This window comes from Schistocerca serialis, chromosome 6, assembly GCF_023864345.2.
Source record: "Schistocerca serialis cubense isolate TAMUIC-IGC-003099 chromosome 6, iqSchSeri2.2, whole genome shotgun sequence".
NCBI lineage: Eukaryota > Metazoa > Arthropoda > Insecta > Orthoptera > Acrididae > Schistocerca > Schistocerca serialis.
The window spans coordinates 214,573,092-214,702,952 of record NC_064643.1 but is presented as its reverse complement, the minus strand read 5'-3'; the positions used below and the strand labels follow the sequence as shown (position 1 = coordinate 214,702,952).

At 43.3% G+C, this 129,861-nt stretch overlaps 1 protein-coding gene across 1 annotated transcript; it reads right to left on the bottom strand.

Annotated features, from left to right (window-relative positions):
- Positions 1 to 27,236: 27,236 nt before the first annotated feature.
- Positions 27,237 to 129,591, bottom strand: LOC126484404 (cytochrome P450 6k1-like). Its single transcript, XM_050107907.1, has 8 exons — positions 129,464 to 129,591; positions 102,985 to 103,214; positions 83,636 to 83,874; positions 76,164 to 76,426; positions 50,470 to 50,660; positions 32,815 to 33,036; positions 30,303 to 30,554; positions 27,237 to 27,552 (listed from the first exon to the last, which is right to left on the bottom strand). Exons 2-8 carry the CDS (start codon positions 103,202 to 103,204, stop codon positions 27,380 to 27,382), a joined length of 1,560 nt encoding a protein of 519 aa, XP_049963864.1. The 5' UTR covers positions 103,205 to 103,214; positions 129,464 to 129,591; the 3' UTR covers positions 27,237 to 27,379.
- Positions 129,592 to 129,861: the final 270 nt, after the last annotated feature.

The window sequence follows — 129,861 nt, the reverse complement described above, 5'->3', positions numbered from 1 at the left end:
CTTCATGATGTTTATTATGACAAAGATTCAAAAACCAAAATACATAACATGCTATTGCTTAAATTGGTGAAATAAAATTTTATTTGCCGTTAGCTTCATACGTTTTATGGAAGTACAATCATACGTTAAAAAATGACTACACATTACCAAATATAGGAGCCCTACGATTCATCAGTACTACCTTGTATGATTTTAAACATGTTCATATGGTTACAACAGTTGAAAATGGGATAGTAAACATGCGGCTTGCAATTGCGCAGTTCACTTGCGAAGCGCTGTTTAACGCGTTGTCTCAGCATCCGGTCCTAAACAAGTGGCCGTCTGTCAACGACCTTGACAGCTGGTTGCCTTATCTTTCGTACATTTGTCAACATCGCACTGCAGCAGAGGAAGCTAGCAGTCTGTGGCCAGCGATAATGGCCTTGCACTCGGAAAGAAAATCGCCGTGTCACGGTGACTCTGGCAAAGCTGCAGCTACTCAGTTTTTGCTGTCTCTCAGAAAGATGTTCCGTTACGCTTCTTCAGAAATTACTTGAAGCGAACAAAGCTAGAGATAGGGATAAGATAGCCGTTATCAACGGAAATGCAGTCGTGTATGACCTGCCTCTAATCCACGAAACACATTCTGTGGCTGTTCGTCAAGTGAATCATGGCTGTGGGTTTCAAGGCAGTAAAATATCTCAAGTGTTATCACAAAACTCTCGCAGCCCCAAACGCTACTGTCGTTTCAAACATGAAGTTGTCTTAGATGATACATGTAGTTTCCAGAGATGGTGACATGCTTCTACCCTCGGCGAATTCTCTCTGCAATAATATCGCGTTCCCTTGAGAAACTACCACACGTAGTCCTCACTAAACTAGCAAATCATCCTACAGCTGGCTAGTCCTCAATACCACATTCACTGAGGCGCCAAAGAAACTGGTATAGGTATACGTTTCCAAATACAGAGTTATGTAAACATGCAGAATACGGCGCTGCGGTCGGCAACGCTTATGAGGTAAAGGCGGGACTGACGCTGCACATTGTTTCAAATTAATTTTTATCAATATATAAACACTTAAATCGCAATAAAATTAGGCAAGATTGATGGTTTGAACATCGTATTTTATTACAGATACCATCGCATTACAAAAAACTTTAAAACAAAGGAACATTCTTATGATGCACAAAGGCGGCGGGTAAGATGCCGCAGAAGGGAGGGACAGATAGCCAATGGCAAAATACATTGAAAATGACATCCACTTTGATTTTTGTTTTTCAAGTTTATTTTTAAGTCGTCCAGCACAAACGGCACATGTTCTGATAGAGAGTGCATGTTTCATGAAGACACCTAAAACATCCTACACATTGAATCCAGTCAGTGGTAGGCGTTTGTTTCTTGATAAAGTTCACGGCACTCTACACATTCGTTTTCTTCGAAATTTAATTCTTCGGAGGAACTACCGTCTAGGGAAATATCATCGTCATCTTCTTCTGAAACTGAGTCTTCAAACAGACGCCTCTTTCGCGGTTTTTTCCCTGTGGTTTTGGGGATTTGATTTCTTTTAGATGCTACATTTTTGTGGGCAAGAGCTTTTCCATTCTTGTTTCTTTCGGTGATTTTCTTTCTTTCCTTTGCTATAAAATCGTCGGATGTTATATTTGTTGCTGCTGCTTTCTTTTGGATTGATTTCTCTGAGGCAGTATAGGAACATGTGAAATCTTTTCGAGCAATTTTGATGGAGTCTCTCCGCGAGGTGTCGCTGAGTGGTCATTTACACAGCAGCTACCTTGATGAGTTGGTCGATGAGTTGCCAAATTTGTGCAAGGTTTGCAGGTAGGAGGGTGTTCTCGTAACACATTTGTTTCAGACTTTCATGTTAATGGCCCATCTGGAGTTAGATCATTAGAGACTTCTGCAGTAGTTGGGGGTTCAGTGTTATTAATGTCTGAAACAAAAGCATGGTGTGGAATTAGTGCTCTGTCAAGTGGGATAATTCGAGTAGCTCTAAATCCGGATACACTAATCTGGACAGTGACAGCACGAGTCCATGCTTTGAAGAGCAACTCTCCAAATTGCTATCTAGTAATTCTTCAGTCTTTGCTTTCTCTTTAAAGTAGGATTTCAGCGGCTTGAAAAATGATCAGTGTACTGGCTGTAGAAATTGTGTCGCATGGCTAGGCAAACAAATTATCGACACTTCATTTTCAACAGCTATATCCAACAGGGTGACACAATTCATATGAGAGGCATGACCATCTAACAGAAGCAGAGCAGGGCCAGGCGCCTTTCTAGGAAGGAAATGGTTTTTGAACCAATCCATCAAAATATCACTGTTGACATAAGCGGATTCTCTCCTCATAACAACAACTGATCCTGGAGGCATGTTGTCTTCAGCATCTTGTTTTTTATTCACTCCTTTGTGAATGCAGTAAGGTGGTAAGAAATTTCCCTCGCCATTACAGCATGCTATAACTGTTATTGTCTCAACTCTTTCAACAGAAGTAATGACATGGAAATCTCTGCTTCCTTTTGCCACGACAAACTTCTCATGCTCATTGTTTAACTGTAGACCAGTTTCGTCTACGTTGTAGATACTACCTGGTTTATCCAAAAGCCTATTTTCGGTCAACGTTTGTGTTAACAGATCAAAGTAAGAATTGACTTCGTCTCTTTTCATTCCAGTCGCTCTGGCTACAGAAAGCCCTTGCGCTTTTCTGATATTTAAGCCCTCATTGCGTTCTAAAACTCAGAGAAACCAATCTTTCCCTGCAAGTTTCTTTTCCTTGTTGAATCTGTTTTTCAGTCCCATCTGATCAGCTAAATTGAAAGCTACTTGCCTGACGTCTGACGGTTTGGGAGCAAAGCCACATGATTGCAATTTCTTTACATGGGCTACTAATTTCCTTTCTGCATCTTCACCCAAGTATAATGATGGTCCACACCCTGCTTTCTCGAAGTTGTGCGTACCAAGTCTTCTCCTTAATGTTAATTCTGGTATATTTTTCATTCGAGCTGCTTTCCTTTTAGCATAACCTACCTCTTCGACTAGTTTCACTGCCTCTAATAGATCTTCTGCAGTCCATTTTCCCCTATCTGTTGTCCTAATGCGTTTTCTCAGCATTTTTCTGTAAAACAAAAACGTACAGACCCCTGTTAGCATTGCAAGCATTGCGACATCTGTCCCACAGTAATGGTGCGTCATGTGTCCGTTTTCGTAGGGACAGATGCAGCACTCCCGTTTTCACCACAGATGTTATCGGAAGGAGCCATTACTCGACCGACATAACCTACAATGTTTCTACTGCACAATCTAAATACAAGTTATAAACTACTAAGCGCGTATCTACTAGTGCATACTATTAAAAAGGAATCGTGAAAAATTTCCTTGACTTTACTTGGTCACGAAATGCTATTTCGTAAATTTCTCCTCTATTTTCCGCTCCTGAAGTACAAAAACTCGGGAGTAAACTGATCTCATCAAGTTACAACAACAATGAGCGTCACGCGCACAACAAACTCTGCTGACGAATTTCTTGGAAGTGCGGCGTCTGTCCTCCAGCGTCATCTGTCCCGCTTTTACCTTATAAGACAACAAGTGTCTGGCGCAGTTGGTTATCGAGATTTGAACGTGGTGTTATAGTCGGCGCACGAGCGATGGGACACAGCATATGCGAGGTAGCGATGAGGTGGGGATTTTCCCATACGACCATTTCACGAGTGTACCGTGAATATTCAGGAATCCGGTAAAACATCAAATCTCCGACATCGCTGCGGCCGGAAAAAGATGCTGCAAGAACGGGATCAACGACGATTGAAGAGAATCGTTCAACGTGACTGAAGTGCAACCCATCCGCAAATTGCTGCAGATTTCAGTGCTGGGCCATCAACAAGTGTCAGCGTGCGAACCATTCAACGAAACATCATTGGTATGAGCTTTTGGAGCCGAAGGCCCACTCGCGTACCCTTGATGACTTGCCTGGGCCCGTGAGCACCGATACTGGACTGTTGATAATTGGAAACATGTTGTCTGGTCAGACGACTCTCGTTTCAAGTTGTATCGAGCGGATGGACGTGTATGGATATGGAAACAACTTCAAGAATCCATGGACCCTGCACGTCAGCAGGGGGACTGTTCAGTCTGGTGGAGGCTGTGTAATGGTGTGGGGTATGTAGAGTTGGAGTGATACTGGACACATGATACGTTTAGATACGACTCTGACAGGTGACACGTCCGAAAGCATCCTGTCTGATCACCTGCATCCATTCATGTCCATTGTGCATTCCGACAGACTTGGGCAGTTCCAACAGGGCAGACTTTAGATGAATGAGGCTAAGTGAAAAATACTGCACCCTTCTAGTGTAGAGAGGGATGTACTACCCGAGCACAATATTAAGCCGTTATCGTATACATGTGGTGATTTGCAGTAAATAAGTACAGTGGTGATTAGGGAAAGGGCAACGCGCAGTTGTACAAATACGCAGTACCAAGTGGTTTCAGCGTATGTCCTTGAAGCTTCACGATAGAAACTCGCGATTAGCCGATTGAAGCGTCTCACTTCCAGGTGCAATAATACTGTGGTCGACTGATATTAACAGAGAAGTAAAAAACAGAGTTTTCGATCGCAGGCTCGAGACGCATGTGCTACAACATAAACATGCTTCCAGTGCTCGTGTGGCATTCGTTAGATTGTCGAAAACTTGATTCTGCTAGGCGGATGTGCAATTCAGTTATGTTAAATAAGTTTGTTTTGTAGGCCTGTTGCTATTCGTCTGTTTCCCTCGCTAAAAGTAGTCTATTCGTTTGGTTCCTTCTTCGAGACAAAAATCGTTCAAATGGCTCTGAGCACTATGGGACTTAACTTCTGAGGTCATCAGTCTCATAGAACTTAGAACTACTTACACCTTACTAACCTAAGGACATCACACACATCCATGCCCGAGGCAGGATTCGAACCTGCGACCGTAGCGGTCGCGCGGTTCCAGACTGTAGCGCCTAGAACCGCTCGGTCACTCAGGCCGGCGATCTTCAAGACAGTAGTCTGAGGGCATTAGGATTAGTAGGGCGTTGTCTCGCGGCGTTCTGAACGTAAACTCAGGCAAATGACCGTAATATACAGCATAATCTTCTCTGAAGACCCAAAGAAACTTGTACACCTGCCTAATATCGTGTCGGGACCCCGCGATCACCCTAAAGTGCCGCAACACGGCGTGGCGAGGACTAGACTAATGTCTGAAGTAGTGCTGGACGGAATTGACATCATGAATCTTGCAGAGCTGTCCATAAATCCTTAGGAGTACTAGAGGGTGGAGATCTCTTCTGAACAGCACATTGCAAGGCGTTCCAGATATGCTCAATAATGTTCATGTCTGGGGATTTTGTGATTAGCGGAAGCGTTTAAACTCAGAAGAGTGTTCCTAGAGCCACTATGTAGCAATTCGGGACGTGTGGGGTGTCGCATTGCCCTGCGAACGAGAATCAGCGAACAAGAATTCTCTCTTGTGTAAACGATAAGCCTGCATTCGGTCATGTTCGAATCCCATTCGCTAGCGTTCGCTGTATCAGCTAACCATAAAAGGAAGTACACGTTCTGCAGCCTTCGGCGTTAGCAGTACTGAAAGCTTTCATCAGCTGTTGCTTACTATTTTCAGGGCACGGCCGACTTCCTTTCCCATCCTTCGCTAACCCGATGGGACAGATGACCTCGCTGTTTGGTCCCCTCCTCCGAATCAACCAACCATCAGCTGTCTTGTCTAGTTTTGTCGTTTATATGAGTTTCATGAGCGATGGAGCAGCCGTAGGAGAATGTAATGTTGCTGATTGAATATAGATATCATACTAAGTGCTTTGGGATCCAAGGGGTCCACAACATAACTGTCGAAGGAAAACAAATATGATTAGCAGAAAACTACTGAAGCTCCTTCCACTATGCGGCGGAGAAGGGAGGCATCTGCTTCCCAGAACAAGCCGCTCTTTTCAAGCACGAATATGAATACAGGCCTACTGATTTGGGGGTGTGAAAGACAGCAAAGGAAAACCGAAGAACAAAATAAAAAAAAGTTTATCTGAAAACACCTACTAAGTAATCAAATATGTCTTAAACGCCTGTAGTTTCGTTGTTTTCTGTATTAGGTCGACACTAAAAGTTACAGATATCTGTTCAAGAACGTAGGGTTCGTTTCTTACGAGCGAAAATATGGCACATAAAACTTATGAAGTAGCAGATAGTGAGATTACTTCATCTTTCACCAAATTTTTCGCTTTCGGTTTTTGTTCAATATTTCCTCTACGTCTGTCTTTTGCATTTATTTTTCAGTTTTTTAATTCATTTTTATAGCATAATTTTATCTATCTTACTTTCCACAATTTTATCGTATTTTTCCATCAGCTAGCTTGGACTTGAATAATTATGATCTCCAATATAACTCGAACTAGCCGTTTCGTTTCACACTTGTTTCTAACAATAGGGACACACAGTCCTTATGAACGTTATTTGTGTACAGCGTTGTATCGGAAATTTGACATCATTTACTAAGTGCAAGCACAGAGGTGCTCTGAAAAAGCGCCGGTGAGCAGTCTAGTTACTTTTAGGAAATTTATGGGTCCAGCTGGGAACATGAGAAAGACGGTAAATTCGTTAGACTCTCTTATCAGGTGGGAACTGAGTGTCAAGCACAAGCTTTGTATTTCTTTTTATTAAAAGGAAAAGCACAATAAATTTCTTTGGTAGTGAACAAATTCGGATATCTATTAATTGTGCAGATTAAATGACAAATATACATAAGACCTGGTTATTCTCGTTCCAGTCGGTCGCTGTGGCCGAGCGGTTCTAGGCGCTTCAGTCCGGAACCACGCGGCTGCTACGGTCGTAGGTTGGAATCCTGCCTCGGGCCTGGATGTGTGTGATGTCCTTAGGTTAGTTAGGTTAAACTAGTTCTAAGTCTAGGGGACTGATGACCTCAGATGTTAAGTCCCACAGTGCTTAGCGCCATTTTTTTATTCTCGTTCCTTATGTTCATGGTACGTGTATCTGTAATTACATGGCTTACATGTCACTACTATGTTAGAGATTTGTTATGGTAAATAAAAGTGGTTTATCCAGGATCATGCTATCTACCCTCTATCAAACTATGTAGCAGATTTAATTAAGTAGCCTATCCGACAGTAGGTATGTAAATTTAAATTTCGTTATTCATATTTAATTGACATTGTCTTCCTTAAACATACTTCAATAAAATCCTTGAAGTTCTTAGCATATCACTGCAGACATTAAGAGCTAGCTAAGGCTTAACAGATACTGAAATGCAAAATAATCACTAATGTAAATGTCCAGAGTGGAAACACTAGCCTTTTTTTCAGGTTTACGCTGGTGGTCGATAATTACTGTTCCGCTTTTAAATGTTCTCCTCAGTTGTGATGAGCAGCCAGTGAAAAGTGCCAACCGAAATATGTGAAAAATTTTGGAATAGTGCTTAAGAAATATGTAATTGAAATTCAGTGCTAAGTGCGCAACCCTAACGCATTTACGTACAAATTCACACACCTAAATAATATTTCTCTTTTCTACGCCATCCTGCTTACTTCACAAAGACAGTGCGCGGGCCATGCAAAATAGTCCTCTCTGATTATCATACTTTTGCATCGTGGCTCTAAGTGTATAGTGTTGTATCCTGTGTTCTGCTTATTAGCATCAAAACAGTAATGGAGCATTTGTAGGCTATGTTCCTTATCTCGTGTTCTCTTCCGTTTCCTGTAGTCTAGTCTAATGCCTGATCACATATAAGATGATAGCGGACACTGGCAAACTGTTTGCGAATCGAAGGCTGGCTCGCTTGAGTTTGCTCCTGTGTAAACCAGGTTTAACAATGAAGAAGTGGTTCAGTGTTTTACCTTTGCATCCGTCGGACGTGTGTCCGCTGCGTTCTCCAGTGCCTGCGTAATCTCCGCGTGCGGCCGCACTCAACAATCACCACTTTCTGTCTCTCATCCGATATCGCCTCTCCTCTTCTGATAAATTTCCTCGCCCTGCTTCTAGGCACGGACACTAACACAAAAACCATTCGTTAGTCTGAACCGGAACTATGTACTGGAATGCCTAGGATTGATGAACAATTTCTTCTTCGCTACAAAACTTTGAAGACGCCAGCTTTGTTTCATGCGCTTGCCATTCCCTTGACTAGGTCCTTCCGACGGTGAACCTTCAGCAGTGGCGGGAAAATTCGCATGCGATGGTAAGCTTGTTATCCTGGCAACTCGTACAGTGTTAGAGATTCCAGGACATGCTTCTCAAAGGTGGCTGGAACATTCACAAGTCCTCTTTCCCATTTTATCTGTCAGTTTCCGTCGACAGTTTCAGTACCCATACCACCGTGTTTCCACTTCCAGTCAGACTTCTCCTTACAATTTCTTGAGGCGCCATGTGCTTTGTCGCCCACATACAGCAGAGCGTCGGTTATCCGATCGTCGATCAGCCGAACGACAGCGTAACTGAATTGTAATGTTACGCGCTCGTACATGTCGGCCTCCTCCCCCCCCCCCCCCCCCCCCCCCCGCCTACCATAAAATACCTAGCTGCCGTCAATAGTGAGATAGTAATCGTCTGCACTCTGTTGCGATCGCTTGGGTCAATTTTCCTGCGTAAAGTAAACTTGCGATATACACTACAAAGCCGAAGAAACTTCGACTAATGTCTGAAGTAGTGCTGGATGGAATTGACACCATGAATCCTGTAAGGTTACCCATAAATTCGTATAGGTACGAAAAGTACGAGGGAGTGGAGACCTCTTCTGAACAGCACGTTGCAAGGCATCCCAGATATGGTCAATAATGTTCATGCCTGGGGATTTTGTGGCCAGCGGAAGCGTTTAAACTCAGAACAGTGCTCATTGACCCACTCTGTCGCAATTCTGGAAGTGTGGAGCGTTGCATTGTTCTGCCAGAATTGCCCAGATCTGTCGGAATACGCAATGGACATGAATGGATGCAGGTGATCGGACAGGATACTTACGTATATGTCACATGTCACATTTGTATCTAGAAGTATTGGGGTCCCCTATTACTTCAACTGCACACCCGCCACATCATTACAGAGCCTCCACCAGCTTGAACAGTCTCCTGCTGACATGTAGGATCCATGGATTCATGAGGTTGTCTCCATACCCGTACACGTCCATCCGCTCGATACAATTTGGAACGAGACTCGTCCGGCCAGGCAACATGTTTCCAGTGATCAACAGTCCAGTGTCTGTGTTGACTGGCGCAGGCGAGGCATAAAGCTTTGTGTCGCGCAGTCATCAAGGGTACATGAATTATCCTTCGGCTCCGAAAGCTCATATCGATGATGTTTCGTTGAATGGTTCGCACGCAGACTCTGCCGCGCGGGATTAGCCGAGCGGTCTTAGGCGCTGCAGTCATGGACTGTGCGGCTGGTCCCGGCGGAGGTTCGAGTCCTCCCTCGGGCATGGTTGTCTGCGTTTGTCCTTATAATAATTTAGGTTAAGTAGTGTGTAAGCTTAGGGACTGATGACCTTAGCAGTTAAGTCCCATAAGATTTCACACACATTTGAACATTTTCACGCAGACTCTTGTCGATGGCCCAGCATTGAAATCTGCAGAAATATGCGGAAGGAAAGCAATTCTGTCACTTTGAAAGATTCTCTTCGGTTGTCGTTTGTCCCGTTCTTGCTGGATCTTTTTCCGGCTGCAGCGATGTCGGAGATTTGATGTTTTACCGGATTCCTGACATTCACGGTACACTCGTGAAATGGTAGTACTTGAAAATCCCCACTTCATCGCTACCTTGGAGATGCTGTGTCTCATCGCTCCTGCGTCCACAATAACAGCACGTTCAAACTCACATCTTCATAACCTGCCATTGTAGCAGCAGTAACCGATCTGACAACAGCACCAGACACTTGTCTTACATAGACGTTGCCGACCGAAGCGCCGTATTCTGCCTGTTTATATATCTCTGTATTTGAATATGCATGCCTGTACCAGTTTCTTTGGCGCTTCAGTGTAAAATGTCTCAACATCAACGTGTTTTCGTTTCAGTGGAAAATAAAAATGAGATTAATAAAAGTTTAGTGGAAGATGAATCTGCAAGAAAGTTATCTAATGAGTACGCAATTGGTAAATCGACAACTACGGACAAAAAAAGACGAGCATCACAAATTTTATATCTAAGCTTGATTCTATTGATGGATCGACAAGTTGAATAACTATGAATCTGGCCAGAAGCACAGATCAAGATGATAATTTTCGCACGCGGTTTACACAAAGGAGAACTTATGTCTGGTCTCATTCTGTGTGAAAAGGCAATCCAGTTTAATGAAAATCTTGGAGGGTCATCGAATTTTAAAGGAAGCACGGGCTTGTTAAAATGCTTTAAGTCAAGACACGGCATTCGTGAGTTTCAAAAACCAGGAGTAAAAAACTGTCTGCTAATTCTTCAGCAGCTGATTCTTTGAAAATGAAACCAAGGACGTATTGAGGGAGGAAGGTCATGCTGTCGAAAACGTTAACAATGCTGACGAAACTGGGCTCAACTGGAAAGCTTAATCAAGAAAAACTCTTGCATCACACAGTGCCTGGTTCTAAAATAAGCAAAGATCGGGTTATTGCTTTAGCTTGTGCTAACGATCCTGGTAACATAGGTAAAAGTAAGAAACTGTGTTGTTTCAAACACATTAACATGTCTGCGATGCCTCTTGCTCACACCTCACAAAAGAGCGCCAGGATGAATACCATAAATTTTACAGAATGGCTTATGCAAGTTTAGTACCCTCCGGAAAAGCTCATCATTTAAAGAACGGTTAAAGGGAGAAAAGTTGCTCCTCGTAGACTATGCACCAACTCATCTATCATGAGATAATTTGAAAGAAAAGGAGCAGTTCATATGATGTTTCTTCCACCTAACATAACATCCTTTTGCAGCCGATGGCTCAAGATCCTTTTTCAAACTGTATTACGGAAAAGGACAGAAGAAAGAAGGAAAAATAAGAAGAAAGTCTCTTAAGAAATAATAAAAATATTTAGTTGAAAGATTTATCCCACATGATCGGAGCAGTATGGAATAATCTAAAGGAACAGAATTTGAAAAAAATCCTCGAATAAATTTTTGGGTGTGGTGGAAAGTTCTCAAAATCTAATTGAAAATGAGGAACGGAATGATATGCCCAAAATACTCTCTGTATTCTGAAAAGAAGCTCTGTTGCCATGAATGTGATTATGAAGACTTTCAAGAATAGGTGAGTGTCGGAGATGCAGATCCAGGGCACCAAATCGTGCATGATAGCGAAATTGTAATCCTCGTTACTGATACAGCTGGCGTCGCAGCATCTCATCAACTATAAGGGGAGTTCAAAAAGAAACGAGCCGAAGGCATAATGACAGAGACCAGTACCTGTATGTTAGAAGTATTGATCCTGGCTGTTGAGGCACTTGCTCCACTGTGACACAAGGCAGTGAATGGCTGTCTCATAAAATTCCCGGTGCTGCGATGTTAACCAGTCAGCACGTACAACTGGACGACGTCGTCCGAGGTGAATCGTTTACCCCTCAGAGACTTTTTAAAGGGGCGTAACCACAGGGAGAGAGGTCCAGACAGTATGGAGGGTGGCCGAGAACTTCCCATTTGAATTTCTGCAGGACTGCCGCGATTGTGTTGGCCGTATGAGGTTTTGCATTGTTGTGGAGCAGAATGACCCCACGGGTGAGATTACCTGGTGGTTTTGGTTTGATTGCTTAGCGAAGAGTGGTCGAGGTTTGCGAATAATGCTGGGCATTCACTGTTGTCCCGTCATGCAGGAAGTGAATCAGAAATGGGCCATCTTGGTCAAGGAAGAACATCAGCATTGGGGCAAACGATTCACCTCGGGCGGTGACGTCCAGCTGTACGTGTGGAACTGGTTAACATCGCAGCCCCGGGAATTTTATGAGACATCCATTCGCCGCCTTGTGTCACAGTGGAGCAAGTGTCTCAACAGCCAGGATCATTACTTCTAACTTACATGTAATGGTCTCTGTAATTATGCCTCCGGCTCGTTTCTTTTTGAACGCCCCTTGTAGTTGTCCAGCAAATGAAGATGGAAATGAACTGGTTGCTTCTGAAGCGTTTCCATGTTTAGATACTGCACTGCTACGATTTGAAGCTCAAGATGGGAGTGACCAGTATCAGATGTCTGTCCGAAAAAGTGCGTCACATAGCTGCGCGTAAGTGAGTAGGTTTTCTTAGACAAACCAGAATTAAGGATATTTTAAGCGTTAATTCCATACATAGATACTATACAGGGAAAATGCATATTCATTACGAATTTTTTGTTTATTAGGGTGCACTACATACATTCCTACTGTAATTTACCTTTGTAATAATAAAAGAGATTCATTTTATTATAAATATACGTATCTTTTGTTGATAAATTGGTAGATGAAAGCGTTGACTTCGATTATCAGAATAAAACGGCCTTCAGAACTCATATGTCCTCCCCAGTAAGTTCGGATAATCGACGCTCTGCTGTAACACAACTGAGGTGTAACACCAGGTATTGTATTGAATGTATTCATGGGATGCATTTGTAAACTGGTTATGTTTCACGACCAACAGATGCCTGCCTAAACGAAGTTGCTGTCCTACCTTGAAAGAAACGACACACGCACAGTCGACTATGATGTATCCACAGTGGAATTTATCGTAGTCTACAACTTATGGCTGGTAGCCGAAGATGAATCGCCACTTATTACAGGAACTTGTAAACATAAGTAGACTAGACAAAAAATTAGTCACCCCAGGAGACATCACTCTTTTACCGCGTAACACTGCCCCTAGAACATACGAGACCAAACGGCAATGAGCGCGTGAGACACGCTTGGGAGACAGGTCTGTAAAGCCCGTCTAGTACGTACGATTCTGCATTGCATGTTCGTTACAAGTTACACTTTTAGCCTTATAACATGGCCGTGGCTCGTCAACTAAAGCTCAAGATTACACAAAACGGATATGATTATCGGAGTAAGTGGCTGAAGTGATAATTATTGACTAGGTTCTAACAATGAGCGATGAAGCTCATTTACATTTATTTGATTATGTTACCACTCAGGTTCCGCTGTAGATCAGATAAATACTACAAAGACGTGCATGAACGTTAACTTCACAGCGACAAAGCGACAGAGTTGTGTGGAGCTGTGAAGATTGGACTACGATTCTTTGAGTGAAATGGTCGGGACCGGTTTAACCTTCCGTTGCTCGCGCGGATGACGCACGTCATCCACATGACTTTCCCGCTCAGTTTTGTCTGACAGGGCTGGATTGAATTAGAGCCATTTTCAGTACCTTTCTGTTAACTCTCTGGCTGTTAGCTCCAATCATTGTTGGCTTTCGGTTACGAAAGATACAGTGTTTGTGAAACTTTATTATAGTCTGGAGGACACTTGTCATCCCGGCGAGCTCTGCTGCCACAATCTGAGACAAAGTAAGTCTGTATTACTTTATTGCTTTCCTAGATTCAATCGATATTTCATATGCGTAAATTTAGATGTATTGAAACTGATTGCAGTTACCTTCCATGTTATCTAGTAATCTCTTTATTTTTAAATTGCGAAAGATCTCTCAAAGGCAAAAAACCTCGGACAGAGTTTAGTAGAGATCCTAATGTATGGTTGGAACGGTTCAATGGGCTGAGTGATAAAGATGCTCACAGTGATAGCGCTGAATCAGAGACTGAGGATTGTGTTAATGAAAGCGGTCATGATTCAGGAACAGAACAAGAAGTGTCAGAAAATGATGAATATGAATCACAAGAAGAAGTAACTCCAGAGGATGCATTTTTTAGGGGAAGATGGAATAACTAAACGGAGGAAAAATAAATATCCTACCAGTGTTAGAAACAGATCTTGTAATTTTATTACATATTTGCCTGGACCAAAAAAATCAAGCTCGTATAAAAAAGAGAGACATAGAAATTCTGAATTTGTTCTTGGATGAAAACATAATAAGCATTATCGCAACATGCACTAATACATACAACAATTAAGTTCGTGATAACTTCTCTAGGGAAAGGGACGTTAAAGAAACAGATGCGATAGAAATCAGAGCTTTCATTGGTTTGTTATATCTATGTGGATCTGTGAGATGCCCTAGGAAGAGTATATCGAAATTGTGCCATAACTCAAAGGGTAACGGACTTGAATCATGTTATTTATGCATAAATGAAAAACGATTCAGGTTTCTGTTGGGATGTCTGCGATTTGGTAGTATCCGTGAGAGAAGTGTAAGCAGCGAGATTGACAAGTTGGCTGCTATCAGAGAGGTATTGTATTGTATTGTGTTGTATGTTAACTGGGGACCTAGAAACGACGGAGAGGCACCGTCCCCGCCGCAGCCGCAGTGGTTCACAACCCCGCGACGACTACCGCAGTCCACTTCACCCCTCCGCCGCCCCACACCGAACCCAGGGTTATTGTGCGCTTCGGCCCCCGGTGGACCCCCCAGGGAACGTCTCACACCAGGCGAGTGTAACCCCTATGTTTGCGTGGTAGAGTAATGCTGGTGTACGCGTACGTGGAGAACTTGTTTGCGCAGCAATCGCCGACATAGTGTAACTGAGGCGGAATAAGGGGAACCAGCCGGCATTCGCCGAGGCAGATGGAAAACCGCCTAAAAACCATCCACAGACTGGCCGGTTCACCGGATCTCGACACAAATCCGCCGGGGGGATTCGTGCCGGGGACCAGGCGCTCCTTCCAGCCCGGAAAGCCGTGCGTTAGACCGGACTGCCAACCGGGCGGGCATCAGAGAGGTACTTGAACTATTCACGAACAACTGCCAAAAATATTTTTCATCTAGTGAATATGTTACTGTTGACGAACAGCTTTTAGCATTTAGAGGAAACTGCCCGTTCAGGCAATATATTCCTAGCAAACCAGCAAAGTACGGGCTAAAAGTGTTTGCTTTGGTTGATGTCGAAACAGCTTACACTCTGAATTTAGAACAGTACGTCGGTAAGCAACAAGAGGGACCATGTAATGCTAGTAATTCAGTTGAAGATATTGTTCTTCGAATTGTCAAACTGTTTCAAACGTTAGAATATATTATACTGTACACAAATATTAAATGTATTATATTTTGATTTAATAAAAAATCATAAATCCAGTCATAAAGACCGTTCAAAATATAGAAATAGACCGCTTGCTTTGTAGATGACACCAATCATCCGCGCGAGTGACGATGTCACGAATTTTCGCGCGAGTAACGGAGGTTTAAGGTCCAAGCGAAACAAGGAGCCGTTTAGGGCACCAAGCTGAGAGGGGCGCCAGAGGCGCTACAACTGAAGGATTTCTACACAGGGTGTATCGCAATTAGTGGCGAAAACGTACAAGGGTGAAAGTGCACGAGGGAAAGGGGAGAGGGGAGCTAATGATAAATCGGTTGAATGAAAAAGTGTTCTGTAATTGTTCCTGGAAATAGTGGGCAAAAACTTAGGGTCGATTGTATAGAGCAGTTAACCTTAGGTTAATACAGAACATGACCGCAGGTCAGGCTTAACCGGGAAATCTGCGTTGTATAAACGTCAATCCAAGGTTGTATCGCCATGAAGACGGATAATATTTGACTGGCGAAAATTCGCGGTTCAAAGTCAGATACAACTGTAAACATAAGTTTATAGTGTAGTGGCACTATGAGATATCGCTTTTGTTTTTAGCAAATACACTGAAGCACAAAAATAAATGGTATAGGCATGCGTATTCAAATACAGAGATGTGTAACGAGGTAGAATTCGGCGCTGCGGTCGGCGACGCCTATATGAGAGAACAAGCGTCTGGTGCAGTTATTGATCGGTTACTGCTGCTGGAATGGCAGGTTATCAAGATCCAAGTGAGTCTGAACGTGGTGTTATAGTCTGCGCACGAGCGATGAGACACAGCATCTCCGAGGCAGCGACGAAGTGGGGATTTTCGCGTACGACCATTTCACGAGTGCACAGTGAATATCAGGAATCTGGTAAAACATCAAGTCTGTGACATAGCTGCAGCCGGAAAAATATCCTGCAACAAAGGTACCAACGACGGCTGAAGTTAATCGTTCAGCATGACAGAACTGCAACTGTAACGCAAATTGCTGCAGATTTCAATGCTGGGCCATTAACTAGTGTCAGCATGCGAACCATTCAACAAAACATCATCATTATGGGCTTTTGGAGCCGAAGGCCCACTCGTGTACCCTTGATGACTGTGCGACACAAAGCTTTACGCCTCGCCTGGGCCCGTCATCATCGACATTGGACTGGTGATGAATGAGAACAAGTTGCTTGGTCGGAAGAGTTTCGTTTCATTTTGTATCGAGGGGACGGAAGAGTTTCGTTTCATTTTGTATCGAGGGGATGGACATGTACGGATATGGAGACCATCTTGTGAATCCATGGACCCTGTATGTCAGTTGGTGACTGTTCAAGCTGGTGGAGGCTCTGTAATGGTGTTGAGAAAAAAAACAAAAAAAAAAAGGATCAAATGGCTCTGAGCACTATGGGACTTAACATCTGTGATCATCAGTCCCCTAGAACTTACAACTACTTAAACCTAACTAAACACATCACACAATCCATGCCCGAGGCAGCATTCGAACCTGTGACCATAGCAGTCGCGCGGTTTAATGGTGCTGAGCGTGTGCAGTTGGAGTGAAAAAAATGGATCTGAGCACTATGGGGCTTAACTTCTGAGATCATCAGTCCCATAGAACTTAGAACCACTTAAACCTAACTAACCTAAGGACATCACACACATCCATGCCCGAGGCAGGATTCGAACCTGCGACCGTAGCGGTCGCGCGGTTCCAGACTGTAGCGCCTAGAACCGCTCGGTCACACCGGCCGGCCAGTTGGAGTGATATGAGACCCTTGATACATCTAGCATCCTGTCTGATGACCTGCACCCATTCATGTCAAATGTGGATTCCCGCTGATATGGGCAATTCCAGCAGGACAATGTGACACCCCACACGTTCAGAATTGCTACACAGTGGGTACAGGAACAGTCTTCTGAATTTGAACACTTCCGCTGGCCTGCAAACTCCCCAGACATAAACATTATTGAGCATATGTGGGATGCCTTGTAACATGCTGTTCAGAAGAGATCTCCACCTCTCGTACTGTTACGGATTTATGGACAGCCTTGCAGGACTGATGGTGTCACTTTCCTTAGCACTACTTCAGGCATTAGTGGAGTCTTTGCCACGTCGTGTTGCGACACTTCTGCCTTCTCGTGGGGGGCCTACAAGATGTTAATCAGATGTGCCAATTTCTTTGGCTCTTCAGTGTAGAAACTGAAATAATAAAAAAAGGTTGTTATTAACATAAAAATAGTGAGTAAACACGTGACAACGCCACACCCACCCCGCCAATCCTCGAAACCCTTTTTTTTCTCTCTAGAAGATTAGGTTAAGGAAATAACTCGCTACCCTGTGTACCTAAAGATTAACCTCATATCAGTTTCTTGGAGACGACTCGTAATTTTCGTGAGTAATCCAGAGGAATTTTATAGACACTTAACAGCAGGCTAAGAAAGGAAAGTTCGAAATATTTGCAGTGAACAATTAAATATCGGAATTCTGACTGCAGACAATAACGATTCAACATCTCATGTACAAGTTCTTTCTCGACTCGAGTAGCAGTAACTATGCAATTCGTATTAAATTTTTAACTATCGAACACGTCCTTAAACTGCTACGTCATATGCGTTGATAATTAGAATGTAAACAAGTATGTCGAAATACAAACTAACCAAGCAATTACCTATCACCCGTTTCCTTGCCTCAGAGATAGCGCCGTGGGCTGCAGTGCACAACATCTCTTGTTCGGTCCCACGTCAATTCTTATAATTTTTTTTTCCATTTGTTACTGCTTTCTCTGCTGTACTGGTCATAAACATAACAACACTACCATGCCATTCCGTTCCACACCGTTGAAACCGTACCATATTCACATTTTTAGCGTTCTGGATCACTGTTGGGCAAAATTGTGTGTGCAACAATCCTACGAGATGTGAATTGCATTGTTCCCTTTCATTTACTTTACCGATATTTGAGGATTCAGATGTGTCCACTGAGGATGACGATGATTAGCTGCAACGAGCTTCCTGCACGTTCCGTGAAAGGGTAAACATAACATATCATTTAAGCTGAGGTTATGATTAGAGGAAGGTACTGCAGAGCAGTTGGCTCTAAGGTTCAGAGCCCATTTGATGAAAGCAACCGAAAGAAACCAGCCACTGACTGCAATGTGCATGTTCTTGTTAACCTTAAGAGTTTACGTCACGGGAATCTTTCAAATGGTGGTTGGTGATCGGCTTAAAGTAGACGTAGCAACGGCTTGCAGAGCTGTCCATAAGGTATCGGCCTGCATTGGCTCATTGAAAAATGAATTTATCAAAATACCAATGGAGGAAAAACACGTTAGGAACACTAAAAATATGTGTGTGTGTGAAATCTTATGGGACTTAACTGCTAAGGTCATCAGTCCCTAAGCTTACACACTACTTAACTTAAATTATCCTAAAGACAAACACACACACCCATGCCCGAGGTAGGACTCGAACCTCCGCCGGGACCAGCCGCACAATCCATGACTGCAGCGCTTAAGACCGCTCGGCTAATCCCGCGCGGCTAGGAACACTCAGCGTGATTTTTCTCAAACAGAGCATTTTCCTGGCAAATGGTTCAAATGGCTCTGCCAGAACTATGGGACTTAACATCTGAGGTCATCAGTCCCCTACAACTTAGAACTACTGAAACCTAACTAACCTAAGGACATCACACAAATCCATGACCGAGGCAGGACTCGAACCTGCGACCATAGCGGTAGCGTGATTCCAGACTGAAGTGCCTAGAACCGCTCGGTCACACCGGCCGGCATTTTTTCCTGGTGTTTTACGCGCTATTGACTGATATCCGCATCAGATCTCATGCTGAAATATTTAGAAATCGTCACGGATGGTTTTCGTTATATGTACAAGCGATCGCAGAGGCTGAGCTGCGGTGTTTCAATACCGTGGCTTGATGGCCAGAATGCGGGCATGACAGCAATATTTTCGGAAACTGACGCGTACATGCTAAGTTAGTAACAGGAAAAATTCCGGAAGGCATACTTCTGTGACACAGTGATTATCAATGCTGCAGGTATTTGTTGACACCGATATTTCGCGAAGAAACGGCGGCTGAGTGAGTCTATAATCGTGACCACAAGAAAACCAGATCAGCAGTTGAAAGATTGTGTGAGTAGCAAAAAGCCGATTTCCCTGTTTGAGTGTAGAACTCAGCGTGAAAGTAAATCGTGCAGCAATTATCATAGTTGTAGCATTTATCTTGCACAATATGGTTTTAATGCATCAGAGAGGAGACTGAAACTGATGGCGATGTAGTTGCTAGAGAAGAGTGTAGGCACAAATTCCAGTACCTACAGAACATGAACCAACAGTGGTCATAATGCAGTGAGGGCGGCATTTATTAACAATATATATAAGAAGTTAAAAAATTGGAAAAGATGCACAAAGCGTCAGTTTGAAAGCCAGATTTTCTTTTCTTTTGTTTTAGTTCTAGTTACTTCTCTATCTCCTGGTAACTGAATTCTGTATCAGAACAAAAACAACACGAATAATATTATAAACTACCTTCTACGAAACAAATTCTTCTCAAAACATTAATCAGAATGTATTCAATTGTTTACAAAACACCGCATACAACTTTGGAATGAAATGCCTGCGAAGATGTTCTAGTACCTACATAGCAACAGAAAATGAAGGTAGCAGGCATCACAATGTAATGAATGCGAAAGTTTTTAATAAGGTATTTATACAAGAAGTTACAAGATTGGAAGAAATTTAGAATGTATCAGTTTAAAAGTCCTATTGTCTTTTCATTTCCTTAAGTTCCTATTCTTTAATTTCCTTATCCATTTTGAAAGTTTTTATTCTTATTTCATGCTGTGCAAGCAAGCACTGTTCATTGATTTTATGTTCACGCTCTAGGCGTTACAATCTTTTCTTGTGTAGCTGGCATATCTTATCGCGAACATATCGTGTTCTTTTGTTTTTTGGACGAGCTTCTGATGACAGAATCCTGGCTTGTGATTTGCTCATATAAGGCAATTATAAGTTATTTTTAGTCCAAAATACGCGATGTTGCGTCGTCGCAGCGAAGTTAGTACATTATTTTAGGGCAGTAACATTCTTATCAGTTCAACGTAAACATTTTCTTCGTCGTTTTCGTTTTCATCGTCCTCAACAAGAGCAATATGTTAGTTGGAAGCTACAGATGTCTCCTCGCCTATTGACGCTGTGACTGAACTGCAGCCTGTGTTATCTGAATCTGTATCAGAACAAGAGCGCAGCGAATAACATTATAAACTACAAATTAAAATTGAAACAAATGGGCCCTCGGTCAAAATTTTTTAGTCTTATTAACCAGGTTTCAACACTTCTAAGAGTGCCTTCATCAGAATTTAGATATTTAAAGTGGTCTATAACATAATTACAAATTTGAGGGAAGCAAAAAATTTTTATTTATATAGCATGTACATTGGTTTTGCGCAAGGGTGAAAAATATAAAAGTGGCCACAAAAGAGTTAGCGATGAAGACCGCTGTGGGTAAACTACTTTGGTAAATGTAGTACATTATAGCTCGACGCTGTAAGTTTGTATTGATTCACTTATGCAACATGACTGACGAGTAGCTGTTGAACAAACTGCTGACAAAAATGTCAAATAAGTGTCAAGTCTTGCATATGCGGATGACTTAGTTGTGATGGCAGATTCGATTGAAAGTTTGCAAAGTAATATTTCAGAGCTAGATCAGAAATGTAAGGACTATGGTATGAAGATTAGCATCTCCAAAACGAAAGTAATGTCAGTGGGAAAGAGATATAAACGGATTGAGTGCCAAATAGGAGGAACAAAGTTAGAACAGGTGGACGGTTTCAAGTACTTAGGATGCATATTCTCGCAGGATGGCAACATAGTGAAAGAACTGGAAGCGAGGTGTAGCAAAGCTAATGCAGTGAGTGCTCAGCTACGATCTACTCTCTTCTGCAAGAAGGAAGTCAGTACCAAGACTAAGTTATCTGTGCACTGTTCAATCTTTCGACCAACTTTGTTGTATGGGAGCGAAAGCTGGGTGGATTCAGGTTACCTTATCAGTAAGGTTGAAGTTACGGATATGAAAGTAGCTAGGATGATTGCAGGCACTAGTAGATGGGAACAATGGCAGGAGGGTGTCCACAATGAGCAAATCAAAGAAAAACTGGGAATGAACTCTATGGATGTAGCATCAGGGCGAACAGTCTTAGATGGTGGGGTAATGTTACACGCATGGGAGAAGCAAGGTTACCCAAGAGACTCATGGGTTCAGCAGTAGAGGGTAGGACGAGTCAGGGCAGACCAAGGAGAAGGTACCTGGATTCGGTTAAGAATGATTTTGAAGTAATAGGCTTAACATCAGAAGAGGCACCAATGTTAGCACTGAATAGGGGATCATGGAGGAATTTTATAAGACTGAACGCTGAAAGGCATAATCAGTCTTAAATGATGATGATGATGATGATGATGATGATGATGAAGTGTTGGCACAACTCTTTCCACCATTCAAAACGAAATATCCCAAGACCTGTGTAAGGTGAACTCCCACATAGTTTACCGTTCATCATAAATAACAGAAATTTCCCTTTTGAACCGAGCTGAAAAATCATTTCAATAGCGAAGGAGATGAATTTTTGGCCAAAATTTTAATCTGTGAATGAACATGGATACATCATTTCGAGCCAGAAGCCAAGCATCAAAACAAGCATTGGAAAATCACTGAATTCGCTGTCCGTAAGAACTTCATAACGCAATCATCAGCTGGTAAGACCATGTTAATCACTGTTTGGATTGCCCGTGGCCCGATGTTCTGCGATTTTTTGAAGGAGAAGCGAATCATCAACAGCCTACACTAGACAGGCACTATTTACATAGAGGAAAGTCGAGCCGGCGCTGAAGAGAAAATGTTCGGAGAAAAGTAGTGCATCTTCTCCAAGGTAACGCTCGACCACACACGGCACAACCTATTCTAGAAATTATTGGTTAAGTAAGTTGGGAACTTCTACTTCATCCTCTTTATAGCCGTGACCTTGCCCTTTCGGATTTTTATCTGTTTGATCCACTATAAGGAAGTATCAAGTTCAACGGCAACGAGGAGGCAAAGAAAAATAGAACACGAACCTGCCTTCGAGAGCAAGGTGAATTCTTTGCTAACAGGATAGAAAGACTCTTAAGAAGTTAGGGTAAGTATATAACGTTGATGGGGATTGTTGAATCGTCCACAGATCGCGGTGCCACACCAAAATCGGCAACACGAATAGAGGGCTCACTGAAATCTACAACAACCAATGGCAGACACTCCTGAAGACGGTGGCTCCCTCTCAGAGTGGCAGCGCCCTCACACTGAGGTGAATATAGTGTCGAGAATGGAAGACCTCAGCCCAGTTCGTGGCCTCGCCTGAAGGAGCCAACATCATAGTGTAGAATCAAGGAGTTGTTAAAGTTTCTGATGATCTTCTGCTTTGTAAACGTAGAAAATTGTACCTCAAGAGAAATTTTGTTAATCTGTGCATCACGTGATGCTTTCATAGCCAACAACTATTGTAATTTATCCAGTAGCGCTGTGGCAAATAGATATGTCAAAGTTAAGTACATCTTTTATTCATTAATGGATAAAGTGAACTAATATTTCATGTGTTCTAGTTTGATGAGCCTTCTCCCAATCAAAGAACCTACAGTTACTGCTGGACGAAAGTATTTTCGTCTAGTCCCAACAGGAATTATGTGGAGAAATAGACACAAATTTATATTAATGGAGTAAACCATATTTACTGCACAGCTGTGTGTTTAATAACCCATCTCTAACCGTTGGCTTTTAATGTCATCGATGTCCGAATGTGTGGATCCCATATCTGTTGGCTTTACAGTAGAGGCAGCCAAGATTTCGGCTAATGGGCCATACCTGGGCCCGGGAGTGCCAAAGTGCTCAGCTTGGCTGACGCGTTTCCCCCACCACCACGCCACGCTGTTAGAGCGCGAAGAGGGGGAGGAGGGGAAATTGAGAACGCGCCGCGTTCAAATGGCAGTGCAGTCGCACTGCATATGACTTTGTTCTATATTTCGTATTTCTCAACAACATAGATCACAAGCAGAACGAATTTTCAGTATTATTTACTTATTTTTGACGCGCTGAAGACATAATATAATTTTTATTTGGTACAAACTGTCGGCGTACGGACAGACGCAGAACATTTCACAGAGCTTCGCACTCAAATTTCCACGTAATTGTGACTTATTTAGTTTCATAGTCAAAATAAGATCTTTCAAACATACATGTCGACGAAAATATTGTGGCACCTTTGCAACCTCTTTATGGATACTCTACCTGAGGAAAGCAATTAAGCCGTCGTGTACAATTTTAATGCAAAAAGATTTGTCATTGAAACTGGAATTACCTTGCAGGTCACGTACACAGGGGTGCTTTCAACTGAAATGGCAAACGGTCTCGAAAAGAGCTTGAAAACAGATGCAAGATTGACCGTCTCCTCAAAACCTGTGTAAAACTAATCTTTCAAGACCAGAATGAATCCTTCACACCTCATGTTTTCTTTGACGCCAGTGGCGTTAGGGAACTGGACTGGCTTTGTCAGAATGTTTCCCTTGTACAACACTACTTTCTTTATAAATGGATTCCTAACGAATCAGAAATAAGTTACCTTGCAATATCTTAGTGTGGTGTCACCGCCAGACACGTCACTTGCTAGGTGGTAGCCTTTAAATCGGCCGCGGTCCGTTAGTATACGTCGGACCCGCGTGTCGCCACTATCAGTGATTGCAGACCGAGCGCCGCCACACGGCAGGTCTAGAGAGACTTCCTAGCACTCGCCCCAGTTGTACAGCCGACTTTGCTAACGATGGTTCACTGTCTACATACGCTCTCATTTGCAGACACGACAGTTTAGCATAGCCTTCAGCTACGTCATTTGCTACGACCCAGCAAGGCGCCATATTCAGTTACTGCAAGTACTATCTTCAAGAATGTCTTCTGAACAGATAATATTGTGACTCACGTACTGTCAAGAGCGACGTTCATCATTAATGGATTAAAGTTAAATATCAAACTAATTACGTCCGCTTTCTGAATTCTCATTCCTTGTCATGAACCAGACCTCACTTCAGTATAGTTCTTCCCTCCTCACGCCAGCCTGCGTGAGCTAAAACGCGTGCATTTCGGCCTCCACTCGTAACACTGTGTTGGGTCTTCTGCTAACAAAAAACTTAGTGTGGGCAGTGTCCAGTCAAGTCCACTTAAATGCGAACTCTGCCTTCAGTTCTGAATGTCCTAATTTTCGTTTCTGCAGTCATTTCTCCTTTATAAATTCAGCAATAGTGTGTTTTAAATCGGAAAATCGTTACAGGCATGCCCCTTGACTTAACCAACGTACTTTGCAGCTATATATGAAATATCAATACTATTTGTTAAGTTCAGTCGACAACTGTTGCAAATGACAATGGAATAATGCGCTCGACATCAGAAACTTTACTTTTCGTACCACTAGTTTCTTCACGTGCTACATGCCTGAAAATTGAGCACATAGTGCTCGATTTGCAGAACAATGATTCCCGTTTGTCTATCGATGTAACCTTTTTGGTCTTTCATTGTCGACTAAATCTTTAAATTCTTTCTGCATGGGATTGTAGTATCGTTTCATGGCATGTATACAGCACCCGTCGCTGATGTGAGCTGATAAGTCGCATCGCTCTCCTCTGTCATTCCCATTCATTTTAAAAGATTGTGAAGATAGGTCATTAGACTGACTCTTCCTTTGTAAACACCCACTGGACCTGGGAAGGTACTACATACCATAAACAAATAGCGAGGGGTACACAGCAATAACACCACGATTCCGTCGACCGCAAAGTGACGCAGCGCGATGCTAGACAATGCCTCACTGTTCGACGCACTTCCGAGAAGGACTGAACAAAGCCGAGTGGCAGACCGCACCTTGGCCAGCACATGGCCCGCACACGCGGTACGTGTGAAGTTTGGCACACTGTGGCTGGTCTTGCTTTAGAGTAAATATCATATTCAAGTGTGCGAATGTTCTCTAAATGTTTGCTTAACGTCTGTCTGAGGCATTAAGTGGATACCAGCCTGATATTTACGTCGCCGAGAGGGTGAAACCGCCTGAAAACCAGCCTGCAGGCTTACCAGTCCTCGTCGTTACTTCACGAGGCGGATTCGGTCTGGGGCAGACTCATCTCCCCATATTAAGGAAGCGGCGCTCTCAGGAGCTCGGATATTCTGGTGGATGAGTTCCTTATATATCTTTCATTTAATCAATACCTACAGACGATACAGCAAAATAAACCCAGCAGAGAAAGGAATTTAAAATATTCATTGCAACCTTGCTGGGTAGCTAAAGCGAATGAATGGTGTGTTATTCAGTAAACAAACAAGTGAGAACCTTAAAGATAGGAAAGGCATTTATGGTTTGACATCAATTTTCACATCGACATAATTTTAATATGAATAACCATATTGAAAGTTGTCGTGTAGGTGATACCTGTTGCATGCTATTACTTTCAGATGTTTTGTTTTGTTTAATTTGTATCACGGATTTTTCGTGGACAATTCTTCATTTCCTTCATAATTATTTTATGTCATTAAAAGCTTATGGCTGCACCAGAGAGACAGAAAAATGGGTCTAAACAAAAAGACCGTCTGAAGTACGTAGTCTTAAACGAGACGGAGTCATATTGATTGATGGCAATGTTTTATTGTAATTAAATATAGAGATATCTGCCCGTGGTGACAGCTGTCATAAAAAAGTGAAGCTGCCCTCACCTGAAGGTTGTTTTAAAGACTTCAGTGCTTTACAACGCATAGTCCATTGGACATGTAATACGTTTGTTTTCCTCCGACCTTTGAAGACACGTAGCGATTCAGCTATTGGAGGAACTACACTTTTATGTGGATAATGAACCTCAGAAAGTTTTCATATTCTATCAGTGTATTAAATCTTATATCGCAGATGAATGCCGCATGTGACTTTCCAAACTGATACATGTAAACGATGCTGCTGTGAATTTTCTTGTTGTACCGATCTACGAGTGGCATTCAATAAGTAATGCAACATTTTTTTTCTCGGTCAATTTCAGTTGAAAAATACGGAATTTGTTTCTGGACATGGTGGAATATTCTCGTTACAGTTTCTGTAATGTCATGAAGTTCGAATTGTGACAGGAATTATATACGTAGCCTTCAAAATGGCGTCTGTCACGGAGTTGCGTTCCAAGCAGAGAGTTGTCATAGTGTTTCAAATGGTTCAAATGGCTCTAAGCACTATGGGATTTAACACCTGTGGTCATCAGTCCCCTAGACTTAGAACTACTTAAGCCTAACTAACCTAAGGACATCACACACATCCATGCCCAAGACAGAATTCGAACCTGCGACCGTAACAGCAGCGCGGTTCCGGACTGAAGCGCCTAGAACCGCTCGACCAGAGCGGCCGGCCATTGTGTTTCCTTTGGAGGAAAACCGCAGCATCACAGATAATCATCGTCGCTTTCAGAATGCCTACGGAGACCTGGCAGTGAACGCTGAGCTGTTGGGAGAGTCGTCTGTCACCACCGCAACAAGGTCGCACCAACATGTCTAATCTCCTGCGTGCCGGCTGGCCGCACACAGCTGTGGCTCCTGCAGTGTTGGAACGTGCGGACACTCTCACTCGAGGTGACAGCTCTCTGCTGGACTGGACGTTTCTCTTGGTACTGCAGACACACTCGTCCACCAGTTGGGTACTCAAAAGTGTGTGCAGGCTGGGTTCCTCGCCACATAACAGAATGCCGTAAGAAACAACGAAGCACCGTCCCTGCCGAATTGCCCTGAGCGTTATGGGGCTGATTGTGACAATTTTATTGATGCGACAAGACGTTGACCAGTAGAGTGGTACCACGTGTGTACACAGGCCCTCTAGTAAGGTGCCTTAAGGCCATCACATCGTACAGCGAATATGTTGAAAAATAGGGTTTCGTAGCCAAAAGAGTGGGGAATAATATGGCCTATTACATTCCTGAAGAAAACGAACCTGCTTTCTTTGCATTACTTTGTGAATGAAACACACACAACACTGGTGTTGCATTGCTTGTTGAACACTCCTTGTACATTTTATGTAAGGCGTTCTCAGAAATTGGTTGAACCTCACAGTATCTTATTTATTACAAAAGATTTTACATGAAACATTGAATAAAACAAATATTTACATTATAATATGTACAGTTATGAAAAACATGAGATAACTCATATAAACTACATAATGGTACGTAATAATTGCTACACTTTGTTTCTCTTGCTCAGTCTCAACTGGATACCTCCCTCTGGTGTGAGGACAAATGCCCTTGGTACGAACGACAGATTGCGGACGGTCTTCTCGCACGGTTCTATGTTGTATTTTGAGAGTATATGTGTAAGACCGACTTTCGTCTGCAGCAGCCCAAACCTCATGCCTGAAACAAGAAAAATCTGTTACTTGCTAATAATAGTTTACCACATTCTGTAATCGTAGAAGTTGTCAATCATGAACTGACGACTAGCTATGCTGTATAAGTTTGAAGATTTACGGATATGTCTTCATAGCAATGTTGTTGTTGTTGTTGTGGTCTTCAGTCCTGAGACTGGTTTGATGCAGCTCTCCATGCTACTCTATCCAGTGCAAGCTTCTTCATCTCCCAGTACCTACTTCAGCCTACATCCTTCTGAATCTGCTTGGTGTATTCATCTCTTGGTCGCCCTCTACGATTTTTACCCTCCACGCTGCCCTCCATTGCTAAATTTGTGATCCCTTGATGCCTCAGAACATGTCCTACCAATCGATCCCTTCTTCTAGTCAAGTTGTGCCACAAGCTCCTCTTCTCCCTAATTCTATTCAATACCTCCTCATTAGTTATGTGATCTACCCATCTAATCTTCAGCGTTCTTCTGTAGCACCACACTTCAAAAGCTTCTATTCTCTTCTTATCTAAACTATTTATCGTCCATGTTTCACTTCCATACATGGCTACACTCCATACAAATACTTTCAGAAACGACTTCCTCACACTTAAATCAATACTCGATGTTAACAAATTTCTCTTCTTCAGGAACGCTTTCCTTGCCATTGCCAGTCTACATTTTATGTCCTCTCTACTTCGACCATTATCATTTATTTTGCTCCCCAAATAGCAAAACTCCTTTACTACTTTAAGCGTCTCATTTCCTAATCTAATTCCGTCAGCATCTCCCGACTTAATTCGACTACATTCCATTATCCTTGTTTCGCTTTTGTTGATGTTCATCTTATACCCTCCTTTCAGACACTGTCCATTCAGTTCAACTGCTCTTCCAAGTCCTTTGCTGTCTCTGACAGAATTACAATGTCATGGGCGAACATCAAAGTTTTTATTTCTTCTCCATGGATTTTAATACCTACTCCAAACTTTTCTTTTGTTTCCTTCACTGCTTGCTCAATATACAGATAGAATATCATCGGGGATAGGCTACAACCCTGTCTCACTCCCTTCCCAACCACTGCTTCCCTTTCATACCCCTCGACTCTTATAACTGCCATCTGCTTTCTGTACAAATTGTAAATAGCCTTTCACTCGCTGTATTAATAAACATTAATAAACGGTTAATCGCCGGAATGCTGAATTCAAGCATGCAAATATGCATACATTGTATTGTGCAGGCGCCGGGTGGTGTTCTGTGCCTGTTGTACGTACTTGGTCAGTCAATACATGGACGGGTTAATGCTGTTTGTGGATGACGCTGGAGTTATCGTACGATGAGGTCCCACACGTGCTCCATTGGAGACAGATCTGGTGATCGAGCAAGGGCAAGGCTACATGTTGGCACTCCGTAGAGCATATTGGGCTACAGCTGCAGTATGTGGGCGAGAGTTTTTCTGTTAGAAAACACCCCCTGGAACGCTGTTCAAGAATGGCACCACAATTGGTCGAATCACCAGACTGACGTGCAATTTGCAGTCAGCGTGTTTGGGATACCCACGAAAGTGATCCTACACTCATACTCCCGGAGTATGTCCAGAGTGTCGAGCACGCAGACAGGTTGGTTGCAGGCCCTCAACTTGCCTCCTAACCAACACACGGCCATCACTGGCATCGAGGCGGAACCATCTTTCATCACACGACACAACAGACCTCCTCCATTCCTTCTGACGATCTCTTGCATTACACCACTGAAGTCGCAGATGGCGGTGGTGGAATGCACGCTACAGAGCGTCTGGCTCGGAGCTGTCCTTAAAGTAATGGATTTCAAACAGTTCATTGTGTCACTGTAGTGCCAACTGCCCCTCACATTGCTGTTGAAGATAGTGTACGATGTGCAAGAGCCATATGTCGAACACGATGATCTTCCCTCTCGGTAGTGCCACGTGGCAGTCTGTAGCCAGGTCTTCTTGCGACGGTACGTTCTCGTGACCATCGCCGCCAGCAATCATGTACAATGGCCACATTCCAGTCAAGTCGTTCCGCAGTACAGCAGAAGGAACATCTAACTACTGGTAGCCCTAATGCGCAGTTTTGTTGAAACTCAGTGAGGTGTTGGTAATGGCGTCTTTTCGCCCTAAAGTCATTCTTGACTAACATCAACTCACCAAATCCAATCTCAAAGGTGACTCACGCTCACGACCGTTACAGCGTGTATTGAAAGCAACTTGATTTGCATCCTAGTATCTAGAAATATATTCGAAGACCCTAATAAATGAAGATGAACTTTAGATGGACGATTTAAAGAATATTAAGATGAATTCTTGAACATCAGACCCTGCTTAGGGCAGATATTGAATTTGAAAGAAGAAGAGAGAAGTAGAATCGTATTCTTATAATATACTATGAACTAGAGATACAGATAATGAATACAATGAGATAGACGGAAATATCATGGCCTCTTGTATGGATAGAGGAATTTGACATGGCCTCTTGTATGGATGGAGGCATTTGACATGGCCTCTTGTATGGATGGAGGCATTTGACACGGCCTCTAGTATGGATTGAGGCATTTCACATGGCCTCTTGTATAGATAGAGGCATTTGACGCGGCCTCTTGTATGGATAGAGGCATTTGACACGGCGTCTTGTGTGGATAGAGGCATTTCACACTCTTTTCACCGAGATGGAACACCGACGTAGTTTTGTTGTAGGTTTAATGTTAAGAAGCATCTTGCAACAGCGAAGTCGCTGCCAGTTCCGTGACTCACCTATGCAGATGCGAGGCCCCTCTCCGAACGGCAGGTAGACGTAGGGGTGCCTCTGCGCCTTTTGCTCCTCAGAGAACCTCTCGGGGTCGAAACGTTCAGGGTCCGGGAAGTACTCTGGGTCATGTTGCAGGCCGTACACGGGGATCAGTATTGGAGTTAATTTGTCCAGGACGACATCACTGTCGGGAATCTTGTACTCAACATTATTCTCCCTGTTAAGTATCACAACTGGTGGATATTTCCTCAGCGTCTCTGTAACATAAAAAGTGGATTAAAGTATCCTCTCTCACTTATTATTTTATTTCGTGATTTCGTTACTAAATGGAGTTCTTTGACCCCGTGGTCTGACGGGTTGCTCTGAAGTGTACTGCTAACATTCCCATTGGTTTACTATTATGAAATGATTTATTGGATATGAGGTCAACCCATTATGTAAGAACTGATTTTTCAAATGACCCAAATATGCTTCACCACATTTCTAGCACAGTCAGTGGGTTATCCTTACTCAAATTTGTGAAAAGTGAATACATTGTAAGTGATAAACAATCTACGAAAATTAGACCTAAAGGCAGTTTTTATTTGTTGTTGTCATTATCTTAATTTCTCATTATACGTTCACGCAGAACCCTCTGAACATTATCATCTGCTGGCAGATTATCATCGGCAACTAAATGAATTAATGTGAATTTCGTCGGCGAATAAACACAACCGTTTATACCTAAACGTTATTTCGTCGTGTGAAGATATTTCGCGACCATATTTGCTACTACTTAGCTTTCGCTTTGGCAAATCCTTTTTCATTTGCTTTCGCATGAGTTATTAAAAATCACATACAAATAATACCCATATTTTGCAAAAAATTCGTTTGTAAACAACATTTAACTTTGCCAAAACATCGTGTTATTGTGTGTCCAATCCCAGGTTGTTGTTCGCTTGCTCTCAAGTAAGTTGGGCGCCAAATTTGAATATTGTTTACTTCCTGTCTCTCCGTCTTTCTCTCTCTCTCTCTCTCTCTCTCTCTCTCTCTCTCTCTTTCTTAGTGTGTTTGTGCTTTTTAGCTGTTTGTGTCATCTTTTCTGGAAAGTTCCTTTAATATTCTAAATAGTGCGCCTTTGCGTAGTGTAGACTATTTAGTTATAATCTGATTTCCTGACGCTATTGTCTTCTATATGTGGACGTTTTCTTCTGTTGTTGCCGAGCGAGGTAGCGCTGTGGTTAGCACACATGACTCGCATTCGGGAAGACGACGGTTCAATCCCGCGTCAGCCGGCCGAAGTGGCCGTGCGGTTAAAGGCGCTGCAGTCTGGAACCGCAAGACCGCTACGGTCGCAGGTTCGAATCCTGCCTCGGGCATGGATGTTTGTGATGTCCTTAGGTTAGTTAGGTTTAACTAGTTCTAAGTTATAGGGGACTAATGACCTCAGCAGTTGAGTCCCATAGTGCTCAGAGCCATTTGAACCAATCCCGCGTCCGGCCATCCTGATTTAGGTTTTCCGTGATTTCCCTAAATCGCTCCAGGCAAATGCCGGGATGGTTCCTCTGAAAGGCCACGGCTGACTTCCCACCCCGTCCTTCCCGTCCGATGACATCGCAGTTTGGTCTCTTCCTCCAAACAACCCAACCCAACCCCAACTCTTCCGTTGTTAGTTTTTGGTATAGGCTGGGGCCAAATTTTTGTATTTTTTGAGCTGTTATTATTTAGAGCTCTGAGGTGTTCAGAATATTTTATTTCGAAGTGCCTGTATATTTGTGCTCAGCATACTGACTGATAAGTATAGCATGTCAGTTCATGTACGCCTGATCTGTCTTCACTATTATTTTAATTTTCAAGCGCAACGTCAGCAAAGCCTCTCTGGTCCCTTTCTCTTTCCTAAAGCGAACATAACCGTCACCTAATAGTTCCTAGATTTTTTCGATTTTTCTGTATATTATTCTTGTCACTAACTTGGAAGCATGAGTTGTCAATTTGAATATGGGATGATTTTCGCACCTATCTGCGCTTGCTATATTCCGAATTGCGCGAACGATATTTTTACGACAGTCTGACGATATGTCGTCTGTCTCATAGACTCTACCTACCATGAGGAATAGACGTATGGTTGCCACTTCGCCCAATTTTTTTAGAAGTTCCGATGGAATGGAATCAATCCCTACTGCCTTGTTAAATCTCAAATCTCTAACAGCTCTTTTACATTATCCTAAGCGAGGGAACATGCCTGTAATATCTGTCTGTAACTCATATTAACTTTGATTTTTGCATTTTTTGAGGTGGAGATTGGGATACTAAACGTACGTGGAAGACTGCCTAAAAACGGCAGTCCGGTTGGTAGATGTACCAGATCAAAGATCGTTAATCGGACGCAGAAATTCGACCTAAACGTGACTACCCATCCCGTCTCACTATCTAGCATCGTAACGTTATTAGAGCAAGTCACGAAATAAATGGTTAATTTTTGACGTTAATTTTTAGATTATTCATTTTCAAGGTAGAAAGTTTTATATTCGTACATACCTGCAACCACTTTTTCAAGGTACTGCATACTGTTGATCGCATCGTATGATATTTGTCCATTGTGTTGTTTGAGAACAGTATCAATTTCCTCCTGAAGACGCGTCTGGATGTCCGGGTTGTGGGCCAGTTCGTGCAGGGCGAAGCTCATAGTGGTTGATGACGTCTCGAAGCCCGCGAGGAAGAAGACGAACGCCTGCGCAGCGACGTCGTCGATCGATAACTCTGGAAGATGTTGACAAGGTTTAGACATCTCTCATCACTAATTTGAGTATTCCGTATTGAAATACACTACTGGCCATTGAAATTGCTACACCACGAAGATGACGTGCTACAGACGCGAAATTTAACCGACAGGAAGAAGATGCGGTGATACGCTAATGATTAGCTTTTCACAGCCTTCACACAAGGTTGGCGCCGGTGGTGACACCTACAACGGGCTGAAATGAGGAAAGTTTCCAACCGATTTCTCATACAGAAACAGCAGTTGACCGGCGTTGCCTGGTGAAACGTTGTTGTGATGCCTCGTGTAAGGAGGAGAAATGCGTACCATCACGTTTCCGACTTAGATAAACATCGGATTGTAGTCTATCGCGATTGCGACTTATCGTATCGCGACAATGCTGCTCGCGTTGGTCGAGATCCAATGACTGTTACCAGAATATGGAATCGGTGGGTTCAGGGGGGAAATACGAGGCGCCGTGCTGGATCCCAACGGCCTCGTATCTCTAGCAGTCGAGATGACAGGCAGCTTATTCGCATGGCTGTAACGGATCGTGCAGCCACGTCTCGATCCCTGAGTCAACAGATGGAGACGTTTGCAAGACAACAACCATCTGCACGAACAGTTGGACGACGTTTGCAGCATGGACTATCAGCTCGGAGACCATGGCTGCGGCTACCCTTGACGCTGCATCACAGACAGGAGCGCCTGCGATGGTGTACTCAACGACGAACCTGGGTGCACGAATGGCTAAACGTAATTTTTTCGGTTGAATCCATGTTCTGTTTACAGCATCATGATGGTCGCATCCGTGTTTGGGGACATCGTGGTGAACGCACTTTGGAAGCGTGTATTCGTCATCGCCATACTCGCGTATCACCCGGCGTGATGGTATGGGGTGCAATTGGTTACACGTCTCGGTCACCTCTCGTTCGCATTGACGGCACTGTGAACAGTGAACGTCATATTTCAGATGTGTTACGACCCGTGGCTCTACCCTTCATTCGACCCCTACGAAACCCTACATTTCAGCAGGATAATGCACGACCGCATGTTGCAGGTCCTGTACCGGCCTTTCTGGATACAGAAAATGTTCGACTGCTGCCCTGGCCAGAACATTCTCCAGATCTCTCACCAATCGAAAGCGTCTGGTCAATGGTGGCCGAGCAACTCGCTCGTCACAATACGCCAGTCACTACTCTTGATGAACTGTGGTATCGTGTTGAAGCTGCATGGCCAGCTATACCTGTAGACGCCATCCAAGCTCTGTTTGACTCAATGCCCACGCGTATCAAGGCTGTTATTACGGCCAGAGGTGGTTGTTCTGGGTCTTGATTTCTCAGGATCTATGCTCCCAAATTGTGTGAAAATGTTATCAAATGTCAGGTGTGGTATAATATATTTGTCCAATGAATATCCGTTTATCATCTGCATTTCTGCTTGGCGTAGCAATTTTAATGGCCAGTAGTGTACGACGGCATGTTAAAAACTAATGCCTCCAATTTTTGTATGTTAAAATTCTTGGAGCTATTTCAATAAAACGTTCTTAATTAACATTCTAGATGTTTATTTTTCAAGCCTATATGTTTATTTCTCAACTTACTATTTCTGGCACCAAACACATTTCTGCCAACGTCTGACCAGTTGTTGACACCGCCACTGAAGAACGTTCGAATTCGCTGACGGAGGCACAACCTCACCTCTGCTTGCACCGCTTCAACACTGTCAAAATTAAGTACTCGAAGGTGTTCTTCAAGTTTTGGAAACAGATGAGGATCGGATGGGGCCAAGTCAGAACCGTATGGGGGATGATCGATGACAGTGAACCCAAGGCGTCGGGTTGCTGCTGATGTTGCAGCGCTCAGCGTTGTCATGCTGAAGGGGACGGTGCTCCTCGTTTGAACGAACTCTTCGGTTACAGCACACTGTTTCTCACACAGCGACATAGTTACGTTACGCGCCGCCATGTTACGTTACTATTCGGAGCCCTCTAGAGGCTGAATGTTGGAATTTGCGTCAGCGAAGCGGGGAAGTCGAACGAGATTATGCATGATATGTAATATCTCAACCGATAGAATAAAAAATTCTGATACATTACTTTTCATCGCACAAGGTACAATAATGTTTTATAATATGTATTTTTTTTTTCATTGTGGCCGTCCCATTAACGTTTTGAGACGATGGTGGCACTCACTTATTTAGTTGACGACTTTCATGGTGCAAACAGCAACCTGATTTAATCTAGTAATAACTAGATTAGTAGCTCAAGTATAAAAGACAGTCTAAAAGGAAACGAATCTGCAAATATCTTGCGAGCAATGTTAGCACAGAAGAAACTGTGTGGAGAACAAAGGCGTTGCCGTAGCGTTCGGTATCAGTACTGATGAATCCTTTCGGTTTGAGGAGGCCTGTTGCCGGAAATGTATTAAAGGTACTTCCCAAACTGGGGCTTCTGATAAGCTCTCGCGTTTTGACCAAGTGTTTTCTTCGCCCACTTGGTCGATCTATGACAGCTTCGAGTGAAATGTTCAAATGTATTTGAAATCTTATGGGACTTAACTACTAAGGTCATCAGTCCCTAAGCTTACACACTACTTAACTTAAATTATCCTAACTATAAACACACACACCCATGCCCGAGGGAGAACTCGAACCTCTGCCGGGACCAGTCGCACAGTCCATGACTGCAGCGCCTCGGACCGCTCGGATAATCCCGCGCGGCTGCTTCGAGTGCCTCAACTCTTTGAATACCAGTGATTTCTCACTGAGACCACCATGTTATTATTATGTTTTTAAAGTACCAGTGCCTTAGCAGGAAACCACCGATGCTGTTGCAAGACAAGGACGTCTGATGGTACACTGAGGTGCTTCTACGAATGTAGTACATTGCAGTAATCACCTACAGAGTCAAAACAAGAGTCGGCGCGGAGATTGGGCTACGTGATTGTAGGAGCTTGTGAAACGCGATTTTTATAGTGGCTATTTTGAGGACATAATTGACAGTGAAAGAGAGTGCATCTAAAGTTATTGCAATGTAAATTTGGGTTTACACTACTGCTTTTGCGATTGGCTTCGATATGAAATCACTAGGGCAGTATGTGGTTTCGATATTAAACTTAAAAATTTTCAAAACTGTATCTTCTAGTGGTTTCAAAATGAAACCACCTGCTTAAGAGAACTAATTGTTTATTTTTGCCAATTTCTTATTTTACTCCTTGGTTAATTTTGAGAACAATTTTAACATTGTATTCCAATGTGAAACCGTTTCCGTAAAAGAACTGAGAGTTTACTTTTAGCCAATTTCTTATTGCAATCTTTGCTTATTATGATAATAAGGATTACTTTTGCTAAATATTTTAATGTTACATTCGTTTTTATATTGTTGGGACTGAGAGGGTTAAGAGAGGAATGGTGAAAATCTGCTATTGACAGCTGATCCGGTAGGCCACCCACGTACAAAGGCAATTCGAGAAGTAACCTCTGCTAGGTTATAAGGAAAATTCAGGAGTATTCAAACCAAATTCATTAGAACAAGATACAGATTATACCTTTGTATTACTTGTCGACATAATCACCATTCAGATCAAGCTTAATCGTATATATGAAGGGCTTATTTCAATAGTGGTACTAGACCATTACCTCCACTTTTCAGTCTGTGATGCTTCTGAAATTAAGATGGTTCATCTCTAGCAAGAAGCCATATGCTTGAATATTTCTAGTATCTCAACTGCAGATTTTTCAGCGCTCAGTTAACTTTAGGACCCTGTATCTCACAATGAACAAATATGAACTTGTACCACTATTGAAATAAGCCCTTCATATAAGGGGTCAACAAAATCTTTCTACACACTTCTCCGCATCCTGAGAGTTTTGGGAACCTAAAATGCAGAACCTCTGGTATTCAATTGTGTAATCACGATCTCCGAGAATTCTGCAGAGAGTTGTTCGACAATCGAGATTTCGTAAAACGCTCGATTTTATAAAAATTTTTGTCAGTTTTCTGAACCAGTTCATTGCTGTCTGCAGACAGAAGGCCATTTCTGTGACCATCAGGAAGATTCGTCCTTCCACTCCTAAAGAAACGACGTCACTGATACACGACAATCATTACTCTCGGTTCGTGAAAAGAAAAAAATTCGATATGAATGTCAAAGAATTTCAAGTTTATTGGAATTTTCAGCTGCAGTGCTCACTTTGAACGATTACTGTAGGCTAACTAGAAGCAGTGTGGATTTCTCGCAAGTGCAGCTCTAAGCTCACTGACCTACCGCTTGAGACAGTGTAGCGACTATATCGTTCCGACCACTATTTCCCATGCCGCGTAAAAGCGGAAGTTATTTTATGGGTAGTCTTCGTAAGCACGAACTAAGTAGTCTACCTCTCTAGTTCCTACCACCATGTTTGCAAAAGTGAGGTACCAAATTTTTATCGAATGTAGTGTCCGAAACCTTTACAATTACATTACTAAGCCAAAACGTTATGACCACCCTCCACCGCATTGTTTTATGCTGCCTTCTGGCGCTGAGGGCACGTGACGCGGCAAGAGAAAAGTATATAAGCGGAGCAGAGACGATTGGGGAATAATTTTAGCTTCGATAAGTGGCACAAACATGGAAATACGCCGACTTAAGCGACTTTGATAAAAGCCAGATTGTTGTAATCCAGTGCCTGTTCAAAATTGGTTCAAATGGCTCTGAGCACAATGGGACTTAACATCTATGGTCATCAGTCCCCTAGAACTTAGAACTACTTAAACCTAACTAACCTAAGGACATCACACAACACCCAGTCATCACGAGACAGAGAAACCAGTGCCTGTGAGGGAGTATCTAGGAATCGGCGGAGCGGTCGACTGTTCACGTGGTTCTGTCCGTGAGGATCCGTGGAGAGTTGTTGAAGAATGCTGAAAACACGAGTAGGCGACAGGAAACTGGACTTCCATACATCACAAAACATAGGGATCGGAGACTTGCCCGCTCTCTAAAGTAATACAGGAGGCTATCTGTGACAGATCTGACAATACTGTGATGGCACTGGCACAAGGGTTTTGGAGCACAGTGTTCAGCAAATAGTATTGAACACGGTGTTCCGCAACATAACACCCCTAAGTGTTCCCATGTTGACCCAACAAGATCGTCAGTTGTGATTACAGTAGGCACAGGATCATCAATATTGGAGCACGGATCACTGGAATCCTGTAGCCTGGTCAGATTCACTGGAATCCTGTCGCCTGGTCGCATGAATCCCATTGAGTGGGCACAGGATCATCGAGATGGTACCTTGGATCACTGGAATCCTGTCGCTTGGTCAGATGAGTTTATTGAGTGGGCACAGGATCATCGAAATTGGACCACGGATCACTGGAAGCCTGTCGGCTGGTCAGATGAATCCCGTGTAATGAGTGAGCATGGGATCATCGAGATTGGACCTCGGATCACTGGAATCCTGTCGCCTGGTCGAATGAATCCCATTGAGTGGGTACGGGATCATCGAGATTGGACCTCGGATCACTGGAATCCTGTAACCTGGTCGAATGAATCCCATTGAGTGGTCACAGTATCATCGAGATTGGACCTCGGATCACTGGGATCCTGTCGCCTGGTCGGATGAATCCGTTTATTGAGTGGGCACGGGATCATCGAGATTGGACCTCGGATCACTGGAATCCTGTCGCCTGGTCGGATGAATCCCGTGAATTGAGTGGACATGGGATCATAGAGATTGGACCTCAGATCACTGGAATCCTGTCGCCTTATCGGATGAATCCTGTTTATTGAGTGGGCATGGGATCATCGAGATTGGACCTCGGATCACTGGATTCCTGTCGCCTGGTCGGATGAATCCTGTTGAGTGGGCACAGAATCATCAAGATTGGACCTCGGATCACTGGAATCCTGTCGCCTGGTCGGATGAATCCCGTTGAGTGGGCACAGGATCATCGAGATTGGACCTCGGATCACTCGAATCCTGTTGCCTGGTCGGATGAATACCGTGTATTGAGTGGGCATGGGATCATCGAGATTGGACCTCGGATCACTGGAATCCTGTCGCCTGGTCGGATGAATCCCATGTATTGAGTTGGCACAGGATCATCAAGATTAGACCTCGGATCACTGGCATCCTGCCGCCTGGTTGGATGAATCCCGTTGAGTGGGCATGGGATAATCGAGATGAGACCTCAGATCACTGGAATTCTATCGCCTGGTTGGATGAATCCCGTTGAGTGTTCACAGGATCATCGAGATTGGACCTCGGATCACTGGAATCCTGTCGCCTGGTCGGATGAATCCCGTTGAGTGGGCACAGGATCATCGAGATTGGACCTCGGATCACTGGAATCCTGTCGCCTGGTTGGATGAATCCCGTTTATTGAGTGGGCACAGGATCATCAAGATTGGACCTCGGATCACTGGAATCCTGTCGCCTGGTTGGATTAATCCCGTGTATTGAGTGGGCACGGGATCATCGAGATTGGGCCTCAGATCACTGGAATCCTGTCGCCTTGTCGGATGAACCAAGTTTATTGTTAAACCAGGTCAGCGGTCGTGTCCAGGTACACTGTCATCCAGGCGAACGGTTGTTCGGAACATGTAATGCGCCTTGGGCACAGGCCTGTGGAAACAGTTTTATGTTATGGGGGACATTCACCTCGGCTTCTACGGAACCTGCGGTAGTAGTCGAAACGTCCTATGACAGCCGTGGACTACCTGAACATTATTATGGACCACCTGTAACCCCTTATGCTTGATGTCTTCCTGAACAGCGATGGCATCTTCCTGCAAGTTGACTGCCCATGTCACAAGGCCAGAATCGTGCTGCAATGGTTTGCGGAGTGTGATAATGAACTCACTTTGATGTCATGGCCGTCAAATTCGGCTTATCTGAATCCGATGAAACCCAACTGGGACGCTATTGGGAGCCAGGTCTGCGCCCACCAACCAACCGCCCCTAAATAACGGGAAGTGTGGGCGTGTGCGTACCCATCTGGTGCCACAGACTTTTGGGAACTTATCAAGCACTTGTCGAATCCATGGCACGCAGAATCACTGCTGAATTACGTCCCAGAAGTGGACTTAGACGGTTTTAAGTGGGTGATCATTAAGTTTTGGTTCATCAGTGAATAGTCTTATTTCGAAATTTAATGTCGGTAAGAAATTTTCAGTATGGTCACTGTAGTGGTGAAGTAACGCACAACAATCAAATGATGTGAACACAATGAAAAAAAACACGTCTTTCCTGGACTTTGTTTCCTTCTTTATATGCAACACTCTGAAGGCTTTGTTTCCTCGAAGTACTGTCCTATCCAGCTGTAGCGTTTGAGGTGACACTACACTTGATAGTTCTCGTTTTGTGCTACTACATCGTCACGTTAAAGCTGAGTGACTTCCAGCATTGAAAAAGCAAAAAGCAATCTCCTGCTTAATTGATGCATCGGGGGCAACACACGAATCTACTATAAGTTTGCAGAAAAATTGTATCTAGTCCCATATAACATTTAGAGTACACAGGAAAACTTCTTCTACCAACAAACACACTGCCGAAAGAAAATGCAACACCCACAAAGACTATGCTCAGTGGCACCAGGGTATAATATGTGCACATTGAGGAATTGTAATGTTAGTGATTTATTTGCCACAGTCGCAGGCGATGAGATGGCTCTCAGGAGGCCTGGGTGTGTACCTTCTCTTTTGACTCTGCACGCTGTAACTGTGCTGAGTTTAGGAGTGAACACTGTTTGCAACATTCATTCTAGGCTACAAGCATGCACCGCCGACGACTCCTGTAGAATAGCTTTAGCCATCTGGCGGGCTTACACTGTGGGCTTGGAGGAAACTAGATGGTAGATGGATGTGTCGACGAATTGCTGCCTATGTTGGGCACAATGTATCGCTGATGTGTCACTGTTTTCAATAGCGGTCTGTGGAACATTTCCACACCCTAGATCATATTCTGGACGTCCGCATAATACAGAGACACGTCAAGATCGACCCATTGTACGAGCAGCGGTGGTCGACCCACCATTTATCCTGGTTTGAAATCTGGGCAAACGTTGCATCAGCTGTGTCATCAGGGGCCATTGGGAACTGTCTGCTTGCAGCAGGACTGTGAGCGAATGTGAATCAGGCTGCCACTGACATCACGACACCGCCAATCATGACCACTCTGGCGTTGTGAAAGAGTTGACTGGAGAATGGAATATCGCTCTGTTGTCTTCAATGAAGAGAGTATGTTGTGTCTGTACATTAGTGATGAACGTACAAGTATACAGCAAAGACCTGGTGAGTGACCTTCTCTGGAGCTCGTGACACACAGTTGGGGGAGGGGGCATCATTTACAACTCTCGGTCCCATATGGTGTTTCTGCAGGGTAAAGTAACCAGTGCCCACTGCATTGCACAAGTTGTTAACCCCGTGCTACTGCCATTTCTTTGACAGGAAGATTATGTGCTTTTCCAGCAGGACAATGCACGTCCACATATGGCTGCTGCGACGCAACGCACAATTCATAGTGTACAACTACTACCCTGGCCAGTGATATCACGAGATCTCTCGCCAACTGCACACGTACGGGACATGATCAAGCGGGAACTTACTCGTTCTCCAGGGACTGCTAGAACCATTGCCCAATTGCAACAAAATGCGCAAGATGCTTGGGGCCATCTATTGCAGAACGCCATTCGGTACCTTTGTGATAATTTGGATGCAACAAAACATGCCTGCGTTGCCCCCAGACAAGGGGCATCTGTGTAATGATCGGACTGTTCGGACACTCTTTACTGTGACATGTGTGTTTCGTTTAATCTGAATTTTTTATCATGTAACCTCACTTGTGAACAAAGTGAACTTGTCCTTGAGGATGTTGCTTTTCGTGTCCAGCAGTGTATTACTATATCTCTGTCATCTGACAGCAAGGTCGATACCGTGCAAAGTCGTCAACGATACCTCTTTCGACCGGATGGAAGTACCAAGCTGCTGACGCCAAGCCGGAGATAACAGCCGTCCGCTGGGCGACTGTGAGACACTTTGGAGCGTCCTGTTCTTGAGTCTCTATCTCGCTTACATTTGTCACTTGACTGTTTGTTTCCTGGATTTTCAGCTGGACTACGTTTCGACTGCTGTCATACGGATGTTCATAGATTTTCTTGACCCTGAACTATCTGGATGATTCTCCAGTGCGCTCTACAGTTTACTATGGCCAAGTGCGGACTGGGACTGTGAACTACCAAATGGTTACGTTTACCCACATTTTATTTGTAATAAATAGTGCGTTAAGCCGTAGTATATGTATTACTTACGATTTTGGAAGAGACACTTACGATACTGTTTGAGCTATGAAGTCATTAAACAGCAAAAGGGTGCATGGTGGCGATGCGAAACTAGTCCTCTGATTTGAGTAAAACCTGTATCTCAATGTTGTGAAGATACACACCACCCCCAGGAACTGCCAGTCTCCCTATTAAATGCAAGTATGTCTGAATGCAAAAGAGTCTACAGGGTTATTACAAATGATTGAAGCGATTTCACAGCTCTACAATAACTTTATTATTTGAGATATTTTCACAATGCTATGCACACACATACAAAAACTCAAGAAGTTTTTTTAGGCATTCACAAATGTTCGATATGTGCCCCTTTAGTGATTCGGCAGACATCAAGCCGATAATCAAGTTCCTCCCACAGTCGGTACAGCGTGTCTCCATCAATGAGTTCGAAAGCATCGTTGGTGCGAGCTCGCAGTTCTGGCACGTTTCTTGGTAGAGGAGGTTTAAACACTGAATCTTTCACATAACCCCACAGAAAGAAATTGCATGGGGTTAAGTCGGGAGAGCGTGGAGGCCATGACATGAATTGCTGATCATGATCTCCACCACGACCGATCCATCGGTTTTCCAATCTCCTGTTTAAGAAATGCCGAACATCATTATGGAAGTGCGGTGGAGCACCATCCTGTTGAAAGATGAAGTCGGCGCTGTCGGTCTCCAGTTATGGCATGAGCCAATTTTACAGCATGTCCAGATACACGTGTCCTGTAACGTTTTTTTCGCAGAAGAAAAAGGGGCCGTAAACTTTAAACCGTGAGATTGCACAAAACACGTTAACTTTTGGTGAATTGCGAATTTGCTGCATGAATGCGTGAGGATTCTCTACCGCCCAGATTCGCACGTTGAGTCTGTTCACTTCACCATTAAGAAAAAATGTTGCTTCATCGCTGAAAACAAGTTTCGCACTGAACGCCTCCTCTTTCATGAGCTGTTGCAACCGCGCCGAAAATTCAAAGCGTTTGACTTTGTCATCGGGTGTCAGGGCTTGTAGCAATTGCAAACGGTAAGGCTTCTGCTTTAACCTTTTCCGTAAGATTTTCCAAACCGTCGGCTGTGGTACGTTTAGCTCCCTGCTTGCTTTATTCGTCGACTTCCGCGGGCTACGCGTGAAACTTGCCCGCACTCGTTCAACCGTTTCTTCGCTCACTGAAGGCCGACCCGTTGATTTCCCCTTACAGAGGCATCCAGAAGCTTTAAACTGCGCATACCATCGCCGAATGGAGTTAGCAGTTGGTGGATCTTTGTTGAATTTCGCCCTGAAGTGTCGTTGCACTGTTATGACTGACTGATGTGAGTGCATTTCAAGCACGACATACGCTTTCTCGGCTCCTGTCGCCATTTTGTCTCACCGCGCTCTCGAGCGCTCTGGCGGCAGAAACCTGACGTGCGGCTTCAGCCGAACAAAACTTTATGAGTTTTTCTACGTATCTGTAGTGTGTCGTGACCATATGTCAATGAATGGAGCTACAGTGAATTTATGAAATCGCTTCAATCATTTGTAATAGCCCTGTATTTGACCCTGTCTGTAATGACACTTCATAGGTTGACACCTTTACGTTATTTACAATTTATTGAAAATCTCTTCTAAAAATGTGATTAAGTGCAGGGAATTCTCTATAATTACTGAAATGATAGTGGGATACAGTAACACAATGAGAGTTATTGATTTAAAGCACAAATGAATCCAATCTTCACATAGTGTGGCAATGTTACTGAATTTTCTCATTATGAGAATACTGAAGAGCGATCTGTTTTAATATTTAAAAACCACTCAAATGCCAAGATCGCACAAATAGTTTTTAATCAAGACAGCCGGTTTCAACATTCTTAGCCGTAATTTTCAGGTCTTAAACTTTTTTTTTTCAGTAAACCATGTTCACTTTACTCTGACCTCATGCACAAGATGTCAAGTGGATATAATTCAGCACGTTATAAACCTTTGTCATCGCTAAAATATTTAAAAATCACACAGAATCTTGTCCAAAAGGTAATGTCCATATACATATCATCATAACAACCATCTATGAGCAATATTTATATGGACATGACCTTTTGGACAAGATTCTGTGTGGTTTCAAATATTTTAGCCATGACAAACGTTCATAATGTGCTGAGTTTTATCCGCTTGGCATCTTGTTCATGCGGTCAGCGTAAAATGAACATAGCTTACTGCAAAAAAAAAAAAACAAAAAAAAAAAAGTTTGAGACTTGAAGATGTCAGCTAAGACTGTTGATACAGATTGTCTTGAATAAAAATATTTGTGCGATCTTGGACTTTGAGTGGTTTTTAACAATTATGGCAATAGATGGTTATTCGAATACATGACAGTACAAGTTTCCATGACCAGTTAGGTGACAAAATTGAAGTGGAGGCCTATCAAATGATTGTAATTCCCTTTCTTCTACTGTGAGTGAACTGAGTACTCCAAAAAATTGCTGATTCACTAACTCGTGGTACAGTGATCGAGTAACAGAACTCATCTGTAGAATCCCACATTTAAATTAGATCAGCTGTGGGCATTGTGCGCGCAGGCACGATGTCGGGGGCGATAAAATAATTGTCTGAGATCCTTCTTTGCCGGAGCTGCAGAATATTTTACCAACCACCATGCTTGATTCGTGTGGTGTCTGTTATAAGTGACGGGGCTGCACTGCAGGCTCATTTAGGACTGTTGACCGTCCTCACGGGCTACAGCTGTGGGCGATGTTCCGATAAGTCAGCTCATGCAAAAATTCTACCCGAACTACTGAGACAGTGAATACTCTTATCTAACCGATCTCTGGTCGCTACTTCACCTCTTCTCTCTTAGGTAGTCCAGAATAGACTTCCTGGAGAAATTCCGCCATCTACATCAACTCTGAAGAAATTAAGATGTGTCAGACCCACCAAGCTCGCAAGGCTACTAATAGTGGCCGGTCGGGGATCTTATCGCCAATCACATGTGTACAAATTGCTTCACACAACTACTCCAAAACGCCACGAAAACTCCTACCACAATTGAGATGCTTGCTGCGAAAAACTAATGGCGTCTTGTTTCGCCAGCAAGCATCACCAACTGGCCGCCAACCAGTTTGCTCTTTTGAAGTGCACGTGAAAGACTCCGGAGTGAGAAGAGTAAGCGACATAGCAAAATACGGCGCCTACATGAGGCGACAGCTTGGTGGAGACAAATGGCTCTGAGCACTATGGGACTTAACTGCTGAGGTCATCAGTCCCGTAGAACTTAGAACTACTTAAACCGAACTAACCTAAGGACATCACACACACCCATGCCCGAGGCAGGATTCGAACCTGCGACCGTAGCGGTCGCGCGGTTCCAGACTATAGCGCCTAGAACCGCTCGGCCACTCCGGCCGGCTTGGTGGAGACCCCGCTGTCACGGAGCCGCGAATCTAAGAATGAAACGCAAAGCGCAATTTCCTGACATAGGCACCATGGCGTCACACTGGCAGATTCCACGCAATCCTCGTTTTCTTCCCTCTGACCCAGAGCAAGTCTACGGCGTCTTTGGTAGAAAGCTCCCCCGACCACCACTACTGACACTTAGGCCCGACCTTTCTGGAATCTGATATCTGATGGATGCGGCTGCAAACCACTCCCCTATCCGGTGCACATCTCCGACACAGAATATTCACCAACATATCTTGGAATATGTAGCAAATGCTGTAAAAGCCATCACCTGGTTTAATTTGAGCAGAGATTAATCAAAGCCCTTGATACCCGATCACCCTCCTATTGACATCCCCCGAGAGTCCAATTACATAAAATAAATGAGCCAGGACAAGCCAAAATGGTTTGACGCCTCTCAACAGGAGCTTTACCTGCAATAAGGAGTGCACAACGTCGAGAGTGACGGTTGAGATTCCTTATTATATTTGTAATTTAATTAACTTGCTCTATAGCCATGTCCGAAAGAACAGATGCCATTGGTGACCGTGCAGCTCTCTAGAATGAAATTACAATTAAATAAATACCATTACCTGCTGACGGGCGTTGATATGGGGACAGTGCCATGAAGGTGGCATCTGTTCCTTCGGACATTTCCGAAAGAACAGATGCCATCTTCATATCGTTTAAAGCTAACCAGCTGATGACCTTCTTCAGTGCGGATGCACACGAATTGCCGGAAGTCTTACGGGACTCGGTGGATTGTCTGCCGCGAGTAATGGGTATAGTGGCAGGGGCACTACGAATATAGTGTGTGGACTGTAAGTTGAGAATGTGGGTCTCACGGGGAGCGTGCCGGCGATAAAACCCTGCAGTCACTCTATGCTCTGTGCCCTCGGTGGCTCAGATGTATTGTCGACACGGTAGCTCACCGTGTTCGATCAGAGGGTTAGTTAATCGATCAACAACGAGCTTAAACGGATGTCTGACGACGTCGGCCCCGAGCAGATGCAACGAACAAAAGCGAACAAAATGAGATTTTTTTTAAAAAAAAGAAAAAAAGAAAAGAAGAAAAGAAAAGATGGATCGAGCGTCTGCAATGTACGCAGTAGATCCAGGGATCGAGACCCGGTCACGGCACAAATTTTCAGCTGTCCCCGTTCATGTACGTCAACGCCCGTCAGCAGCTAATGGTATTGATTTAATTGTAATTTCATTCTAGAGAGGTGCACGGTTACCAATGGCATCTGTTCTTTCGGACATGCCTGACAGATGCCATCTTCATACAAGAGTTGAGTTGAGAAGTCATACTGTAACCATTTTATTCATCCAATTTGAGTCCTCAGATTTTCACCACTTTTGCTCACTATCGAACAGCTTTCAAGGAACGTTCTTTCTGGATGAAAATGTGCTGCGAACATGGCTCGGCGAGTTCTTCGAGTCAAAACAACTTGATTTCTACAGACGTGGATACCAAAAGCTACCCCAGAGTTGGCAGACTGTTGTCAATATTGAAGGAGAATATATTTTTGATGACTAAAGTTTCTGTTACGTGTATGGCCGGCCGGTGTGGCCGAGCGGTTCTAGGCGCTTCAGTCTGGAACCCCGCGACCGCTCCGGTCGCAGGTTCGAATCCTGCCTCGGGCATGGATGTGTGTGATGTCCTTAGGTTAGTTAGGTTTAACTAGTTCTAAGTTCTAGGGGACTGATGACCTCAGCTGTTAAGTCCCATAGTGCTCAGAGCCATTTTTTTTGTTATGTGTATGTGTTGTGTTCTGGAAAACGCTACGAACTTATGCACCAACCCGATAGTAACAATTAGTTGGGGACCTTCTAAGCCACGAATTATTCAGAAGTTTAGGAGACCAAGACAACAAGAGCAGCAGTGTGGAATCACATCATCTCAGCAAGTAATATGCAAAATTTATGAATCAACCTGAGACAGTCCTATGCTGTGTCCGTCTGTTGTCAATCTTCCTGAAGAAAAAAGTTTCTCAACGTGTGTGCAGGTTGACTCTCAGCTAGCTCACACAATGAATGTTGCGTCAGGCAATCGAAAGCTGTCATCAACTATCACATCATTCCCGATTTTAAGAATTTTTTTAACGCACTACAGGCTTTGATAACTGAATAACATTCCCACGTGACTTGGTTGGAGACTGACCGCATTTGCCCAGTCGCATTGAAATAAACTAATAATCTCTTCAAACTTGGCTTACGCTGCCAGTTTTTGAACCACCTTTACTCGTATAGCCGGCCGTGGTGGTCGAGCGGTTCTAGGCGCTACAGTTTGGAACCGCGCGACCGCTACGGTCGCAGGTTCGAATCCTGCCTCGGGCATGGATGTGTGTGATGTCCTTAGGTTAGTTAGGTTTAAGTAGTTCTAAGTTCTAGGGGACTGATGACCTCAGCAGCTAAGTCCCATAGTGCTCAGAGCCATTTGAAACAATTTTTTACTCGTATAAGAGCAACGACAATATTTCACATTAACACTCTGCGTCTGTGTTTGTATATTTCCAGTTATGCTACATTAAATAAGTTGTTATCTCCAACATGATTGTTCTTTGGATGATGGTTGAACAATAATGAAAGTCAGTAGTCTTCATTTTACGGAAAAATTTCGGAATGTATTTACAATTTTTCTCGATTTTATTCTCCTCACGTGCTTTTTCCTCTAGTGTTGGAAAGGGAACACGAAAACTGCATACAAGATTTTTATTGTCTTCAGAGCAGTAAAAACCAACGGATGGTAAGTGACTCTGTCGATTCATCTGAGCAAGTTTTATTCGCGACAGGGAATTGCCTTCACCAAAGTGATAATGCCCCGATTTACACATTTGATGCGGACGAGGATGAAATAATTCAGCTCACTTGGCCTCAGTAGCCACAGCATTTTAATACTATCTATCTTTATCTCTTTTCGGACAAAAATTAAGTCCTTTCACTGTGCTCTAACATTGAACAAAGAGTAGTTTCTATGCAAGGAATAATAAAAAGATCGGCCGCTGGTGGCCGAGCGGTTCTGGCGCTACAGTCTGGAACCGCGAGACCGCTACGGTCGCAGGTTCGAATCCTGCCTCGGGCATGGATGTGTGTGACGTCCTTAGGTTGGTTAGGTTTAAGTAGTTCTAATTGCTAGGGGACTAATGACCTCAGCAGTTGAGTCCCATAGTGCTCAGAGCCATTTGAACCAATAACAAAAAGAAAAAAAAATTAGTCACCTTCGTTTACGACCTAGAAACGTTGAAGCTCAGCTAAATCTAGGCCTTTTCGTATGTACTGTTCACCGTATCAGTCGGGTATTCATATTACTGTATCTAACTGCTCTAGATATGACATATTTGGAGTGAAAATTGTGTAACTGAGAACACTGTCTATGTTACTCCCATGCTCATTTATACGTTTACGTCACGTCGACCAACTCTAATAGCCAAGTCGTCGTGGGAATGTTCAACCCAACCTTTCTTTTTTTTATATAGGGTGTATCAAAAAGAATCATCATATTTTTAAAAAATCATAATTATTACGTTATTTGAGATATGTGCGTGAACAACGTACTGTTGGAAAGAGCAAACTCTCGAGTTTTACATCGTTCCCGCTAGATAGCAGCAGTGTGCACCACCCACTTCTGTTCTAGTAAAAATGGTGTCAGGACAGAAGAAAGCGTTGTGTTCTACGTTCTGCGCAGTAATAGCAGTTCAGCGTGACTTTCGAACTAGGTATGGTGCGGATCCTCCCACAGCACAGAGCATTAAGAATTCCGAGAAAGAGATTGTTTTTGTAAAGGAAATCGCCCGGTCGTCCCCGAATGTCTGACACAGAGATCGAACGCATCCACCATAGTTCGAGTCCGCAGGAACCCGTTGGCCGTACAGCTAGATAGCTCATCATGCCCTCGGTGTCCGACTGGCGTGTGTTGCGTCGACGTTTACACATGAAACCATACAAAATTCACCTACTTTAAGATCTTCGTGAAGGTGCCAAACAACAACGTGTGGAGTTCTGTAATTTCTTTCTTGGCAAGATGGAAGATGACAGCTTTCTTCCATTTAAATGGCGGGGTGATCCGTTATAATATGAGAATATGGGTACGGAACAACCACAAAAAGTTGTACAACATACGAGGGGCTCTGCAAAATGTAATATGTTTTGTGCAGTTTCACGGGAAAGGGTGCATAGTCCATTTTTCTTGTCCGAGAAGACTGTTACAGTAAGCACACATCTTGATATGATTGAGGACTTTCCTTTCCCACAGTTGGAGTACTGAACGACGGATCGGTCACACTGGACCAAATGATTCACCTTACGTTACTGGCCTCCAAGGTCACCGGACATGACTATGTGATTATTTCTTATGTGGGGTGTTTATAAACGGTTCTGTTCATGTACCTCCGTTACCAAAAACAATGTAAGAACTGAAACATCGCATAGCAGCAGCTCTGGAAGCTGTAACACAAGAGATGCTCGCTGCAATGTGGGAATAATATGAATACGGCATTGACATATGCCGTGCATCTCAAGGGGACATATTGAACACCTATGAAAAGGTATGAAAAACCTTTTTGAGTTTCCCATTCATAAAAAAAAAATAGATTGTATAAGTTTATTAGTTTCAGAAATGTAGATGTGCCAAACCGGATGATTCTTTTTGGTACACCCCTTATTACATTCATACAGACCAACAGTTAAGTATTGACATTAAAGGGAGCAGCCTGGAAAACTCACTCCACGTGTCGTCCTCGTCCGCTTCCTTCTGCTGCCCCGGCTTGTCGCTGTCCACGCAGCCCTTGTTCTTCAGCTGGATCAGCAGGTGCATGAAGTCGTTCCTCGCCACGTTGTTCTCCTCCCTGTACGCAACTGTGTCGCTCACCATCTTGCGGAAATACTTCGAGACTTCACTCTCGCCTCTCACTAATCTGTACGAAAAAAAAAACGAACACTTGTTGCATTTTCCTAACTCTTAATAGCAAGTATCAGAAAGGCTATAAAACAAGAAATAAGGAACACGACAGCCAAGTATGTTTTTAATAGCAAAGACAAGATCCAGTTATTAGCCAACAGTGGGGTATACAAAATCACCTATTCTGATTGTGACAAAATTTTACATTGGTCAGTCAGGCAGAGACATATCAACTAGGCTGGCTGAACATGAACGCAGCTGGAGGTTGCAGAATACTGACTCTGCATTTGCTGAGCATTTGCTACCAGCCAGTGTCCCATGTACTTCACTTACCAAACAAAGGCCATAAACTCAACCTGCTAGAAGCCCTGGAAATTAACAAACATCTTGCTTACAGTCCAGATCTCATCCTAAATGACTGGACACAACTCAACACTTCCCCTCTCCTAAACTTCATATAATCATCTTTGTTATTCATTACTTCCCACACTCTCTCTTCGTACATATTCCCATTTTCCTGTATTCATTAAGTTGTTTTATTTGTTGAAGTTGTCTTTGTATTCCACATAGACTGTAGTTTCAATAGTTAAGGCTTTCTTTTAACTGGTACTTGTATTACTGTACATGTTTAACACCCCTTGTAGTTCTCTCATTAAATACCGTTCATATTTTACTTTGCGCATGTATTTAATGAAAACTGGTACGCAGCCACTGCTTTGATTATAATGTTCATGTTAAAATGCAGTACCACCACACTCTCAAACTGTAGGTTCCCTCAAACACCGCCATTTTCCTGCATTTATTAATTTCTGTTTATCTTATTGATATTGCTTAAGTTCCTTATGTATTCTGTATTTACATTGACAACTGTCTGCTCTTTTAATTGGTTGTGTATCACTCTCCATGTTTCATACCTCCTGAGGCAGCCTTGTCTAGTGCTAATTTTATTTTATTCTATTAGTTTTGTTTATTAATAGAAACTGTTATGTAGGCATGCTATTCCTATTTTGTGTAAAAGGTTTTCCTGTCTACTCCATTGTTATTTATGTACTGTTCAGTTTTTACTTTTTCATTGCAAAGATGTTACTTACTGTATGTTCCTACCTCAGTCTAGATGTGTTACTTCTCTTCCAATGTTGTCTGCTAACATTTAACTTCTTTGGTGATAATACTCAGTAAATGTCTGAAGATGGCCTTGTAAGCCGAAAACCGGTTAACAGTAAAAGTAATATTGTAGACCAAAAGTAAACTGGTGCTTTTCATTTATGAAATAAGGAAACATATACAACGAATAAGAAATGTCTAGCCGTTGTAATAAGAAATTCCTTTAGCGTTCTACAGTTTGTAAGTCGTGCTGAAACATAAAAGGCAAGAGACTGATGATGTTTAAATTTTTAATTTGCTTTGTATGAGTGCGTGGTTTTCCGACGATGTGAATTATTAAAAACTTCTTGGCTTCTGGCCGCGTCAGATTGTCAAAATTCCACGAACTTCCTACCGAGCTTCCCTCTTCCGTTGTCAAGTGGTGAACAACTGCAGTGTCGACGTGGCTTCGACGTAACACAGAAGCGCTGCTGGCTGTGACGTCACTGGAGCTCTCTTCCTCACCAAATATTGTAATGTTTTCGTCCCGCGTCTGTTGCGCCGGCTTGAACCTAGCGATGTCCACGTCCCAGCTGCAGACCGCCGTTCTTATCGATGGTGTTTTCTGATATTTTTACTTCTATAGCCTCTTTTATAACGCTACATCAAAATATCTTCCTCTTCATAATGATAGATGTTTCGTCAGACTCAGTCCAGTGACGATTTTCTTAACCGTGCCCTGCTGCGGTTGACTGTTCAGGATAGCGTAGACATAAACACCTCTCGTGTTCCATCCAGTGTTCAAATGGTTCAAATGGCTCTGAGCACTATGGGGCTTAACTTCTGAGGTCATCAGTCCCCTAGAACTTAGAACTACTTAAACCTAACTAACCTAAGGACATCACACACATCCATGCCCGAGGGAGGATTCGAACCTGCGACCGTAGGGGTAGCGCGGTTCCAGACTGTAGCGCCTACAACCGCGCGGCCGCCCCGGCCGGCCAACCAGTGTTGCTCCTCAGTATGTACTGTTTACCCGACGTAGCAGCAACCACACTAACACGGTATCTTCTACACTCTAGGGGTTCTGGTCCCTAGATAGTACTTGTAAGAGGTCCATGACTAAGAAATTTCTTGCTAGCGCACTCGAGCAGATGTAATTTCGATGGATTGCTCACGCGCAGCCTGCGATATGTAAGCTATAAGAGAATCTCAGACCAGAGGGCAGTGTTGGCTGCAGTAGGAACTGTGTGGCAGTAGGAGTAAGTAGTTGCTAGCAGTCTGGTGTATCGTGTTGGCTGGGCCGGTCGTGGGGAGCGATGGCGGTGCCTGAGCGTTGTAGTATAAGGTAAAAGCAGCCTCGCGCATATGTACTATTGTTATAATAAGTCCATGTAAATCTTTTTAAAAAATCTCTTAATAATAATCTTTCTTATAAAAATTAACTTTTGACAATCATTCATCTCAATTTAAAGAATTTACTAATTTCTCCAATCCATGGTCATCCCGATTATTGTAAAGAAAAATCAGTTGTTTCTTTTTATACATGACAAATCTATCGGCCAGCATTGCACTGGGCTGTGCCAGAAACATTTCTTATAGGAGTAGATGTATATACGCGTTATCCGGCGACCTTATTGAGGTAAGAATTTTCAATTTATTCAGAATGAATTTTCAGGGCCATGACGCAGCACTGCTGACGTCCAAAATTTACCAGTTTAAATTCACAGACAATTATTGAAATGTTATAAATGAGTCACAATTTTATTGAGAGATTAGTCACATTTTTATTATTGGTAGGATGCTATACATAATTACTTTTTTTACTTGGGAGGTTACGTATTTCGTAGGCCTCGTCAGCTGTCGTGTTTTTGCTAGAAGCCTGAACTCTGATGAAATGTTGTGTCTCTTCGGGAGGCGGCTAATTATACCCGACTCTGTGCCCCAGAAAGGCCACAGTGGTATTTTTCCTGTGCGCCTCTCCAGAAACAGCATGTAATACCAAGTTATTATTGCAGACATTTTTCCGGGAGAGTCTTCGGAGGTGGCATAGTTCTTGCTGTGTCGTCCGAACAAGACACAACCAGGGCAAAAGCACCACAAGCCCAAAGATGCGAGCTGGCGCCATTGCCGTAGAGACTCGCCACTTGCGCGAGTTCCACCAGCGCGACGGGCGGCGCTGAGGATGAAGATATCGACTTCACCTCAGCCATATGCCGCCCGAGTCTCCTTTCAAATTGTATCGAGCGGGTGGACGTGTACGGGTATGGAGACTACCTTATTAAACCCAAGGAACTTGCATGTCAGCAGGGGACTGTTTAAGCTGGTAGGGGCTCTGCAATGGTGTGGGGCGTGTGCAGTTGGTGTGATATGGGACCCCTGATACATCTAGATACGACTCTGGCACGTGACACAGACGTAAGCATCCTGTCTGATCACCTGCAATCCGTCCATGTCCATTGTGCGTTCTGACGCACTTGGGTAATTCGAGCAGGACAATGCGACACCCCCACACGTCCAGAATTACTACAGAGTGGCTCCAAGAACACTCTTCTGAGCTTAAGCAGTTCCGTTGGCCACCAGACTCCCCAGACATGAACATTATTGAGCAAATCTGGGGTGCCTTGCAACGAGCTGTTCAGAAGAGATCTCCACCCCCTCGTACTCTTACGGATTTATGGACAGCCCTACAGGATTCATGGTGTCAGTTCCGTCCAGCACCAGTTCAGACGTTAGTGGAGTCCATGCCACTTCATGTTGCGGGACTTCTGCGTGCTCGCGGGGGCTCCACACGATATCAGTGTAATTTTCTTCACAGAACTTCTTTACTTTAGGAGCACTGACAACCTCTCGCGTTGCTGAAGCGATTAGTTATCATAGATCAATAAATAGAAACATAATTAATTTAGAGAGATCGGCTTGAGTTGTACTAATATTTATTAAAGCCGGTCGAGGTGGCCGAGCGGTTCTAGGCGCTACAGTCTGGAACCGCGCGACCGCTACGGTCGCAGCTTCGAATCGTGCCTCGGGCATGGATGTGTGTGATGTCCTTAGGTTGGTTAGGTTTAAGTAGTTCTAAGCCTAGGGGACTGATGACCTCAGCTGTTAAGTCTCATAGTGCTTAGAGCCATTTGAACCATTTGAACTCTCAAGCTTGTGACAATATGTGACTTTTTAGGCAACAAGACAATGGTACAGAGGCTAAATGAATGAACCACTAAGTGAAGAGGAGAATATATAGTAAAAGCCGTGATAAAGAGTAATGGTAAGATAAACTACCAAATGAATCATCATACATGTAAGATGCTGCCTTCTGCCTACATCCCGCAAACCTTGTATCGACTGGGGTTCTCATGCCGAGAGCTGTCAAATATAACCTTCTTCTAGCATCCGTGAGAAAAAAAAAAGATCTTTCGCACTCTCATTTGCCGGTATCAACTAAAATGTCTGTCCTTGGAATACCATATACTGACACAATAACTCATCACCCAACTATGGTTGTACTGATTTCTGAACTTACAGTATATCCCACACATGGTTTCACGTAATGATTTTCTGAGAGGAACCCAGTCAGCTTTCAACATAATTTTCACCTTTCTAATTTATTACGAGCAACATCATAATTCACCACCCTTCCCATAACGATGTCAAGAAGGCTCAGACCTGCATACCAGCACAGCCAGCCAAGTCAGACCAACTTGCAGACAGCCAACACATCACATCTGCGATGGGAGGTCCCACAAAAAGACCATGGCGGCCACCTAGCTCTGCTGATGGTCAAACATACACTACTGGCCATTAAAATTGTTACACCGAGAAGAAATGCAGATGATAAATGGGTATTCATTGGACAAATATATTATACTACAACTGACATGCAATTTGGGTGCATAGATCCTGAGAAATCAGTACCCAGGACAACCACCACTGGCCGCAATAACGGCCTTAATACGCCTGGGCATTGAGTCAAACAGAGCTTGGATGGCGTGTACAGGTACAGCAGCCCATGCAGCTTCAACACGATACCACAGTTCATCAAGAGTAGTGACTGGCGTATTGTGACATGGACCAGACGTTCTCAATTGGTGAGAGATCTGGAGAATGTGTAAGTAGGCTGTTTATGTTTTCTTATCGGTAACGCCACCTCTGTATGAAAATCACTGGCTGTGCTGTGTACAGTCTGTGGCTAGTTTGCATTGTTGTCTGCCATTGTAGTGTTGGGCAGCGGCAGCTGGATGTGAACAGCGCGTAGCGTTGCGCAGTTGGAGGTGAGCCGCCAGCAGTGGTGGATGTGGGGAGAGAGATGGCGGAGTTTTGAAATTTGTCATGAACTGATATATATATATTATGACTATTAAGGTAAATACATTGTTTGTTCTCTATTAAAATCTTTCATTTGCTAACTATGCCTATCAGTAGTTACTGCCTTCCGTAGTTTGAATCTTTCATTTAGCTGGCAGTAGTGGCGCTTGCTGTATTGCAGTAGCTTGAGTAACGAAGATTTTTGTGAGGTAAGTGATTTGTGAAAGGTATAGGTTAATGTTAGTCAGGGCCATTCTTTCGTAGGGATTTTTTGAAAGTCAGATTGCGTTGCGCTAAAAATATTGTGTGTCAGTTTAAGCACAGTCAGGTACAAGTGTTCAAAGGGGATGTTTCCTATGTCGACCCTTAGCCGAGGATACCTCACTCGAATTTTCTGATTTTTTCTTGTAGTTTGTATAATTAGTGTAGCTATTGATTATTGCTAGTGCGTAATTGTAGAGAGAATTTCCTTTGTAGTTGCAGTCTTTCATTGTTGTACAGTAAAACACTTGTGGCATGCATGTAGATTTGCACCAAGTATTTCGCAGCTGCGCTTGCAATTAACGAGATATTATTTTCAGTGTTATGTTAATGTGTTCTCTTATTTTTGCTCTTCAAATTGTGCTTTTCTGTGTTATCGTGTGAAATATTGTGACAATAATGGCGTGTGAAAAATGTAACACTAGGCTCCAAAGTAAACTGAGAAAGAATAGTGATGACGAGTGTAGCTTACCAGCACCGCTGTGTAATGAATTAATAGACATTCAAAGTAGTAATTTGGTAACTGTGCATAGGGAAATGGAGCGGCCGTCAAATAATGGTGTAGACAGTGTAACAGGTAGTGAACAGGGAAGCATTATCAATCGATCGGTCGGCAACAGCTTGCCTCAGGAATCCGAAATGACAGGACACAATCTTGCAAATACTGTAGATTCAGGTTTTGCGTCCTCACCCTTTTCTCAAATAAGTCAAGACACATTTTCTGCTTTTCAAACTCCGAATATTGCCGGTTCAAATGCATTGCCGAATAGCACTGAGGAACATGTTTCAGACACCAGTGCATTGCTATTACAATTAATGCAACAAATGGGACAAAAGCTTCAAAAGTTAGACACAATGGAACAAAATCTTCAAAAGTTAGACACCACGCTTGAACAAACACGTGAAGATTTAACTACTGAGTTACATAACATCGAATCGAAATGTCAAAAAGTCTGTAATGACGTAAAAACACAAATTTGTGAGCATTTCCAATCTATTTTTTCGCGGCATGAAAATGCATTACAGAATCACGAAGCAGCCATAAAAGAACTGCAAACTATTGTTCATCAAAATCATGAGACCCTGCAAGCTAAAATTGACTCAGTTGCATCTACCGATTTGGTTACGCAACTTGCAAAAACTCAAGAAAACTTAAAGTACACAGTAGATACTCTGAAAATTGGTTCAAAAAGACACATGGAGGAAATTAGTTCATTATCAGAGAAAGTAGTTGAACTTTCGGATCAGCTGAATAATTTATCTACGAAGGTAGATGATAATCTGAATGACACAAAACCGATAGTCTTTAATGAGACAGAAGAGTGCGAACAAATTAGGAAACTGAAACAAAATCTGAATCAAATTAATACGCAACACCAAAGAGAAATCCGGGAAGTACAAGATCAGCTGACACAGGTAATACAAGAATTACATATTTCAGAGGACACTCGCGCCCCAATACGGGATGAGGGACACAGAAATATGGAACAGCCACAAATAATAACACAGCGCATTTCGGAAATTATGACAGAAATTGGCAAGGTGCACCGAATTTTGAAATGGAACCGCCGAAACGACGTAACAATGACCGCTATCCGACTCGCCGACATGATGATTTTGACTATAAGCTGTTCATTACTACACGTAAATTTAAAACATTTAAGAATTCTGGCAACGACATTCATCCACAAGCGTGGCTCCATCAATTCTCTCATTGTTTTCCTCCCAACTGGTCATTAGAACACAGATTAGAATTTATGTGTGGCTACTTAGAGAATGAACCAGCTGTAAGAATGCGACCGGTCATTCACGATTGCCACAGTGAAGGAGAATTTTACCATGCCTTCCTCTCAGCATATTGGTCTCAAGCTACACAAGACCGAGTAAAACATAGCATCATGATGGTGAAACACTTTGAACAATCTGAATTTTCCAGTCTTGTGAAATATTTTGAAGACATGTTGCATAAGAATCAGTATCTTTCAAACCCATACAGCCCCTTAGAACTCATCCGCATTTGCTTAATCAAATTACCTGAACATTTACGGCATATTATTTTGGCAGGACGTTGCAAAGACGACATTGAAGCTTTTCAGGGGCTCTTACAAGAACTGGAAATTGACACTGACATTGGCAGAACGCGAAAACAGGAGCACAACAATTACAGGTCACATCCGTCACAATTCCGCGATGACAGAAATAATAACTGGACACGACAAGGCTATTCTCACAACACATATCGTGACCAAAACAGACACCACCCGTATGACAACCGTTGGCAGAGTAGTAATAATTACAGGGAAAGATCACCTCTCTGCAGTAGTGACTATCACAGAGACAATCAGAGAAACAGACAATTTGGGAACCAAAATAATTATTATCAAGGGAGACAGAATAACTTTAGACGCAACAGTCCAGCGCGCAGTTACGATTCAGGGAGAAATTCTCCACCACGTGACCGACAAGAAAGAAACTATGGCATCCACCGACATGACGACAGACGATATGATCGTAATGACAGACCTGAATTGCATCAGAACTGGCGGGATTCAAACAGAGCAGGGCCCTCTCGAGGAGGTGAATTTGTAGAAGTTAGGTCTCCTAATCCCAATAACGGCACGCGCCAACAAAGAGACAGACAATGACTCGCACAGCAGGCAGCCGCGTGCGCCCGCTGGCTCCGAGAAAAATAACATAAGACGTTAGCCTTGAGAAAAATTTTAGCATTCTTTACCGATGTATACCACATGATAATTGCGTTGAAGTTGAAACTCTGCGTACTAGGAAGAGTAAAGGTTTACACCACATTTCACATGTAAAACCATTTATTGAGAGATAATCTGCTTTTTAACTTAGTCTTTGGTATAAAACTTTTCACTTCACATTTCTAGTATGCTTTGTCAGACTTAAGAAACTGTTAACATGCAACAATGTTTGAAGTTAAATATCCAGTCTAGAACCTAGGGAACATTTTTAAACAGAAATTATGAATGCATTGTTATTGTGAACAGACGACACAGTGTTATTGTGTGTGTACATTCTTGCTTGTTAGTTGCACGATTACATAACGACTATAAGGCTCACATACTTAGAACATTTACCAGTACTGCTAATGAGATTTTAATGCAACATTTTGGTTTACTTGAAATTTGGTGTATCATGAGGTAAATACATTGGCTTCTGCAGAACTTAGCTTTCGGAGGACGATAACTACGACACTTCCATAGAGTTTATCTTACAGCAAGACGCACATTTAGCGCTACAGGACACGTATTTGAGTGATTAATTTCGCACTTAAAACATGCATTTTTTTAGATATTTGAAGTACAATGATACAAGGGTTTTCGGTGATATATTTCATTCCATTGCTGTAATCTGTAACACCTGAGAGTATAATTACATTAATCCTCAGGGGGGTACACGCTTACTTTGTGTACCATGTGTTTGGCAAGCACAAGGAGCCCTAGCTAATATGGTATTTGCTTATACAACTTTACACATTGGTACCATATTTCTCTAACACAGAATTACACAGCTATCTGATCATTTAACTGAGAGAGACAAATATTTATTTTACTACATCAGTGACAGATGTTTACGTAATTACACAGTTGGATAACTTCACACTTATGAAATTGTATTTTGTCTGTACTTTGTGAAATGCTCATATTTTTCTGGAACCGTTGTGATACTATGAGAGCTTTGAATGATGTATTTGGTAAGGGAGCATGATTTTTAAAGTACGTTTGAGGTAAATGACACTACTGACATGAGCTGAGAATTTGTTTTAGGTTCTGACACTACTGGAGGAAGCTACGACGATTTTGAGATTTGGCTGAGGTTTTATGATGTTATTATTACGATGATGATGTGTATTATGCTGTTCCCATATGTTTATGATCAATAAGCTGATGCTATATGAGTTATTTGATTATGCTATGTATCTGTTATGATGAAATACTGAAGAAGTGTCGACGAATATTTATATGTGTAATAAGGTAAGGAGTAATGAATAGTGGTTAGGGACTCTGACTTGTGAAAAAGGATGTTGGAAACCAAGAATTGTACTTTAAGAGTTATGAAATGTGTGTAAATGCGTGAATGTATCACAATGCCGGCGAAAATTTTTTGGACACTGTTATATTCATAAGATTTTGTATCTACACATTTGCAACGCAAATTCTCGACCTGTGAAATTTTTATATGAGACTGTCACTGTAGCAAACTGCTGTCGTAAATATTTCAGAAAGAAAGGTAAGTGACCTTGACGAAATGCGTTTTGAGTGCCCAGCTGTGAGATAGTCATCTGACAAAAGAAAGCCATTAGGTGGAGAAAAAAAAAAAGGAGAGAGGCCATTATCCTCGCTATTGACATTTCTTTGTCGAAAGCATCGCAAATATGACACGCTCAAACTTGAAAACATATGATTATACTGTGGAGCTCTTAATTTATGATATTTACTAAAATTCCTAATGAAACGATGAGAAACATTTCACGGCTATTGTCGTGCTAGTTGAGAGAAATGCCATATGGCTTGCTTTATGTATTTATTAACTCATTTTGTTTAATATCTAGTTTCTAGCTGCACTGCAGCATTGGTTAAAATAAAATTTTATAGATGTACTAATATAAATATTTTCTGTCTACAGATCGAGTAAATAATAATTTTTTCAAAAAAATGAGGGAGCACAAAAAAGACATTTACCTGCACAGGAACTGCATTCATAATTTTCTTTTCAAGTACTTGGTAATTTATTTTTGTAGAATAAGTTGTGATGCACCACTTTAATTACATAGACATTAAGATGTGAATATACATTTCCCTTGTCTACATTGTTGTCTTTAGTGTAATGTTTTTTTCTGCTTGAGCGTTGTCATGTTTAGATATAATTTATTGCTTTTGCTTCTGCTGTTTGCCAGGCATAGTGCTACTAAATTTCACTTTACATTACTCTGTTAAGCCAGTTTTACTACGAATTTATTTTTCTTGTTTGCTGCACGTTGCCTTATATTAGTTGTAATATTGCAATTGCTTTGCTAATTTCTATAATGCTGTTTCCTTTGCAAATCTGCATTTTTTGTCATTGCTGTTTGTGTTAATTGTTTTGTGCTGCTGCATTGCCTCGCCCCTTAGTTTGACATCTGAGCTCAGTAGATTTAAGTTAGCTTAAGAGGGGGTAGACTATATAAGAGAATGAGTTGCGATGAATTGGAAGAAATGCATTGAGAAGCTATAAGAAACAGATTTGGCAAAAATGAGTGTTGTGCACTAAGAAATAATTATTTCGAAAGAAATATAAATAGAATACAGAAAGCAGGTATAGATAGGACTTTTTGGGAATAATGATGAATGAAGGGAGATCTCCAAGAAGTAAAGAAAGTTTTGTTTGCAAAATACTGCAGTAAAACAAACCATGTCCTTTCCTTTTGTATTATTATGCTATGTGTTTGTGTACCCTTGTGTATTTGTGTACTTCCTGTCTTTATGTGTTTATCTGATAAGACTTATGTTGTAGAAATTTTCTAGTACTAAGCTACATTCACTATGATGAGGAATACTGTTATCCTCAAATATAATTTGCATTAATAATATGTTATTTTCTTTGTAAAGATGTTTATAGACATTACTAATTCTGTTTTCGTTTCAATGCTCATGTGTGAAATTAATGTTTCGAAAACTATTCTCATTATTTTATTTATTTACTTATGTCATAATTCCTGTAACACTGATGTGTATGTCTATTTCTATTCTTTTGTAAAGCCTGTTTTACTACAAATGTTATCTGTATTGTTATGTTCTTTAATGATGTATTTTGTACCTTTGTAATTGTATTTTCATGTTGTAAATTTATAATTGTATAGACACTAGTTCTTCAAATTAAGTTACATTTCACTGCACACGTTTCTGTTGGTCATAGTATATGGACAATATGTGAGAAGTAGGAACTGATAGTGTTTGAACATGTGTTAATAGTTCAGCAAGGGACTGGATAACAGCATTGCTGGTTCTAAGGACAATTCCAGAAACTTTGTGAGTGCACAAGTGGTGGTTTATGGACTTGCTATATTGTCCGCAAGACTCTTCGATGGTGATTGTGCACCTGCACATTTGCAGCAGATGGCTGCTGGCTATCTCTACAAGGACTACAATGGGTCTGCATCTTTGATGACCCACCAGTACCATTATCTCTAGAAGGACTACAGTGGGTCTCCATCTTTGATGACCCACCAATACCATTATTTCTACAAGGACTACAGTGGGTCTGCACCTCTGGTGGCACACCAATACCATATTCTCTACCAGGACTACAGTGGGTCTGCTCCGTGATGACCTACCTACCAATATTCTTCAAAACTTCGACTGACTCTGCTGTGGGTTTGCTCTGTTGTGGCCCATTACCTGAGTCAGCACTGTCTTTCCGTTGGAAGGACAACACTACTTCTTCAAGACTGCATGGAAATCCACTACTTCTGTGTGCAATTTCTTTTACTAATAAGACTTCATGAAAAAAAACTGTAATTACTATTATGATGAATGATGAGGACTAGTTTATGGACTGTGAGAAAATTTTAGTTTTGACCAACATTGTATCAATAAGTGTGTGCATTTGATATCTTTGGTATTGTAATTATGAAATATTTTATCAAATCATTATTGGCCACTGCCCAAAACAATTTGTAAAATTTTTTGTGGGGAGCATGGGGGCTATGTAAGTAGGCTGTTTATGTTTTCTTATTGGCAATGTTACGTAGCGCTCTGTATGAAAATCACTGACTGTGCTGTGTGCAGTCTGTGGCTAGTTTGCATTGTTGTCTGCCATTGTAGTGTTGGACAGCGGCAGCTGGATGTTAACAGCGCATAGCGTTGCGCAGTTGGAGGTGAGCCGCCAGCAGTGGTGGATGTGGGGAGAGAGATGGCGGAGTTTTGAAATTTGTCATGAACTGATTTATATATTATGACTATTAAGGTAAATACATTGTTTGTTCTCTATTAAAATCTTTCATTTGCTAACTATGCCTATCAGTAGTTACTGCCTTCCGTAGTTTGAATCTTTCATTTAGCTGGCAGTAGTGGCGCTCGCTGTATTGCAGTAGCTTGAGTAACGAAGATTTTTGTGAGGTAAGTGATTTGTGAAAGGTATAGGTTAATGTTAGTCAGGGCCATTCTTTCGTAGGGATTTTTTGAAAGTCAGATTGCGTTGCGCTAAAAATATTGTGTGTCAGTTTAAGCACAGTCAGGTATAAGTGTTCAAAGGGGATGTTTCAAATGTGCTAAACAGGGCAGTAGTCGAACATTTTCTGTATCCAGAAAGGCCTGCCGACCGGCGTGGCCGAGCGGTTCTAGGCACTACAGTCTGGAACCGAGCGACCGCTACGGTTGCAGGTTCAAATCCTGCATCGGGAATAGGTGTGTGTGATGTCCTTAGGTTAGTTAGGTTTAAGTAGTTCTAAGTTCTAGGGGACTGATGACCTCAGCAGTTAAGTCCCATAGTGCTCAGAACGATTTGAACCAGAAAGGTCCGTACAGGTCCTGCAACATGCGGTCGTTATAATCCTGCTAAAATGTAGGGTTTTGCAGGGATCGAAAGAAGGGTAGAGCCACGGGTCGTAACACATCTGAAATGTAGCGTCCACTGTTCAAAGTCCTGTCAATGCGAACAACAGGTGACCGAGACGTGTAACCAATGGCACCCCCTACCATCACGCCGGGTGATAAGTCAGTATGGCGGTGACGAATACACGTTTTCAACGTACGTTCACCGCGATGTCGCCAAACACGGATGCAACCATCATGATGCTGTGAACAGAACCTGGATTCATCCGAAAAAATCACGTTTGCCATTCGTGCACCCAGGTTCGTCGTTGAGTACACCATAGAACGCGCTCCTGTCTGTGATGCAGCGTCAAGGGTAACCGCAGCCGAGGTCCCCAAACTGATAGTCCATGCTGCTGCAAACGTCGTCGAACTGTTCGTGCAGATGGTTGTTGTCTTGCAAACGTCCCCATCTGTTGACTCAGGGATCGAGACGTGGCTGCACGATCCATTAAAACCATGCGGATAAGATGCCTGTCATCTCGACTGATAGTGATATGAGGCCGTTGGGATCGAGCACGGCGTTCCGTATTACCCTCCTGAACCCACCGATTCCATATTCTGCTAACAGTCATTGGATCTCGACCAACGCGAGCAGAAATGTCGTGATACGATAAACCGCAATCGGGATAGGCTACAATCCGACCTTTATCAGAGTCTGAAACGTGATGGTACGCATTTCTCCTCCTTACACGAGGTATCACAACAACGTTTCACCAGGCAAAGCCGGTCAACTGCTGTTTGCTTATGAGAAATCGGTTGGAAACTTTCCTCATTTCAGCACGTTGTAGGTGTCGCCACCGGCGCCAACCTTGTGTGAATGCTCTAAAAAGCTAATCATTTGCATATCACAGCATCTTCTTCCTGTCGGTTAAATTTCGCGTCTGTAGCACGTCATCTTCGTGGAGTAGCAATTTTAATGTCGAGTAGAGTAGATACCTCACTGAACCTGGGCTGTACGATATCTCATGTCAAACGCTCCCCTCCCATGCCCCGCAAATACCTTCCTCCGCACAGCAAGCTGCCCCAACTCCTCCTGGTCCAAGGTCAACGTTCCTTGTGTCTCCTCCTCACGGCATGGTGCGGACCCAGACTCAGTTCACGTAAATATATTTCTGATTTATTGTGCAGCATAGCCAAGACGCTAAATGATAGGCTGCCGCCATCTGTTAAGGAGCCAAAAACTGGTTCGTCAGGTCGCAAACACTATACTGACAGAGGTGCATCGCTATGTGGCCACCCTGTGTTACTCAGAGGACGAGAGCCATGGGTGGGCATCGAGGTATGTTGACATACTGCATGCAGTCAGCCTAACTACCCAGACGACCCTCCCTAACATCACGGCAGTGTGTCAGAGTTGCACAGAAAATTACATCTATTTGTATATCTACATTGATACTCCACAAGTCACCTTGAGGTGCATGGTGGAGGGTATCATACACCACTACTAGTTATTTCCTTTCCTGTTTCACCCGCAAATAGAAGGAAAAACGACTATATATATGACTCCGCATGAACCTTAATTTCTCTTATCTTATCTTCGTGGCCTGTACGCGCAGTGTATGTTAGCGGCAATAGAATCACTCGACAGTTAGCTTCAAGCGTCGATTCTCTAAATTTTATCTACATCTACTTCTACATTTATACTCCGCAAGCCACCCAATGGTGTGTGGCGGAGGGCACTTTACGTGCCACTGTCATTACCTGCCTTTCCTGTTCCACTCGCGTATGGTTCGCGGGTAGAACGACTGCCGGAAAGCCTCCGTGCGCGCTCGGATCTCTCTAATTTTACATTCGTGATCTCCTCGGGAGGTATAAGTAGGGGGAAGCAATATATTCTATACCTCATCCAGAAACGCACACTCTCGAAACCTGGACAGCAAACTACACCGCGATGCAGAGCGCTTCTCTTGCAGAGTCTGCGACTTGAGTTTGCTAAACATCTCCGTAACGTTATAACGCTTACCAAATAACCCTGTGACGAAGCGCGCCGCTCTTCTTTGGATCTTCTCTATCTCCTCTGTCGACCCGACCTGGTACAGATCCCACACTGATGAGCAATACTCAGGTATAGGTCGAACGAGTGTTTTGTAAGCCACCTCCTTTGTTGATGGACTACATTTTCTAAGGACTCTCCCAATGAGTCTCAACCTGGCACCCGCCTTACCAACAATTAATTTTATATGATCATTCCACTTCGAATAGTTCCGCACGCATACTCCCAGATATTTTACAGAAGTAACTGCTACCAGTGTTTGTTCTGCTATCATATAATCATACAATAAAGGATCTTTCTTTCTATGTATTCGCAATACATTACATTCGTCTATTTTAAGGGTCAGTTGCCACTCCCTGCACCAAGTGCCTATCCGCTGCAGATCTTCCTGCATTTCGCTGCAATTTTCTAATGCTGAAACTTCTTTACCAATAGTATTCTTCGGAAAGAGCGTCGCCTTCCCTTCAGGGATTCCCATTTGAGATCCGGAAGCGTCTCCATAACACTTACATGTTGTTTGAACCTACCGGTAATGAATCTAGCAGCTGAACTGCTTTGATGTCCTCCTTCAGTCCGACCTAGTACGGATACCAAACACTCCACCAGTATCCAAGAATAGGTCGCACCAATTTCCTATATGCGGCCTCCTTTACAGGTGACCCAATAAACAGAAGTCGACAATTCGCCTTCCTTCCTGTAATCCTTACGTGCTCGTTCCACTTCATATCACTTTGCAGCGTTGCGCCCAGATATTTAAACGAAGTGACTGTGTCAAGCAGTACATTACTAATGCATCCGAACATTACAGGTTCGTTTTTCCCACTCGTCCACATTAACCTGCATTTTCGCACACTTAGAGCTAGCTGCGACGCATCACATACGCTTCTCTCAGCAGCATTCTGTGAGTTGCCTTGTCATGCTATACAAATTATTTAAACAGATAAGGCGGAGCTCATCACTAGATTTTTATGTTTAATAACACACATACCGACAGGCAACCGGTCGTTTATTACACATAAATACGAGATTCAATGTACAAATCCTTCCAACAACTAAATATTACAGAATTTCATTTTTCGCACACATCTGCATTAACTTCCCTCTGTTTTGTTTGAGCCGGCCGCGGTGGTCTAGCGGTTCAGGCGCTCAGTCCGGAACCGCGCGACTGCTACGGTCGCAGGTTCGAATCCTGCCTCGGGCATGAATGTGTGTGATGTCCTTAGGTTAGTTAGGTTTAAGTAGTTCTAAGTTCTAGGGGACTGATGAGCAGAGATGTTAAGTCCCATAGTGCTCAGAGTCATTTGAACCATTTTTTGTTTTGTTTGAAGATGTTCACAGTTTCATTTTAGGCTGCCCAGTTAGGCTGACTGCATGTGGTGTGTTAACATGACTCGGAGCCCTGCCCATGGCTCTCACCCTCTGAATGACACGAGATGGCCACAGAGCTATAGACATCTGTCAGAATAATCCTAGCGACCCGATGAAGCGGTGTTTGCTGTCTTAGTGCGTGGTGGCAGGTTTCATTTAGCGCCTTGGCTGTGCTACACAATGAATATCTGAAAATCAGCTGTCAGTAGTATAGTTGCCTGAATTGTGTCTGCACGCCGCTGTAAGGGGGCGATGCAAGGATATGAATTGTGTCAGCGTCTTGCTGTTAGGAGGCGAGGCAAGGAATGTCGGCCTTGGACGAGGAGGTGCAGGGACTCTTGGGCGTGTGCCGGAAGGAATTTGAGGACGTGGGACAGGGGCCAGTGACACGAGATACTGCACAACGACCAGGTGCGCGCCGCACGATGTAGCCGTTCGTTCTGAAGCGCCTTGCCACAGTTCGCGCGACTCCCCCCGTCGCAAGTTCGAGTCCTCCCTCGGGCATGGGTGTGTGTGTTGTCCTTAGCGTAAGTTAGTTTAATTTAGATTTAGTAATGTGTAAGCCTAGGGGCCGATGACATCGGCAGTTTGGCGCCATATGAGCTTACTACCACCACCCAAGTGCGGTGTGGCATCGGTGTTGGACGAGCATGGGGCTAGGCAGTCGTCACGGCAGCTTAAACGACCTCACATCGCAGATGTGATGTAGCGTTCATCTGTGACAAGACGACTTGGTTGATCGGGACGATAGATGGGTCTAACAACTGAGCATGCTTGATGACTTTAGGAGGGGGGTGATGTATTACAGCAGCAGTCGTAGCAGACTTGTGAAGCGAAACATTGTGTTGGAAACTTACATGTTTCCTCTCAGAAAATCACTACATATACACTGAACTGCCAAAGAAACTGGTATAGGCATGTGTATGCAAATACAGAGATATATAAACAGGTAGAATATGGCGCTGCAGTCGGCGGCGCCTATGTAAAACAACAGGTGTCTGGTGCAGTTGTTATATTGGTTACTGCTGCTACAATGGCAGGTTGTCAAGAGTTTGAATGTGGTGTTATACTCGGCACACGAGCGATGGAACACAGAATCTCCGAGGTAGCGATGAAGTGGGGATTTTCCCATACGACCATTTCACGACCTGTAAAAATCTCCGACATCGCTGCTGCCGGAAAAGATCATGCAAGAACGGGACCAACGACGACTGTAGAGAATCGTTCTACGTGACAGAAGTGCAACTCTTCCGAAAACTGCTGAACATTACAATGCTGGGCCATCAACAAGTGTCAGCGTGCGAACCATTCAACGAAACATCATCGATATGGGTTTTCGGTGTTGAAGGCCCACTCGTGTACCCTTGACGACTACACGACACAAAGCTTTGTGCTCCACCTGGGCCCGTCAACATTGCCATTGGACTGTTGATGACGAAACATGTTGCCTGGTCGGTCGAGTCTCGTTTCAAATTGTATGGAGCGGATGGACGTGTATGGGTGTGGAGACAACCTCATGAATCCATGGCGGCTGCATGTCATCAGGAGCTGTTCGAGCTGGGACTCGCGGGGACCGTACACGATATTAGAGAGGTGTACGAGTTTCTTTAGCTCTTCAGTATGTTATAACTTCAGAAATCTATGTTGGCGTAACAGAGGTCTCAGACATGCCGTGGGTAGAAGGTATTCTAACGACAGATACTTTACGCGAGCGGAGGAGCCGGCCGCGGTGGCCGAGCGGTTCTAGGCGCTTCAGTCGGGAACCACGCGGCTGCTACGCTCGCAGGTATGAATCCTGCCTCGGGCATGGATGTGTGTGATGTCCTTAGGTTAGTTAGGTTTAAGTAGTTCTAAGTCTAGTGGACTGATGACCTCAGATGTTTAATCCCATGCTTAGAGCCAGCCGTCCTGGCGGAGGTTCGAAGTCTCTCTCAGGCACGGATGTCTGTGTTGTTCTCAGCTTAAGTTAGTTTAAGCAGTGTCTAAGTCTAGGTACCGATGACCTCAACAGTTTGGTCCCTTAGAAATTCACACACATTTGAACATTTTTTTTACGCGAGGGTGACAAACAAGAATGTGAGTGACAGCGTTTTCGTCACCTGGAAGCCGCGCAAGGGTTTCACCTGCCGACTCTTGGCGCATGGACCACAGCCTGTGTGAGGGTTGTGCTCTTAGGGCGGTGGTGGGGTAGCGTCGGGTGAGGGAGTGAGCGTAGTGCGCGCTCCCGCGCTCCCCTAGCAGTAAGGGAGTCCACATTCGACCTCTCGCTGTTGATTTGTGTGCGGGTCGCTGCGGTCATGGAGGTGGAGCTCGTAGGGGGACTTCCAGTAACCCGACTTTGATTCGTTACCAGGCGACTTGGGGCGCTGCAAGCTTATCAGTCCATTATCTCGCTTTTTTATTGACTGATTTTTAGTCTTCCATGTTTGCTTCCTTTTCGTAGTTAACAGAATCTGGTTTCATCACATAGTACTTCGGGTTACGACTTATCACATGTATTACGCACGTTGAAATGCATTGTAAGTATGTTGCTCGCATTCTGATTGCTTTCTGCTCGCGTCTATGGATGTGTGGGGTAAATTATTTCATAATTGTTTTTGTTTGATATAAAACAGAGGCTACTTTCATTGCGTAGCGTTCCGTGGATCTAAGTATATTTGTTGTTGCTTACAAATCTGTCTGTAAACTGCTCGATTTAAATGGACCGTAAGTATATTGCTTTTATTCTACCTTATTTTTAGTTGCATCCACATTTAATGGTGAACTCCATGTTAGCAGGTTTTGACAGTATTGGTATTCAGATATATTACAGGTTGTCATGGAATGAGTATGTAATTCTGTTTTGAATGATTTTGCTTCCTACCACTGACTGGCAGGCATTTCACAGTGGCTTGCCGAGTATGGATGTAGACGTAGGTGAGAAGGCATTATGTTCTGTAGCTTTGGTGACTAAACGATTCTTCCTTGCAAATGCTGAAAATCCGACAGTATCTTCGCAAATGTTTCCACATGCAGATATTACAGACAGGACATTTTAGCAGAAGTCGATGAAACTCTCGGTGGCCTTCATTAAATCCTATATTATGAAAAACGGATGGGAACAAAATAACGTAGAATACGAGGAATATGCTTACGATGCATTTAAATCGTGAAGTTCATCCACGGATTCATAAACAGTAACAAATAGAGACGAATCCACAGAATACCATGCGACGAAACCAGCTTCTGTTTCGTATGAAACAAAAGCAAAATGGAATCATAAACCCCACGCAATATTACAGATGAGAGCAAAAATTAAGTAGAATACAAACAACGTATTTAGAATATAATACAAAGAGTGCAGTACACTCAAAGAGATCGTAATCAGGAACATAATTTCCACTAGATATCAGCCACACATTCGAAATTGCAATATTGAGTTTTACAAGTAAATGTACTTTACCACCAAATCCACCCACAAACTATAAATGAAAAATATTACCATCTAGTACTCGTATTTCATAGAAGAAGAAATCGGTTTATAGCGCCTTATTTTTCTGAATTCGAAATTCATTGCTATGTCACTCAGAGCGCTGTTGTCAATCTCTGTTTCTATATGGGCCTTGCACTTCTGATATTTAGCTGTTGTGTAGCTGCACTGCTCTCTTGCTCGGCACACGGCGCATGCGTGCTGCTACAAATCAATACAGCAGTGTGGGACACTGTGCGCTGTCTGTTCTGCGAGTTAAAATGCTTAAGACAAATAAAGATGTATTCCTACTCATTCCTTCCTATTCCTTCTACGATGGATGGTGTAGTGGCATTGGATAAGGAACACCAGTAACACCTAACTGGCTACTATCTGTGACGTCACGCTTTTGGTACTCAGTGTATGTGTGATCCATGGAGAGAGTAGTGAGTGTGCAGCCTTCTGTTTTAAAAATATGGACTAGCTTGCATTTTTAAACGTGGATAAACTATTTCTGTTTATGTGTTTCACTCTGAGAATTGTTTTGAAACATACGAGGATTGGAACTTTAATAGTTTCAACTATTTATTTACAGCTCGTACAAAATAGATACGTGCTTCAGGACTGCTACGAATTCGTCGGGCAACAGACCGCGCAGCTCCAACTGTCAACACAACTGGCACTGCTAAGAGTATATTACGACTTCCACATCGCTGGCAACGGATTATACACAATGCTGGTGACTATTTTAAAGGTCCGTAAAACTTTGAAAAACGTATCTAATTTCTACGAGCTGTAAATAATTAGTTGCCAGTATTAAAGTTCCAATCCTCGTATAATCGTGTTTTCCCATCATTTCTGGGCAACAAATCATAGAAGGTGTGTGGCAGGTCGTACAATAAAAGTAGTTGCATCCTGTCCAATAAATCTAACCACCCTGATAGGTCAATTGAACCAGTGTAGCTCAGTTTTCCCTTCAGAATTAGTATATTTGTAGAACTTACTGTGTAAAAGTTTTACCCATACACCGCCACAGCGTAATTTTGAGGTAACTGTTAAATATGGAGTTAGTATAATCAATTTGATAGGTCACTTGAAGTCAGCCACAATTATTAGCCACAGTAATTGGGTAATGATCAGTAGTATAGTGCCCAAACTCCGTTTTTTTTGCTATTATTCTGTCTGGATATTCTTGTATGTTGAAGAGAACACAAGTGGCAGTGTGAGACTGGTCAAGCCGATTGTCTGATAAGAGGGCAGGGAGGGGGGAAGGACGGTGTGGCTGACCTTGAGATTGACGGACATTTAACGACAATGTAGAGTGCACCAAGTGCAGCCATCTTCGATTCGCCATCTGGGCAAAAACTGGCAACAATGCAGTGTCTCGAGACTGGTATCCCCGTACTTCTTTCGTGAACAGCGGCTGTGTGTTACGTAAGTACTGTGATCTGTGCACATTCGTAAGATAAACGTGTTTATTGTAAATAATCGTTTATCAACGTTACAGCTAAATCATGCATAGTACAGCCCACATTATATGTACGTTTTTTCTGGTCTCAGGAGACGAACAATTTTACCAGTCTCGTGTTAGTGATTTGACTGTGTGGCCTTTCCGCAGCTCTACAGATACTGGCTAGTTATAGGATCACATGGTGATGTTGGAGCAGAGCGCCGTAGCTGAGTGTGTGGAAGCAGATCAGGTATGTCAACATTACAGGAAGAGAAGGCCTACACCCTATTTAAGCTAATGAAACGTGGTTTATTGTCGTGTATATTGCGCTTGAGTACTGCAGATCAAACCCATTAGGCCGACGGAATAATCCTTAGTTACCGTAAATCATTTGCGGTTTGTTTCTTTCATTAGTCCAAGTACCTCATTAAGATAAGTTTGACTCACAAAAAAGTGAAGCGTCCAGAAGAAGAAGAGGAAACGATACTTTGAGGGTTGAGAGCGTAGGTGATGCTATTATGGTGATTAAAAAATTATGTCAAATGTACCGAGAATGAGCCCACTTATCAGCATCACGCTGTACGCCGTCTGTACTGGATGCATGCACTGATTCGGTTAGGAGTGGTGCTTGATATCCTGAATACTGCCAATGGGACAAAGTTAACGTCCAAGTTGGTCCCATACATGTTCTGTTGGGGACGGATCTTGGGATCTTGCTAACCACAGGAGCTCAACATCACACAGGCAATTCATAGAGACACATGCCATATGTGGACGAGAACTGCCCCACTGATAAAATGCCACCACCACGATATTATAGCGTGACATCTATCACGCGACAGCAGAAGACATCCATGACATAGTGTTGTGCTGTCAGATTTTATCCAGTTTCTACTAGCACTGACATGAAGTAACGCACAATGGCTCCCCACATTATGACGCCAGGAGTATCTCACCTAAACTTTGGAAGAATTGAACCTATTCCCAACTCACCACCGCAGTCACCGACGAGAGCCATGTAGAATACTTTCGACTGGCAATTCTTTGCTGAATACATTGGATTCCATTCATTAGCCGTCATGCTTCCCGGTCATGATACCATTCCAATCACAGCCGTTTGTGTTGTGTTGTAAAAGGCAGTCTACGCTTGGGACAGTAAATCCCAGGTGGGCTGCCATCTGACCATTGGTACAGGACGACCCAGAATGTTACAGGGACTTACTGGCGCGTTCTCTAATGGCAGACACAGATGTGGAGGGATATGATGGGCTTGGTGAGTAACGTGGCGATACTTTCTTATGGTGGTCAGACGTGGTCGTCTGGAAATTAATCTCATCATGCCTGCATCACGCAAGCCAACGTTAAGCCAATGTCATATACGAACGCCCCACAAAACTTCGTAATGCATAACTCGACCAGCCGTCTAAATGGATACCCTCATAGAGGTCGCTATTAGTGCTGACAACACTGTTCCACACGACTACACGGAATCTCTGTGTCGTTCAGAGTGATCACTCAAAATCTGGAGCTCTTCATGATCCTTATATAACCTGGTAAAAACACTAAACAGGAATAATACAATTACACCTTAGCGGCCGTTCTATCTATCCCAGAGAAGCATACACTGAGGAGCCAAAGAAACAGGTATACCCGCCTAATATCGTGTAGGGCCCCCGCGAGCACGCAGCAAGTGCCACAACACGACGAGGAATGGACTCATCTAAAGTACTTCTGGAGGGAACTGACAACCATGAATCATCCAGAGCTGTCCATAAACGCGAAAGAGTACGAGGGGAAGATCTACTGAACAGCACGTTGCAAGGCATTCCAGATATGCTCAATAATGTTCATGTCTCGGGAGTTTGGTGAGCAGCGGAAGCGTTTAAACTCAGAATAATGTTCCTAGAGCCATTCTGTAGCAATTAGGGAGGCGTGGGGTGTCGCACTGTCCTGCTGGAATTGACCAGGTCCGTCGCAATGGACAATGAATATGAATGGATGCAGCTGATCAGGCAGGATGCTTACGTACGTGTCACGTGCCAGAGTCGTATCTAGATGTATCAGGGGTCCCATATCACACCAACTGCATACGCCTCACACCATTGCAGAGCCCTCACGAGCTTAAACAGTCCCCTGCTGACATGCAGGATCCTTGGATTCATGAGGTTGTCTCCATACCCGTACACGTCCATCCACCCGATACAATTTTAAACGAGACTCGTCCGAGCAGGCAACATATTTCCAGTCATCGACAATCCAATCGGAGTACGTACTAAAATCCACGGAAAAGAAATAAAAACTTTGAGGTTCGCGGATGACATTGTAATTCTGTCAGAGACAGCAAAGGACTTGGAAGAGCAGTTGAACGGAATGGATAGTGTCTTGAAAGGAGTATATAGGATGAACATCAACAAAAGTAAAACGCATCATTAGATCGCGGAAAGTCCGGTAAAACTCGAGCGGTAGCCCGTCTGGCCCAGGAGATTTGTTGAGTGCTCCCTTGTTAAGCGCGTCCTCGATGTCGTCCCGTGTAATTCCACCCAACAGCGTCGCTGCTGCTGCATTGTCGAGGCCGTTGACGGGCCCAGGCGAGGCGTAAAGCTTTGTATTGTGCAGTCATCAATGGAACACGAGTAGGCCTTCGGCTCCGAAAGCCCATTTTCTTCAGTCGTCGTTGGTCCCGTTCTTACAGGATCTTTTCCCGTCCGCAGTGATGTCGGAGATTTGATGTTTTACCGGATTCGTGGTATTCACGGTGCATTCGTGAAATTGTCGTATAGGAAAATCCGCACTTCATCGCTACCTCGACGATGCTGTGTCCCATTGCTCGTGCGCCGACAGTAGCACCACGTTCAAACTCACTTAAATCTTGATAACCTTTCATTGTAGCACCAGTAACCGATCTAACAACTGCGCCAGACACTTGTTGTCTTATATAGGCGTTGCAGCGCCGTATTCTGCGTGTGTACATATGGCAGCTAACTCTAAATATAGATAAATGTAAATTAATGCAGATCAATAGGAAAAAGAATCCAGTAATGTTTGAATACTCCATTAGTAGTGTAGCGCTTGACACAGTCACGTCGATTAAATATTTGGGCGTAACATTGCAGAGCGACATGAACTGGGACAAGCATGTAATGGCAGTTGTGGAGAAGGCGGATAGTCGTCTTCAGTTCATTGGTAGCATTTTGGGAAGATGTGGTTCATCTGTAAAGGAGACCGCTTATAAAACGCTAACACGACCTATTCTTGAGTACTGCTCGAGCGTTTAGGATCCCTATCAGATCGGATTGAGGGAGGACATAGAAGCAATTCAGAGGCGGGCTGCTAGATTTGTTACTGGTAGGTTTGATCATCACGCGAATGTTACGCAAATGTTTCAAGAACTCGGGTGGGGGTCTCTGGAGGAAAGGAGGAGATCTTTTCGTGAATCGCTACTGAGGAAATTTAGAGAAGCAGCATTTGAGGTTGACTGTAGTACAATTTTACTGCCGCCAACTTATATTTCGCGGAAAGATCACAAAGATAAGATAAGAGAGATTAGGGCTCGTACAGAGGCATATAGGCAGTCATTTTTCCCTCGTTCTGTTCGGGATTGGAACAGGGAGAGAAGATGCTAGTTGTGGTACGAAGTACCCTCCGCCACGCATGGTGGATTGCGGAGTATGTACGTAGATGTATTTGAATACGCATGCCTCTATCTGTAAATTTGTCGCTTCAGTGTATCTATAACTGTTTACACATCCGCAGATGATGTGAACGTGTAAAAAGTGACACTGATATCCGACGCGTCATTCTTTTGTGAGGTATTAACGCGTTACTTGTTCAGCATATTGCTTCTGGTGCATTCCGTTGCGTTACGGAGGGCGGAACAAAATGAGGCGGCTATGAGGTTGTACGTGACACGGAGCACCGGCAGCAGCAACTAACAATCCTAAGTTCGAAACTGCATACCCGCACAATGTACACAACGATAGGAAACAGCGGTGCAACGGTAAAGTTTGCGTACCTACCGTATCAACTTAGTCATTCTGGGATTAACAGCGTTTAAGATTGACTGTATCGTCCTCGTGAGGCTGTTCTGGAAGATCTTGCGCCCCCACTGGCGGAACGCCTCGTCCGGGTTGCGCTGGCAGTTGACCTCGATGCCGAAGGCGACGGACGCGATGATGTCCGTGGCGTAGCGGGCGCCCACCTCGCGCATCTCCATCACCTCCCCTCGGGAGGCCGGCTCCTCCAACACGTTCGCCAGTTCTCGACCGCAGTCCACCATCGTCTGCAACAACAGAGGAGCTTAAATCGATTGCGGTACACTGAGATGACAAGAAGTCGTACGATAGCTGTATGCACACGGCGGCTTATTTTGTTCAGCCACACCTTTGGAACACGTCACTAAGTTTATTACTCACCTTACTTTCTACTGTAAAAAATAAGTCACAGCTGGAAAATACTAACGCGAATTCTTTACAGACGAATGGAAAAACTAGTAGAAGCCAACCTCGGGGAAGATCAGTTTGGATTCCGTAGAAATGTTGGAACGCGTGAGGCAATACTGATCCTACGACTTATCTTAGAAACTAGATTAAGGAAGAGCAAACCTACGTTTCTAGCATTTGTAGACTTAGAGAAAGCTTTTGACAATGTTGACTGGAATACTCTCTTTCAAATTCTGAAGGTGGCAGGGGTAAAATACAGAGAGCCAAAGGCTATTTAGAATTTGTACAGAAACCAGATGGCAGTTATAAGAGTCGAGGGACATGAAAGGGAAACAGTGGTTAGGAAGAGAGTAAGACAGGGTTGTAGCCTCTCCCCGATGTTATTCAATCTGTATATTGAGCAAGCAGTAAAGGAAACAAAAGAAAAATTCGGAGTATGCACTAAAATCCATGGAAAAGAAATAAAAACTTTGAGGTTCGCCGATGACATTGTAATTCTGTCAGAGACAGCAAAGGACTTGGAAGAGCAGTTGAACGGAATGGATAGTGTCTTGAAAGGAGGATATAAGATGAACATCAACAAAAGTAAAACGAGGATAATGGAATGTAGTCGAATTAAGTCGGGTGACGCTGAGGGAATTAGATTAGGAAATGAGACACTTAAAGTAGTAAAGGAGTTTTGCTATTTAGGGAACAAAATAACTGATGATGGTCGAAGTAGAGAGGATATAAAATGTAGACTGGCAATGGCAAGGAAAGCGTTTCTGAAGAAGAGAAATTTGTTAATATCGAGTACAGATTTAAGTGTCAGGAAGTCGTTTCTGAAAGTATTTGTATGGAGTGTAGCCATGTATGGAAGTGAAACATGGACGATAAATAGTTTGGACAAGAAGAGAATAAAAGCTTTTGAAATGTGGTGCTACAGAAGAACGCTGAAGATTAGTGGGTAGATCACATAACTAATGAGGAGGTATTGAATAGAATTGGGGAGAAAAGAAGTTTGTGGCACAACTTGACAAGAAGAAGGGACCGGTTGGTAGGACATGTTCTGAGGCATCAAGGGATCGCAAATTTAGCGTTGGAGGGCAGCGTGGAGGGTAAAAATCGTAGAGGGAGACCAATAGATGAATACACTAAGCAGATTCAGCAGGATGTAGGTTGCCGTCAGTACTGGGAGATGAAGAAGCTTGCACAGGATAGAGTAGCATGGAGAGCTGCATCAAACCAGTCTCAGGACTGAAGACCACAACAACAACAACATAAACAACTGCTGTAAATTGTATACAGGGTGGTCCATTGATAGTGACCGGGGCAAATATCTCACGAAATAAGCATCAAACGAAAAAACTACAAAGAACTAAACTCGTCTAGCTTGAAGGGAGAAACCAGATGGCGCTATGGTTGGACCGCTAGATGGCGCTGCCATAGGTCAAACGGATATCAACTGCTTTTTTAAAAATAGGAACCTCCATTTTCTATTACATATTCGTGTAGTAGGTAAAGAAATATGTTTTAGTTGGACCACTTTTTTCGCTTTATGATAGATGGCGCTGTAATAGTCACAAACGTATAAGTACGTGGTATCACGTAACATTACGCCAGTGCGGACGGTATTTGCTTCGTGATACATTACCCGTGTTAAAATGGACCAATTGCGTAAAAGGTCGATAACGTGTTGATGTAAGGCTATTGTGATCAAAATCCCCAACGAGCGTGTGCTATGTATGCTGCTCGGTACCCTGGACATCATCCAAGTGTCCGGACCGTTCGCCGGATAGTTACGTTATTTAAGGAAACAGGAAGTGTTCAGCCACATGTGAAATGTCAACCACGACCTGCAACAAATGATGATGCCCAAGTAGGTGTTGTAGCTGCTGTCGCGGCTAATCCGCACATCAGTAACAGGCAAATTGCGCGAGAATCGGGAATCTCTAAAACGTCGGTGTTGAAAATGCTACATCAACATCGACTGCACCCGTACCATATTTCTATGCACCAGGAATTGCGTGGCGACGACTTTGAACGTCGTGTACAGTTCTGCCACTGGCCACAAGAGAAATTACGGGACGATGACAGATTTTTTGCACGCGTTCTATTTAGCGACGAAGCGTCATTCACCAACAGAGGTAACGTAAACCGGCATAATATGCACTATTGGATAACGGAAAATCCACGATGGCTGCGACAAGTGGAACACCAGCGACCTTGGCGGGTTAATGTATGGTGCAGCATTATGGGAGGAAGGATAATTGGCCCCCATTTTATCGATGGCAATCTAAATGGTGCAATGTATGCTGACTTCCTACGTAATGTTCTACCGATGCTACTACAAGATGTTTCACTGCATGACAGAATGGCGATGTACTTCCAACATGATGGATGTCCGGCACATAGCTCGCGTGCGGTTGAAGCGGTATTGAATAGCATATTTCATGACAGATGGATTGGTCGTCGAACCATGGCCCGCACGCTCACCGGATCTGACATCCCCGGATTTCTTTCTGTGCGGAAAGTTGAAGGGTATCGTGATCCATCGACAACGCCTGACAACAAGCGTCAGCGCATTGTCAATGCATGTGCGAACATTACGGAAGGCGAACTACACGCTGTTGAGAGAAATGTCGTTACACGTATTGCCAAATGCATTGAGGTTGACGGACATCATTTTGAGCATTTATTGTATTAATGTGGTAGTTCCAGGTGATCGCGCTGTAACAGCATGCGTTCTCAGAAATGATTAGTTCACAAAGGTACATGTATCACATTGGAACAATCGAAATGAAACGTTCAAACGTACCTACGTTCTGTATTTTAATTTAAAAAACCTACCTGTTACCAACTGTTCGTTTAAAATTGTGAGCCATATGTTTGGAACTATTACAGCGCCATAAATCACAAAGCGAAAAAAGTGGTCCAACTACAACATTCATATTTCTTTACGTACTACATGAATATGTAATAGAAAATGGGGGTGCCTATTTAAACCAAAACAAAAAACAAAAAAAAACGCTGTTGATATCCGTTTGACCTATGGCAGCGCCATCTAGCGGGCCAACCATAGCGCCATCTGGCTTCGTCCTTCAAGTTATACGAGTTTCTTTCTTTGTAGTTTTTTTTGTTTGATGCTTATTTTGTGAGATGTTTGGCCCGTTGACTATCAATGGACCACCCTGTATAGGTCTTTATTTCGTTTTATCTTAGTTAAATAATCTTATATCCCATTTACACAGGAATAATCGTTGTTGTTTTATTCCCATACATAGCATTAACATCTTGCGTCTCTGGAAATGGAGACACGCTGTAGATGTACTAATTTAACGTTTTTGATCGAAAGAAATTTCGCTGTATCTAATGCTGGCGCAACAGGCGATTACCGATTTGTAAAATAAATAATAAATACTGTGGAATATTACACCATTGTTGTGTATGTTTTCATTCATAATGTATAAAATCTTCTACCAAGAACTGACGGAGTAGTCAATCTGTGAAATAGTCACTACGTTCAAGGCGCAAACTGGTCGCGCTGCATTGCTGTAGATGAAGTAAATTTGGTAACAGGCAGTCATGTGACACTCCGCCGTTCATGTAATCCATGACAGTGAAGTGGTGTGTGTGTGTGTGTGTGTGTGTGTGTGTGTGTGTGTGTGTGTGTGTGTGTATGTGTGTGTGTGTGCGTGTTTGTGTTTGTGCGTATGTGCGTGTGTCGGTCGGTTGTATGGAAACAACGCAGTAAGGTGAGTCGTCGTACAGATGTGAAAGAGTGACAGATAGGAGTTATCGCGTTTCAACGTGGCCACAAGAACACCGTGAATGAAGCTGTCCGATCTGTTAGTCTGTCAAGCAGGACTGTCCAATGGGTCTACAAGGAGTAGTGTATCTCTCGCAACTACGTAACGCGACGTAAGAACAATGGTCGTAAAACGGATCCCAACCGAATGGGACCGCAGCCGGATAATCACGTCTTGTCAATTACAATCGATTTCAATAAATTGCTGCTGTCAGTGGATACAATTTCTTCTCGACCAGCGTGCATTGGGAACTGCATGAAAGGGCCATGTGGAGTCGAGTACCCCACGGAAGACAGGTAACGCTGCACGTCTTCAGTGTGATGAACAACACAGAAGCTGGACACTAGCTGATTGGAAGCGCTTACTGAGGTCAAACGAGTCGCGATTCTGCCTCTTTTCAAATGATGCGAGGCCTCGAGTGCACCAACGGTCCAGTGAGGCTCTTAACAGTCAGTTCTCACCGGAATCGTTTCTGTCATGTTTTTCATGTGTTTTTCGTACTATAACATGGGCCCACTAATTCACTTTACCGTGAACATGAACCAGTATGTATATATCAACATTCTCCATGATCAAGTATGCTGTGGACACTCCCGTTTTCCAAGATGACAGCCGCTGTCAGGACTGCATCATATGTAGCTACTTATACATTCACCCTTTCGCAGTTCGACTGACCCAGTAAATCACTCGACATTAAGCGCACAGAAAATGGGAGTTCTACCTGAACCAACTTGTGGACTCTCTTCCTAGCCGCAGTGGCACGAGTATCAAGAGGGGAAGCAGTGTTATACGATACTTACACGATGCCCATTTTCTTGCCTGGTGTTCTTGCATTGAGAGTTTCCTGCCAGACTACATTGAAGGATGTGAGGAGGCAGCATTTTACTCCAGAGTTAAGAGTACATCGTAATGAAAAAGTGAAACAGATTACAACATGTTGCCACACTAGGCTTAGGATACCATTTCGTGCGAGAGCCCCTTATCAACTGAGCTATCTAGACATTCAAACCTGTCCTCTATCAGTATCTACTGATACGTGACAGTCTATTGCTGGACTGATGGTCTCATGTATCATTTTCATATTTCATTTATGTCAGTACTTTTATAGCAGAGAACATCATGATTGTGGAGATGAGTACATCAATCAATATCTTACTTCTCTCTATATACAGAGTGTAATAAGTGCAGATACACTGAAGAGCCAAAGAAATTGTTACACCTGCCTAACATTGGTAGGGCCCCCGCGAGCACGCAGAAGTACCGCAACACGACGTGACGTGGTCTCAACTATGTCTGAAATAGTGCTGGAGGGTACTGACACCATGAATCCTGCAGGCTGTCCATAAATTCCTAAGAGTACGAGGGGTGGAGATTTGTTCTGAATAGCATGTTGCAAGACATCCCACATATGATCATCAATGTTTATGTCTGGAGAGTTTGGTGGTCAGCGGAAGTATTTAAACTCAACAGAGTGTTCCTCGAACAACTCTGTAGCAATTCTGGTCGTGTGGGATGTCCCATTGTCCTGCTGGAACTTCCCAAGTCCATCGGAATGCACAATGGACATGAATAGATCAAGACGATCAGACAGGATGCTTACGTACGCGCCACCTGTCAGAATCGTACCTAGACGTACCAGGGGTCCCATATCACTCCAACTGCACACGTCCCACGCCATTACATAGCCTCCACTAGCTTGAACAGTCCCCTGTTGACATGGATTCATGAAGTTGACTTCACACCCGTACACGTCCATCCGCTCGATATAATTGAAACGAGACTCGTTCGACCAGGCAGCATGTTTCTAGTCATCAACGGTCCAATGTCGGTATTGACGGGCCCAGACGAGGTGTAAAGCTTCGTGTCTGCACTCATCACGAGTGGGCCTTCGACTCGGAAAGCCCACACCGATGATGTTTCGTTGAGTGGTTCGCACGCTGACACTTGTTGATGGCCCCGCATTGAAATCTGCAGCAATTTGCGAAAGGGTTGCACTTCTGTCACGTTGAACGATTGTCTTCAGTCGTCGATGGTCCCATTCTTGCAGGATCTTTTTCCGGCCGCATCGATGTCGGAGATCTGATGTTTTACCTGTTTACTGATATTCACGGTACACTCGTGAAATGGTCGTACGGGAAAGTCCCCATTTCATCGCTACCTCGGAGGTGCTGTGTCGCATCATCAACCGTGAGCTGACTATAACACCACCTCCAAACTCACTGAAATCTTGATAACCTGGCATTGCAGCAGCAGTAGCCAATCTAACAACGGCGCCAGGCATCTGTTGTCTTATACAGGCGTTTCCGACTGGAGCGCCGTATTCTGCCTGTTTACATATTTCTGTATTTGAATACGCATGCCTATATTAGTTTCTTTGGCGCTTCAATGTACTACCCAACCAAAACGCATCAGACTGGTAACAGCTATAATTACTTGTCTGCAAATGACGGAAATACTGTTATAACGTTGTTCAGTACAGATTTCTCAGTCACCAGTATACTGTAAATATCTGCACTAATACCCATTAGACTCTGTATATGCCATTGGAAGTTGCATGTAATTCTTTCTATAATGTTCTTGGAGTTGGTCAATCCGAATTGGGAACTTTGCCTGTGAACAGCGAAGCCAAAATCTCGTAAGGTCAGTGAGGACGTCCGCCCTTTCATCTTAGGGATCAGGAAGTGCGGCAACTGTGTGCGGCTGTCCTACTAAGCAGTTCTTAACAATGCTGTCTGACGTCTCCTCTCTACAGTTGAGTTTCCTCACCAGATACTGCGCTCGGTCTCACGTTTGGATTATCTGGCAACTAGAGTTGGGCTAACCCCCCCCCCCCCCCCCCCCCCGCTATATAATTAATGCTAAGAAGTTCCGTTGTAAATTTTCAACAAGCGACCTGTCTGCCTCCGTTGGCGGAGCAGGCAAAAACCGTCACCAAGGTGGCTAATGACGAAACTAATAAACTGTTACCGATAGATTCGCCACCACTCGATCGGAAATTACTGGAACTGGTGTGGGGCTTCAAAGCTTTCTGGACCTCAGAAGCTTGCGTCGGAGTTTGATTATTGGGATGTTCTTTAAGCTAACTATAATTCAGAAATGGTACCCGAAGGTAGAAAGAAAATCGTGAGACATCAGAAATAATATGACTAAAATCGAAATAAGGTGGGCTTCGTATGGTCATGAAATATATATCGAGATAAACCTAACGTAAACGAACAGTGGGCTAGTGGTGGTAATAGACAGTTATGTCAGCTTCCTCACCTGGAACATCATCTTCATTTTTCCCGACGTGAATGTGGGCGACAGCTTCACACGCAGCCTCCGCCACTTATTTCCACCCAACAGGAAAAGGTGTTTGTTCAGAGGATCGCTTTCATCCACTTTGAACCCTCTGTCCTGGAAGGACCAGAAATCCTTTACGAGGATATTGCGGATCAGATCTGGATACAATATCAGCAGACTAGGCCGATTGAAGAAGTACACCCCGCCGAAACGCTTGCCTATGACAAATAAGAGCTTTAGTTACCTTCAGGTAACAAACAAAAATGATTAGGTATATTTCTTTAGGATATACGTACTTTATAAGATATTTAAAATATAACACGGGAAGAAATTAGGATGAACAGAAAAATACATGTGTTCCAAAGTGTCTTTACAACATTTTTATAGGTAGAAAGATAGGTTCAAATATACCAAATGTTTTGATTTTGCAGGACCAAATTTGACATTCAGCTCTTTCGGACAAGTGACAGGTTCAAACACGATCAAAAATGGCTCTGAGGACTATGGGACTTAACATCTGAGGTCATCAGTCCCCAAGAACTTAGATCTACTTAAACCTAACTAACCAAAGGACATCCATGCCCGAGGCAGGATTCTAACCCGCGACCGTAGCAGTCATGCGGTTCCAGACTGAAGCGCCTAGAACCGCTCGGCCACTCCGGCCGGCGCCAAACACGATCACGTCCGACCATCGGACAGTGGCTCACGAGGTTCAGGGAATCCGGAAGTGTCATGAAGAGGACGAGTTATGGGTGTCCGTGCGCGAAATGATGCAGATGTGGAACGGCTGCAATCGGCATTCAGCGCACACATTGATCTCTGTTTAGCGGTTACTAAAATTTTAGGCGTGTGGTGAATACTACGCCGCAAACCACACCTTTGTACCCATCCCCATTTCTGAAACATATGTGTTCAAAGTTGTAAATATAATTTTGGAACACCCTGTAAAATAGCTCTCTTCAGCCGTAAACAGTAATTAGAATTTTTTGAAGGCTGCATCCAGTGATAACTCCAAAAACTTAGTGAAATTAAACGTTCCTCATGTCATCATTTAGAGCCATCAGGAGTGTGTATCTTAGCCGTAGCGGGACTTGATTGCTTATTAGTCACGTGTAACATAGGTTCCACATTTTAAAACATCCTTGAAATTGTGGTACGAGAATATCACCAGTTAGAAACTGTAAGTACAAAACATATATCTTTTAGGAATTCATTAGATGGAAAGCATCTCAACTCTTGATACTTTCACAAAATACACATTTTCTGTCAGTGGTATGGTTGTGGCAGTCAAACACACCTCTCCGTAGATTTTATCGGTTAAAAGGAGAATAGTATCATTCACGGCACTTCAGATTTATATAAATTTTAGATTTATTTACGGCCCTATGACAGTGCCGATTGTTTACTCTACAGTAACTGCCAGCAAGTGGAAACTTCCCTTTAATTATTTTTGCATGTCTAATGTCATCAAAATAAGCAAAGTATACGCGGTTTGTTTTTATTTTTTAATTCTTCCGTACTCTCAACACTTTTGAGATGAGGTTACCAACATTAAAAGTGATCTCCGGAAACAGCTCTCAGAAAGTTGCAATGATCTAGAGGTTGTTTTAGACTACTTAATGAAGCGTCATTAGACTAATCTGAGTTTACATCACCAGCGATCTTCCTTTTGGACCTCCATGCCCACCACGAAGAAAGCATTCCAGGAGCACAAAGAACAACATTTATTCGAAACATGCTAGTCCTAAAAGGAACGCCAATAACTAAGTCGTCTGGGACTTCTTTTAGACTAAACTTAACTTATTTCCCAGGGAATAGAAACATGTAATAGACTTGTGGAGATAAAGTGTATTTGCGCTGTTTTATAAATTAAACTTGCTAGTTACCTGTCGTTCGTACGGGTTGGTATGTTAACTGTTTTACACTGACGAGCCAAATAAAATGGTACACCTGCCTAATCTGCATCTACATCTACCTCCATACTCTGCAAGCCACCTGACGGTGTGTGGCGGAGGGTACTTTGAGTACCTCTATCGGTTCTCCCTTCTATTCCAGTCTCGTATTGTTCGTGGAAAGAAAGATTGTCGGTATGCCTCTGTGTGGGCTCTAATCTCTCTGATTTTATCCTCATGGTCTCTTCGCGAGATATACTTAGGTGGGAGCAATATACTGCTGGACTCCTCGGTGAAGGTATGTTCTCGAAACTTCAACAAAAGTCCGTACCGAGCTACTGAGCGTCTCTCCTGCAGAGTCTTCCACTGGAGTTTATCTATCATCTCCATACCGCTTTCGCGATTACTAAATGATCCTGTAACGAAGCGCGCTGCTCTCCGTTGAATCTTCTCTATCTCCTCTATCAACCCTATCTGGTACGGATCCCACACCGGTGAGCTGTACTCAAGCAGTGGGCGAACAAGCGTACTGTAACCTACTTCCTTCGTTTTCGGATTGCATTTCCTTAGGATTCTTCCAATGAATCTCAGTCTGGCATTTGCTTTACCGACGATCAACTTTATATGATCATTCCATTTTAAATCACTCCTAATGCCTACTCCCAGATAATTTATGGAATTAACTGTTTCCAGTTGCTGACCTGCTATATTGTAGCTAAATGATAAAGGATCTTTCTTTCTGTGTATTCGCAGCACATTACACTTGTCTACATTGAGATTCAATTGCCATTCCCTGCACCATGCGTCAATTCGTTGCAGATCCTCCTGCATTTCTGTACAATTTTCCATTGTTACAACGTCTCGATATACTACAGCATCATCCGCAAAAAGCCTCAGTGAACTTCCGATATTACCCACAAGGTCAGTTATGTATATCGTATAGGGCTCCCGCGAGCATGCAGAAGTGCCGCAACACGACGTGGTATCGACTCGACTAATGTCAGAAGTAGTGCTGGAGGGAACTGCCACCATGAATCCTGCAGGGTTGCCCATAAATCCGTAGGAGTACGAGGGGACGGAAACCTCTTCTGAACAGCACGTTCCAAGGCATCCCAGGTATACTCAATAATGTTCACGTCTGAGGACTTTGATGGCCAGCGGAAGTGTTTAAACTCATAAGAGTGCTCCTGGAGCCACTATGTAGCATTTCTAGACGTGTGGGGTGTTGCATTGCCCTCCTGTAATTGCCAAAGTCCGCCGGAATGCACAATGGACATGAACGGATTCAGGTGATCAGACAGGATGCTTACCTACGTGTCACCTGTTAGACTCGTACCTAGACATATATCACTTCAACCGCACATGCCCCACACCATTACGGAGTCTCCACCAGCTTGAACAGTTCCCTACTGACATGAAGGTTCCTTGGATTCGAGAGGTTGTCTCCGTACTCGTACATGTCCAGCACTATACAATTCGAAACGAAACTCTTTCGACCAGGCAACATGTTTCCAGTCATCAACAGTCCAATGTCGGCGTCGACGGGCTCAGGCGAGGCGTAAAGGTTTGTGTCGTGCAGTCATCAAGGGTACACGAGTGGGCCTTCGGCTCCGAAAGCCCATATCGACGATGTTTCGTTGAATGGTTCACACGCCGACACTTGTTGATACTCCAGCATTGAATTCCGCAGCAATTTGCGGAAGGGATGCACTTCTGTCACGTTGAATGATTGTGTTCATTCGTCGTTGGTCCCGTTCTTGCAGGATCTTTTTCCTGCCGCAGCGATGTCGGAGATTTTACCGGATTTCTGATATTCACGATACACTCGTGAAATGGTCGTACGGGAAAATCCCCACTTAATTGGTACCTCGGAGAAGCTTTGTCCCATCATTCATGCGCCGACTATAACACCACGTTCAAACTCACTTAAATTTTGATAATCTGCTATCGTAGCAACAGTAACCGATCTAACAACTGCACCAGACACTTGTTGTCTTAGATAGGCGTTGCCGACTGCAGCGCCGTATTATGCCTGTTTACACATCTCTGTACTGGAGTACGCATGGCTACTACGTGCCTATACCAGTTTCTTTGGCGCTTCAGTGTATATTCGGTGTTTACTGGTGAATCACCATCTTGTATTTCATATTTATTTCTCATTGGCCACTCTTCGGGGGCAGGTGGAGGCTTTGTCTGTTAGGCTCATCGAGCTCGAGGCGCAGGCGTCGGCTCGTAGTGGCGTTGGGGCAACTGTGGTGAGACCTATGCCTACTTCGGTGGCCTTGGAATCACATGGAACCCCTGATGTCGCTGCGTCTTCCGGCAGTGAGCATCTTACCGGTCAGCCATCACTCCAGGGTGAATGGCGGACAGTGGTGGGCTCGCGCGTGCCTGGCCGAAAGGCAAAGGTGGGATCTGGCCGCGTGGTAGCTGCCTTACCCCTTTCCAACAGGTACGGGGTGCTTCCTAGTGGTGATGACATCGTTTCCGAGCCACCACAGGATGCCTCGCCTGTTGGGCCAGTGGCCGATTCTCCGGCAAGGTCCCGACAGTCACAGAGGGCGGGCCTATTAGTTATAGGGAGCTCCAACGTTAGGCGGGTTATGGAGCCCCTCAGGAAAATAGCGGGTAGGTCGGGGAAGAATGCCAGTGTGCACTCGGTGTGCTTGCCGGGGGGTCTCGTCCGTAATGTGGAGGAGGCCCTTCCGGCAGCTATTGAACGCACTGGGTGTGACCGGCTGCAGATAGTAGCACATGTCGGAACGAATGACGCCTGCCGCTTGGGTTCTGAGGCCATCCTTGGTTCCTTCCGGCGGCTGGCTGATTTGGTGAAGACAACCAGCATCGCACGCGGAGTGCAAGCTGAGCTTAATATCTGCAGCATAGTGCCCAGAGTCGATCGCGGTCCTCTGGTTTGGAGCCGTGTGGAGGGTCTAAACCAGAGGCTCAGACGACTCTGCGACTATAATGGTTGCAAATTCATCGACCTCCGTTATTGGGTGGAGAACTGTAGGGCCCCCCTAGACAGGTCAGGCGTGCACTACACACCGGAAGCAGCTACTAGGGTAGCAGAGTACGTGTGGCGTGCACACGGGGGTTTTTTAGGTTAGAGGGACCCCCCCTTGGGCGAAACGATAAAATACCTGACGGCTTACCAGAGAGGACATTATCATCGTTGATAAAGAACGTCCGTCCTCAGAGACCAAAAACAGGAAAAGTTAACGTAATATTGGTAAACTGCAGGAGTATCCAGGGCAAGGTTCCTGAATTAGTATCTCTTATTGAAGGAAATAGTGCGCATATAGTATTAGGAACGGAAAGTTGGTTAAAACCGGAAGTGAACAGTAACGAAATTCTAGACGCAGAATGGAATATATACCGCAAGGATAGGATAAACGCCAATGGTGGAGGAGTATTTATAGCAGTAAAGAATTCAATAATATCCAGTGAAGTTATTAGCGAATGCGAATGTGAAATAATCTGGGTTAAGTTAAGTATCAAAGGTGGGTCAGATATGATAGTCGGATGCTTCTATAGACCACCTGCATCAGCAACCGTAGTAGTTGAGCGCCTCAGAGAGAACCTGCAGAACGTCGTGAAGAAGTTTCGTGATCATACTATTGTAATAGGGGGAGACTTCAATCTACCAGGTATAGAATGGGATAGTCACACAATCAGAACTGGAGCCAGGGACAGAGACTCTTGTGACATTATCCTGACTGCCTTGTCCGAGAATTACTTCGAGCAGATAGTTAGAGAACCAACTCGTGAAGCTAACGTTTTAGACCTCATAGCAACAAATAGACCGGAACTTTTCGACTCCGTGAATGTAGAAGAGGGTATCAGTGATCATAAGTCAGTGGTTGCATCAATGACTACAAGTGTAATAAGAAATGCCAAGAAAGGAAGGAAAATATATTTGCTTAACAAGAGTGATAGGGCACAAATCGCAGAATATCTGAGTGACCACCATCAAACGTTCATTTCTGAGGAAGAGGATGTGGAACAAAAATGGAAAAAATTCAGAAACATCGTCCAGTACGCCTTAGATAAGTTCGTACCGACTAAGGTCCAAAGCGAGGGGAAAGATCCACCGTGGTATAACAATCATGTACGAAAGGTACTACGGAAACAAAGAAAGCTTCATCATAGGTTTAAGAGTAGTCGAATCATAGCTGATAAGGAAAAGCTGAACGAAGCGAAAAAGAGCGTAAAGAGAGCAATGAGAGAAGCATTCAACGAATTCGAACATAAAACATTGGCAAACAATCTAAACAAGAACCCTAAAAAGTTTTGGTCATATGTAAAATCGGTAAGCGGATCTAAATCCCCTATTCAGTCACTCGTTGACCACGATGGCACCGAAACAGAGGACGACCGAAGAAAGGCAGAAATACTGAATTCAGTGTTCCGAAACTGTTTCACTGCGGAAAATCGTAACACGGTCCCTGACTTCAGCCGTCGCACGGACGCCAAAATGGAAAATATTGAAATAAACGATATCGGAATTGAAAAACAACTGCTATCACTTAGTAGCGGAAAAGCATCCGGACCAGACGAGATACCCTTAAGATTCTACAGTGATTATGCTAAAGAACTTGCCCCCTTTCTATCAGCAATTTATCGTAGATCGCTGGAAGAACGTAAAGTACCTAGCGACTGGAAGAAAGCGCAGGTCGTTCCCATTTTCAAGAAGGGTCATAAATCAGATGCGAATAATTATAGGCCTATTTCGCTTACGTCAATCTGTTGTAGAATAATGGAACATGTTTTGTGTTCTCGTATTATGACGTTCTTAGATAATACAAATCTCCTTCATCATAACCAACATGGATTCCGCAAACAGAGATCATGTGAAACTCAGCTCGCCCTATTTGCCCAAGAAATTCACAGTGCCGTAGACACTGGCGAGCAGATTGATGCCGTATTCCTGGACTTCAGGAAGGCATTTGATACGGTTCCGCACTTACGTTTAGTGAAAAAAATACGAGCTTACGGAATATCGGACCAGGTTTGTGATTGGATTCAGGATTTCCTAGAAGAAAGAACACAACATGTTATCCTTAACGGTTCAAAATCTGCAGATGTAGAGGTAATTTCGGGAGTACCGCAGGGAAGCGTGATAGGACCTTTATTGTTTACAATATACATAAATGACTTAGTTGACAACATCGGTAGCTCCGTGAGGCTATTTGCAGATGACACGGTTGTCTACAAGAAAGTAGCAACATCAGAAGACTCGTACGTACTCCAGGAGGACCTGCAGAGGATTAATGCATGGTGCGACAGCTGGCAGCTTTCCCTAAACGTAGATAAATGTAATATAATGCGCATACATAGGGGCAGAAATCCATTCCAGTACGATTATGCCATAGGTGGTAAATCATTGGATGCGGTAACGACCGTAAAATACTTAGGAGTTACTATCCGGAGCGATTTGAAGTGGAATGATCACATAAAACAAATAGTGGGAAAAGCAGGCGCCAGGTTGAGATTCATAGGAAGAATTCTAAGAAAATGTGACTCATCGACGAAAGAAGTAGCTTACAAAACGCTTGTTCGTCCGATTCTTGAGTATTGCTCATCAGTATGGGACCCTTACCAGGTTGGATTAATAGAAGAGATAGACATGATCCAGCGAAAAGCAGCGCGATTCGTCATGGGGACATTTAGTCAGCGCGAGAGCGTTACGGAGATGCTGAACAAGCTCCAGTGGCGGACACTTCAAGAAAGGCGTTACGCAATACGGAGAGGTTTATTATCGAAATTACGAGAGAGCACATTCCGGGAAGAGATGGGCAACATATTACTACCGCCCACATATATCTCGCGTAATGATCACAACGAAAAGATCCGAGAAATTAGAGCAAATACGGAGACTTACAAGCAGTCGTTCTTCCCACGCACAATTCGTGAATGGAACAGGGAAGGGGGGATCAGATAGTGGTACAATAAGTACCCTCCGCCACACACCGTAAGGTGGCTCGCGGAGTATAGATGTAGATGTAGATGTAGATATTATACTGTGATGCTTAAGTTAGTGTACACTCATAAAAATTTACAAATTAAATGTTTTCAAAATATTTACAGCCGTCAGCCCTCCGCTTTAGACAACACATAAGCACACCAAGATAAAAAAAAAAGAAAAAAAGGCGACGCACCAGGGATTATCCGAATGGGACGGAAATCGGAGGACGTGATGTAGATGTACAGAAACATTGTATGATTTATTCAAGAGAAAGAGTTTAACAAATTGAGAAAATCAATAACGCGTTGGTCTACCTCTGACCCTTATGCAGGCAGTTTTTCGGCTTGGCATTGTTCGAGAGAGTTGTTGCATGTCCTGCTGAGGGATATCGTGGAATATTCTGTCCAACTGGTCCGCTAGACCGTCAAAATCTCGAGCTGGTTGGAGAGCTCTGCCCACAATGCTACATACGTTGTCAATAGGGAGGAGATGCTGCTACTTTGATGGGCATGGTAGGGTTTGGCAAACAAGCCCTGCTGTAAGAGGGCAGCGGATGTCAACGAAAGGGATCCTGCTATGATAGGAAAAATAATGGCACCCCAGACCATCACTCCTGGCTGTCGAGCCGCATGGCGAGCGACGGTCAGACTGGTGTTTCACCGCTGTCTGGGACATTTCCATAAACGTCTAGGGCCTATAACCTCATTCAGTGGAGTTTAATTGTCTTCAGTGATGAGTCCCGCTTCGTACTGAGCCGCGACGATCAGCGAAGACATGTCTGAAGATGCCCTTGACAGCAGTCGGATACTGACCTGCCTGTCGCCCGCCATACGGCCCGACAGCCAGGGATGATGGTGTGGGGTGCCACTTCTTTTCATAGCACGACCCCTTTGTTTGTCATCCGCGGCACCCTCACAGCACAGCGGAAGGTTGACGATATTCTACGCCTCGTTTTGTTGCCCTTCACGGTACGTCATCCTGGGCTTGCGTTTCAGCATGATAATGCCTGCCCGCACACGGCGAGACTTTTACTTCCTGTATTCGTACTTGCCAAACCCTATCTGGGCCAGCATGGTCTCCGGATCTCTTCCCAATTGAGAGCCTTAGGAGAAATAGGGGCAGTGCCCTCCAACCAGCTCGGGATTTTGACGATCTAGCGCGTCAGTTGGTCAGCATTTGGCACTATATCCCTCACGAGAACATCCATCAACTCTGTTAACCGATGACAAATCGAATAATAACCTGCATGAGGGACAGAGGTGGACTAACGCTTTATTGATCCCTCAAATTGTTAAGGTATTTCTCTTAAATAAATCATCCGGTTTTTTTGAAATTTTAACCATCTGCATGTCCGAATATATATATCAGATCTACCGGTTTGCGTCCCATTAAGGTAATTCCTTCGTGGTGTGTCTTTTTTCCTTTTTTGTTTTAGACTGTATACACAGCACGTAAACGACAAATGTTTACAACATACCACAGTGTTGCAGGTGAAATCAAGACGAACGAATCGATAGAGGACATTTGTGATATATGAAGCCTGGAAACAGCCCAAAATTGGTCTACGTAAGCCACATAAGAGCAATGTTTTGGTTAAGATCGTCTTTCAGTATTCAAAACCCTTTGTTCTTGCATTTACAAAATGACGTTTGTGAAAATTTTGTCTAAAATATTGTGGATATTAACAGCATGAAATGAAAATTAAATCGTTTTGTTTCAAATTAATAATGTTAACGAAACATCCAACTAAGTCGGTGACCTAAGAGAGCGATCGCATATTGCAAAATGTAGAGCGGCGCGCATGCGTTGTAGTTTAGGTGGCGTTTGTATGCCAATTTGAGGAGGTTGTCCGGTTTGATAGACCACAAGTGTCTCATATTCGACGTCACATATACCACTGGGATGCTTTGTAAACAGTAATAGTTTACACCGTGTTTGGATGTTGCTTCTACTTTGTACTTGCGAGTAAGCCTCGTAAATTTGCGCGTAAGTGGAATACTGTCTCTCCAAATGGGGACCAAACATTGAAAGGATTTTACTTCAGTTTATGGTCATACCAAGAGCAATTTTTTCTGGAAGCTGAAGAAGCATGAATGTGAACGGCAAGTATAATGTGACAGAAGTCCTGCAAGGGGGAAAGAAAAGTTCTCCTTTAGTGGACCCACTTGAAATTGTGTCTTCATTTACATCCTTTTTCATGACTTTGTCACCATGCTCACTACATCTAACACTCTCGGTCCCTCACGTTATGCGGTAGTGTTGATGGAACCACCAGCTTCAGATTAAGTACATAGTAGGGAATTCCTTGCAGTTACAAGTCGTAATAATTCGACTGGGTAGCGCAGTTATTGTTGCTATTCGAGAGCGACATCAGTGGACAGATTTTATGTTATGAAGCCAGCAATTTATTGTTATGGATGCTTTTTGTCGTTTTTGATTACATCGTGACAGCGTGGTAGCTCTCTTGGTACAGTCAGAACTTAAAAAAACCAAGCGGAAAAAAATTATCCGTTATAGTCCATCTTTGTCGGGAGTGAATCTGGAATATTATTGACTCGTGTACTGATATTTCGGCTGACAACGTTGCAGCTATTCTCAAGGTGAGTCGCTTAAAAGAGTTTAACGCACTTTACACTGTGGAATACACAGGCCAAAGATAATACTGTTGATAACGCGAGCGTCCCTCATAGCTAAAACTTAACACCTCGAAGAGGAAAACAAGCAAGCGCACAGTCTGTGAATGCACAGATGCTTAACAAGTATTTGGTTGATTATTATGGATGGCATATGTTGCAGTGCCACGCACTGAAGACCTAGAACGAAATTCCCTTTAAGAGCGCAGACTTGAAATGATGGGTTTCCATCACCTGTAGAGCTTGAAACCCTCGTCTCGGTTAGGCTGGTTGTCTGCTAATAATACTCCGACAGCTTTCTTGATCACTGAATCCCAATGGGATGAGGCTGTGGTCAGGGTCTACGTAATTACCAGCGGAAATACTCAGTTCATCCACTGCATATTTGTTAGGCGGTAGTAGGCGAGAATTTCGCTGGTGTTCAATGCAACGTTCTTTTACAGTTCGTACTGTTTGTCCCACATGCTTTTTACTACACTCTCAAGGAATTTCGTGTATACGCGCCTTTCGTGAAAGCAAATTATCCTTCACAAATCCCAGAAGAGCTGCGGCGGTAGGAAGACCACATCCACTTAATTCTCCTTCACTATTCAAGCAGTTTTTAAAGAAGTATATCCCATATACGTTAGAAAGGCCGAGATCTTACTTCTCTTTCTTCTTGCTCTTCTTTTAAATATTTCTGAATATGCCGGTTGAGTTTCTGAAAATGGTGGAATATTCGATTTGCCTGAAAACTTCGACCAACAAATTCTTCGCAGTTTGCCCGCAACGATGAATTCCCCGCCAGTCTTCAATAATGCAACCATCATGAACGTAAAAATGCAATTAGTGTGTCCGGTTAAAGGCGCTACAGTCTGGAACCGCATGACCGCTACGGTCGCAGGTTCGAATCCTGCCTCGGGCATGGATGTGTGTGATGTCCTTAGGTTAGTTAGGTTTAAGTAGTTCTAAGTTCTAGGGGACTTATGACCACAGCAGTTGAGTCCCATAGTGCTCAGAGCCATTTTTTTTGTGTGTCCGGGATAACTTATCAAAGTGAATCCATTAGCTCTATCACATCAAACATCTCATTTGTGTGAATATCCCAGTAGTGTCTGCTGATAACACAACAACTGGATCCCCCGTATAAACAAATTATTTATAATATCTTGCAGAGTCAGGTTCAAATTTTCAATCGCACATTTGTTATACATGATAAACTCATTCATGACAAAAATTGGCAGCATCTGAAGATAAAAGTTCATTCTTAGTTTTTCGAGATTTTGCAGTGGCGACCGTCAGTTTTTGCGAAGTCCAATGAGAGATTTCACGGTGAAAGGGGTACCTTGCCATCTGGTGATAATGTGATTTACTGGAGCAACAAAACCTTTTCACAGCTGGGAAAGCAAAGGACTGAATAACAAAGACTTTCTAACGTAGAATGGGAAGCTTAAGAAGAGAATTGTTGATTCTCCTTCATCAAATCTTTGAATGATTATTATGTTGTGAAGTTGAGGCAGGATCTGCTGAACTTGGTGATTAAGTTGATAAATACATACGATACGCTGTTAGAATTTTTTTCCAGTACCATAGAGTTTATGTCAGCAGCTGGTTAAGGAGCAGGTAGACCAAACGAACTTGAGTAAGTTTCACAGTTTGACTTAACCACGTTTTGAACAGTTCGTAGAGCGTCATTGTAAATGGTTTATTTCAAGTTGTGGTCAGATATCTCCATTCTACGGTGCTGTAACAAATCTTCGGTCAGATCACTTTTGAATGAGTCTGAAACTGCCATGAAGCTGAACAACAGGTAAGTGCTTATCAAACCTGCAAGCGGATCCTGTAGGAAGGATCCGAGTGAATCATGTGATTTCCCATTTTGGCATTCTCGAGCAGTCTTTTGAGACAACAGCCCTCAAGTGTTGGAACGAAGTAAGACCGGGGAACTAGAAGGGAGACAGTATTGATAAAAGCTGTTCCGTTGCACCACACAAGCGCGACTCTAAGCGTCAAAGCACTTCAAGCATCAGTCGCCATCGACTGGAGTCCCTAAATACGGCGTTTAATTCTTTTTTTTTCTGGCGGCCTGCATGATGTAATGAGTAACTTCTTGGTACATCAGTTTTTGGAGAACTAATCTTTACGGCACGAAGTACGTCACCAGCAGACTTTCTGGCGGTTTTTGGGCTTTTTGCGTGCTTGCTATTAAAATACGCAACAAGACCGTTGTCGTAATTGACTGTGAGATAAATAACTGTGAAGTCTCGGTCATGGATGGATTTGATCTACGAAGCACATTTCCTTCACCAAATTATTCAATGTCGAATCTCTAACACTGAAGAAGAATATGTGTTTCATGAAGTTCTTGGTAGCCTTGGCTGTGATACAACCTATCGATGTACACCGTCAAAAGGACCTCATACTAGGAGCAACTTTCCTTTGGTCCGTGCCCACCAACAGATGGTTGTCCTCGTTGATCAAAGGGTCCTTAATCAAAGCCCTGGTTTATCGTTTGGTGCTCTTTTCGTTCTTCACACAAGAAGGTAGTTGATATGCATTTATAAGAACCGTTCACCCATGTTTAATTACAAATTCATGTAGACCAGGATCGATGCCATGATTAGGCATCTCAACACTGTCATCAGTCTGTGACATACGGATTTTTTCATGTGGCCAGATAATGCATGAAATGCGAGTTAAACAGCGCTTTTGCTATTCCATAGCGTACTTGCAGTATCAGAGAACGCCAATGTTCTCATCCTCGTTGATACCCGCAGGGAATATCTCAAATTTTTGATAAAAAAGCTCGTGTGTCTTTGTCGTAACTGCAAGTTGTTTTCAGTCCAGAGAGCAGGTCTTGTGTACCTCCGACCGCTCTACGTAATTCGAAGAATTGTCTTCCATTCATCTATGTAGAATGTTTTAACTTATTTGCTCTCAATTTCTAAACTATTGCAGCTCTATTTTCCGATATTTTAGTACGGTTATCGATGCGATATACCACCGCAAGTATATTACCAAATGAAGGGATATACTTGCAGTAGTACATGACATCGATAACAGAGCCTGATAATGGAACCTATTTGTTTCGTAGTTGATTGCAAATAAATTAGAGCGATTAACGCCATCTGAGACAAAGAAAATTAGTAAGGGAATAGTTAATGTTCTCCATGTCAAAATAGGTATGTGATAGAACAATTAACAATCTTAAAACTCAGGCGCGGATGGTGAAGGGGGACGTGAACTAATTTGAATTTTCGTCACTACTAATAACGATAATAATTACATCAAAAGAAACTCAGTAATGTAAGTGGAAACATTCCTAGAATTAGTAGTGCATTAAATCGTCACGCCAACGTAGCTATCCTAAAAAGCTATATAAAATTCTTGATTGTCATTTTCATTAACAAACGTGTTTTTATACGAGAGTTCCTGAGAGTCAAACGAAAAGTCTGCAAACAGCAAAGGCTCTGCTTCTTCACTTGTATCAACTATATTCTTCTTGCCTGCTATCTTACGTTGTTATCACTTTTTGGAGAACAATTACACAGTCTCCATTTCTATAAATTTGTTGTTCTGGTCTTCAGTCCAGAGACTGGTTTGATGCATCTCTCCATTCCACTCTATCCTGTGCAAGCTTCTTCATCTCCCAGTACCTACTGCAACCTACATCCTTCTAAATCTGCTTACTGTATTCATCTATTGGTCTCCCTCTACGATTTTTACCCTCCACGCTGTCCTCCAATACTAAATTGGTCATCCCTTAATGCCTCAGAACGTGTCCTACCAACTGATCCCTTCTTCTAATCAAGTTGTGCCACAAAGTCCTCTTCTCCAAAATTCTATTCAGTACTTCCTCATTCGTTGCATGATCTACCCATCTAATCTTCAGAATTCTTCTGTAACACCACATATCGAAATCTTCTATTCTCTAAACTAGTTATTGTCCATGTTTCACTCCCATATACGGCTACACTCCACAAAAATACTTTCAGAAAAGACTTCTTAACACTTAAATCTATACTCGATGTTAACAAATTTCTCTTCTTCAGAAACGCTTTCCTTCCCATAGCCAGTATACATTTTATATCCTCTCTATTTCGACCATAATCAGTTATTTTGCTCCCCAAATACCAAAACTCATCTACTATTTTAAGTGTCTCATTTCCTAATCTAATTCCTTCAGCATCACGTGACTTCATTCGACTACATTCCATTATCCTCGTTTTGCTTTTGTTGATGTTCATATTGTATCCTCCTATCAAGACGCTTTCCATTCCGTTCAACTGCTCTTCCAGGTCCTTTGCTGTCTCTGACAGAATTACAATGTCATCGGCGAACCTCAAAGTTTTTATTTCTTCTCCATGGATTTTAATTCCTAGTCCAAATTCTTCTTTTGTTTCCTTTACTGGTTGCTGAGTATACAGATTGAATAACATCGGGGATAGGCTACAACCCTGTCTTACTCTCTTCCGAACCACTGCTTCCCTTTCATGCCCCTCGACTCTTATAAGCGCCATCTGGTTTTTGCACAAATTGTAAATAGTCTTTCGCTCCCTATAATTGACCCCTGCCACCTTCAGAATTTGAAAGAGAGTATTTTCGGTCAACATTGTCAAAAGCTTTCACTAAGTCTACAAATGCTAGAAATATAGGTTTGCCTTTCCTTAATCTATCTTCTAATATAAGTCGTAGGGAAAGTATTGCCTCACGCGTTCCAAAATTTTACGGAATCCAAACTGATCGTCCCCGAGGTCGGCTTCTACCAGTTTTTCCATTCGTCTGTAAAGAATTCGTATTAGTATTTTGCAGCCGTGACGTATTAAACTGATAGTTCGGTAATTTTCACACCTGTCAACACCTGCTTTCTTTGGAATTGGAATTATTATTTTCTTCTTGAAGTCTGAGGGTATTTCGCCCTTCTCATACATCTTGCTCACCAAATGGCAGAGTTTTGTTAGGCCTGGCTCTCCCAAGGCTATCAGTAGTTCTAATGGAATGTTGTCTACTCCTGGGGCCTTGTTTCGACTTAGGTCCTTTAGTGCTGTGTCAAATTCTTCAGGCAGTATCATATCTCCCATTTCATCTTCATCTACATCCTCTTCCATTTCCATAATATTGCCCTCCAGCATATCTCCCTTGTATAGACCTATATACTCCTTCCACCTTTCTGCTTTCCCTTCTTTGCTTAGAACTGGTTTCCCATCTGAGTTCTTGATATTCATACACGTGGTTTTCTTTCATCCAAAGGTATCTTTAATTTTCCTGTAGGCAGTATCTATCTTACCCTTAGTGATATATGCCTCTACATCTTTACATTTGTCCTCTAGCCATCCATGCTTAGCCATTTTTCACTTCGTGTCGATCTCATTTTTGAGACGTTTGTATTCCTTTTTGCCTGCTTAATTTACTGCATTTTTATATTTAAATTCAATATCTCTTCTGTTACCCAACGATTTCTACTAGCCCTCGTCTTTTTACCTTCTTGATCCCCTGCTGCCTTCAGTATTTCATCTCTCAAAGCCACCCACTCTTCTTCTACTGTATTTCTTCCCCCCGTTCTTGTCAATCGTTCCCTAATGCCCTTCCTCAAACTCTCTACAACCTCTGGGTCTTTCAGTTCATCCCATCTCCTTAAATTCCCACATTTTTGCAATTTCTTCAGTTTTAATTGACAGTTCATAATCTCATAACCAATAGTTTGTGGTCAGAGTCCACATCTGTCCCTGGAAATGTCTTACAATTTAAATTTGGTTCCTAAATCACTGTCTTACCATTATATAATCAGTTTGAAACCTTCCGGTGTCTCCAGGCCTCTTCCACGTATACAGCCTTCTTTCATGATACTTAAATCAAGTGTTAGCTACGATTAAGTTATGCTCTGTGCAGAATTCCACCAGGTAGCTTCCTCTTTCATTCCTTGCCCCTATTCCATATTCACCTACCACTTTTCCTTTTCTTCCTTTTCCTGCTATCGACTTCCAGTCCCCCATGACTAGTAAATTTTCGTCTCCCTTCACTATCTGAATAATCTCTTTTATCTCATGATACATTTCTTCAATCTCTTCGTCATCTGCAGAGCTAATGGGCAAATAATCTTGTACTACTGTTGTAGGCGTGGGCTTCGTGTCTATCTTGGCTATTATAATGCGTTCACTATGCTGTTCGTAGTAGCTTACCCGCGTTCCTATTTTTTATTGATTATTAAATCCACTCCTGCATTACCCCTATTTGATTTTATATTTATAACTCTGTATTCACCTCACCAGAAGTCTTGTTCATCCTACCACCGAACGTCACTAATTCCCACTATATCTAGCTTTAACCTGCCCATTTCCCTTTTTGAATTTTCTAACCTGCTCGTACCTATCCAATTAAGGGATCTGACATTCCAGGCTCCGATCCGTAGAACGCCAGTTTTGTTTCTCCTGATGACGACGTCCTCCTGAGTAGTCCCCGCCCGGAGATCCAAATGTGGGACTATTTTACCTCCGGAAAATTTACCCAAGGGGACGCCATCATCATTTAACCATACAGTAAAGCTGCATGTCCTCGGGAAAAATTACGGCTGTGGTTTCCCCTTGCATTCAGCCATTCGCAGTACTAGCACAGCAAGGAAGTTTTGATTAATGTTACAAGGCCAGATCAGTCAATCATCCAGACTGTTGCCCTTGCAACTACTGAAATGGATGCCGCCCCTCCTCAGGAACCACACGTTTGTCTGGCCTCTCAACAGATACCCCTCCGTTGTGGTTGCACCTACGGTACGGCTATTTGTATCGCTGAGACACGCAAGTCTAACCACCAACGACAAGGTCCATGGTTCAAGGGAGGGCTATAAATTTATCGGTATCAAAATATGAGGCAGCTTCTTTGCTCTTGTTTCTATAACGATTGATCAAAACATTTTGATATTTTCATGGGATCACCTTCAGAGATCTGCCTGCGGTTTCGTAACTCAAATGTTCTATTGTCAGGCGACATAAGTCAAGTGCAGTTCCCTTCCTCTCCAATCGTCCTTAACGGAGTCAAATTTATCTTCATGGGAAGAGGAATATTCATGTCCTCGAATTCACAGAAACCGTCGATTATATTTTTCTCTAGCAAGAGTAAGGATAAGCGATTGGAAAAGTAGAAGTTCGACACACAGCAAGAAATTCCAATCGCCCTCTACGAAACGACTGGGAAAACCTGTAACGCAAGCATCAGATAATCAACCCACTTCTAGTAAGTTGTGTTGAAATTATACCCGTGAAACAATTCTGGGTCATGTAAATAAACTTTACACTCAAATTACAGAGTATGAAAACTCGCAATATCGAGGGGTGCGGGGTGGGGGTGGGCGTACTATATGCCCTACATTTGAAAATATGGTAATCTAGTCAGGTACATTATATTTTTTAATTTAGAAAGAAAAGATTTATCGTTCCCGATGAAGTCTTCTACCGGATTCCGTAGATATTTTAAAGTTTTCATCTGAACTTAACGAAAAATTTAAGTTTTAGTACCAGATGTGTTCAATCTGTATATTGAGCAAGCTGTAAAGGAAACAAAAGAAAAATTATGAGTAGGTATTAAAGTCCACGGAGAAGAAATAAAAACGTTGAGGTTCGCCGATGACATTGTAGTTTTGTCAGAGACAGCAAAGGACTTGGAAGAGCAGTTGAACGGAATGGACAGTGTCTTGAAAGGAGGATATAAGATGAACATCAGCAAAAGCAAAACGAGGATAATGGAATGTAGTCGAATTAAGTCGGGTGATGCTGGGGGAATTAGATTAGGAAATGAGACACTTAAAGTAGTAAAGGAGTTTTGCTATTTAGGGAACAAAATAACTGATGATGGTCGAAGTAGAGAGGATATAAAATGTAGACTGGCAATGGCAAGGAAAGCGTTTCTGAAGAAGAGAAATTTGTTAATATCGAGTACAGATTTAAGTGTCAGGAAGTCGTTTCTGAAAGTATTTGTATGGAGTGTAGCCATGTATGGAAGTGAAACATGGACGATAAATAGTTTGGACAAGAAGAGAATAGAAGCTTTTGAAATGTGGTGCTACAGAAGAATGCTGAGGATTAGATGGGTAGATCACATAACTAATGAGGAGGTATTGAATAGAATTGGGGAGAAAAGAAGTTTGTGGCACAACTTGACAAGAAGAAGGGACCAGTTGGTAGGACATGTTCTGAAGCATCAAGGGATCGCAAATTTAGCGTTGGAGGGCAGCGTGGAGGGTAAAAATCGTAGAGGGAGACCAATAGATGAATACACTAAGCAGATTCAGCAGGATGTAGGTTGCCATAAGTACTGGGAGATGAAGAAGCTTGCACAGGATAGAGTAGCATGGAGAGCTGCATCAAACCAGTCTCAGGACTGAAGACCACAACAACAACAACCAGATGTGTCTTTTCACAATGAATATAACATTCAATATTTTTAGATTCTGGGCCCTGTTTACACATCAACATGTATGTTGTGGGTAAAAGTTAACAACAATTAACAATATCTACATTGAAAAATATTTTTTAGTGGTCATAAAGTACCACCCTTACTTTTTGGTAGCACATTATTGAAAGTGTATTGGAATTGATAAGGGTGTTCTAAAAGATATTTTCGGGTTCTCGACTATTCTTACACATCAGGACCCGTTTAAAAAGTATAAAGTCACCAACAGTTAACAAATTTTTTTTTAATTTTTGTAGTACGTGTTATTGAAAATGCGTTGCTATTGTTAGGGTTATGACTAGTTTCACAAAAATTTTATTTTACAGAGAAAGCTGTTGAACATTTAGAACAGTTGACTTGTTGCACCAGATACCCGATTTTTCCGTTATATAATGTACGTGTGAGTTGTCTTACCTTTGAGCTGCCGGTATGCGTCAGTGACGTCCATGGGCATGGACTGCTTGCCCACAAAACTCTTGTAGATATTGCCAAACGGAAACTGTGGCTCCAAGTAGGGCACTCCCTTCTTCTGCCAGTACTTGTACGAATTGGAGAACCACGCGTACACTGCCACTGTCACCAGTGACAGGGCTACCAACAGCTCCGTGAGCCACGACTCCGCATACAAGCCCATTTTGCCAAGTCTGAAACATGAGAAAAGGACACTGTTGTCAGACCTGCGAAGAATTGGCAAACATTTATCAAGTGCTGTGTGTAAGATATGAACACATTCATCTCTTTCTAATCGTCTGCTTCTCACACTTCTTGTCGATCCTGTCTTACTGACGTTCGTTGAGAGTTGACGATAAATCTTTGAAAACGACCAGACGTATTAGTAGCATTCCAGTGAGAGCTATTACTTGCCCGAGTGTAAATGAAGATTCAAAATGTGACAGGAGTCTAAACACCGATCTTCTTGTCGATCCTCTCTTACTGACCTTCTTTGAGACTTAACGATAAATCTTTGAAAACGACCAGACGTAGTAGTAGCACTCCAGTGAGAGCAATTAGTTGATCGAGAGTAAATGAAGACTCAGAAAGTGACAGGAGTCCCCACACCGATAAGACACTATCTCACTGAAATACTAGACGCTCGAATCTGAAACCTTGTTCTATGTGCTATTTTCTGCTTATCAGACTTCAGTTCAAATGAGGGATATTGTTAAAGGTTTTGGCTGAGAATGTGACAGAAATTCACTTTACAACTCACCTCTTCAGCCTTCAGACGATTACTTTGTGTTTCAACATACAGCACTAATCTTTCGATGCTGATTTTCAATTTTTTGATGGACAGAAAGAAACCAGTGCTGTATTTACTTTCACAGTGTGTGAGAACATGAGAAATTTTGCTTATGTAAACGGTTCACCGAGGTTTTCGAGAGCAGGCTTCTCCCCCTGTTTCTCAAACTGCTATTGGCATATCTTTTTTATAACTAGCAATTTAATGCAGTCAAATAAACAGTTTACAGCTTGTTAACTATTGCACTCAACACTGTATACGTTTTATTATTACATTCGGACCCAAATTGCCTTAAGTACAAGAGTCTGTGTAGGTTCCAGATCTTCTCTGATGACAACAGCGGCAGGGGACAATTCAGTTTTAGCAGACCTGTGCAATCATGCCAGTTTATGCAATCGAAAGAGACATGGTGTCCTCTTCATTACATGCACAGAACGGGATGTTGTAAGATGAGTGCAGTATGGTTGGTTCGAGTAGCATCCGTGACTGACGGCAGTGAGGGTAATTCCTAGAATAGTGGTACCGAACCTCACTGAACATTACGCTTTTGTCATACCAATGGTACACTGGTAAAATGAGGCATGTTTTGGTGCAGGTTGATTCCCTACTTCTGGAGCACTACTGCCATACTTTGTTACACACTTCCATGGCTAAAGCTCTGAGTCTTTTCAGGAAATCTGCTGTTGAGATTCTAGAATCGCTTCCTTAGCCGAAACTTATAAAAATGTCGTCTTCCTTAATATCACAATGTTCTTTTACCTGTTGAGGCACACCTCATCGGGCGGTTGTGGGATAGTGTTAGCAGTGCCAATGTATCGTATACAGTGGGGTGATATACTGTAACATCTTCCGGTGACTGGAGGTGTTGCATCTTAATGTTACAGTAGGTGACAACCGTCAACATGCGTGTGCCAAAACAAGTGAGTAAAGAAAACACGACTCTGTAGCAGAGGTCACTAACGCACCCCTGGAGCAGTTTTAATCCTGGTGGCGGAAGAAATTTTCACCGTCACTGTTTGGCAAAAAGAATTTACGGTCACCATACTTTGAGCCAGTGTAGTGGATTACATTCCAATCTCTGTACTGTGTTCCATGGAACTACAGCATGTGACACGACTGATGTGGTCCTGCCATCAGACAGGGTCCTTACATTCCAATTTCTGTACTGTGTCCTGTGGAACTAGAGCATGTGACACGATCGATGTGGTCCTCCTGTAGGGTGGGGTGTTTAAGCTTGGCCCAGTGTTCTAGATTACATTTCAATGTCTCTACTGTGTCCTATGGAACTAGAGCACGTGACACGATTTATGTGTTCTTCCCACCGGACAAAGTCTTTAAGCTTGGCCCAGCGTTCTACATTACATTTCAATGTCTCTAGTGTGTCCTATGGAACCAGAGCATGTGACACGATTTATGTGGTCTTCCCACCGGACGAAGTCTTTAAGCTTGGCCCAGTGTTCTGGATTATATTCCAATTTCCGTACTGCGTTCCGTGGAACTAGAGTATGTCACACTGTTGATGTGGTCTTTCCGTCGGGCGGGGTCTTTAAGCTTGGCGGTCCCTTGGTGATATTCGGAAGGGGTAGGCTATGTTCCGGTGTTGGGTTTCATTCTTTCCCTTCTCTCAACATCATTTAATACAAAAATGACGACGCAATACACACACACACCCATTACGGTCACCCACACGCAGCAGGGACTCTTACTTACACACTATGTGTGAAGGAACCATTGTGCACAGAGAAAGAAAAACCTTTACGGTTACGGTGTTAAAGGTACCTCTGCAAGAGAACAATTTTTATTTTCATAAAAAAATAACAAGCTATACAGCGATTCAGAGCATTAATGAGGAGACGTGCTATCAAATACGATGACTGTTTTCATCTAACCAATGATCCCATTTCATCGCGGATGTCTTACACATCTGGGTTCACACGGTCAGTGATGATGGATGGAATTACTTATATTTTTTAAAGAAGTTGTCAGCATTTGCGTTGGCGCTATCTGGTGCACATACGACGCACAGCAATTCCAGGCGAAGCGAGAGAACTGTTCCTGCTGGTCATAAGAAACGCTGTGCACTGTGCTTCCGCAGTATTGACGATGTTAGCCCGGTGGCTTTGTGACTGTACCACTGAACCGTGTTATGTGAGAACCCGCGTCGGGAGTACCCATGTGAAAAACAACTTCCTGGACGGAAGTTTGCGAGGGCTGAGTTCAAAATGGCTCTGAGCACTATGGTACTTAACATCTGAGGTCATCAGTCCCCTAGAACTTAGAACTACTTAAACCCAACTAACCTAAGGATATCACACACACCCAAGCCCGAGGCAGGACTGAAGCGCCTAGAACCGCTCGGCCACACCAGCCGGCGGGGGCTGAGTGATGGCTTGTTGTATTTATGGCACACGGGGCGCGCAGCATTGTGTTTTGTGATTCAGAGCAGACATACACTGTCCAGTCACATTAATGTGACCACCTGTCTAAAGCCTGAAGAACCGCCTTTCGCAGCGCGGGCCCTGCGAGACGTCTAGGAAGAGAGTCAATGTTATTCTGGATGCAACCGAGAGGGATGTGGAGTTATGACTACTCCAGTACCGTGGCCAGCTGTCCTAGGTTTCTCGGTTGAGGATCCATGGTGTGAACAGCCCTATAGAGGAGGTTTAAATCCGAGGAGTTTGGTGGCCTGGTGGCACGGTAAACTCATCTTGGTGCTCTCCGAATCACATACCTACACTGCGAGCTGTGTGAAACGTTACATTGTTCTGCTGGTAGATGCCATTGTGCCGAAGAAAAACAAACTGGATATAGAGGTGGACATGGTCAGTAAGGATAGATGCATACTTGTGTTGATCCATTGTGCCTTCCACAATAACGAGATACCCAGGGTATACCCCGAAAACATTACCCAAAAAATAAGGCCCCTTCTTCGGCGTGGGTCCTTCTGACGATTTTTACAGAATGTTTGCTTTCAGACGTTTCACGCTGATGGGGCATAAAAAATGATTCATCTGAAGAGGCCAACTGTCGCACACTTAGTGGACTTGCAGTTGCGGCATTGGCGTGCAAATCTTAGCCTTCGTCGTCGACGAAGAGCAGGCAGAGTGGGTGCAGGAACTAGGCGGCTGCGGAACGATCCTCGAGGGGACAGTACTGTTAGCCTCTTGTTTCATCTCGGCAGTCAGTTGCTCAACAGCTGCGTGTCTGTTCGCCTGTACACATCTCTGCAACCGTCATTCACACCTGTCATCTATGGCCTTATGGCCTGTCCCGCACCACAGTTGCCTCGGTGTGGTTTTGTATGGTGCCATTTCGCCTTGCACGATGTACTTTCAAAAAATGGTTCAAATGGCTCTGAGCACTATGGGACTCAACTGCTGAGGTCATTAGTCCCCTAGAACTTAGAACTAGTTAAACCTAACTAACCTAAGGACATCACAAACATCCATGCCCGAGGCAGGATTCGAACCTGCGACCGTAGCGGTCTTGCGGTTCCAGACTGCAGCGCCTTTAACCGCACGGCCACTTCGGCCGGCCGATGTACTTTCACCAAGGCATTACGCGAGTAGTTTACAAACTTAGCAATTTCGGAAATGCTAACATTTGGTCCAAAAGTTAACAATCATGCCCTTTTAGACTTGAGATACATCTCTCCGTTTCTGCATTAGGACAACAACTGCACTGTCTTCCGAGTCCTCCCCCCCCCCCCCCCCCTCTCCCCCACCCAAATCCCCGACACGCATATATACTGTCCATGCTTGTGCTGCCACATGCCGACTGTGAGTGGTCATTACACGTTAGCGTCGAACATTGGCGGTGGCCACATTAATGTGATTGGTTTCTGTTCAGTTAACTGAAATTTTTGATGTTGAATAAAATTGTTACATCCTCTGGTGTCTGCCATATGACACCCCTCTGTACAGCACAGTGTCACCAGTTGCATAATCTGCAGGTGCAGTCCTTTGGAAAGGCTTTTAGCAACGGCCGCCCCTAGACGGCACCACAGTCGATAGAACTGCATTGCCGCACCTTCTGTAGACGCCATTGGCCCATCAGATACATCATGTTATGCGGAGGGTCAATGAGCAAGAAACTTATCCTCCCAGCTAGCAGCAGCCAAGCGTGTGGACTGAGTGGGCTGTGTGGGTCTCCATGCCACGTGGCCTGTACAGTGAGTCTACACTCAGTCCACACCGAGTGCACAGCGAATTCACGGTGGACAAGTCCACGGTTGGAGTCTACGGTAAGAAGGCAGCGAGCTGCTGTCTGTGGCAGTCACTGGAGATCAGTACCAATACCACTGCAGTAGACCTCCAGCGAGTCATCTTGGAATCTAACTTTGCAGATATTTGTTTTGAAACGCCCCCTTAGAAAAATTAAGAATGACTGTGCTGATAAACTTCTGCGTTATTTGAGTTTCAAACAGCTGAGCAAAACTGAACGTACTCAGACAGTTCTCTCTTTACTTATTCTGATCATCACTAAACTGACACACAATATTTTAGCGCAACGCAGTCTGACTTTCAATAATCCCTACAAAAGAATGGCCCTGACTAACAATAACCTATACCTTTCATGAATCACTTACCTAACAATGATCTTCGTTACTCGAACTACTGCAGTACAGCGAGCGCCAATACTGCCACCTAAATAAAAGATTCTAACTACTGAAGGCACTAACTACTGGTAGGCATAGTTAGCAAATGAAAGACTTTGATAGAGAACAAACAATGTATTTGAAACTTCCTGGCAGATTAAAACTGTGTGCCGGAACGAGACTTTAACTCGGGACCTTTGCCTTTCGCGGGCAAGCGCTCTACCAACTGAGCTACCCAAGCTGTGGCTAAGCCATGTCTCCGCATATCATTTCTTTCAGGAGTGCTAGTTCTGCAAGGTTCGCAGGAGAGCTGTAAAGTTTGGAAGGTAGGAGACGAGGTACTGCCAGAAGTAAAGCTGTGAGGACGGGGCGTGAGTCGTGCTTGGGTAGCTCAGTTGGTAGAGCGGTTGCCCGCAAAAGGCAAAGGTCCCGAGTTCGAGTTTCTGTCCGGCACACAGTTTTAATCTGCCAGGAAGTTTCATATCAGCGCACACTCCGCTGCAGAGTGAAAATCTCATTCTGGAAACAATGTATTTACCATAATAACGTTCAAATATATTTATATATATCAATTTATGACATCCATCTTTACAAACTTCCTTTTTCTGGCGGACACGTCCAGATCGTCCGCTCTGGCATCTCTCTCTCCACATCCACCACTGCTGGCGGCTCACCGCCAACCGCGCAACGCTACGAGCTGTTCACATCCAACTGCCCAACACTACAATAGCGAATATTCCAACAATGAGTCCAACCAGCCACAGCCTTCACACAACGCAGTCAGCGATTTTCATACACAGCACTATGTGGCGTTACCAACATAAAAACCTAAACAGACTACGTACAACTTTTGTAAGAGGAAGTAGCAGATTTGTACTGCATATAAAGTTACTGGCTTAGTTATTGGAAGTTACCTGTTCCAGGAAGTGCTTTTTGTGTTCAGTCATACCAGAGTTCTACTTCCTTATTGAGTGTTCTAATAAATACAGTTATTAACTTGGATCATTTATTTGTGTAGTTTTTTTCCTCAGTCGTACTGAGGTGACGTCCTACTGGACACTTAGCAACGTCACAACAAAATTAATTGTTAAATTGTGCGCAACGTCTGCGCACCCTCCAGCTATAACCCCACCCCACCTAGATCCTACGCTACATGGGATTATTCTCAAACATCTGACACATGGTGAAAGTTGACGATGATTAAATAGCATACTTTAGAAAAGATGAGCGTTGGAATATCACATAGATACTAATCCATGCCTCAACATAGTGTAGTAGGAACTATTCTCAAATTAAATCACCAACTTCTGGAACCGCCCCTACAAGACGTGCACCAAGTCATATAAACACAAAGTTCGCCTCTTTGTTCTCAAATATAGCTGACGAGGGATGTAACAAGCTAGATAGCATTGTACATTTCTGAGTACGTTTGTCTTACAAAGTGACTGAGATTTTCCTTACGTTTATTTCGATGGCTTTAAGGTGTGTCTAAAGCTAGTAGACTTTTTAGGTGGAGATCGCAAGGCAGCTTGTACGGAGAACGTGCACTTACGCTTATCGCGATCTTTCTGACTTCCAGAAACGTCAAGTTCCTGGAATGAGGGGCATGCGAATATCAATACCGACATATCGCACGGACAGTTGGTTGTAGTGCAATAACTACAGAATGTGGTGTGTTGACATCACGGCTTCAGGACGAAAGCGGGGCAGGAAGTGCAGGCATGGGTTTTCAAGAAAGACTACACCACGAGAAGAATGTAGGATTGTTCGCCTGGCTCTGACAAATAGGCGAATGACAACAGCTAAAATCCGTGCAGAGGTTCACGGGCAGAGTTTCATCACGAACCGTCGGGAACAGATAGATCTCGAATTGCCACGTGTCGTTACCACTATCATACTACAAACTACAGAAACTTGAAAAGAGTAAATACAGAGTCAGCTAAGACAGTGGCGCTGTGTGGTGTTCGGTGACGAATCTAACTTGTGTATGTGGCGGTCAGATCGATGCCAACGTGATCGTAGACGACCCGGTGAAAAGTCACAGACGGTCGCGGACGATAAGTCCAAAGGCGGTGGCTATTTAGTTAATGGCCGACATTGTGATTATAGAAATATGGTACACAATCGGGCAGAAAGCAGATGAACCCAGAAGTGGAGAATCAGTATTCATTTGTGTGAGGAAACATATCTGATGAGCTTTCTTGAATACACGCCTTTATAATTTGCAAACTGAGTACTTTGTGCTTTCGCAAGGAAAAAGAAGAATGCAAACCAGTAAACAATGAGTAACAAGCTCATTTGAGATATATTACTGCATAGCATATCTGCTACTACGTTTAGAGTCCTACAAGAGATTAGTAAGGTATGTATGTACATTTACTGATTTTTTTCCCCCTCTCTTTTAACGTTGCTTATCTTGGATTATAATGGATTTGTGTGTACAAACGTAATGTAATGTATTGTGTAAAATCGATTTGTTATTTATCATGTAATGTTATTTATATTTATGTATGTTATTTCGTTCTAATTGTAGATGTTTTGGTGCATTTATGAAATTAATATTACTGAATAATATTAGAAAGAGACGGTTGAGAAGCTATGGTGTGCAATGTCGAGGGGCTACTGTAAGTGGAGTTGAATACGACCCATAAAACGGTCTGTTGTCATTAGCGCAATAAACTGTGTATTGTCTGGTCGGGTATATTCACAATTATATCGGAATCTATGTCAGGGTCGGGTTTCTGAAGAGTTCAATTTTGGTCATGTGCAAATAAACAGTGAGCTCCACGTCAGGGTCGATTTTCGACCAGCCGTTCGGCATTGCTTCTGAAAATTTCGTTTACAGAAACAGGAAAAGTCTATTAGATGTATTTTTATAGAGCAGCTGTCAACAAGACAAAGGAGCGTCGGCATCATAGATCCTACAGCAGACGTATCAGGTAGGAAGCTGCAGCACGCACATCTCTGCAATCATACTGTCGACTGTCAATTGACGTTTCATAGCTGCGGGGTGTCAATACGAAACCCGTCGATAAATTTTAATGAAGTGTATTGCGTAGGTTCAAGTCAGTTTTCGATATACTTTCCAACAGTTCTGCTCCAGTAAGACTTGAAATTAAAATTGCATTCTGTGCTGTAAAAGGCTGTTTCGGATGCTACAACTTTACGTAGTTTTCTCATAACAAAGAGTGTTGAGATAATAGTTTATGCTGAGTACACTAGTTTCCTATTACTTTGTTAAATAGTGGCCAAAGCCGTAGTTCAACTAAAGTAACTTTGAAGACATTGAGGATAACAATTGAGCAATTTTGCTTTAGTGATACTGTGACCATACATTATCAAAACTGATGCTCGTGAGGAATAGAGACGTTTATAATCAGTTAACAATGGCTTTAAGTCGAAACTGTTTACAGTTGCGTCATTTCAAGCCATGTCATCACTCATTCTTTAGTTGTGACATTAATGTTATTCATAACTTACTTCTTTGTTGATTGTTGCAGCGCATTTAATTAAAGTTTCCCACCAAGGACCTTCTGAATACTAACAGATCTAAGTTGCTAACAGTGGGTAATAAGCAAGTACGCATCAAATCTCATAGCTTGGTGAAAGAAGTCTTCGTATAACAAAGTTGCACTGCGGATCTACATATACACCCAGAGTAGCAAAAAGTAACACGAAGTTATTTATTGTTACAGCAGCACTTGCTAGTACATGTTATCTGCTTTTGTGTCTCACTTGTATATATTTATTTTCTGTCTGATTGAAGTTTGCGCCTGTTCCGTATCAGCAATGTCCGTCACTCGTTCTTAGAGATAGACGCTATCTGCCAGATAATATCAGAGACATATAATTAGCTCAGGATAGATGCTGCTTGATTAGGGGGTGGATTAAATGGACAGGTGTGTGGCGATTTAATCACAACTATTTGTGGCGCTTTAATCACAACTGTTTACGGTGTGTTTTAGTGAACGTTTACGAGATACTTGCAATAAGGTACCCTCAAATTTTTCAAGTTAACTCTGAGGACTAAGTTAGTGACTGAAATTTCATGAGAAGATCCTTTCGCTGCGAAAATCGCCTTTGCTTTAACGATTGCCATCCCAACACGCCTATCATATCCGTGGCACACTCACCCATATTTCGTGATAATACAAAACGAGCTGCACTTCTTTGAACTTTTTCGATCTACTCCGTCATTCCCATCTGGCAAGCATCCCACACCGCGCAGCAGTATTCTAAAAGAGGGCGGACAAGCGCAGTGTAGATAGTCTTTTTAGTAGGTCTGTTACATTTTCTAAATGTCCTGTCATCAAAACGCATTCTTCGGTTAGCGTTCCCCACAACATTTTCTATGTGTACCTTCCAATGTAAGTTGTTCGTAACTGTAATTCCTAGGTAATGAGTTGAATTTACGGCCTTTGATTTTACTGATTTATTGTGCATCCGAAGTTAACAGATTCCTTTTAGCATTCATGTGGATAACTTCACACTTTTCGTTATTTAGGGTCAATTGTCAATTTTCTCACTATACAGATGTATTTTCTAAATCGTTTTACAATTTGTTTTGATCTTCTGATAACTTTATTGGTCGATAAACGACAGTGTCATCTGCAAACAACATAAGACGGCTGCTCAGATTGTCTCCCAAATCGTTTATATACATACGGAACAGCAAGGGGCCTTTAAAACTACCTTTCGGAACGCTAGAAATCACTTGTTTTACTTTATGATTTGCCGTCTATTTCTATGAACTTTGACCTCTCTGACAGTCACATAATTGAGGTGATATTCCATAAACACGCAATTTCACTAAAAGCCGCTTGTGTGGTACAGTGTAAAAAGCCTCCCGGAAGTCCGGAAATATGAAATCAATTTGAAATCTCTTGTGAATACCATCCAACACTTCGTGCGAGTGAAGTGTGTTGTGTTTCACAAGAACGATGTTTTCTGAATGCCTGTTGGCTGTGTGTCAATAGACCGTTTTCTTCGAGGTAATTCATAATGTTCGAACACAATATATATTCCTAAATCTTACTGCATATCAACGTTAATGATATGGCCTTAATTTAGTGGATTACTTCTGCTATTTTTCTTGAATGTTGGTATGACCTGTGCAACTTTCCAGTCTTTGGGTACGAATCTTTCGTCGAGCGATCGGTTGTATATGATTGTTAAGTATGGAGCTAATGCATCAACATACTCTGAAAGGAACATAACTGGTATACAATCTGGACCGGAAGACTTGTTTTTGTTAAGTGATTTATGTTGCTTCACTACTCCAAGGATATCTACCTCTACGTTACCCATGTTGGCATCTGTACTTGATTCGAATTCTGAAAGACGTCTTCGTATAACAAAGTAGTACTGACGATCCACATATGTACCTTCATCAGAAAACAGTAGCACAATGTTATTTATTGTTACAGCAGCACTTGCTAAGCAATATTAACAATATTTGTGTATGTGCTATTTCCAGCATTTTTCATCAATAGTGTAACTGTACAGTAGTTGCTTTCTATTCCTTTCATTACATTAGTACTCTGCAACAAACCATTGGATTCCATGGGGCCTTATACGAAAATGCTAAGAAAACATCCGAAGCTTTGTTTTTTACGTTAACACTTATGTGAACTCTGTTTTGCGGTTGACAGTCTGTAATTTGTCACTCGATAATCTGAAACATGATAGTTAAAAATTTTGTCCCGGTCTCTTGAAAAACATTCGATAAATTGAAAAAAAAAAATACGTGTTTATGTCCCCAGGGTAATCTGAAGTTGTGGTGTTGAGGGAACCTGGCAAACAGTTTATAATTTTAAGTCAGGTTTCCCATAATCTCTACAATTTGAGGCCCCCAACTTCTGCGACACCCACTGAAGTCTTATTACTTTTGTGATTCCCAGTACAGCCTCAGACCACCCGACGTTTGTGTCTCCAGCCCACATGCCATTCAGTCTGCAATCAGCTTTCACACTGTGTTGTTTCCAATCCGTGTTTCTAGAAACTGTGAAATGCCATGTTAGAAGGAAGATGTGTCATTCAGGTAATGGAAACCACTTGTTACTGTAGCTGTGGAGAGTGGAATTTCGGGAAAAAAAGTTGCAAAACAGTTCGCTATTTTACCACGTACATTGTCGACGATTTTAAAAAACAAAGGTCGTGTCACCGGAAGTGTCTCAGGCACAGAAAGGAAAAGAACATGTCAGGGCGATTTTCCCTGCCTTGAGGACTGCTTGCTCAAGTGGATAAAACAGTGTAGAGGACAAAATGTTCTCGTTGGTGGTTTAATATCGAAAGAAAAAGCCAAATTTTTTACTGAGCCTCTCGGGATTGATGGATCTCCTTCAAGTAAGGGCTGGCTCTCAAATTTTGAAAAACGTCACGGCATCAAGATAAAAAGATCCACTGAGAGAGTGCCATTGTGGAGAGTTTTCTTTGTACTGAATGGACTGATGAATCAGAACGTCTCGTCAGCTATTCAACAGAGACGAACCGGTCTTTTTTTAATAAATGTCATCTTTAGCGCACCCTAGCATTCGAAGACGAAAAGTGTCATAACTGAGCGAGGACGGATTAACTATTCTCCTAGCCTGTAACAGGGACATATTTCACAAGCTGAAACCATTCATAGTAGCGATATGTGATAAACCAAGCTGTTTCAAGGGAATAAAATCGTTTCCCCGCTCAAACAAAAAATTGTACATGACGACAGAACTGTTTAATGAGTGGCTGACCTCGGATAATAGCGACGTTTTTGGACAACTGCACCGACCGTAACAACCCACCGTCATTAGATCAAGTGAAATTGATTTTTTCGCCAGACAACAAATCAAGATTGCAACCATTGGACAAGGGCATAACACAAAATTTTAAAACTCTTTAGGTAAAGGAATTGCTTTACTTATGCTGGATAACAACGAAAAAGATTAGAAGAGGAACATAATGGTTTTGGCCGCTATAGCCATGACTGTAAGGCCTGGAATAATGTAAGCCCTACCACTGTTTATAACTGCTTCAGAAAGAGCGGGTTTGTAACGCAAAGAGTCGACAGAGTCGCGATAATTAACGAATTCAGTCCTGCCAGAGTCAGATTGGGAACTCCCAGCAAACTGTAATGAATTAACCTTTGAGGATTTCGTTCGTGTTGATGATGACATCGGTGTCCACCGTGTTGTTACCGATGCTTAACCTTTGGCCTGTCAGGACGCGGACGAAGAAGATAACCAACATCACCCGCCAACTCCAGTCACATCGAGCGAGCCAAGGTGATCTGTCCACATCCTATGCTTCTACGCCTTCAGAGCGGAAACAAGTGAATATTTCTTCTCAGATCTCATCACCATAGAATTCGCTGGACGGTGCTAGATTTAAGACTCTCTCTCAAATGAAAATCACCAACTACTTTTGAAAATGGTGTGTGATATTTTAATTGGTGTGTTTTTCATGTATGCAAAGTGATCAACCAGAATATCATGACCACCGACCTACTATCGATATAAACCCGCCCAGGAAATATCAGCGTCATCTGGCGAGGAATGACTGATAGTCAGACACACGCACAGTGCATGCAAAAGCGCGATCTATCTGAATTTGAACGAGAGCAGAATGTGATGGCCCGGTGGCTCCGCACTCGCATTTCAGAAACTGCACGACTTGTCGGCTGTTCTAAGAGTGCTGTGGTGAGTGTCTTCAGCACATGGTGACATCAAAGTGAAACCACGTCCGGACGTCGTGGGACTGGGCGACCACCCCCCATTACAGAAGTGGGTTCAAATGGCTCTGAGCACTTTGGGACTTAACATCTGAGGTCATCAGCCCCTAGAACTTAGAACTACTTAAACCCTATTAACCTAAGGACATCACACACAACCTGCGGCCGTAGCGAACGCGCGGATCCAGACTGAAGCGCCTAGAACCGCTCCGGCCACAGATGTGGGACGGCGTAGGCTGGACAGACTGGTAAAACAGGGCAGGCGGCGAACTGTGGCGGAACTAACGTCACACTTTACTGTTGAGCAGAGAACAAATGTGCCTGACACACACAGTGCACCGAACACTGCTAACAATGGACGTGCGCTGCTGGCGACCCATACATGTGCCAATGTTAAGACCACGACATCGGCAACTACGACTGAAATGGGCACGTGATCATCGGCATTGGACGTTGTGTCAGTGGCAGAGCATTGCATGGTCTGACGAATCCCGGTACCTTCTTTATCGTGGCGACGGGAAGGCGCAAATCCGTCGTCCTCCAGGAGAATAGCTCCTTGACACCTCTACAGCGGGATGGAGACAAGCTGGCGGTGGCCCTGTTACGTTCTGGGGAAGAGTCACTTGGGCATCCATAGATCCAGTGGAGGTCGTGTAAGGCACCATGACGGCCATGGAGTATCGTACATTGGTTCCAGATCACGTACAACGCTGCGTGGCGACTATGTTTCCCGACGGCAGTTCTATTTTTCAGCAAGATAATGCGCCATGTCGCAAGACCAGGACTGTGATGGAGTTGTTCAAGAAACGCAGTGACGAGTTCCAATTGGTGAGCTGGCCCCCCCACCTCGCCAGATCTGAAACCGATCGAAAACATGTGGGATGTGATTGAATGGGGCGTCAGAGCTCATCGCCCCACTCACCGGAATTTACGGGAATTAGGTGACTTGTGTGTGTGTGTGTGTGTGTGTGTGTGTGTGTGCAGATGAGGCGCAATCTCCCTCCAGCGGCCTACCAAGGCCTCACCCCTTCCATGTCACGCCGCGTCGTCGCTGTTATCCGCAGAGTTGGACATACCGGCTATTAGGTAGGAGGTCATAATGTTGTGGCTGATCAATGCATTTACCATATGTTTATATGTATGCATTACGTCTCATATTATTAAAACAAAGTCAGACTCTCGCTTATTCGAATTTTCCTCTGTCCCTCTCGATTACTTGAACGCCTGTTACTTTGAACACTTCGTAAGTTGAAACTTTCCCTGGTCCCTTGAGTTTCAAATTAACGATTGTCGACTGCATTTGTTCTTGAACTGTAATACCACGGTAAGTCCGACATCCGTGTAAAATAGATCCGCACATAAATGAAACTACTACTGCTGCTACTACTACTACTACTACTACTACTGCTATTGCTGCTGCTGCTGCTACACTCACCAGTTCTGTGCCAATCCGCTCACTGGTTGCGTCTCGCATTTGTGTCTAGATAAAAGTACCTGCAGACCGTTTATCACCGTGAGTCTGCGAAATCTTATCTACAAGATGTTCTCCATCAAAACACCGTTTCAGATGCCCACGGTATGATTCACAGGAAGTGAAACTCATCTGGGAATCTCAGACACAATGGTTTGAGTTAGTAGGTTTGCGTTAGTAAAGCTAAGCTCCATCTCAGCAAGCTTGATTCATCGAGGACCTTAACGTTGTGTTTGGCGAACTGCTAACCACCTGTCTGGTATAAATAACACCTTCGGAATCTTACATACCACTCCGAGAGGGGTTTGAAAAACCCGAAATTCATGGAACTAAAGGCCCGCGATCAAACTTGCTTTGTGGAACCAGTGAAATGTTGCTCTTACATTTTAAATAAAGCGTAATTGCTGGAACTAAAGCTATCATGGCGGTGCAAATAAGAGAAAACGGAAGTTAAGTGGACAAAATGGAAGGAAAGTTACTGTTAAGCTTCTAGCCAACGATGATGTCATTAGGGACGGAATACAGACAGGGCTTATACAGGGTTAGGACAGGAAACCGGACATATCCTTTCTGAGTGAACCATCCCGCCATTTTTCGTTAAACGATACAAGGGAACAACAGAAAATTTGAATCTGGATGGCCGAAGCAGAATCGAATTACGCTTCTCCCGAATGAGAAACATATATAGTCCATAAAAGCGAGAGAATCCAGCTGTATCCAGACATCTGTTAATATTAGGGGAGATCGGGGCACATTTACGCCGGAATACAGACAGGACTTATACAGGGATAGAACATGAAATCGGACGTGTCCTTTCTGAATGAACCATCCCGCCATTTTTCTTTAACCGATACAAGGGAACAACAGAAAATTTGAATGTAGAACGCCAGAATCGGAATCGAATTAAGCTTCTCCTGAATGAGAATCATATAGTGCATAAAACCGAAAGAATCCAGCTATATCCAGACATCTGTTAATATTAGGCGTGATCGGGGCACAATTTTTCAAATTGTTTGGTTAAATTTATCGTGTTTCAAATAGTCTAGTCTTATAACATGGTTATTACAGTAACAGTTGGTACATATTTTTCTAACTCAACATTACATTTTAGAGTGTAAAATAATTTTATCTAGGCTCAAGTTAACGTGCGACGGGTATGGGACAGGTTTATACTTCTATGGGGCACGTTTTTGCATATCATAGAACACAATAACGATTAAATAAAACACACTACTAAAATTTGCAGAACACAGCATATTTTATTGGCACTACAATATTGCAGATGTACTTACACCAGTTAACATCGTAAGAAAAACAAAAAATTTGTTGAAAATAAAAAAATGTTTAGTCGAATTTCCACCTGTTAGCATAATATGGCCCACCTAGAAGTTTGAATGCCAATTAAAGGCCTATTCGTCATAACTGTCCGAGTTGCAATTTATGCATGCAAAAAATACCGTCTTTTGGCACAATCGTCGAGAGCCCATCTTTTACATCTAATGCACTGGATTCATTCTTCATTTCTTTTCGATTGACCGAATCGTGTGAAGCAGTAAATACGAATGAAAATTTCACACTCTTCGTCAGATTGCTGCAGGTTATGAGACAAAGGAAGAAGAACTGGATGAGACATTGATTGGAACGTGAGCTCTTGATAAAAGACGCTTTGGAAGTGAGGTATCGGTAGCTACGATGCGACAACGGTAGGTGCGCTCTCGTAGGTTGGCACCACGAGAGCGAACGATCAACGCCAACCACAGCGCCCTCTAGCCCGGCGCTGTGCAGCTCTACAATCGCCGCTCCGGATTCAGCCCATTTGATTCCGAGCAGATGACCAACCAACATCGTTTCATTTTCATTTTCAACAGATTTTGCCTGTGTTAGCTTTGATACATCTGGCTTCGCACCTACGTGCTCCTCAGTACAAAGTTATGTATTCTCATATTTTAGTGTGCTGAGATATAGTAAAACCACTTTTACTTTAAAAGCAGTACCGAGATTTTTACCTCACCTGCTCCTACTCGCCTGCTACATTCGGCCTACATTTAAGTTTACAGGAGCAAGTCCACGCTCCGCCTTCCAGGCGGGATGCAAGAGGAAGGACTGGTTTATGAGAGGAGATTGAGAGGAAAAATGACAAATGGCATAAAAGAAGCGGAAATAACAAGAATCTGAAGAGGATGATAGAAGACAGAAGAGCATGCAGAGTAACCTTGTGAAAATTTGACTGTCGGCAGAACATCAATGATGACATCAGAAGTGGACCTATTTACATTTTTCCTTATTCTTTCTTTTAGGAATTTCTTGCCCTTATAAGTCCTTGCTCGCATATAATTTATTCTTTCTGCTTTTGCTTCTGCTTGCTCGCTAGATTCAGATAGCTTCATTAGCAATTTCTGCCTTTTCTTCTCCTGTTTCTTCGCTTTTTTGGACTGCGTTTCCAACTGCTGTTCTCTTAAAATTTCCTTGACTGGAGAATCAGTTAGGATGGTAATGCGAAATAGAGCGTAAACATGACCCAACGGAACTGGGTAAACGTGCCCCATCGCCACGTTTGAATTACACTACTGGCCATTAAAATTGCTACACCACGAAGCAATGCAGATGATAAACGGGTATTTATTGGACAAATGTATTATACTAAAACTGACATGTGATTACATTTTCACGCGATTTGGGCGCATAGATCCTGCGAAATCAGTACCCGGAACAACCACCTCTGGCCGTAATAACGGCCTTGATACGCCTGGGCATTGAGTCAAACAGAGCTTGGATGGGGTGTACAGGTACAGCTGCCCATGCAGCTTCAACACGATACCACAGTTCATCAAGAGAAGTGACTGGCGTACTGTGACGAGCCAGTTGCTCGGCCACCATTGACCAGAAGTTTTCATTTGGTGAGAGATCTGGAGAATGTGCTGGGCAGGGCAGCAGTCGAACACTTTCTGTATCCAGAAAGGCCCGTACAGGACCTGCAACATGCGGTCGTGCATTATCCTGCTGAAATGTAGGGTTTCGCAGGGATCGAATGAAGGGTAGAGCCACGGGTCGTAACACATCTGAAATGTAGCGTCCACTGTTCAAAGTGCCGTCAGTGCGAACAAGAGGTGACCGAGACGTGTAACCAATGGCATCTCATACCATCACGCCGGGTGATACGCCAGTATGGCGATGAGGAATACACGCTTCCAATGTGCGTTCACCGCGATGTAACACGGATGCCACCATCATGATGCTGTAAACAGAACCCGGATTCATCCGAAAAAATGACGTTTTGCCATTCGTGCACCCAGGTTTGTCGTTGAGTACACCATTGCAGGCGCTCCTGTCTGTGATGCAGCGTCAAGGGTAACCGCAGCCTTCGTCTCCGAGCTGATAGTCCATGCTGCTGCAAACGTCGTCGAACTGTTCGTGCAAATGGTTGTTATCTTGCAAATATCCCCATCTGTTGACTCAGGGATCGAGACGTGGCTGCACGATCCGTTACAGCCACGCGTATAAGATGGCTGCCATCTCGACTGCTAGTGATACGAGGCCGTTGGGATCAAGCACGGCGTTCCGTATTACCTTCCTGAAGCCACCGATTCCACAGTCTGCTAACAGCCATTGGATCTCGACCAGCGCGAGCAGCAATGTCGCGATACGATAAACCGCAATCGCGATAGGCTACAATCCGACCTTCATCAAATTCTAAATCGTGATGATATGCATTTCTCCTCCTTACACGAGGCATCACAACAACGTTTCACCAGGCAACGCCGGTAAACTTCTGTTTGTGTATGAGAAATCGGTTGGAAACTTTCCTCATGTCAGCACGTTGTAGGTGTCGCCAAGGCGCCAACCTTGTGTGAATGCTCTGAAAAGCTAATCATTTGCAAATCACAGCATCTTCTTCCTATCGGTTAAATTTCGCATCTGTAGCACGTCATCTTCGTAATGCAGCAATTTTAATGGCCAGTAGTGTAGTTTTTAAATTACAGTAGTACTTTCAGGATTTCTGACTATACAAAAATGCCTTGTAGAGTAGAATAAGCTCTTGTCAACAATCATATGTTTATCTATTCACAATTCTAAAAGCTATGCTTCCTAGGAGCTTCAATACTTGATAACAGTTTTACTCATCTTGCATAGAAACACAAATAAGTTGTCTGCGCTAGGATGTTCACTTAGCTGGTGCCATAAAGTTTGTGAGAAACTCAGCAGATGTCAGTACTAATCTTCCACTGTCGGTAGCGCTCTAGCAAGAATGGCTCCGACAAAAGAGTTCTGCGTAAACTTGATCCTTGTGTAAACGTGCCACTGTCTCCCCTACGGTTGTAAACTTGAAAGCTTGCCACGCATATCAACTTTCAGCTGTTATCATTTTCTGCGTTTGCTAATTAGAGAGCAGTGTTACTAACATATTCTGCGCCCAGTTCTCGATGTTTGAGGTGAAGGTGGTCATTTTACAGTCGGGATGGGTAGTTTGAACGACGTTCTCTGGCGAGCGTTGTCTTGCGCAGTAGGAGATCAGCATGTCCTCGGCCGGTACGGTGTGCTCTGCGTTCGAATGTGGACAAAGTAGTCTTTACCTAATGTGGTCGGAACAGGCGACTCATAGTGCGGAAGTCGGATGAAAGAGGCCGGCTGGCGGTTTGTATGTGTAAGATTTCTACTTCCGCTTCCCTTGTAGAGCAGACTGGTGTGCATACTTCCAATGAGATTTTCTTCATGCGTTCTCTTGTCAAGGGCTACGAGTTACGTGTGGTAACATGTTGCACAGTGCAACGAATTCACGTTTGTACTGAGCCATTACGATTGGTAACATTTTCTACTGTAAGGTATTGAGTTTAGAGTCAGAAGGGCCAGCCGGCCAGAGTGGAAGAGCGGCTCTAGGCGCTTCAGTCTGGAACCGCGCGGCTGCTACGGTCGCAGGTTCGAATCCTGCCTTGGGCATGAATGTGTGTGATGTCCTTAGGTTAGTTAGGTTTAAGTAGTTCTAAGTTCTAGGGGCTGATGACCTCAGATGTTAAGTCCCATAGTGCTCAGAGCCATTTGAACCAAGCCATTTCAGAAGAGCCAGAAATGAGTTTCTCTGCAGCATGCCCGAACCATAGGTGAAATGAATAAATCAATGCATCTCTGACGTGATGATCCTGGATATTTTCGCAGATCTATTGAATACTTTGTGGGTAAATTATTTGTTGTGTGCTGGTATAGAATTCCACGTGGTTCATGCAGAAATAACTGTATTCTTCCATGCTGTATTATGAGTCGAGATAATCAGTAATTTGAACACGAGCTCTCTGAATTAATTTATGTTCCTTGCTGCTACTAAATTTATGTCTGAAAGTTAAGCATTCTGTTTAGTACGCCACTTACAAATTAAACTGCAGCAGAGATTTTGCTGTCGTCATTTGGTCGCAGTAAATGTGTTTACACGCTGCGAGCTGCTCGTACAATAGTCACTCACTCATTCAGTAACAATATTATTATTAATCTTTGCATGAATCTTTCAAGGTTTGATGGTAAACTTCATCGAGATCGTCGTAGCAGGCATCGGTGTCTCAGGAGCCATTCTTTACTGATTATTATATTATTTAATAATTTCCATTTTTGTGTGGAAAAGCATTTAGTTCACAATTGCGAGCCAGGTAAGCTAACTGCACATGCTGTGCCTGAGTGGCACATTTCTTAAGCCAAAAGGATCACTACGGTCGCAGGTTCGAATCCTGCCTCGGGAATCAATGTGTGTGATGTCCTTAGGTTAGTTAGGTTTAAGTAGTTCTAATTTCTAGGTGACTGGTGGCCTCAGATGTTGAGTTCCATGGTGCTCAAAGCCGTTGGAACCATTTAAGCCAAAAGCTGAACTCAGTGACAAGAAACCTGATCATTAAGGTACATTTAAATATTCATTTATGCCCATAGATTAACCGTTGTACAAAGCTAAGTATTGCACTTGTTAATTTGTTCCTAAAATAACGTCAGATAACCTATAGTAAAATTTTCTTGGGTCAGTAGTTAAGGAGGGTAAGACGACATTACTGTCACAGCAATTTTCTGCAGACGTTCTTACATGTCTTCAGAATTTAACAGCACGAGGCCATTTGAATACTGTTCAGTAAAGTGTTCCAGTCCGCCTTGTGTACCGGTAGGGGGAGCCAGTCGGCAAGCGTACGCGGACAATCATGGTGGAAGGAACACTACACGGGCGTTGGTCCCTCAGTGAAGGAAGTTCCGACACAAATTCTGGTCCACAGGGGAACAGTGCCTTTATGTATTAACGCTAACTATTGCCATCAGCAATGCAACATTTTTTCAGGATTAAAACCATCATCAAGATTACTTAAATCACTCGTCAAACGTATTTCATCTACTTTCCTGAAAACCCAGTTCCAAAAGGACGAAATTTGTGCGTTTTCCTGCCGCGTGGTTTGTGGCGTCATGCCACGGACTGCGCGGCCCCTACCGCGGGAGGTTCGAGTCCTCCCCCGGACATGGGTGTGTGTGTTGTTCTTAGCATAAGTTAAAGTTAGTTTAAGTAGTGGGTAAGTTTAGGGAGCGATGACCTAAGCAGTTTGGTCCCTTAGGAATTCACACACATTTGAACTTTTGTGCGTCTTCGTAGTCCATAGAGTGGCGTGTCTGAATACGGTGCTCGATCACGGCAGATTTTTGAAGCTGTATCTGGCAGCTGTAGCGTTTATGTTCCACGCAGAATTCTTGAACTGTGTGTAGAGTATGTCCGGAAAATTACAAACCACACTGACAGCGCATCGTATATACGCCTGTCTTCCGATAGAATAAAGTTATTCCTTATTGAGCCAACGCTTGTCTTCCATAGACTAAAGTTACTCTTCACAGAGCCAACAAGCGTGACTATCCTTAGTGCTGGGAGAGGAATATCCCTGACTTTATGTTTGAAAAGGATGCGATGTATTTTGGAACACATATTTCCTACGAAAGGTTAGAGCGCTTTTTCGTCAGTTTTTAGTGCTCACTCCTAAGGCGGCTCAATGGTTTACAGTCGAAATATTAACAGATAACAAGTTTGGTTACCGCTGAATTCCCACAATTTTATTGGTCATCTGATACGGCTTGGAAACCCTGAAGGTCACAAGAGTCCGATGTCTTCAAACATGGATCACCAAGCTCTGCGTGGATTTAGAGCTTCATCAACAGTAAATTAGTACTCGAAAAGGAATTATAATATTGCGTTGCAGAGCGATCAATAAGCAGACGTGGAAGGGCAGGCAACAAGCCAATACACATGATGGAAAGGAAGAAAACATTCCTGAATCGGTGGCAAGCAGAAAATAAATTATCTCTCGCATGGGTATCAAGGAGCTGTGCAGCAACTATACAGGATGTCCGAAACATTAGACTCAAAACACGGTTTCCAGAATAGGCAGTAGGTGTCACGTGCATGTATGCTGTGAGTGATGACGTCATTGCTGACTGTCGCGCTTTCCGCACCGCATAGACACTTGCAGCACACATTTTTCGTTTGTAGTATATTACTATTGTGATTAACTTTTTTATTATTAACACGAACAAATAAATTTGCCCTTATTTTAAAAAAATCTCCGCATAAAAGCTTTATTTCAAAATTCTGCACAATTTGTTGTTTGCTTGTTACAGCGTCACCAACAGAACTCAACTCTGGAAGGTTATGACACATGCGTTGTCTTACAATGAGCCAACGCCCTTGACGCAGTGATAACACTGGTTCCCGTCAGATCACCGAATTTTGCTGTTGGAAAGCGTGGTGCAGTGAGCCCTTGTGAGGCAAACTGAGGAGCTACTTGATTGAGAAGTAGCGGCTCCGGTCTCGGAAACTGACATACGGCTGGGAGAGCGGTGTGCTGATCACATGCCCCTCCATATCCGCATCAAGTGACGCCCATGGGCGGAGGATGACACGACAGCCGGTCGATACCGTTGGGCCTTCATGGCCTGTTCGGGAAGAGTTAGGTTTTTCTTTTTTCTTTAGTTGTGTTACAATGAGAGAAAAGAGCTCTGCTGCCCTCCTTAAATTTTGCCTGTCCACGCGACCAAACAAGAAAATGGTTGGTAATCAGTTGATGGGCGTATTGTAAAGCTAGGCAGGTGCTTTGAAGTTCAACTAACTTAATGAGCACTCCTTTTGCATAGAAACTTCCAGGCTTAAGCCGGTATCCACCGTCAGACAGATGATTCCTTAACAGTTATAATAAGGTGTGAGGGACATTACAAAGGAATTATCTGATTTATTTTTGAATCCTGAGTTGTGAAAGGTAACCTATAGACTATGTATATGTTTTCGGTATGAAAGGCTCATATCACGTTAAACCCAACATATTCTGTGACTTGAACTGTCCTAGTCAACAAGTCCCTAGAAACGGGCGTCTCAAAGATATAACCAATAGTCTGCATACATTTTCCTACTAAACTTGTGATGACCGTAACTGGAACATAATTGTGGAGGTCGGCTGACAACGTCTTCTGCGTGGTCACAACACACGTCGCCTTTAACTTTCCTTTCATCAAAGCTAAAAATTATGTCTTTTCAAATTTAATTTGTAACTTTGATAGTGTTTCCATGAACTGAAGGCTTAAATAGCTAACACTAGGTGGAACGGTAAACTGCTCGTGTGTTCTTGCAGTAGTGCCCTACTAGGAAGAGTGCATCCCTGACAAAACATAACGCTTTATAAGATACTATCTCAGTGTGCAGCGTTGCCTGGGAACATACACTACTGGCCATTAAAATTGCTACACCAAGAAGAAATGCAGATCGTAAACGGGTATTCATTGGACAAATATATTATACTAGAACTGACATGTGATTACATTTTCACGCAATTTGGGTGCATAGATCCTGAGAAATCAGTACCCTGAACAACCGCCTTTGGCCGTAATAACGGCCTTGATACGCCTGGGCATTGAGTCAAACAGAGCTTGGATGGCGTGTACAGCTACAGCTACCCATGCAGCTTCAACACGATACCACAGTTCATCAAGAGAAGTGACTGCCGTATTGTGACGAGCCAGTTGCTCGGCCACCATTGACCAGACGTTTTCAATTGGTGAGAGATCTGGAGAATGTGCTGGCCAGGGAAGCAGTCGAACATTTTCTGTGTCCAGAAAGGCCCGTTCAGGACCTGCAACATGCGGTCGTGCATTATCCTGCTGAAATGTAGGGTTTCACAGGGATAGAATGAAAAGTAGAGCCACGGGTCGTAACACATCTGAAATGTAACGTTCACTGTTCAAAGTGCCGTAAGTGCGAACAAGAGGTGACCGAGACGTGTAACCAATGGCACCCCACACCATCAACGGGTGATACGCCAGTATGGCGATGACGAATACACACTTCCAATATGTGCTCACCGCGATGTCGCCAAACACGGATGCGACCATCATAATGCAGTAAACAGAACCTGGATTCATCCGAAAAAATGACGTTTTGCCGTTCGTGCACCCAGGTTAGTCGTTCAGTACACCATCGCAGGCGCTCCTGTCTGTGATGCAGCGTCAAGGGTAACCGCAGCCATGGTCTCCGAGATGATAGTCCATGCTGCTGCACACATCGTCGAACTGTTCGTGCAGATGGTTGTTATCTTGCAAACGTCCCCATCTGCTGACTCAGGGATCGAGACGTGGCTGCACGATCCTACAGCCAGGCGTATAAGATGGCTGCCATCTCGACTGCTAGTGATACGAGCCCATTGGGATCCAGCACGGCGTTCCGTATTACCCTCCTGAGCCCACCGATTCCATATTCTGCTAACCGTTATTGGATCTCGATCAACGCGAGCAGCAATGTCGCGATACGATAAACCGTAATCGCGATAGGCTACAATCCGACCTTTATCAAAGTCGGAAACGTGATGGTACGCATTTCTCCTCGTTACACGAGGCACCACAACAACGTTTCACCAGGCAACGCCGGTCAACTGCTGTTTGTGTATGAGAAATCTGTTGGAAACTTTCCTCATATCAGCACGTTGTAGGTCTCGCCACCGGCGCCAACCTTGTGTGAATGCTCTGAAAAGCTAATCATTTGCATATCACAGCATCTTCTTCCTGTAGGATAAATTTCGCGTCTGTAGAACGTGATCTTCGTGGTGTAGCCATTTTAATGGCCAGTAGTGTACAGATGTACATTCATTTCTATAATATGAATAGACACAATGTAAAGTTGCAAAATCTTCAGATAACCATTTAGCCTTTCGTAACCACTTGTTGACGGTCACCAAAGAACCGTCAATTACTTTTTGGAAATGTTCTATTTTAATTAATACAGCGTTACACCGACAGGGTCGAGCTCATAAATCTGTAGTCTTCTGCCTAAGTTCTTTTAGTTCTTTTTCCATAAGTCATATTTGTTGTCACTAACAAATGTATTATCGCATTTGAAGCATTGTTTTCGTTGTTAGTATTTTCTCTACTTGTAGTCCTTCATTATTCGATAACTATTTACCTGTAAAATCTCTTCCCATTTTTGTGGAACATCGTTATTATGCCCTGATTATTCTCGTTACTGGTTTCATTTCTACGTCCTAAATCAACTCTGGAGGATGGGAGAATTAGAGTTGGAACAGCATCAATCACCTACCTGCGTTTCAGATGAAGAATCCATGGTTCACATCTCAAATCCCTTTATTAATGACGATCAGCTAAACGTATTGATGACACACACGCATCAACAACCGAATATAAATCGACATGTTTACGAGCAGTTATCCATTTTGATCAAACGTTTAAGAGAAGCGAAAACAACACTCCTTAGATATCACACAATGAATTTTGTTCCAATTTCCATAGGCATTTTTAGAAAGGGAGATCTACAAATGGGGCATCAAACTGACGTCTGTGAGGTCTATATTTGTAAAAAAAAAATATTTAATTGCTTGAAAGTACTCGGGGTAATTAAACTTAATGATAGATTTGAGGGAAAGTTACACAATGGGTTTTTATCAAAATTTTAGTAGACAAACGAAGAGTGGGAAATGGACTAGTGGGAGGTTAAATCGACCACCGTGAGGTCTGTTTTCGCAAGAAAGGATTAATAAATTAATTATAGTAAGAAAAAATTAATTAGACATTTGCGGGAAAACTGAAATATTTCATAAACAGCTGCTGCTAGCTACATAAAGGGAGTGGCAATAAATGTCAAACCACAATGTAAAATAAAATTTCTTTACTTTCTCTTGATCTAAATATATTAATAATAGTGGAACATAGGTCGATTTTTAAATATATTGTGTTTCATGCTTTCTGAACCAAAGATGAAAATAAAAGAATGTGACAGAAACTGTCAAATTTAAGATGGAATGATTTACCTAAAAGTAAGAAATGAGTGAGATTAGAGAAATATTTAATGTGCCATGGAATGACGATCGAAATCACGTGCAAAAAATGAGGTGCCTATTGAGAGCTAAAAGTTCAATGTGTATCTTAAAATCTTAAAATTTTGAAGAATATTTGTCAGATGGAGGTACATGCAGTGGTTCAATGATGGTGCTAGTGTCTTGTATTGTAAAATACGAGAGATTATGAGTTTCACTATACCGCTGTTGATCGTAGAATTTTTGTTGGCAGGTCACTTGCCTCCATGAGTTGTGTAAGGGGTCGATGAGTTCGCATGGTTTTGATTTAACTTGGCATGTTAAACATTTACACCTATATTCCACAAGCTACCCTACGGTGCGAGGCACTTCTAGTACGTATTTCGTCGGCTCTTATTCTGACAATATCGTGTCTGCTAAGGAACCGAACTGTAAAACACAAACTCTGCTGTAACTGCTCTGTTTCGTACACCTTCGGATCCACAGAACCGAACCAGACACCCACATCTCAGAGGAACCTTCCTCTTCCGCTCGTTCGTGGCTTATGATGTAGGCATCTACTTACAGTTCCGGCAAACTGACGACGTCCACGGACACGATATAGTCGGACAGCGCAGTAGCGGACACGTAACATGTAACGCCGCCGCTGCTGCCACGAAACTGAGTGTAGTTAGGCCTGGGGCAACATGGTGCCCTTGGCGCCGAAGCGCATTTGCTTCTGGCCGTCTTCCCCCACCACTTCGCTGCTCGGAGGGCGTGTGCTGATGAGACGACTGAAGGTTGCGGTTAGCGGGTAACTGCAGAAGACGTCTCTGCAGCTGACTGGCAGGATTTCTAGCAGGTGAAAGCGACAGCCCACTTTTAATATCACGATTTATTTTTAGATTTTATTATTCGGCGACTGCAGCAACTTTGTTAACTGAATAAGCTGACCCATTAATGACATTTTACTGGCATTCTGAA

Coding starts and splice junctions, on each gene's coding strand:
- LOC126484404 (XM_050107907.1), bottom strand. CDS start 103,204: ATGGGCTTGTATGCGGAGTCGTGGCTCACGGAGCTGTTGGTAGCCCTG. Junction 33,037..50,469: donor GGACGAGGACGACACGTGGA/GTGAGTTTTCCA, acceptor AACATCTTCCAG/AGTTATCGATCGACGACGTC. Junction 30,555..32,814: donor CCTTGAAAAAGTGGTTGCAG/GTATGTACGAAT, acceptor TTTATGTTACAG/AGACGCTGAGGAAATATCCA.